This window comes from Myotis daubentonii, chromosome Y, assembly GCF_963259705.1.
Source record: "Myotis daubentonii chromosome Y, mMyoDau2.1, whole genome shotgun sequence".
Taxonomy (NCBI): domain Eukaryota; kingdom Metazoa; phylum Chordata; class Mammalia; order Chiroptera; family Vespertilionidae; genus Myotis; species Myotis daubentonii.
The window spans coordinates 2,997,656-3,124,260 of record NC_081862.1 but is presented as its reverse complement, the minus strand read 5'-3'; the positions used below and the strand labels follow the sequence as shown (position 1 = coordinate 3,124,260).

The window sequence follows — 126,605 nt, the reverse complement described above, 5'->3', positions numbered from 1 at the left end:
TGTAATAGTGTGTCTAATTGTTCTCTTTTATAAGGTATTATTATCTCAGTAACTTCTCTTCCAAAGAGTTCGATACTGCGTCGTCTACCTTTGATAATGAGAGTGGCCACTAGGGAGGGATAGGGTGGTACAATTTTCCTAGGAGTGACAGGTAAATGTATCCTTTCTAATGGTCCTTCCTGCCACAAGCATCCTGTAGGAGTATATTTAGTGGCTAGAATAATTAAGGCCCAAGATTTGGAATAATCTAGATACTGTAGTTGCTGTTTATTGATGGCCTGTTCTATTTTTGCTATAGCCTTTTCTCCTTCTACAGTTAATTGTCGGGGAGACTTAGGGTTAGAATCTCCCTTTAAAATGTCAAATAGAGGTTTTAAGTCAAGAGTGGTTATTTTTAGATATGGCCTGACCCAGTTGATATCACCTAATAGTTTCTGATAATCATTCAATGTGTTTAAATGATCTTTTCTTAATTGTAGAGGCTGATGGGTGATAGTAGAGGTATGTAATATTCTGCCTAAGTAGGAAAAAGAAGGTTCAGTCTGAATCTTTTCTGGGGCTATTTTTAGACCATGTTCTTCTAAAGCAAGGATGGTCTGAGTAAGAATTTCCTGTAAAGTAGCCCGATCTTTATGAGCTAGTAAAATATCATCCATATAATGAATAAGATATAGATCTGAAAATTTCTTTCTAATAACTTGCAATGCCTGATCTACAAACTTTTGACATAATGTAGGACTATTTTTCATCCCTTGTGGGAGAACCTTCCATTGGTATCTCTGATAAGGCTGTTTAAAGTTTTCTGATGGTATGCTGAATGCGAATCTTTGACAATCAGCTGGGTGAAGAGGTATAGTGAAAAAACAATCCTGTAAGTCCATAACAACAACACAATACTCCTGTGGAATTGCCACAGGGGAGGGCAATCCAGGTTGTAAGGAGCCCATATCTTCCATGGTGGCATTTATGGCTCTTAGATCTTGCAAAAGTCTCCACTTGCCTGATTTCTTTCTTATTACAAATATGGGTGTGTTCCAGGGACTATTTGATGGCTCTATATGTCCCTCTGCTAATTGCTGATCAATTAATTGTCGGGCTGCTGATATTTTCTCAGATGTTAAGGGCCATTGCTCAACCCATACTGGCTGTGACGATTTCCAGACTATGGGATCAGCAGTCCTAAGGGCAATGGCCCCAATTACAGATCCTGTCGAGGAGTGTGAGGTATTACTTTCCTTTCCTAATCCCTTTCCTGGATTAAATCTCGTGTCTAGCATTTGTGATGTTACTCTATCACTGGGGCTATATAATACAACTCCCATTTGAGACAAGATATCTCTTCCCCATAATGTAAAGGGGATAGTTGTAATTACATAGGGACAGAATGTCCCTGAATGTTGATCTTCATCAGCCCAAGTTAAAATCTGAGAACTCTTTTTTACATTAGATGCCTTGCCTAGTCCTACTAGGGAAGTGGAGGTGGTGTGTGTGGGCCATGAAGAGGGCCAATCCTTCCCTGCTATGCAGGAAACATCTGCTCCTGTATCCAATAGACCTTCAATTGGTTTTCCCTGAATTTGTAAAATTTTTGTAGGTCTAGTAGCATGGATTTCTTGTATCCAAAATGCTGCATCGCTAGATCCAAAGCCTCCGGCCCCTCTAGCTTCCTGGGTAACAGCTGTCCCTATTTTATGTATTGGTAACAGGAGTAATTGGGCAATTCTCTGGTTGGGCTGAATCTGTATAGTTGTGGTGGGTGGGGAAAGTAAAATCTGTATTTCTCCTGTGTAGTCTGCATCAACAACTCCTGGGATGACTAAGATCCCCTGTAAGGAGGTGGAGCTCCGCCCTAATATTAAACCTACGGTTCCCTCAGGCAGCGGCCCAGACACTCCTGTAGGAATGGCTGCTACTGGCGAGTCTGGGGTTAGTATTGTGTGGGTGGTTGAGTGGAGGTCCAATCCTGCACTGCCTGGGGTTGCCCTGAAGAGGTCACTGACTGATCAAAATTTGCAGAGGGGTTGAAGGTTGATGCCCCTATTATTGCAGGGGCCTGGAGCTGGCCCCTTCTCAAGTTTCCCAATTGAGGTGATGGGATATAACCTCCTTGGGAGCTATTTGTAGAGTTTAAAGGCCGACCATTTTTATGGTATTTTGATCTACATTCCTTTGCCCAATGGAATCCTTTCTGACATCGGGGACAAACGGTTTTTGGAGGATTAATATTATTCCCTAATCTATTTCCAGGCTGTCGAGGAGCTTGCCATCTGGCCTGAGTATTATTATTATTTTTATTTGGGCATTCTCTGCTAAAGTGCCCAGATAAGCCACAAGAGTAGCAGTTCATATTTCTTTTATTACCTGTATTATTGCTGGCTTGTCCTATAGCCTGTACATATTGAGGGTATGTCTCCCCTTTGAGAGCTGCAGCTATAGCTACACCCTGAATAAATGCTGGACTTACATCAGCACACTGTTTTATAAAATCATTTATAGTTCCTGTTCTGCGAATCGGCCTTAATAAAGCCTGACAGGTATTATTAGCATTTTCAAAAGCCAGTTGTTTGATTAGGATATCGGCTGCCTCTTTGTTATTGATTACTCTCTTGACTGCCTGCATGAGGCGAGAAAGGAAATCCTGATATGGTTCCTCGACCTTCTGTTTAACCTCTGTAAGGGTGGTTGTTTTTCCTGCTGTACAAGGTAGGGATTTCCAGGCACTTACTGCACAACTGGTTACTTTGGTAAGTGCCTCTGTGGGCATATTCATTTGCTCCTCAGCCGTGTTAAAATCACCTTCTCCTAATATCATGTCTAGGGTTATTCCTTTTCTGGTTTTTTCGCTAGTGGCTACAGCTTTCTTAGCAAGATCATCATATTCAGTTTTCCATAATAAGTAATCGCCTCCTGAGAGACAGGATTTACAAACCTGTGACCAATCATAAGGAGTCATCCATTTACTGGCTAGGGTTTCTACCAAGGTTTGTGTGTAAGGAGCTAGAGGTCCATATTCAGAGCAGGCCAATTTTAATTCTTTAAGTACTTTGTAAGGTATAGGCTCCAAGGTGGGGTTTCTATTCCCATCAGACTCATTCTCATATGTAACTGGGAAGCAGAGTGAGAATTCAAGATCTCCATTAGCTTCAGCTTCTCTTATCGCCCTTTGAAATTTAGACATGGAGCTCCTAGGAGCCACAGGACCTGGTTTAGGCTTCCTTTCTAATTTGGGGAGCCTGTTTTGAATGGGAGGGCCATTCTCCTCTCTACTGACTGGAAAGGACCAATGGTCATGTTTATGATATTTATTCTCCTCCCGATCAGTAGGCATAGCTAAATTGCTTTTAGATTGAGCTGAAGACAATGATGATGTATCCTCTCTGGGTGGAGCCGAGGGACTATTTAAATTTTGAGAAAGTTCAACTGTGTATGCCTCTGGTGCCAAGGTGTCACAGATTGAATCCCAGAGGGAAAAGAAACATGGCAGGACCTCCTCAGATCCATGGTGTTTCTTTAATTGCTTTCCTACTTCAACCCAAGTTTTTAAATTAACAGTTCCATCCTCTGGAAGCCATTGACATACTTCTTCTATAAAACTTTCTGTCTCACTGGGAGTAACCTCAACTCCAATTCTGCTAGTAAGCATATGCGTTAAAAGATTAATACATAGTCTTTTTTCTTTAGACTCAGTATGACCCATCTTGTCAATCTAAGTTCTGTACTAACTACCCGCTTACCCTACTTATCCTCTATAGGGGGGGTCTGAAGCACCCTTCGGTGCAGTCCTATCCGTCCCAAGTACGGGGGTACTTACCTAAGGGAACCCTGTTCGGGCGCCAGATGCCGGGGTCCAACCCCAGCAGGTCCAGGGGTTCCCAAAGGCGTAGATGGAGTCGGCAAAGAAGGAAGGACACGGAGACAGTGTCCAGTGATCAGCAGCCTAGCCAGGATCTCTAGCCAAGTTCTGGTTTCGATCTCCAGAGAGGTTCTGCTGTTTATTGTCTTGTTACATCCGTATTTATACCAGTTGATTTTAATCCTGTCAATTTCTATTACAAAGGCTAGGGCGTTTCTTATCTCCATTCCAGGGAGTAAAGATTATGTAGCTTAAGCATGATTGTTTGTAGTGATTAACTACCCGCCTGGCACTTAGTTAAGGAGTTTCATCCCCTCCCTGACTTCAGGGAAAAATTCCTACCTGGGGAAACAACCTTTCTAGGAGAGGTGACCTTGGTTAAAACACACAGTGCTAAGGGGAGCAAACATATTAAGAACAGTATGCTATATACGCCAGGTCCCTTGAAACATATGCTGTGCAGATGTTTCTTTCCTGCAGCGACTGTGTCAAGCAGCAAGGATGGACCGGCTTCCGGCAGTCAATGAAGGAAAAATACCACATGATCTCACTCATTTATGGATTATAAAGACCATTATAAACTTATGAACAAAATAGATACAGAGGCAGAGCTGCCTCAAATAAACTGTCAAACTACAGCAGGAAGGCTGGGGATTGTGGGAGCGCAAGAGGGGGTGGTAAGAGATCAACCGAAGGACTTGTATGCATGCATATAAGCATAACCAATGGACATAAGACACTGGGGGGTAGAGGAGGCCAGGGGATTGTCAAGGGCGGGGGGAAAAAAAAAGGAGACATATGTAATACTCTTTGTAATACTTTAAGCAATAAAAAAATAAAAGAAAGTAAAAAAGATAGAATATATAAAAAAAAGAAATTGCAGTGTATGGAGCTTTTTAGATCCTGATTAAAAACAGAAAATAATAAAAAAAGTTATGACTCAGAAATATAAACACTGTATATTTTATATTAAGGTATTACTGCTAATTTTTTACATGTGATAATGGTATCATGCTTCTTTTTTTAGAGCCCTTATGTCCAAATAATCTAAGAGGCAGAAGTGGGAAGTGATACAGATAAATTGGATTGCCCATGAGCTGATTGTTCTTACTAAAGCTGGGTGATAGGCACGTTGTGCTATTCTGCCTTTTGTTTATTTTTTAAATTTCTACAATAAAAAGTTCTATTATGTTAAAATATACATTACATAAAATTTTATAAATAAATAAATAAATAAATAAATAAATAAATAAATAAATAATTGCTGTCACTGTGATAGAAAATTGTCAGAGATTCCGTATGTCCAGGCCTTTTCACCCTTCAGTCCCAATCCTCTCTCTCAGTCCTGCTCTACCCATCAGATCTTTCTCCTTCATAAAAAACATCATACCCCTAACACTTCTGATTACCCAGCAGACCATCGACCTCCACCCCTTTACACATCCCTTCTCTCACCTGCAATAGGTCCCCCAAACCCAGACCCTCCTAACCATCAGCCACCTTCTTCCCCTGTGCCTGGTAGCCCAAATCTCAAGAATTCATTCTCAGGTCACCCAAAGACTGCCTTCCTCAACAGTCTCTTCTATTCCCACGCCAATTCCACCCCTGAGGGAGGTAGCAGGAACTGAGGGCATAGTCTGAGTCCATGTCCCATTCTCTATGACCTCACACAGATTGAGAGGCATCTCAGATCTTTTTCCACTGACTCAACCACCTTTACTAAGGAATATGAGTGCCTAACCCAGTCCTGTGTCCTGAGCTGGCATCACATCTATGTCCCCCATCCTTCTCTACAGAAATTTACCACCTTAGACCCCACCTCCTCAGAGGGAGTCCTTCTTCTGAACAGCCATTTGATATTCCACTCAGCCCCCAACACATGCCACAAACTTCAAAAAATGGAGGTCCACAAACCGCTTAAAAAGACCTCCTTAATCTGGCCTTTAAGGTCTTTAATAATAGATACGATACGACCCAAATCCAAAAACAAAGGCGAGATCAGTCCAAGGCTGAAGCCCAGAAAGAAGCCTTCCAGTTCCTAGCCACCACTCTCATGAACTCCAAATGAAGTGCCGGTCCTCCAATCAAGGGTAAGTAAGGGGCTATGTCTCCTCTGGGCCTATACTTCAAATGCAACAAGGAAGAACACTGAGCCAAGTCATGCTCAAACCTGAGACTCTCTGCCTTGGCTCTGCCCAAGGTATGGAAGGGAAGGCCACTGGAAATCAGACTAGTCTGATGCCTCCTGGTCAAACCTTAGCCAGTCCAGCAAAGCTGCCCTCTGGATCCAGTTTGGAGCTCCCAGACCTTCTGGGACTGTCCACCAAAGAAGCTGCCCAGCCCTGACAGGGCCCCACAGACTTACATCACCAGGACAGAACCTTGGGTAATGACTGTGGTGGCAGATAAGCTGATCTTTTTAATTGACACTGGGGTCACTTATTCTGCCCTCTCCAAACTCACTGGGACCCTTGCCCCCTCCTCAGTCTTTATTATGGGGGTTGACAGATCAGTCTCACAGCCATTAGCCACCTCACCTCTGCAATGCAGCTTACTAAATATCCCCATTCACTCTTTTCTCATTCTACCTCAGTGCCCAGTCAGGGATACCATGCATTCCCTCATAAAACCCAGTTGTCCCAAACCAGCCACCTATCTCAGTTTCACTTTCACTCCACAAAACTGAGCCATTTCTTGGACTGTAAATGCCTTATCTCTTTCATCACTGTCCCCTTCTCTGAACAAGAAATTTTCTCTTTTCTCAGGCTCACTGGGCACGCTCGCCTCTGGTTCACAATTTTAGTCTTCTTGCAAAACTCCTCTATGACAACATGCTGAAGAGATCCTCCTCACTGAGTCTTTAGATTCTGAGGCCAACATTCTCATCCCCTTTAATACTCTGAAAACTGCTCTGACCTCAGTGCCTTCTCACCCCTATTCCACCCTTCCCAAAGAACAACTTTCTTTACTGCACATGCTTAACATTCTGGCTATTATCAGAAGCTGAGCTCATTATCTCCCAAACCATAGCATGCTATCTCTAAGGAAAAATCCAGCAGTTTTGAATCCAACCAGCTAGAGCCTGAGAACAGGCTGAGGGACCTGCTCTCTCCTCTCCATGCCTTTTCTCAAACCTCATAAACCTATACATAATTTTCTAAAGTCTTTATTAAGTTAAAGACTTTAGACCATTGCTGGGTTAAATAATAAACATCTAAAATATTTAAAAATAACAAAACACTGAAACATTAATTGCTAGATACCTTTTAATTCAGCTGCTCTTAGTTTTTATTACAGAAGTTCTCTTGTACTTGGTTGAATGTATATTTTTTTGAAAGTAGGAGTGTGCATAAAGTGTGTTGATAAATGTCAATCTAAGACATGTTGGTTACTTTTTGGTTATCATTGAAAAATTAAGGTTTCTAAGAGTGAAGAATTCTAATACATTTTAAAGAAAAAAGAAAAGATCTGTATAATTTGCTGGAAGTATGACAAAAAGAAAGAATATTGGAATAGAAATACTGAATGGAAGGTGTGAGGCATGGTTATGCATTTTTGAAGGACATAGAAAAATGGTTTGAAGGCTAATTTGAAAGTGTGAAATTTGTGAAGGTTGCATATGTGATGATAAGGAAAAGAGAAATGTTGAAAAACAGAAAGAAGTTCTAAATTAACTATTTACAAGAATTGTAAAAGGGCCATGTTACTTTGAGCAAGAAAGTGAGGTTTCAGTCTCCAAGCCTGGCAGGACAAAGTTGCTGGATACTTCTTAAGCTAAACCAGAATATTCAGCAGCAGAATTTTAAGAGAGGAACGTACATAATTCCTCAGACCCCACCCAGCCTGCTTTTCAGATTGGCTGTGTGTATGTGTGTGTGTGTGGTGGGGGTGGCATCTGTACTTCATAGGTCAAATGTGTAAGTTTGCTTACTTTGCTTTTCAGTAAAGGAGCATACTTTAATTACTTGATAATTTAGGTTTTTACAATATAATCAAGGTCTCATATAAACTCATTCATATGAGAAGCCAATATTTTATGAGCAACTGCTTCTAGTAAAGTCCAAAGTAAAATTTGCATATATATGCAAATGAACACTAGCCAAAAAGAATGCTGTTTAAAAGTAAATTTAAGATTAAAAAGAAGAAATTTAAAAATTTCTTCCGCTACTTTTTACCAAACAAACTAAAAATTATTATTCAAGCATTAAATCTCACCATTAATGAGACACCATAAGTATAACGAAAGTTACTTTTACTTGAGATGTATGCATTGCAGTATTGAGTACTGCATGTCTCTCTCCTACCTGTTTTTCTGGAAGGCAATCAAGTTGGTTGCTCTGTTTGAAAGAAAGTGAAAGTAAGTTAAGGTTTACAAGTAAAAACAGTAAAGATTAAAGTTCAGTAAAAATAAGTAGTTAAGCTAATGATCAGGAAATTATAACCTCAGGAAATTTAAAGTACTAAATTTGGCTGGTCTGAGTACAGTGGTGTCTTACAACTAATTGATTACAGCCAGTTTATTTTACTTCTTATCCAACCATCCAGATCCCTGGCTTCAACTGCTCCTTTCTTTCCCTTTCTTTTTTCTCTTGGATAACAGCCCATCTAGCATTCCCTCTCACTTTCACTGTAATAAAATCTCAACCACCCATCTGTCACCCCTTTTTGGTAGAACCATGGTGACTACCCTCTCAGCTTGGAGCATGGAACCCGGAAAGGAAATCTCATATCCTATAGTCCACCCCTTCTCTTTATACCTTTCAGCTTGTCTCCATGATCAGGGATTTTTCTTCTTCTGTGAGGAAAACACATACATCTGTCTCCCCATAAGCTGGACAGGAACCTGTAATCTTATCTCTCATCCAATGTAGATGTAGCCCCCAATAATCAGTTTTATCTATCCCCATAACCCATCATATCTGACACAAAAGAGGAGTCCAGATAATCCCTCTCCTAATAACCCTGGGCATCATAGAAGAGTTTGGGACTGCCATATTTTGAAACCCTGTCTCAGGATCTACAAGAAACCTGTGGATGCCCAGCAAGGGGCAAAACTGGGAAAATAAGAACCTCACCCATGGGGTAACCTATTCTCCCTTTTAATATCACTAGTCAGGCAACTGGGACTCCTAATGGTTTTCCCCCAAAGGTAATTTCTAGGCTTCTGTTGTCTTTCAGCTCCAGGCCCAGAAAGGCAGCAAAACCAGACAAGTGGTGCTGTGGTAGTCTCAAGACCAGCTTTTACCTCTCAAATCACTCAATAGGACCTCTTTCGAGACTTCACCAACCAATCTCTTGGGGAAATCATGCTGCTGCATCCCTTCTCCAGCCCACTACTATCAAAGTCCATTTCCCTGTGATCTCCACATCCCACCTCAGCAGGAAGTAATTACAGAAGATATGACCTTCGTCCCTATTTCACAAAACAAAAAGGTTGGAATGTTAGGTTTAATCAAGCAATTGAATTGATAGCCCTCCCCCAGGAACTGGCTTTTCAGGCTATTTCACTAAGGACATTCCCTTTGTGGAGACCCCATTTTACTTGTAGTGACCACATTCCATTATCTATCCCCCGGGTGTGCATAAAAAAGTCTCCACCCAGAAAAGAGCCTGGCAAAAGTCCTTTAAAAGCTGCTGACTCCTGTCACTGGGTGCTGGAGCCATACAGGTTCAGCCACTTGGTGTGTGGATGATCGAATAAATTTGTAATCTCTCACCATTCTGGCCTTGTGAGTTCTTCCTTTGGTGACATAACAGTTCCAAGGTAAAAGACCCCATCTATGACTTTCTTCCCTAAAAGAACAGAATAATTCTATATATTAGAAATAGGTGTCCCAACTCCAAATAGACAAAGGTCTGTTCTACACAGGTTTCTTCATTGCCAGTTTCAGAGATCTTCCAGTTGGCCCATTGTCCTTGCCCTGCTCATGTCTGCCTAACTGCCTACCACATCTGCTCAAGGATCTTGTCTCTGAATTCTTTCATGGAAAAGGGGCATAGAGTCTCATCTGAAAATACTTCATCCTGAGGAGGGACAGAATTTTCTTTCAGGGCAAAGAGATCCTTATTCTCTGTCAGAGGGATAATGAGGCATGGACACAGAAGGAAGTGGCAATTGTGTTTGGAGGTGGTATTCTCTAAGTTTGAGTAGGACTTGTAACCTGATGAGACACTGTGTTATAACATTTAGTATTATTGAGCAAAAGTTAGAACAGCAAGAATTATTACAAATTGTCTGGAGGAAGGAAAAAAAAATTTCAGTTCTAGTAATTCCCTACCAAAATATAATTCCTCCCCCCCCCACCTAAAATCAGCCTCATTTTTATTAAAGATCCAAATTAAGACCAATTTGTTTACTGTATTAAGTCTAGTTACACTTTGGTCTGACTGCATGAACACAATAAGAATAACAGTTGATCACACAGGCTTTTATTTTTAACAAAAGAAGAAGCTGAGCCACCTAGCTGCCATTAGGGTTGCCTGCAATACCTGTAGACTTGGATAAATTCCTCAAGTTTTTTTTTTTTTTTTTTTTTGACATTTTTTTTTTTCTTTATTCTGCATCTTTTTGGTTGTATTGCTCTTCTTTTTCTGGTTATTAAGGTGGAAGCTGAGATCAATTATTCAAAATCTTCTTTAATGTAACCATTTAGTGCAATAAAGTTCTAAGTACTCAATGAGGGAGATTCCACTAATTTGATGCTTTTTAATTGTTTGACTCTCTTTCTTTTTTTTTTTTTTTATTGCTTAAAGTATTACAAAGGGTATTACATATGTATCCAATTTATCCACCCGCCCTAGACAGTCCCCTAGCCTCCCCTATCACCCAGTGTCTTATGTCCATTGGTTATGCTTATATGCATGCATACAAGTCCTTTAGTTGATCTCTTACCCCACTACCTCCTGCCCCCCAACCCTCCCCGGCCTTCCTGCTGCAGTTTGACAATCTGTTTGAGGCAGCTCTGCCTCTGTATCTATTATTGTTCAAAAGTTTATAATGGTCTCTATTGTCCATGAATGAGTGAGATCATGTGGTATTTTTCCTTTATTGACTGGCTTATTTCACTTAGCATAATGCTCTCCAGTTCCATCCATGACGTTGCAAATGGTAAGAGTTCCTTCCTTTTTACAGCAGCATAGTATTACATCGTGTAGATGTACCACAGTTTTCTAATCCATTCATCTACTGATGGGCACTTAGGCTGTTTCCAGATCTTAGCTATGGTGAATTGTGCTGCTATGAACATAGGGGTGCATATATCCTTTCTGATTGGTGTTTCTGGTTTCTTGGGATATATTCCTAGAAGTGGGATCACAGGGTCAAATGGGAGTTCCATTTTCAGTTTTTTAAGGAAACTCCATACTGTCTTCCATAGTGGCTGCACCAGTCTGCATTCCCACCAGCAGTGCACAAGTGTTCCTTTTTCTCCACATCCTCTCCAGCACTTGTCGTTTGTTGATTTGTTGATGATAGCCAGTCTGAGGGGTGTGAGATGGTACCTCATTGCTGTTTTGATTTGCATCTCTCGGATGATTAGTGACTTTGAGCATGTTTTCATATGTCTCTTGGCTTTCTGAATGTCCTGTTTTGAAAGGTGTCTATTTAGGTCCTTTGCCCATTTTTTGATTGGATTGTTTATCTTCCTTTTGTTAAGTTGTATGAGTTCCCTATAAATTTTGGAGATTAGGCCCTTATCAGATATGTCATTGGCAAATATGTTTTCCCACACAGTGGGTTTTCTCGTTGTTTTGTTGATGGTTTCTTTTGCTGTGCAGAAGCTTTTTATTTTGATGTAGTCCCATTTGTTCATTTTTTCTTTAGTTTCAAGTGCCCTAGGAGCTGTATCAGTGAAGAAATTGCTTCGGCATATGTCTGAAATTTTCTTGCCTTTGGATTCTTCTAGAATTTTTATGGTATCCTGTCGTACATTTAAGTCCTGTATCCATTTTGAGTTTATTTTTGTGTATGGTGTAAGTTGGTGGTCTAGTTTCATTTTCTTGCATATATCTGTCCAATTTTCCCAACACCATTTATTGAAGAGACTATCTTGGCTCCATTGTATGTTCTTGCCTCCTTTGTCAAATATTAATTGAGCATATTGGTTCGGGCCGATTTCTGGGCTCTCTATTCTATTCCATTGATCTATATGCCTATTCTTGTGCCAGTACCAGGCAGTTTTGAGAACAGTGGCTTTGTAATACAACTTGATATCTGGTATTGAGATCCCACCTACTTTGTTCTTTTTCAGGATTGCTGCAGCTATTCGGGGTCTTCTTTTATTCCAGATGAATTTTTGGAAAGTTCGTTCTAGATCTCTGAAGTATGCTGTTGGTATTTTAATGGGAAGTGCGTTGAATTTATAGATTGCTTTGGGTAGTATGGACATTTTAATGATGTTGATTCTACCAATCCATGAACACGGTATGTTCTTCCATCTGTTTATGTCTTCCTCTATGTCTTTTTTCAACGTCCTGTAGTTTTCTGAGTAGAGGTCTTTTACCTCTTTAGTTAAGTTTATTCCTAGGTAGCTTAATTTTTTTGGTGCAATGGTAAACGGGATTGTTTTTATAATCTCTCTTTCTGAAAGTTCACTATTGGTGTATAGAAATGCCTCAGATTTCTTGGGGTTAATTTTGTATCCTGCTACATTGCCAAATTCATGTATTAAGTCTAGTAGCTTTTTGATGGAATCTCTAGGGTTTTGTATGTATAATATCATGTCGTCTGCAAATAAGGACAGTTTTACTTCCTCTTTTCCAATTTGGATGCCTTTTATTTCTTCTTCTTGCCGAATTGCAATGGCTAACACTTCCAGTACTATGTTGAACAGGAGTGGTGAGAGGGGGCATCCCTGTCTTGTTCCTGTTCTTAGGGGAAATGGTGTTAGTTTTTGTCCGTTGAGTATGATGTTGGCTGTGGGCCTGTCATATATGGCTTTTATTATGTTGAGGTATGATCCTTCTACTCCCACCTTGCTGAGAGTTTTTATCAAAAATGGGTGTTGAATTTTGTCAAATGCTTTTTCTGCATCAATTGATATGACCATGTGGTTTTTTTCTTTCAATTTGTTTATGTGATGTATCACGTTTATTGATTTGCGGATATTGTACCATCCTTGCATCCCTGGGATAAATCCTACTTGGTCATGGTGTATGATCTTTCTGATGTACTGCTGGATCCGATTTGCTAAGATTTTGTTGAGGATTTTGGCATCTATGTTCATGAGGGATATTGGCCTGTAATTCTCTTTCATTGTGTTGTCTTTACCTGGTTTTGGTATTAGGGTGATGCTGGCTTCATAGAATGAGCTTGGAAGTGTTCCTTCCTCTTGAATTTTTTGTAGTAGTCTGAGGAGGATAGGTTTTAGTTCTTCCTTGAATGTTTGGTAAAACTCCCCTGTGAAGCCATCTGGTCCTGGGCTTTTGTTTGCTGGAAGCTTTTTGATGACTGCTTCAATTTCTTCCATAGTTATTGGCCTCTTGAGATTTTTAGATTCTTCCTGATTGAGTTTTGGAATGTTGTATTTTTCTAGGAATTTGTCCATTTCCTCCAGGTTGTCTAGTTTGTTGGAGTAGAGCTGTCCATAGTATTTTTTAATAATCATTTGTATTTCTGTGGGGTCTGTTGTTATTTCGCCTCTATCATTTCTGATTTTATTTATTTGGGTCCTCTCTCTCTGCTTCTTGGTGAGTCTGGCTAGAGGTTTATCAATCTTGTTTATCCTTTCAAAGAACCAGCTTTTTGTTTCATTGATTTTCTGTATTGTTTTTTTGGTCTCTATGTCATTTATTTCTGCTCTAATCTTTATTATCTCCTTCCTTCTGCTCACTCTGGGGTTTTCTTGTTGCTCTCTTTCTAATTCTTTGAGCTGTAGAGTTAGATGATTTACTACCATTTTTTCTTGTTTTTTGAGATAGGCCTGTAGAGCTATAAACTTCCCTCTCAGGACTGCTTTCAATGTGTCCCATAGGTTTTGGATTGTTGTGTTTTCATTGTCATTAGTTTCCAGGATGTTTTTAATTTCTTCTTTGATCTCATTGGTAACCCAATCAATATTTAATAGCATGCTATTCAGCTTCCAGGTGTTTGAGTATTTTGGGTTGTTTTTATTGTAGTTTATTTCTAATATTATGCCATCGTGGTCTGCGAAGACGCTTTTTATGATTTCAATCTTCTTGAATTTGGGGATACTTTGCTTGTGACCCAATATGTGGTCTATTTTTGAATATGTCCCATGAGCACCTGAGAAGAACGTATATTCTCTGGCTTTGGGGTGAAGTGTTCTGAAGATGTCTATTAAGTCCATCTGATCTAGTGAGTCATTTAGGATTGCTGTATCTTTGCTGATTGTTTGTCTATAGGACTTATCCAGTGCTGTCAATGGTGTATTAAAGTCCCCTACTATGATTGTATTGTTGTCGATCTCTCCTTTGATATTTTCCAGGAGTTTTTTTATGAATTTGGGTGCTCCTACATTGGGTGCATATATGTTTACCAGGGTTATATCTTCTTGTTGTATTGATCCCTTTAGTATTATGAAGTGGCCTTCCTTATCTCTTGTTAAGGCCTTCACTTTGAGGTCTATTTTGTCCGATATAAGTATTGCTACCCCAGCTTTCTTTTCCTTTCCATTTGCCTGAAAGATATTTTTCCATCCTTTCACTTTCAGTCTGTGTGAGTCCCTTCTAATGAGGTGGGTTTCTTGTAGACAGCAGATGTATGGGTCATGTTTTTTTATCCATTCAGCCACTCGATGTCTTTTGGTTGGAGCATTTAGTCCGTTTACGTTTAAAGTTATTATTGAAAGGTACTTGTTTGTAGCCATTTCTTTTTTTGTGTGGCTGTTTTCTTTCTGAGCTTTTTATTTCTTATTTTTATATCAGTCCCTTTAGCATTCCTTGCAATGCTGGCTTGGTGGTGACAAACTCCCTTAGCCTTTTTTTGTCTGTGAAGCTTCTTATTTCCCCTTCAAGTTTGAATGATAGCCTTGCTGAATAGAGTATTCTTGGATTCAGTCCTTTGCTTTGCATCACTTTGTAAATTTCAGTCCATTCTTTTCTGGCCTGATGTGTTTCTGTTTAGAAGTCATTTGACAATCTAATGGGAGATCCCTTGTATGTAACTTTCCGTCTCTCTCTTGCAGCCTGTAAGATTCTCTCTTTGTCCTGAACATTTGCCATGGTGATTATGATGTGTCTTGGTGTGGGTCTTTTCGGGTTCACCTTGTTTGGGACTCTTTGGGCTTGTGTGACTTTTTTCTTCCCCACCTCAGGAAAGTTTTCTGATATTATTTCTTCGAGTAGGTTTTCTAATCCTTGTTCATCCTTCTGTTGTTCTGGTACTCCTATTATTCGTATGTTGTTTCGTTTCATGTTGTCCCAAAGCTCCCTTAGGCTCTCCTCCTGTCTTTTAATTTTTTTCTCCAATTGCAGTACATTTTGGGTGTGTTTTGCTTCCTTGTCTTCTAATTCACTAATTCGGTCCTCCGCTTCTCCTAGTCTACTGTTGATACTTTCAATGGAGTTTTTCATTGCAGCTATATCACTCTTCATTTCCTCTTGGGTCTTACTTAGGTTGTTGATTTTTTCATCCGTTTCTTCTAGCTTCTTCCATATGTTATCGATTTTTTCATCTGTTTCTTCTAGCTTCTTCCATATGTTATCGATTTTTTCATCTGTTTCTTCTAGCTTCTTCCATATGTTATCGATTTTTTCATCTGTTTCTTCTTGCTTCTTGAAGAGGTTGTCGATTTTTTCCTCCATCCGGTTTATGCACTCTAGGATCCTTATTCTGAATTCTTTATCTGTCATGTTGCATGCCTCTGTATTACTTAGCTGCTTTTCTGGAGAGTCCTCCTTCTTTTTCCTTTGGGGGTTTCTTTGTCTACCCATGTTTGATCTCAATGACATATCTAGACGTTGAGTTGTTCAGTGGTTGCTCCCTTGGTGGCAGTGACTCCTTGGTCTGTGGTTGCTCTTCGGGCGGTTGCGGTAGCAGCTGCTCTTCAGTTGTCAGCAGCTCCTCTGGTGGGTGCTGTTCACAGCTGTGGTGGCTCTTCTGGCTGGTGGGGCGAGGTTTCACGTACAGCTGCTGTTCCTCAGCAGAGGATGTGGTGCTCAGGAGGTTGCTGTTGCTTGGATCTGCTGCGTTGATTTAAAGGCACAAAATACAACACAACAAGGCACCACGTACCAGGCACTATACACAAATATATTTACGATATTAATAACCCCAAGTAAAGGTGACCACCTGAATTAAGAGAATTAGGGGATAAGGAAGAAGGAAGAGAAAAAGATAAAAGAGAGAAAGGAAAAGAAAAGTAGGGACCAAAAAAAGGTAGTGCAAAAATGAAATTGGGAAAAAGGAAGGGGGAAAATAAAAGCGAGAAAAGAAAAGAAAAAAAAAAGAGCGAAAAGAGAGAATGAAGTGGAAGAGGGGAAGAGACTTTTTATATGAGGAGAATACTCCTATAGAACAGCCATTAATCCCAACAAATTCCAGCAACAGCTCCCTGGATATGAATGCAAACTAGAAACAACCAATAATATAACAATGAAAATAGAATGGTGAACACTAATCCCAAAATAAAATAAAGAAAAAATAAAATGGCACTTTAAAAAATGGTAAAATGGTAGCAGTAATAATACTGGTTAAAAATAAGAAGGTAGTAATTAAAAGGGTAAAATCAGGTGATGGAAAAAGAAGAAAAAAAAAAAAAGAACAGAAAAAAAAATAAAAAAAAAATTGGTTTCTTAGTTAAAAAGTGAAAAAAGAAAAAAAAATTGCAGTAGTGAATGTCCTTCGTTTCTTCTATTCTTCAGTGTGGCTCGCCTTAGACCTTCCAGGTATTCAGGAGAGTGTTGAGATTCCCTGCGATATACTGTTCCTCTGTGTTGTAAGCAACAGTCCTTATTTTAAAGCATGCCGCATTTATTTCCCAGACTGCCTTATTTTGTGTCTAGCAAAGAGTCAGTTTGTGTGTCAGCCTCTGGGTGGCAGTGTTCTGGGGTTGGCCTCTGAGGCTATAGGGCCTCTCTGTCCAGTGGAAGTTCACTGCTCAGAGCTGACTGCATAATAGTTACCGGCGCTATGTTGTTGCTGGGATTGAAAATCCCCCTATAGTCCAGACCCTGTTAACTCCCAGGGACTGATCAGGTTATCTTAATCCTTGATCTCGTTCAGGGTGGAATCTGGGTGTGGCTGTGCTCCTTGCCTGGGGGCTGGGGGGAGGAGACTTACTCTCAGGAGCGGGTGGCTGCCCCAGTCCTGGCCTCAGGGGTGTCTCAGCACTCAATTCACTACCACCTTTCCCGGCTCCCCCTCTTTCCCCAGTCTCTCCCCAGATTCCACTCCTCAGCACACTCTCCCTCTCTTCAGCACAGGTGAGTGTCTGTATCCGAAATGTCCCATGAACAGGATTCAGTGTAAACAAACAAACAAATGCCGGCCCGGGGAAGGCTTGGTTTCTATAAGCTTCTTTTCTTAGCGGGACTGCAAGGTCAGGTCAGCTCTTCAGGCTGCCCCCTTTAGGCTCAGTCCTCCGTGATCACAGAACCCAGCTCTCAATTTCCCTGGCGGCGCCAGGAATCCCGCAGTTCTCCTTTCCCCCGTCAGGGGCTGTGCCTGTCCCAAGGGACGCGGCTGTCTGCCACTCGGTCTCCCTCCGACTCTCTGGGCTCAGAGGTCAGGCAAACTTTCCTGCCCAAATCCCTGGTTTTTTTTTACCTTTCCAGGGGAGTTCTGCTCTTCCCGGCTGCAAACCCTCTCACCAGCTGAGCAATTTCGCCAATTCGGTGTGAGTGTTACTAGCTTCAGCTTCCATTTGCTCCGGGACACGACCTGGGACACGTCTGCCTATATCGCCGCCATCTTGGTTCTCTCAATTCCTCAAGTTTTGAGGTCCCAGTGATGTCTTGAGGTTCTTTTCTTGCCATCTCTCAGGAAAACAACCTTTGTTCCTTACTTGGAAAGACTGCCATGAAGCACGTGACCAAGCAAAGTATTATGCTTTCTCCAAGGTGTTTATTTTTGTTTGTTTGTTGGTTTTTTTAGCAGTTGTCTACCTGATTTATTAGCACTGGTCTGATTAAATTAGTGAAAAATATACCTAAAGAAAGCTGACTGAAGCCTCTTACATACAGTACAAATGCTTCTCATTACATTCTTTACAGTGGCACAAACCCTCTAAAACTCTTCCTCAGACCTTCCCCCACTTAAGAAAAGTCATAAAAGTACATACAGCCATAAAAGTATTAGGGAGAAAAATAACAATTTTTAAAAATCCTCCTGGGATGGGAAAAAGGCTTTCTAAAATATGAAATAAAAATCAATACATTATCTGTACAAATATTTTAAACACCATTAAGAAAGTAAAAAATGACAATTAGGAAAAAATTATTTTTAAGACAATAAGTGATCAATTTCCCTAATTCCTACCCCCCAAAATGCTTCTAATATCACAACAAAATTAAAAATTAAGATGAAAAGCAATTTTCAATTAAATGTGTCAAACCCTACTAAAGTAGCCTTCAGAAAGGCTAGGGTACATGGCAAGACTAAAAACAAAAGTTGGTCCTGGCATTTTGCTCAGTGGTTAGAGTGTTGGCCTACAGACCAAAGGGTTGCAAGTTTGATCCCTAGCCCCACTGGAAGGCAATCAGTCAATGTTTCTTTCTCTTTCTCTCTTCCCCACCCTCTCCTTCCTCCCTTCCAGTCTCTCTTAATTTAAAAAAAAATCAATGGAAAAAATGTCTTGTGATGAGGATTAAAAAAATATTTGTTTGGTTGTCAGTGTACATAAGGAGAACTCAGACTCTGAGATTTCCTCCTTCATTCCACATAGCCAGATTCATGCACATACACATTCAAAACTATAAAATTTCAATGTGAAGTCAATTCTAATAGGTTTTCAAGTCTTTATAATAAATATTCAGCCAGAATTTAGATAAGGAAATACCAATGTATGGTTTCACAAAGGTCATCAAAACTCTGTGACAAATCTACTTTCATCTTTTCCAAATTATCCCAACAATCCAGGGGAAACATATGGCCTGGTCAAAAAAACATTGTTTCTAAACCCAAAACTGTCACTTTCTGGGTCAATCATGTCACATATTCCTTTATTCTTAGATAAAGGGATTCTTATAAAAGAACTATATTAGTAAATTTTCTCCTGGATTAAAAGTATATTTCAAAGCTAAAGCTAAATTTATAATTTCTTAATTTGTCTTCAAAGAGCAGTCACACCACTATAACAATGTACATATGTGGATCCTCCTTGGGGAGAAAAAATAAAAAAAAAAACTACCAAATTATGATCCCTTCATATATACCAGCATATATATTTTTAAAGTAATAAATAAAAAACAGAATTCAGAACATGCAATGATGTCTTTTATTATGTGTGGGTTTTAGAAATTATTTCCACGATCACTCCATACACAGGCAAAAATAAAATGTACTGTTTAGCATATTAGAACTTGCAAAACTGATTATTGCCAACAGCAGGGAAAATTGTCCATAAAACATACTTAACCAGGAGGCCAATTCATCTGCCGACCTCCAAGAACTTGCAGATGAACATGATAGACAGACTGTCCCCCATCTGTGCCTTCATTCACTACCATGTGATAACCCTTCTTTAGGCCCAGATCAGCAGCACATTTCTTGCCAACAATCATTAAATGTCCAAGAAGATTTTCATCATCATCTTCTGCTACAGAAATCTGGGATATATGCTTCTTAGGTATCAACAGAAAATGTGTTGGTGCTTGAGGGGAAATGTCATGGAAAGCAAGACACTGGTTGTCTTCAAAAATGATTTTGGCGGGGATTTCCTTGTGAATGATCTTCCCGAAGATCGTGTCGCCACCAGGCCGAGTGGCCTGAGCCTTGGCGATCTCATCTGCCATCGTGGCCTTGCTTCCACAAGGCTACTGGGGGCACAGCGCGGGCCCAAGGTGTTCTTATTGGCTTCATTCCTTGAGGCTTTCTAGTGACATCCAAAGTCCAGGCATGTTGGACATGATATTTCAAAGTCCTGGTCAATAAACCACAATTGGAAACTAGTCTTACTGAATTCATGCAAGGAAACATGTTACTATGACTCACTCATTAATAATTGCCAAATTCTGGAGGGATAAGGTAGGGAGAAAAATATATAATTTACCAAAATGCTTTAAAAATGCCTTCTTATATCTGAAAAACAAAAATTTTAAGACTCAGCAATACTTTTAACAAAAGTCACAAAAACTATATATTTTCAGTTCATTCAGTCCCATAATGAATTTCTTTTTGTTTCTTCTGATTTTTCCTGCCAATAGTTCTTCTGTAAATCTAGATAGTCTATAGAGCTCTAATAATTTTTATCCAATTCAAAGTGGATGATCTGAAAATGTCAGAGTCCTTGCCCAGCTGGTGTGGCTTAGGGGTTAAGCATTGACCTATGAACCAGGAGACCCCGGTTAGATTCCCAGCCAGGTCAAATGCCTGGGTTGCAGGCTTGATCCCCAGTGTTGGGTGTGCAAGAGATAGCCTATCAATGATTCTCTCTCATCATTGCTCTTTCTATCTCTCTCCCTCTCTGAATTCAATAAAAATATATTTTAAAAAAGAAAATGTCAGAGTCCTTTCCATGAATCCCTCTGAAGATGTAACATTTTTCCAAATGCATTATAACAAAACAGCCTCTAAATGATAAGAAATTTTAAATGACACAGTTATGGATTTGACAATAATGGAATCTTGTCTTTTCTGCAAAATATAATATTCCACAATTATTGTAACTATAGTTACAAATGAAAGCATATCAGAATCTATTTTAATAATGTGCATATATAAATAGAATATAGTTATTATTTCTTTACTTGACAAAGCTTCCCATGTACCTTAAGTATAAAATTTTCTTTCATAAAGAGAGAAAAGAAATCCTTGAGACATCCCAGGGCCTATTGGAATAACCTAAAGCCAATTCTATGTCCAAAAAAGTTTCTTAAAATTCAAACCCTGGGCAGATTATCTTACCAAATGATTATATATCATCATCATTATTAAATAACTAGGGGCCCGGTGCACGAAATTCGTGCAAAGGGTGTGTGTAGGGGGAGTGTCCCTCAGCCCAGCCTGCCCCCTCTCACATACTGGGAGCCCTCAGGCGTTGACCCCCATCACCCTCCAATCGCAGGATCGGCCCCTTGCCCAGGCCTGACGCCTCTGACAGAGGTGTCAGGCCTGGGCAGGGGACCCTCATTTCCCCCCATCACTGGTTCTGCCCCCAGCCCAGGCCTGATGCCTCTGGCCCAGGCGTCAGGCCTGGGCAGGGGACCCCCAGACCCCTCCGATTGCTGGCTCTGCCCCTTGCCCAGGCCAGATGCCTCAGCCAGAGGCGTAGACACCCATCACCCTCCGATCACCTGATCGGCCCCTTGCCCAGGCCTGATGCCTCCGCCAGAGGTGTCAGGCTTGGACAGGGGACCCCCATCTCCCCCCGATCACTGGCTCTGGCCCCCGCCCAGGCCTGAGGCCTCTGGCCCAGGAATCATGCCTGGGCAGGGGACCCCCATCTCCCTCTGTTCGCTTGCTCCACCCCCCGCCCAAGCCTGACGCCTCTGACCCAGGCTTCAGGCCTGGGCAAGGGGACCATCATATCCCCCCAATCCCCGGCTAAGCCCCCCGCCCAGGCCTGATGCCACGGCCAGAGGAGTTGACCCTCATCACCCTCCGATCACCAATCACCGGATCGGCCCCTTGACCAGGCCTGAGGCCTCTGCCAGAGGTGTCAGGCCTGGGCAGGGGACCCCCAGCTCCCCGCGGTTGCAGGCTCCGCCCCTGCCCAGGCCTAACGCCTCTGGCTGAGGCGTCCGGCCCGGGCAGCGGGCACCCGCAGCTGCAGCGGCCCCGCGATCGTGGGCTCCGCTTTAGGCCCAGGCAAGGGACCCCTAGCTCCCGGGACTGCCAGCTTCGACTGTGCCCAGCTCCCATCGCTGGCTCCACCCCTACTTCCTGCTATCACTGGCCAGGGCGGCAAAGGCGCCTGATTCTCCAATCATGGCTGGGGGGCAGGGCAAAGGCGGCCCCTCAGCTCTTAGCTCCCCTGTGGGTTTCCGATCACTGTTAGTGGCAGGGGGCTTCTTCCTGCTTTCCCTTTCGCCTCCCTGCATTGTGCCTACATATGCAAATTAGCCGCCATCTTGTTGGCAGTTAACTGCCAATCTTAGTTGGCAGTTAATTTGCATATAGCCCTGATTAGCCAATGAAAAGGGTATCGTCGTACGCCAATTACCATTTTTCTCTTTTATTAGTGTAGACTAGAGGCCCAATGCACAAATTCGTGCATGGGTGGGGTCCAACCAGTCCAGCCCCACTTGGGCCATATCGGAGTTTTGCTGGCTGGCCAACCTCGATCAGAGCTGGTCAGGGCCTTGCCAGCTGCGGGGAGGTGCCGTGGGTAATTGGTGGTGGGCTCCACCCATGATTGGGGTTGGGGGCTGAATGGGGGTATGGTTGGCCATGGGGATGGGCTGTGGATGGTGGGCTGGCCAGCCCTGCTCCCGAATTGGGTGGGGGTACCTATAGGGGACCAGTGGCCTGGGGAGGGGCCATGGGTGGTTGGCTGGCTGGCCTTGCCCTGATTGGAGTGGGGGGTTGATCTGGGATGGGGCTTGGTGGGGCTTAGGGGCTGCAGGAGGTTGGCTGGCTGGCCTGCCCTGTATTGGGGTGGGAGGAGTGGTGTGATCAGAGATAGGGTGGTTGGGGGAGGGGCTGCAGGAGGTTGGCTGGCCAGCCCCAGCCTCTATTGGGGTAGGGGATGATCAGAGGTGGGGCCAGCTGGGGGGAGGAGTTGTGGGCCTATGTGGTGGGGTGGGCTCATCAGGGGCGGGGCTTGCCTGGTGGAAGGGGGTGGGGCATTTGGCCAGCTGGCCCTGCCCTTAATGGGGTGGGAGAGTCTGGTAGTGGACAGTACTTATTAAAGAATACTTTTGAGAACAGTAAATGGGAAGAATGGAAAAAGAGCAGGTTTGAGCAGAGGAATAAGTAAAGCCACAATGCTGCCCAGGGATCAGCCTCAGCAAACTACATAGAGAGCTCTTGGGTCAATGGGGGAAAAAGGAGACATATGTACCTGAGAGACACAGTGGGCGTCATAGGGACTGGTCATTACAGTCATTACAGCATTACAATCCCTGGCTTTTTATATATCTGGAATATTACACTATTTATTCATTCAAAGTGACAAAAGGGTATTAAACACAAACATAGGCTAGCAGAACTTCAATTAAGATTTCTCTTCTTGACCCTTCTGTTACTTTCTTATTCATTTAGCTTTAGTACAACTTATTTTAGAACAAATCTACTTATTCATTTAGCATCAGAACAATTTACTTTCCACTTTAAAATGTATCTCCATACCTCATGCCTTTTCTTACTAAAACCATACAATTTCTTTCCAATTAGTTAGAATCTTTAACCCTTAGAACTTTAAATTTTAGGTGACAAAACAACATTTCCCAGATTAGCAATTCATTCACATTTTAAGAGATATATTTCAAATAAAATATAAGACATTCATTAACACATTCAAATCTATCCTCTAGTTTCTCTGTAATAAGCTCAACGTAGGCAAACTAACATTAATTAATATGTCAGCATCCTGTTATTTCAAAAATACCTAGATATTTAATAATTTTTATTATTTAACCCAGCAAACTCCAAAGTTTTAAGTTACCAAAGACGTTGGAAAACTATGTTGAGGCATATATAATTATCGCTAAGAAGCTTTATCATAAACCCTTCATTGTAGTTACATTTATTTATTATGTCTTAACAACTGAGATTTTAAAGCAAATTATTATTACCTAAGGCATTTTCTTGGCAAACTTTGTAACAAGGATAACTCATCAGCCTCCAGTGGCTTTAGTATGAAAGTACTATTTTATTTTTCTTTACAAAAATGAGAGTGGCCCCACTGCTATTTCTGCAGCCTGCAAAGGGCACTTCTTTAGATCTGCTCCTCCTAGAAAAAAGACTTGGGGGGGGGGGGCGGGTTTAGAAGGTTTTAGTTCCCATATTTTTCTTTATGAGTAGATTATAACAATATGAAATCTTACATTTAAGAAGAGATCTTAAAAACAGAAACAAACAAAACCCTACAGTATATAAATGGGTACTTTTAAAAGGATGGACTAGAACTTTAGCCTTAGAATCTTATCTCACATTAACCCCACATAGCAAATGACCTCTGGTTCTGAGTGGCACAAAGCCGACAAAGCAGAGACAGAGGATTCCTTATGTTCATAAAACAATGAAGAGCAAACTAATTCCCAAAAGATAGAAAACAAGCAAAGAACATCAGTAACCAAAGTTACATTACAGAAAGACAGGAACTCTCACTAGCTAAGAGTTTATGATGGCTGATGCCTCGAGAGGGAGAGCATGGAGGGTCCCCAAGATTAAGAACTCTCAGCAGTTGCTGGGAAGTTCCTACAATTTCTGCCACAGATTCAGCCTGCCACAAGCAGCTGGGCCCCTCAAAGTGGGACATGCCCCATCTTTAAACAAATTAAATCAAACAACAAAGAGACACAAAACATCAACAGAGACATTTTTATGTGCAATAGTTACAGGCCTGCACAACTTACAGATAAGAGCTTTACACCATGCTCCTTGTCTGTCCAGCCACAGAAACCTCAAAATTCCTTGCTGAGTTCTCCCACTGAAGCAGAGCAATGTCTCCCATCCCAGAGTGCATCAGACTGAGGGCTTCGAGACCAGGCAAGGACTGCTGGAGGTCTCTTAACACCTGGAGCTGATCAGGCTCACCCAGAAGAGAGGCAGTAAAATAAATGCCTCTCTTGTCATACACAGTATATACTTCCATACAAATAAGCCCAGATGAGAGGCAGCATATGCTTCTTGTGCCATACAAACACAATTTCTCCTCCTGTCATACAAAAACCACTTGATTCAACTGAGGTCTTAAGTGAGAGGATAGGGATTGCTGAGAGGGTGGCTAGGACTCAGAACAGTAAAATTCCTGGCAGCACTGCAAATACGAACCCAGGCCTCAGCCGACTAGGAATTCCTGGTATTCACCTCAGAGGAATCCCTTGTTTACGCCCCTTCATAGTTGCCATAGTATGTAACCAGACAATCAATGGTTCTGTGTTGCCTGTCACTTCTTGAGCCAATTCAGCAGTGACATTGTTGAAACATATATGAGCATTTATTCCAATACTGCTGGCAGCATGGGAGAACAGCAGGTCATGCAGAAAAATCAGCTCTGCAGCCCCCTCCCCTCTCCTCATTTCCCCCCTGCTCTTTATAAGCTGGCTGCTTATATTGGGTAGAAGGACCAAGATTACATGGGGAAGTATGCAAAAGCATATGCCAAATGGGTAGTTTACAGGTAATAAAGGGCTGATTTGCCCAATACAGATTTGCAAAGGCCTGTAGGTATGCAAAGGCTGGGGGTGGTGTGTGTGTGTGCACGTGTGTGTGTGTGTGCACGTGCACGTGGGCCTTCAAAGGGATGACCATATGCAAAGGGCTGACCATATGCAAAGGGCTGGGAGTCTTCAAAGGGCTGGGGCTCTGGTTTCTGCAAACAAGGTTGTTAATCTTTCCATGATAATAGGCTGCTCCCAGATGGAGAGGACCTGGGAGCCAGGGTAGAATGTGTCTTCTTTAATCAGAACAAAACAAGCACTGTTAACAGAGCATGACTATTATTTCTTACAATTATAGCTGGTCCCCCAAATTCTATTTCTGCCCCTATCAAAAGTATAGTTGATTTCCATGTTCAAATAAATTAGGTCCTCTGACATTTTACTTTAAAATTGAATGATTTGGTAGTTGCTGTAGGATCACTCCTCTTGCCTATGTATCCATTTTGACTTAGCAAGTGTATTTTCATATTATTTCAAATAAAAGAAAAAAGGGGATGGTGGAAGTTGCTGATATTCTGTTCTATTTCAACCACTGGATGAAGGAAGGAAGGAAAAACATTGGGGGTGGGGTGGAAGTGCGTGTGTAGGGGGCTTATAAACAACTCCAATAGGCGCCTCAGTCAGGAATGGCGCCTTTGTTCTCCTGTGAGGGCCCCGGAAGGTGGTGGCCGGGGTCTACTAGGGGATGACCATGTAGGGACCCACCCAAGAGATCTTTATGCTAAGGCAGTGTGGCATTAGGGCCAGTACCTCAGCGGGCGGGAGCGCGCAGGAGGAGGAAAGAACGTCTGACAGATATTCCAGCTCCCAGAAACCCTATCGCCGCGAGGCCCCTGGGTTCGGAGTCGGGAGACCCCAGAAGCCCCCTAGAACACGGTGGGCGGAAGGGGCCTATCTCCCCTTCCGCATTTTCCCAGGTCAGTCTCCAGGGTGGTGACGTGACGTGCAGACGGCAGGACTGTGCCGGGGAGCTGGACCACTTTTTTGTCAGCTCTGAACGCGGCTCCTCCTTTCTTCCTTCGCCTGCACCACCAGCCTAAAATCAGCCCAGTGCTTCCTTCGCCTGCACCACCAGCCTAAAATCAGCCCACTGACGCCTACCATCGGTATCTGGGTTTGGTGAGTTTTGGGCACCGCCGCGGCCGCAAGGCCTAGCGCGTGTGTTGCCGCCTGGTCCCCGCCTGGTCGGCGGGCCGCAAGATGCCCATAGGTGATAGGCTGAACAGCGAGGTGCGGGACACCAAGCGGCCCGAGGAGACCGCAGTTAGGCCTGGGGAGTATTCTGGCTGTCCCAAACGATGGCGGAAGTGTGCTCCGTAAATGGGCAGTTGTTGAGGAGGGCGGCTCCGGGGCTGTGAGGGGCCTTGGGGTGGACTAGGCTTGGCCTAGGCGCGGCCTAGGCGCGAGGTGAAGGCCGCAGGCCTGCTGATCGGATATTCACTATGTAAATAGTCGAGGGGGTTGAGGGGAGGTGGGGAACAAGATGGCGGCTCTGCGCCTGCTGCGGGAGGATTGAAAGCGTGGGCGGGGGCGCCATCTTGAAGGCGGTGTTGGAAGAGATAATTGCGCTGCAGGAGGTCGCGAGAGGTCGCAGGAGGTCGCGAGCGGGCGGGCGGCGGCAGTTACAGTACTGCAGTGTGCTCGCGCACGTGCGCGCGCACATGCGCGCGCAGGGGGCGTGACTCGCTCCTCACCGCAGCCATTGCCTTCGCTGCAGCGATGGGCCACTGGCGCTTGGCGGCAGTGCCACCTTCTTGGCCGCGCACTCCCGTGAAAGACTGTTGCTTCTGCATTTTAACTGAGCTGCGGCAACACTACGGACCCTGTGCCTTTCCCTCGTGGAAAGTGGGTCGGATCGCCTGGCAAACCAGAAAGCTGGGCTCACTAAAACAAATGAAACCCTAAGAAATTTCATTTTTACTTAAGGAGAGTGATTCGTGGCTGTTAGGGCGTCCTCCGTGCTGTTGTTTTCCCAACAATTGCCTCACCATGTATTAAAATAAAAACAATTGAATTTGTTGGAAAAAGTTAACACCACCATTGTTTAATAGGGCATAAAGTTGCAGATTGCAAGCTTGTAATATTTGAAGACTACTTTTCGTTTTTTTTTAAAAATATATTTTATTGATTTTTTACAGAGAAGAAGGGAGGGGGATAGAAAGTCAGAAACATCTATGAGAGAGATCGATCAGCTGCCTCCTGCACGCCCCCCAGTGGGGACGCGCCCGCAACCACGGCACGTGCCCCTGACCAGAATGGAACCTGGGACCCCTGAGTCCGCAGGCCAACGCTCTATCCACTGAGCCAAACCGGTTCGGCTACTTTTCTTTCTTTATTAGAAAGCGTTATGAAAACATGTGGTTTTTTTTTTTTTTTTTTTGGACACTGAAGACCAATCTTTATTAATGAATACTGCACAATTTGTTTGCTCAAAAATGTTTACTGATCTCTGTATGTACGTATGAATATGTAATTCCAGGTCCTCAAAAGACCTTGTCAGATCTCTTCATGCTGCCATTTGTAAGAAAACAAATGTTGAAGTTAAACCAGTTATTTCAAGACATAGAAAATCTGTGAGATAAAATAAGAGGGCTCCAATAGTTTATAATACTATCAGTATTGTAACCAATACCTCATAATCACAATTTTTTTTTATTTATTGCTTAAAGTATTACAAAGGGTATTACATATGTGTCCATTCCCCCCCCCCCCCCCCCGCCCTAGACAGTCCCCTAGCCTCCCCTATCCCCCAGTGTCTTATGTCCATTGGTTATGCTTAGTGATTTTATAAGAGACATATAAAAGGGATTTTTCTTGGGAAGTGCGACAAAATGCACATTATTTGTCGGTTAGTGAATCTTGGTACTGTTTAGATTTTCTCCTATTTGAAAATGTTAAGGTACAATTCCATTCGAGTAGTTTAGATTGCATACTATTCAGCTTTTCTGGTAAACTTAAGAAACCAGAACGGAGGATTTAGTGTGTTAAGAGATTGAAGATTTTTGAAATGTACAATAGGTGGCTGATATTTGGAGCATCAGGAAAGGATTAAAGGATTCCTTCCTGAAGTATGTTGTAATTTGGGAAGTTAACTGAAAGATGATCATGACTTTGTTACACAGAGGTAGGAGTAGAGACAGGGCACTTAAGCTTCTTCGGAACATAACAAATATTTACTTTGGCTGGAGTGTAAGTAGGAGAATAGTAGAAATTTGGCTAGAAAAGACAAATGGTGAAAATAGCAGAGTGATGGAACACCTGAGCTATGTTTCAAATTCATTTAGCAGTTCTGGCTCTAATTGTTGGAAAAGTTTCAAAGTTGACAAATAATGACAGTGACTAGTGTGTTCGTTTTATATAACTAGAAAAATACCAAGAATGTTGCTGCTTTTTGTCTCCTTTCAGCTACTCTTTTTTCTGTGCTAAATACAAACAGCAAGTAAACTTGCTCAGAAATATTGTTTCCCCTAGTGAACAAATTTTTATTTACCCTGGTTGAAAATTACAGAGATAATTTAGGACAGTTTGAAAAATAGGTTGCAAAAGTAATGCCTAAAAACACAATGGCCTTCATGTTGCCTTATGCAAACCTTCTTTGCCTTGGTGAAAATTTCTTTCATGTGAAAATAATCTTTTTATTTCTCATTACTAAGCCAGGCTTTAAAGATCATGTTTTGATTAATATATGAATGTCCTAGATACAGTAGTTCTGGAAAAAATGTGCGCTTGTTTCTTAGGATTTTACAATATATAAAACAAGTCTCCTTTTCCTAAAGTGCAACAGATCTAGCAGTGAAGCTCCTTGAGAGATCTCATGTTTATCAGGAAGGGCCATGATTAGAAAAGTTTAAGAAACTAGATTGCCGAAAACAAACTAGAAGTAAGTTGCTAAAATCCAGTTTATTTGTTGAGGTATAAAGAGAAAACGTAAACTGTAGAAGTAGTTGCTTTATATTTTGACAGCTGGGAAAGACATAGAAGAGCTCTAAAAAAGATAGAATTGTTTGCTGCACAGTACAGCAGCAACAGATGTTCCAGTATAGCAACAATGGAGGTTCAAGATTAAGAGTAAATTAGACTCAAGTGTATAATTTAAAGAATTTCCATAGGAAATGATTAAATATGAAATGTATTTTGCTTAAGGGATATACCTTAATGATCTGAAAAACCAATAGGTAGAATATTAGCTAACTATCTTAGATAAATGAGGTGTTCTTAATTCATGTGTATTTTTTATATAGTTGCAACTTTCCTTTTAAAAAATTGTGTTTTTTGTAATGCTTACTCTCTGACCCTATTTACATTTATATTTTCACTAGTCACAATGGTCACAGCATATTTGTAATTGTTGCACACTAGCAATTACAAACATTATTATTATTCTCTTAAACTCAACCCTATTCTTTGAACTTCTTCAACCTCATAGATTGAAGACATATGGTGTCTTCATAGATTGAGACATGTGGTGTATCTCATAAAAGTGTTTTGTATTTCAGGAAATATGTGCCTGTCAGCTATGGTTCTTTTTATGATCTAAATAGGGGCACTCCTTAGAAGTCAGTTCTATGACCTTTTTTCTCCATTTTTTTTCCCTCTGGCTTCATTGTCTCCTATTATGCCTATACTTTGTCTTAAGTATCTTAGCTAGCATTTCCAGTCACCTACTCAACAACTACCCTTCTTGACTCCTCACTCAGTATTGCTGAAATAAATTTATTTGGCACATAGTAGGTGTCTATAATGTTTATTGAAAATCTGTTTCTCCATAAAGTTCATAAAACAACTCCTGCTTCTTGATTTTTTTTTTATTGATTTTTTATAGAGAGGAAAAGAGAGGGATAGAGAGTTAGAAACATCAATCAGCTGGCCGCAGGCCCACGCTCTATCCACAGCCAAACTGGTTAGGGCTTGGTTTTATTTTTGTTCATAACTTTAACTAGGTGTATTCTTTCTTCTGTTACATAGAAGCAATGTAGACCTGTTTTCAGTTTAGCATTAAATCTGTTATAGCCTAACTCTAGGTTTATATTTTGTCTTTTCTAAACTTTGAAGGTTCTAATTATAGAGACAGTTTCTATTTCTGCTTGTCCCCTTAGAAAAATAATCTGGAACATAGACATTGTTTTATATTGATTGAGTACAGAGATTTATGTAGAATTAAATAGCTTTCCAGTTGAAATTAAGTAACTAAACAGATCCTGTTTTTGAGAGAGAATATAAATATTAAAGCACATTACATATGTTAAGGCACCATGTAAAAATGGAAGGTCAGGAATAACTCACTCCCATAACCTGCTAACAAATGTGGGCAGCCCATTAGTTTTACCAAATTATTTTTAAAACCAACATTTTATGATTACCTGTCTCATTACTATACAGCATAACATAAAAAGTTATTATTAGGTTATTACTAGTAATTACCTGCTTCATTGACAGAGGAATTTTAATTAAGGAGAAGTACATACTAAATAATTTATGAAGTCTTGAAGGCTTTTTAAAAATAGAGTTATGAACATAGTTACTAGTTAACAATATAGTAACACTTAAATTATGAAATGTTTCAAAATTACTGAAAAAGTAAATACCTTCTAGACATGACAAATTATAACAACTTTATTTTAAAGAGATGAAATCTTGTAGGTAAAAGGTATTAACTCTAGCCCAGTTCTCTTTTTCCTCCAGAAGTAACAAGTGTCAAGTTTGTGTATCAAAACAGTCTATTTTTGTTTTTTCTTTATAGAAAAGGTATCACATTAAATGTGTCATTTTACATATTTTACACTCAACAATGGGTTTTCCCAGGAAGTTCATAATGTTAATTTTCAGAGTCTGTGTCATAGTTTTAAGATGATGATTATTCCAACTGAATTAGAGGTAGGTTTGAGGTAAAGTATTTTCAGGGAATTTTAAACAGATAACAATAGGGCTTGTTCATCGACTCTTCAGACTTTGTTTCCAGGTTAATTCTGCTTATTTGACTTCGTATTGCTGTACGGATATGGACAATTTCAGTTAAATCATCAGACCACATACTTTCACCTTTTTCACAGTTGTGGAGCTTCTTTGGAGTATAGTCAATTTAGGAATATGGTTTTATTCTAATTGTTGGAGGGAATTGTCAGTTCTATCCCAAAAGATTACTAAAGTAAGGGGTTATCTTTGAAGGGCAAAAAAATTTCTTTTGCCATATTTGATTGTTTAGTGGTGAGTAGAGGGTAAAATAATTTGTTGAATGCATTACTGAAAACGTGATTGTTTTGGTAAAAATAATATAGGTAGGCATTTTTTCAAGGCAGGACTTCTACACTTGAAGGTTTTGAATTAGTAGGTGACTACAGAAAAAGTCCTAGAGTGCAACTCAGCAGTAAATGTTAGTTTTTCACTTGAGCTTTTCTTCTATTTCTTGCCAGGATTTAGCTCTCTTTGGCATATTTGGCTAGCTGTATGAACTGGTGGCTCTTAGGAAACCAAGGTTCTGATATCACTAGTGAACAGCCGCCTAAACCACGCCCCCAGCCAGGACCCCTGTGTGGGGCCCTGGGCAGGCGGCGCCTCTGCAGCTGCAGTGTTTGGACCCAGGCACCCAGCCTGCCCTGGGCTCCGCTCAAGGAGGGCCTGGGGGCCTGGGGTTTACTAAACTTTACTGGAGCTGCTCCCTACACCCCAGGCCCTGCCCCAGAACCACATTGCCCACAGCAAGGCTCCTGGCAGCTTCCTGACAGGTTGGCAGTAGGAGAGCTGAGTTGAGTGGGGCTGCAGGGAGCCATGGAAGGGCTGGGCCGCAGGAGCCAAGCTCCAGGGGGTCTGAGGAGAGAGTGTGAAGGTAGAGGAACCTTTGACAAAGCTGGCTGCCAGGAGCCGTGGCCATGGGTCTGCAGGCATGCGGACAGGCCTCCACCTGATGGGCGATCCTGGGCAAGCGCCATGGCTTCGGGGAAGAGGCTGGCCAGGAGGCAGGCTGCCCAGGGGGCGCAGAGTGGCGCCTAGGTGGGGTGCACTGGAGAGGGCTCAGGCCTGGGCAGGGTGCTGGCGGGTGGGGCTCTGCCTCGCCTGGGGAGAGTGAGGTTCTGTATTGGCCCCAATAGGTGGAAAACAAGAGGCGATGACTGCAGGCGTGGAAGGACGTCCGGGCGGAGGGGCGCAGACTTGCAGCCCTGAGGTGGGGGTGGAGGGGCGGCGCCACCTCAGTGGAGGAGCGCCCCACTGCTGGGTACCCCACTGCAGCGGTTTGGTGAAGCTCCCGGCGCTGACGGGCCTGATGGGCCCTGCTCTGTGCATGACAGGGCGCAGTGCCCCAACCCCCTGATTGGCCCTGCTCTGTGCGTGACAGGGGGTGGCGCTGCAACCTCCCCATCGACCCTGCCTTGAGTGTGACAGGAGGCGGTGCCCCAACCCTCCAATCGGTCCTACCCTGAGCGTGACTGAGGGTGGCATCGCAACCTCCCGATCCGCCCTGCTCTGTGCATGACAGGGGGTGGCGCCCCGACTCCCCAATCGGCCCTGCTCTGAGCCCGACCAGGGGCTGCACCTAGGGATTGGGCCTGCCCTCTGCCACCTGGGAGCAGGCCTAAGCCAGCAGGTCGTTATCTCCCAAGGGGTCCCAGACTGCGAGAGGGCACAGGCCGGGCTGAGGGCCCTCCCCCCTCCTCCCCCCCAAGTGCACAAATTTTTGGCCTCTAGTAGAATATATATACATGTATGTGTATATATATATTTACACACACACATTCTATATACAGGATCTCCCCCCAATGTAAAATTATGAACTTTGAATAATTATAAACTCCTGTGGGTTAAATCTGAAAGAAACATCAATTGAGCTATCAAAGAATTTATGTGTATACATAATTTTAGGACACACATATGTATTTTATTGATGGACACTTAGGTTATTTCCATATCTGGGCTATTCTGAATGATTCAGTAAACTTGACTGCAGATATCTCTTTGATACAGTGATTTCATATCTTTTTATATATACCTAGGACTGGGATTGCTGGATAATATCATAGTTGTATTTTTGATTTTTTGAGGAACTTCCATACTGTTTTCTATAGTGTCTGCACCAATTTATGGGTTTAATTTTCTCCATTTTTGCCAACACTTATCATCTTTTGTCTGTTTGTTTATAGCCATTTTAATAAATACAGAGTGATATCTCACTTGGGAGTTTTTTTTTGTTTGTTTGTTTTCACTTGGGAGTTTTGAGTTGCATTTCCCTAATTATATTGAGCAACATTTCAGGTACCTAATAGTCAGTTCTATGTCCTAGTTGACAAAATTCATGTCCTTTGCCTATTTTTCATTTGATTGTTTGGTTGTTGTTGTGTTTTTGTTTTTTTTTGAGTTAGATGAGTTCATTATGTATTTTGGATATTAACTCAATATCAGATATTACTTACAAATGTTTTCTTTGATTCTGTAGGTTGCCTTTTTCACTTTGTTGATTTCCTTTGCTGGTGGAGAAGCCATTGTCGATGTTCCCCATTTTTTTTTTTTTTTCAGTTTTCTTGTTCATGATTTTTTATGTCATCTCCAAAAAATCATTGCTTTTCACCTATGTTTTCTTCTTAGAGTTTTAAGGTTTCATATATACATATACATATGTGTGTGTGTATATATATACATATGTATATATATATACATATATATATTTGTATTTTAATACATTTTTATTGATTTCAGAGAGGAAGGGAGGAGAAAGAGATAGAAACATCTGTGATGAGAGAGATTCATGGATTGACTGCATCCTGCATTCCCCACACTGGGGATTGAACCTGCAATCCAGGCATGTGCCCTGACCAGGAATCAAACTGTGACCTCCTAGTTCACACATTGTATGCGGGAAACGTATTTATATGTTTTACGTTGACTGGAGGTAGTAGAGCGCGGGACACGTATTAATACGTTTTTTATAGACTAGCGGTAGAATGAGGGTAACATATAAATACGTAAACTAAAGTTATCGTAATTTTACTGAACATTGCCATTTGCGCAAAAAATTAGCAAAAATGGCCTGCTCCACTTGTTAGCGCGCGATAAAAACTACCCGCAAACAATGTGTTCATAGTCAACACTCAGCCACTGAGCCATGCCTGGCTCAGGTTTTATAGTTAAGTCTTTAATCTATTTCAGGTTTATGTTTGTGAATGGTTTAGATAGAAATCCTTTTTTATTCTTTATATGTGATTGTCCATTTTCTCAACACTGTTAAATAAACTTTTTTTCCCATTGGGTATTCCTTGCTCCCTTATAAAATCTTATTTGCTGGTATATGTGTGGTCTTTTTCTGGGATCTTGATTCTTTCGTGATTCCATACAAATTTTAGAATTGTTTTCATTATGGGATTGAAATACCCCTGGAGTTTTAATTGGGATTTCATTCCTACCCATGATCATTGGATATCTTTCCATTTATTTGTGTCATCTTCAATTTCTTTCATCAGACTCTTGTAGTTTTCAGTGGACCAATTGATCTTTTACTTCCTTGGTTAAATTTATTCCTAAGTATTTTATTGTGTTTGAAACTAATGGGAATAGGATTGTGTTTTTTTTTTAAATAGTACCTTGTTAATTATAGAAATCCAGCTGGTTTTGTATGTTAATAGTGTTTCCTGCAACTTTCCTGAATTCATTAATTAGATCTAACAGTTTTTTTTGGTGAAGTATTTAGGATTTTAATATATAAAATTGTGTCACCTGCAGATGCTCAAATTTTTCCTTTTCTTTTATAATTCTGATGTCTTTTATTTTTTCTTGTTGAATTGAATGATCTTTTATTTATAATCATTTTAATATGCTGTTGAATAATGTGTCATTGAATTTACTTTGCTAGAATTTTCTTGAGAAATTTTGCATCTGTATTAGAGGTAAAGGCCTGTAATTTTTCTGTCTTGTGCTTTCCTTATTTAGCTTTAATATTAAAGTAACATTAGCCTTGTAAAATGAGTTTGGGTGTATTCTCTTTATTTTTGGGAAACTTTGAAAAGACTTGACATTTTTTTAAATGTTAGCTATAATTTATCTAACCAAACCATCTGGTCCTGGGCTTTTTTCTGTTAGGAGGTTTTATTTACTGACTCATTCTCCTTATTCATTATTGGTCTGTCAAATCTTCTATTGCATTATGATTTACTTTTGCTAGGATCTATATTACTAGGGCTACTTATATTCATTAATTTTAGTTTGTCCATTTTGTTGGCATATTATTGTTCATAATAGTTTATTATTGTTTGTTTTTCTGCAGGATTCAATTTTCATTCATTCAATCTAATGTAATTATTTGAGTCTTTATTTTCTTAGTCTACCTAAGGGTTTGTCAATTTTGTTTATCTTTTCTGAAAACCAGCTTTTAGTTTTGTTAATCTTTTCGGTTTTCTAGTCTTTATTTTATTTATGCTCTAATCTTTGTTATTTCTTTTCTTGTGCTAACTTGGGTTTGTTCTTTTTTTTTGTTCCTTGAGGGGTAAAGTTATTTGAGGTCTTTCTTTTTTTCTTAATAAAAGTATTTATCATTATAAATTTACCTCTTTGAACTGCCTTTTAATCCAATACATTTTGGGTTGTCCTGTTTTCATTTTTGTTTCTTTCAAAATAATTTGAATTTCAACTTGATTTCTTTGACCCCTGATTGTTTAGGATCTTGCCACATATATTTTAAATTTTCCACTTTCTTTCTGTTACTGATTTCTAATTTCATACCATGTTGTCAGAGAAGATAACAATTTTGGTATGATTTCATCTTCTTAAATTTGCTGAGACTTGTTTTCTGACCTATGAATGTTCTAGTTGGGGAACATCTTTAGTCTGTGCTTGATGTTGGATGAAATATCCTATATATTTATCTATTAGGTTCATTTAGTTTAATAGAGTTCAAGTCCACTGTTTCCTTGTACATAATCTGTCTCTGGATGTTCTATTGGTTGTTGAAAGTAGGGTATTGAAGCCTTTCACTATTGTGTTGTTATTCTTCTTTCGTATTTGTTAGTATTTGCTAAATACATTTAGGTGGTCCACTGTTGAGTATAGGGTTTAATGTTGGGTACATATATATTTATGATTTGTATTTCTTACTGATTGGACCTTTTATCATTATATAGTCTTTTTGTTTCTTGACCATTTTTGGCATAGAGATGGTTGTCTGATAAATATAGCTACACCTGCCCTGACCAGTTTGGCTCAGTGGCTAAAGCAGCCGTGGGCAAACTATGGCCCGCGGGCCCGATCCGGCCCGTTTGAAATGAATAAAACTAAAAAAAAAAAAAAAAAAAAAGACCGTATCCTTTTATGTAATGATGTTTACTTTGAATTTATATTAGTTCACACAAACACTCCATCCATGCTTTTGTTCCGGCCCTCCAGTCCAGTTTAAGAACCCATTGTGGCCCTCGAGTCAAAAAGTTTGCCCACCCCTGGGCTAGAGCATCAGCTGAAGAGTCCCAGGTTCGATTCCGGTCAAGGGCATGTACTTTGGTTGCAGGCACATCCCCAGTAGGGGGTGTGCAGGAGGCAGCTGATTGATGTTTCTCTCTCATCAATGTTTCTAACTCTCTATCCTTCTCCCTTCCTCTCTGTAAAAAATCAATAAAATATATTTTAAAAAAATATATAGCTACACCTGCCCTTCTTTTGGTTTCCACTTTTAAAAATATATTTTTCTCTTCTTTCTTTTTGAGTCTTATGTATTCATCCTTACAGCTGAAATGAGTCTCCTTAAAATGCATTGCCCTGTCTGGTGTCGGCCCATGTGCTAAAGGGTCACAGGTTCGATTCTGATCACTGGTAGGAACCTAGGTTGTGGGTTTGCTCCTGGCCCCTTGGTCCTGAAATGTTTGGGAGGCAATCAGTCAATGTTTCTCTCTCATTAATGTGTCTCTTTCACTCCCCTTTCCCCTTCCCTTTCACTCTCTGAAAAGCAATAGCAAATATATTCTCTGGTGAGGATTTAAAAAGAAAAGGAAGCATATAATTTAGTGGTGTTTTTTTAATCATCCTGCCACTCTTATGTCTATTAATTAAAAATATAATTCATCTTTTATAATTCCCTATTTCTCTTTTGTCGCTTTTCTGTGGGAACTATTATTTTTATTAGTACTGTTACTGTATGCTTTAATTCTCTTTTTTTATAATTACTGTAAGTTTTTGCTTTGTGGTTACCATGAGACTTAACAGAAGTCATCTTATACATATAATAGTATGTATTAAGCTGATAATAACTTGACTTTGCATACCCTTCATTTTACTATCGAACTTACATTTTATGTTTTAGACACAGTTTACCTTTTTTTTTTTTTTAAAAAAAAAATATTTTATTGATTTTTTACAGAGAGGAAGGGAGAGAGATAGAGAGTTAGAAACATCGATCAGCTGCCTCCTGCATGCCCCCCACTGGGGATGTGCCCGCAACCAAGGCACATGCCCTTGACCTGAGTCGAGCCTGGGACCCTTCAGACAGCAGGCTGACGCTCTGTCCATTGAGCCAAACCAGTCAGAGCACAGTTTACCTTTTTTATGTTGTGTACCCACTAGTATTGGATTATTCTGACCTAGATTATACATTTATTTTTACTAGTGTACTTTGTATTTTTTGTATATTTTCATGCTACTAATTAGCTATTTTAAATTTCATCATTTATTGTAAGACAGGTCTATTGGTAGTTAACTCCCTCAGTTTTTATTTGGAAAGTCTTTATCTTTCCTTCACTTCTTAAGGACAAATTCAGCAACCAGGTGTTCTTGATTGGTACTGTTTTTCTTTCAGCATTTTGTGTCTCTTTTACATTGAAGTATTTCTGCTGAGAAATCTGCTTATAGCCTGATGGTTGGTTCCCTTGCATGTGAGAAATGTTTTCTCTTGCTGTTTTTAAAATTCTTTAATTTTGACAGCTTTATTCTAATGTGTCCTGGAAAAGATTGTTTTGGGTTTAAACTTTGTGAAGATTTATGACATAAACTTGTCAGTCCAAATCTTCATAGTTTTGGAAAGTTCTCAGACATTTTGTCTTTAAATAAGCTTTCTGCCCCTTCTCTATATTCTTCCCTTTTCTTAAAAAAAAAGTACTTATATTGATTATATTGGTTTCAGAGAGGAAGGGAGAGTGAGAGAGAATAGAAAGAAACATCAATGATAGAAAATCATTGATTAGCTGCTTCCTACATGCCTCCCACTGGGAATTGAGCCCACAACCCAGGCATGTACTCATACTGGAATGGAACTGTGACTTCCTGGTTCATATAGGTTGGGGTGCAACCACTGAGCCACGCTGGTTGGGCTATATTCTTTCTTTTTGTGACTCCAGTGATGTTAAGATTGTTTCCCCATCTTTTTAACATTTTAAAAAATCCTCACCTGAGGATATATTTGCAATGATCTTTTAGAGAGAAAATAAGGGAGTAGGAGGGAGGGAGAAGAGATAGAGAGAACCATCAATGTGGGAAAGAAATATTAATTGCCTCCAATGTTCCCCGACTAGGGATGGACCTGCATCTAGATATGTGCCCTGACCAGGAATCAAATTCACCACCTTTTGTTGTACCAACTGAGCCACTGGTCAGGGCTAGGCTGTTTCCCTTTAATGATATGGTACATGTAGGCTACCCTCACTTTTTTCATTTGGTTCATCTCTAAATTATATCAAAAGATCTGTTTCTACCTCACAGCTGAGTTTGCTTGCTCTGAAACTTTCTGTTGTCTTTAAAAAAATTATTTTTTGTATTCTTCAGCTCCAGAATTTACTTCTTTTTTTTGATTTCTTTCTTTCTTTCTTTCTTTCTTTCTTTCTTTCTTTCTTTCTTTCTTTCTTTCTTTCTTTCTTTCTTTCTTTCTTTCTTTCTTTCTTTCTTTCTTTCTTTCTTTCTTTCTTTCTTTCCCCTCCCTCCCTCCCTCCTTCCCTCCCTCCCTCCCTCCCTCCCTCCCTTCCTTCCTCCCTCCCTCTCTCTCTCCCTCCCTTGCTTCCTTTCCTTTCTTTCTTTCTTTATCTATCTATCTATCTATCTATCTATCTATCTATCTATCTATCTATCTATCTATCTATTCTGTTAATCCTCACTGGGGTATTATTCCATTGATTTTAGAGTGGATTGGAGGGGGAGAGACACACAGAGAGAAACATCAATATGAGAGGAACACAATGATTGGTTGCCTCTCACACATGCCCCAACTTGGGGCAGTGAATTGAGCTGCAACTGAGGGACATGCTGTTGACTGGAATTGAACCCTCGACCCTTCAGTCTGTGGGCTAATGTTCTAACTGTTGAGCCAAACCAGCTAGGGATATCCTTCTTTTGAACTTTTGTTCATTTATTGTTTTCCTTATTTCATAGAATTGTCCTTGTATTGTTGGTTGCTCACTAGCTTCAAATTCTTTAATGACAAATTACATAACCTTCATTTCTTTGGGGTCCTTTACTAGGAAATTATATTCTTTTGATGATGTCATTTGGCCTTGAGTTTTCATGTACTTTGAAGTCTTATGTGGTTGTCTTCACATTTGAAGAATCAGTCATCTTCTAGTCTTTACTTTTTGGCTTCTGGAAAGAAATGCTTCCTGTTAGCCCCGAGGCTTTCCTTTTGTATAGATATGCCTGTTCCACACATCTTACTCCCTCTTTGGTGGGGAGGGATTGTATGGTATGCCTTTTTCAATCTTGCAAAGCCAGGCTGGGTATTGAGAGCCTTGTGTGCTTTCCCAGGGCAGTGCTGAATGCTCAGTTGTGTAGTTTCACCCAATCTAAGTCAGGCTTGCTGTCAGCATTGCACACATGGAATCAACTATGCCACAGTTGACGTGTGTGTGTGTGTGTGTGTGTGTGTGTGTGTGTGTAAGCCACGTGGAGCCCTGGGAGTGGCCATTGGGCTTTGGTGTAGGAATCCCCAGCAGCTCATGGGTGGGTTTCTGATTGAATCATACACCAGTTAATAGAATTCCATCCAATTGATGACCTCCAAGAAACCAGGCTTTTCATACCTGTCCCCAGTTGGGCCACACATTCAATATTCTGGTTAGGGTGAGGAAGAAGACAGTTTCCTGCACAGATGGGGAAGCTGGGGGCTCACTAACAATCTCTCACTTTCCCCATGGAGGAAATCATGAGCCAAGAATAGCTCTCTTGGCACAGCTGTGCTCTCTTGGGTAGGGAGGGGATAATGTGAGTAAAGTAAAATTATTCTTCTTTAACTTCTCCAATGTGTCCAATCTCAGTTTCTTTTTCCTTCTACTTAACAAGTGCTGGAACTTCTGTACTGGACTCTTGAACTTCCACAAACACTGGAATCTGTGGGTGATCGTCTCAATGAGTGTTCTTAGAGGCAAGAATAGAAAACATTCCTCCCTGATTTTTTAATAACTTTTATAAAAACCTTAATCCTTAAGTAACAAATCACCTTTATTTTATTAATTGGGTTAATTTTATGAGTTTTATTCATTTATGATTACAAGATATTTTTTCACTTATCCTTTCAAAATCATGTTTTAAAGAGTTAAAAGAAGTACAAAGCCAGAGTTTTGCTTTTTGTTTTTTGGGCGGGGGCGGGGGGGCAGGGGGAATGGAGGGGTGAAGTGGTAACAACTTATTTATAGCAAGTACCTTTTCCATTTTCTTGTGGTTGAAAAAAATAATCATAACAGTGGACATCAAATAAATGCTCTTTATTTGAAGTATTTTGAATAAATGTAAAATATACTGTGTTGTGAAAATGTGTTGGATATGTTTCAGGTGACCTGTAGTAAATTCATTTCTTTACAATATAAATTACAATTAAATTTCTTATTTTTGTATTTATATAAGTATTATAAAGTTTACTATTGGAACAGTAGGGCTTTAATAACCATGACTTAAACTAAAAAATGCAGTAAGGAAAGAAAGAAATAGTACTATGAAAATTCAGATTGTGTCTAGCATTTCATTTTTCTGTGTGCATGGGGGAAGGAGATGTAGGGGATAAATCAGACAGAAAGGATATAGAAGAAGAAACCAATATAGAGTTTTAATCTTATGGAGAGAGACAGTGCATATTTTTGTTTACCATTACAGACAGAAACAGAGATTAGCGTGGGGTGGGCGATGAAGAGGAGGGGAAGATGCCCAAAGGGAAATTATGAGAATGATGTAAAAGTAGTTAGGGCCAGATCTTACAGGATTGTAGGCTAAGAGCTTGAATTTTATTTAGCATCAACTGGAGTCACTAAAACATTTATGAACAGAAGTCTGACATTTAATCATGTTTTAGAAAAGTCACTCATTTTTGCATGTGTTAAAATGTTAACAAGGTTTGTTTTAATTAGGCAAGGTAAAACATCATTACAAAAATGATAATCAGTGAATGAAGATAAAGGATAAGAGGTGAAAGAGAGAGACAAGCCATTTCCTAAAGGGTCACTTAGGGGAAAGACCAGGGTTTATAAAAAGGCAGAGGAGGAGAGGGGAGACAGCATAGTCTAGAGCCCAGAAGGAAAGAATGGGCAAGCTAGGACAGATATACTAAATTTAGAATTGGAATATAGTTATAGCTATAGCTATAGGAAATGTACCTAATTATTTGATACCTGATGCCTGGGTTATTTTAGGGTGGGTGGAGGGAATGTTGGCTTGGTACATAGTTTGTTGGGGGTGGGGACTATGTTCGGTTTGCATGTTTATTAAAGATGTACTCACAAAAGAAGACATACTATCTATGGAATTTAATAGCCCCTCTGGGAGGGACTCTGTTTTCAGGATCAAGGCCCCAAATCAAGAGTGTATATAGTGCAGAAAGTAAGAAAATACGCTCAGTATACTACATACTCAAAAATCGAAGAAGAAAAATAAATTTTGAATATTGTCAAAAAAATGATAAGCACTTAAAATGCTGCATCTAACAGCACTGTTGAGGGTGAATTAAAAGTGAGAAAGTGGATATAAAAAAGTCAGTTAAGAAGCTTGTGTGGTACTTATAACATGAATAAATCATGGGTTCTGTTATCTCCTTTCTGCTGCTCTGTCTACTCACTTGCTTTTTAATCATATACTTCGGTTTTTGTACTCTTCAGATTTTAACTTTTTTTAAAACTGTTTCAACCTTCAGATGTCATGTTTATTATATTTTTATTAACTGGGAGAGAGGGAGAGTGAAAAATGCTTATGGTTTCAAATATCTTATTAATGGAACTTTGACTTTGTTGTACTCATAGATGAATTTATTCTTTACCTTTTATAGCTGGTATCAATTCAGCTGAGGTGTGGAGCATATAAGTATACTTTGAGAATTATATCTACAATTTGAAGGTCAGTTAAGAGAGATAATTGTAAGCTATGAAGAAATCTAAAGAGTTATGAATTTTGAATTTTTACCACTTTGTAATTTATTGGTAGGAAGATTGCAAGATACATTAAATTTAAAAGTGTAATAAAATCTTGCTGAAGATTTCCCCATAATTTACTAACGGTGTTAAAGTTGAACCTGAAAGTCATTAAGCTGTTGACAAGAAGGAGGCAAGAGGCAGTGGGAGTTTTTTGGGGTGAAAGAAATGTTCTTTATATTAACCTGAATGATGGTAATACAAATTTACATAAAGAAATTAAGCTCAATACTTCAGATTTGTGTACTTTATGTAAGTAATACTGTGACACAATGATTTAAAATAAACAAAAAATCCTGTTGTCAACCTAGTTGATTTAACTGCCCAGTCTTATACTATAGCTGTCCATATGTTGGTGGAAATTAGTATGTTCCCTTGATAGGTTTTGATGTATCAAGAAATTTGAGCATTTCAGAAATATAAATATCACGATGACATTTTTGACATGTGACATAAAAAAGTTAATGTTTGGTATACTTTATTCTAGTTTAGGAGCTGTGACTAATGAGAATCAAAGACCATGGATGAAGATGAAATTGAATTGCTGCCAGAACTAAATTCACTTTTTGATGAAATAGGTATATCTATTTCTTGGATTGTTCTACTTTCCATCTGCCAAATAAGCAGTTGCTTGTCAAGTGCATGAATTATGAGATCTTATATTGACTCATACTTAAGTATCTTGTTATCTTGTTTAAAATCTTATAGCCAGCCGAAACTGGTTTGGCTCAGTGGATAGAGCGTCGGCCTGCTGACTGAAAGGTCCCAGGTTCGATTCCGGTCAAGGGCATGTACCTGGGTTGCGGGTACATCCCCAGTGGGAGATGTGCAGGAGGCGGCTGATCAATGTTTCTCTCTCATCGATGTTTCTGACTATCTCTTTCCCTTCCTCTCTGTAAAAAATCAATAAAATATATTAAAAAAAAATAAAAAAAATCTTATAGCCAAAATAATCAGTAACACCATTGACATTAAAATCTTAAATTATCTTTAGTAATTCTCATCTTCTGCAGTTACAGCACTAAGTCCAGAGAATATTGGTAGATACGTTGAAAATGTTTCTTGTTTAAATCTGTTTGTATATGTTTTTCATTGTTACCAAAATACATAGCCATAGATTTAGTTAGCTATTACTACATAACACCAGTTTGTTACCTTATAGTTTTGTAGGTCTGAAGTCCAGATATAGTGTAATTCCACTGAATTCTCACAATGTGTACAGTTCTACAAAGGTAGAATCAAGGTTTTGATGGCTGCATTTCTTTCTGGAGCCTCTGAGGGAGTTATTCAAACTTTTGACCTAATTTAGTTCTTTGTGATTTTAAGGTGAAGATTCTTATTTCCTTACTATTACACATGCCATTTTTTGCTTCTAGAGGCTGCCCTTATTTCCTTTTTTGGTTAGCATGTGGTCCTCTGTGACAAAAGTGAGTTTTGAGTTCCTCTCATCTTTTGAGTTTTTTTGGACATTCTCTTCCACCACATCTCCTTTACTCCAACTAGAAGCCCACCCAAGATAATCTACCTATTTTACATCCATAACCTTAATTTAATTACATCTGTAGGTTTTTTTTCTTTCATCCTTTTCTTTTTAAAATCCTTACCCAAGGATACCTTTCCATTGATTTTTTACAGAGAGAGAATGGGGGTTCGGGGAAGAGAAACATTGATGTGGGAGAGAAATCTCATTCTGTTGCCTCCCATATGTGCCCTGACCGGGGATTGAACCCACAATCCAGGTATGTGCCCTGACTGGGAATCAAACTTGCTACCATTTGGGACAATGCTCCAAATGAGCACCTGGACAGAACTGCAGGGTTGTTGTTTTGGAGTGTGTGTGTGTGTTTATGTCGGGTAACATATTTATAAGGTCTAGGAATTAGGGTTTGGATATCTTTGATGGACCATTCTGTCTACCATTATCTCTGCTTGGTGTTTAAGCATTTATGTCTTTTCCTGAGGTTCTCAGATTTAACATCCAGGATTTTTATCTGAAATTAAGCAGCTCAGAAATCCCATTTTTTTGCTCTTAAATCTCTGGTTTCTAGTTTATTAAATACTAGAGACCCGGTGTATGAAAATTTGTGCACTAGGGAGAGGGGTCCCTCAGCCTGGTCTGCCCCCTCTCACAGTTCCAGAACCTTTTCAGGGGATGTCCCATGGGGAGCGGGCCTAAGCTGCAGTCTGGCCTCCCTCTGCAGGAAGCAACCAGGCAGATCAGGGGAAGGTGCTGTCCCCATCACCCCTGCTTCTGCTGCCACTGATGGTGGCCGTGGCTGAAACCTGAGCCTGGGTTTAGCAGCTGCAGCGCCTCAGGGCTGTCTGAGCCCACTGCCGCCTGAGCCCTGGGCCTTGTAGCTGCCGGGGTTCATGGCTGCCCGAGTCTAGGGCCTTGCAGCTGCCGAGCTGCTGCAGCTTTGTCCAGAAGGATATCTAGAAGACGTCTGGTCTAATTAGCATATTACCCTTTTATTAGTATAGATAATTCAGGCACAATTCATCTTCATATGTGGACCTGTTATAAACCTAAAGAAACATCTGCTCCCAACAGAAATGTTAGGGCAGTTTTGAATATTCTGGTTCAAACAGGGTGAAAAGAAAAGTTAAATGGAGTTACTAGTTCAAGGAAATTCTGAAAGCCAACCAGGAATTATCCATCACGTTTCAGCCGTGGGAATAATCCTTTATTGGTTCATGGATCCCCTCTATGAGTCATCCTTGCTTTTTTTCATCTAAGGCAGTGGTTCTCAACCTTCTGGCCCTTTAAATACAGTTCCTCATGTTGTGACCCAACCATAAAATTATTTTCGTTGCTACTTCATATCTGTAATGTTGCTACTGTTATGAATCATAATGTAAATATCTGATATGCAGGGTGGTCTTAGGCGACCCCTGTGAAAGGGTCGTTTGACCGCCAAAGGAGTTGAGACCCACAGGTTGAGAACCGCTGATCTAAGGGAACAAGTGTTTAAGGCTGTGTAGTTTTTATCAGCCTGCTACCTGCCCCTAGAATTTAGGAGTCCAACAGTCTTCTTTATATTGTACTCTCTCTCTCTCTCGGCCCCTTTCAATCCAAGTTCACATTGTTTTTGAAAGTTAAAATTTTTAGAAAATTTTTGTGCATCTCCTATGTATGACATAGGAATTTATTTTATATATTCAGGCTCATTTACATATCTTTTAGAGATAATATACTGCTCTTTCTGATTTCTACTGAGATGGCGGAGGGACAGTGCCTTTAAAGCTCCTTTGAAGCACCCTAAGTTTGATTGAGGCACACCCTTAATGGCTTCAAAGAACTTTATGTTTTGATACTTTAGAAATATAGGAAGAGTTGTGAAATCACATGCTGATTTTTTTCTAGAACATTCTTTCCTGCAACAAATTTTCCTAGTTTTAACTTTTTTCCTTTTTTTTCATGTGTATAGGCGGAGAACTTCTCAGTTGTTAAGTCCTGCTACATTTTTATAAAGTCAGTTCTTCCTACAATTTAACTTTTTTTCCTTGTATTTTACTTAAGCTGCAAGAAGAAACCAGGCCACATCTTCAGTTCTTTACCAAAATCTCCTAGTTCATTGTTATATTTTATGACTTACACACAACTGCAGGGTACAGTTTTACTAAGACATCTGTCACAGCATAACAAGGATATTTTTTCCATTGGTTTCCAATAACATGTTTCTAACTTGCTGTTAAGCCCTGACTAACAGTGTTTTTAAAGACTAGATTGCTATTGACAGTCCGTATATGACAGTTTAGTTATTCTATTAAGTCCACATAGGATTTCTCTATCTTGGTCATTTCTTCTGAGTTCTCACTGAGTTGTTAATGTCATATTTCTGCTAATGTTCTATTTGTGAGATAATAAATTATCAGATTCCAAAGACCTTTCACCTTTTTAGGTGATACGTCCCTCAGCACTGAATTCTGTGGTACTAAAATACTGCACCCAAAATGAAACAAACTTAGTTTAAAACAACAAAATTTATTGTCACTCAGTTTCTGTAGGTCAGACAACTATCATGGCATAACTGGACTATCTCCTGTGAATTTTATATGGCTGAAATCAAGGTGTCAGCAGGGTGTTCCTTTCTGGGACTCTAGGGATTAATCTGATTCCATGCTAATTCAGATAGTTGCTGAAATCACTTCCTATTTGGCCAAGTCCCAATTTTCTTCTGGTTATTAGTGCAGTTCTGGTCATTGGTCCTTGTAGTTGCTTGTGTTCCTTATGTTTTCCATGAGACCCCTTCCAACAATAGTCAGTCTCTCTCAGACTTAAAATTCTGCTTCAACTCTGATGCTAGATGGGGAAAGTTCTATGCTTGAAGGATTCATTTGATCAGATTAGATCCACCCAAATTATCCTATATAATAAAAGGCTAATATGCAAATTGTCTCCTCGACTGGGAGTTCGACTAGGGAGTGCAGGGCCGCCCCCCACCTATAACCCCTCCCCCTGGCTGGTTTGGCCCTTTGGCCCTGATTGCGGTGGGCCGGCCAGACCCCACCCCCACCTGTGCACAAATTTGTGTACTGGACCTCTAGTTCAGTATAATAGCCTTATCATAAGGTTTATAACCTTACTTACACCTGCAAGTGCTCATGGCATAAGCCATAATGTGACATATTTAGAGTCCCAGCGATTAGGACAAGGTTAATTAAAGGTTCAGGCCTTGCTAGGTTTTTCCCTATTGAGACCATATGCTATGCAAACAACTGTGTGGTCTTGAAGTCATTTAATCTCACCAGGCTCCTATTGATTTACCTCTTTACCTTCATTCCTAATGGAAGAGTGGACTAGAATAGGGTTTCTTATATTCTGAGGAACTGCCTGGAAGGATAGGAGGAGGCTGGATGGAGGAAGAGTATTTTATCCTGGTGAAGTTAGCGGGTACCCTGCTCCAATTAACTTTATCTTCCATCACTTTTTTAGTAGCTGCACTTCTGTTTTATCTATCCATAATCATAATCATTTGCCTTTCCCTTTACTGCTTATATATGGTCTTCTATTTCTTTTAATTTATGTCTCAATCCTTTTGTGTCCTAAATTCAAAGGGTAATTTCTAAATTTCTCATCATAATATTGTACTAGAATAGAATGGTAAAATTATAAAGGCTGAAAGAAAAAAGAAGGAAAGAAAATAATTCTAAGTGATGAAAAGAAGAAAACTGATGTGTTGAAGGAGTTGGGATAATTCTATTTTTTTTGTTACCTGGTTAATTTATGTTATTATTTCTTAAGATTTTATTCTAGTTGCCTGAGATCTTCGTATGTTGATGTTCTAAAAATTTTTTTCATGAATAATCTTCTGTAACTGTTCATTTTTTGTCTTTCTAGTATTTCTTTAATGAATCAAAAATAGATTCTCTTTTTCTTTAATCTATTTCAATATTTGAGAAAACAGGATGTGGGCTGTCTTCTTGATGCAAATTAAACATTTCCATCATTTTAGATAGTAAGGCATGTCTACCTGAAATTTGTCATTTTAACTTTTGTTTTTTTTTAAGGAATTGATGCTACAGACATGGATGATGATCAAATTGTTTTGGAAGTTCAAGAAACTCCTTTTGCTTCAGATGTTGTGGATTCAGATTTAGCTGTACATAACTTCGTTCCTGATGACCCAGACCCAATTGTAATTCAAGATGTTATTGAGGATGTTGATATTGAGGATGTTCCATGCTCAGATATCTTAGAAGAAGCAGATATATCTGAAAATATCATCATTCCTGAGGAAGTGCTTTATTCAGATGTAACCGAAGAAATTTCTTTAGCACATTACACAGTCCCAGACGATGTTTTAGCTTTCGACATTACTTCAGCCCCAATGTCTATGCCAGAACACTTTTTGGCAAGTGAATCTATACAGATGTCTGACTTTGGATATATTGAACACGTTGTTCATGATAGTGTAGTAGAAACAGAAATCGCGACTGATTTTCTGACAACTGATGTAGTTTCAGAAGAAGTATTGGTAGCAGATTGTGCTTCTGAAGCAGTCATAGATGCCAACGAGATCCCTGTGGACCAGCACCATGGTGATAAAAGCAACCATGAGGACTTCCTTATGATTTCCTGTAAGTCTTGGGGTACAGTAATTGTTTAAGGTCTCTTCTTATCACATGGGGTGATATTTTCATGACTTATTAAGATAAATTTTGTAAGCTTATGAGCATTATTGTTTTAGTTTGGATCCTGTAAGATGAGCTATAATTAAGAAAAAAAGTAAAATGGTACAAAGTAAAGTGTTATTACTATACAAGGATGGAGTAATTGATTAGGAAGATAAAGGCTGAAAAGAATAGAAATCATGAAAGATGTGACTAGGCTGAAACCTACCTAATCAGAATTACCACTGAAACTTGAAAGGATTTCAGCTTAGAAAAATAACTTTAGCTTTATTATACAGTCAGTTCTGCAGGTACTGTCTTTTTTCCATAACAATTTCTTTCAAAATAATTACCATTTTTGAAACATTAATTCCCTGTTGGGTTTAGAATTATATTATTTTGATGCCTTTAAATAAAGTCAATTTAAGACCATAAACAACTATATAGATTTCAGATTTATTTAAAATTTAATGCCAGAGGTTCTATACTGTGTTCATTGCTCCTTATGGCATGCTGGCTTCCTGGACTGTGTTTAATTCCTTACCAATTAGGGCAATTCTAATTTTGCTTAAGTAGCAAATGTCATAATAGTTCTGTTAATGAATCTCAATAGGTATCTCTGATCTAACATTTTTAGATGTGTTCTCTACAATAATAAGGTCTCAGTTTGTTAGTTGGTCCTATCCCCTACCTCTTGGTTTAAATAAATAGGTTGTCCCAAATTATCAACTCATGGGACTACAAGTTTTATACAGATAGAGTTCACAGTATTCCTATAAACACTACATACAAGTCTTTACCCCTGTATCTTTGTGTATAGAACAGCAAGGCTATCACATAATTTTGGGGCAGAGAGCAAAATTTCTTTACTTCTTAATGTGATCAAATATGTCATTATGGCCCAACATTGTGGTAATGAAATTTTATACATCTAATTGAACTTGTTTGATAATTGTTAAGAGCCTTATGTACTGATTTTATAAACATTCTTTGAATTTCTTCTGTATAACCTGTTCTAGATAAAGTGTTGAGTATTACTAAAAATAATAACATACAGTTTTTGACCTACAGCTTATAATTTAATTTGAAAGAAAGAGGGGGTAGAAGTAGTACCCTATCTAATAAAAGAGAAACATGGTAATTAGCGTACATCCGCTACCCTTCCCATTGGCTAATCAGGGCGATATGCAAATTAACTGCCAGCCAAGATGGTGGCCGGCAGCCAGGCAGCTTGAAACTAACATGAGGCTTGCTTGCTTCAGTGACGGAGGAAACCAACGTTCCCCGCCTGCCTTGCTGGCCTCTGAGCTTGCAGTTTGAAACATAGTTACAAATATAGAAACTAAACAAAACCCCAGAAACCTGCTTTCAGCAGCAGAGGCCTCAGAGCTGGAGTCAGAGCTAAAGCTGGCCCAGAATAAAAAATAAAGAAAAAAAGGAGCAGTTGGGAGCTTCAGTCACCCGCCAGCCTGAAAACAGCCCTCAGCCCCTCACCCAGGCTGGCCAGGCACCCCAGTGGGGACCCCCACCATGAAGGATGTGTGACCACCTGCAAACAGCCACCATCCCCGCATCCAGGCTGGCCAGGCACCCCAGTGGGGACACCCACCCTGATCCAGGACACCCTTCAGGGAAAACCAGCTGGCCCCCACCCATGCACCAGGCCTCTATCCTATATAGTAAAAGGGTAATATGCCTCCCAGCAATGGGATCAGTGGAGCTGAGAGGCCTCCCGGCACTGGGATCAGCGTGACATAGGGCAGCGTCCAAACCCCCTGATTGCCCTGCAGCTCTGTGTGTGACACGGTGCGGCGCCCCAAACCCCTGATCGGCCCTGCTCTGTGAGTGATAGAGGGCGGTGCCCCAACCCCTCCCCCCCATGGGCCCTGCTCTGTGTGTGATGGGGTAGAGCCATCACCTCCCCATCGGCCCTGCCCTGAGTGTGACAGTGGCAGCGCCCCAACCCCCTGATCGGCCCTGCTCTGTGGGTGATAGAGGGCGGCGCCCCAACCCCCTGATCCGCCCTGCTCTGTGTGTGACAGTGGCGGCGCCCCAACCCCGTGATCGGCCCTGCTCTGCGCATGACGGGGGAGCTCCCCAACCCCTCATTGACCCTGCTCTGTGGGTGACAGGGTATGGAGCCCCAACCCCCCTGATAGGCCCTGCTCTGTGCATGACAGGGGGCAGCGCCCCAACCTCCTGATTGGCCCTGCTCCATGCGTGACGGAGTGGCACCGCAACCTCCCCATCGACCCTGCCTTGAGTGTGACAGGGGGCAGTGCCCCAACCCCCCAACCGGCCCTACCCTGAGCGTGACTGAGGGTGGCATCACAACCTCCTGGTCCTCCCTGCTCTGTGCATGACAGGGGGCGGTGCCCCAACTCCCCAATCTGCCCTGCTCAGAGCCCGACCAAGGCCTGCACCTAGGGATTGGGCCTGCCCTCTGCCACCTGGGAGCAGGCCTAAGCCAGCAGGTCGTTATCTCCCGAGGGGACCCAGACTACGAGAGGGCATAGGCTGGGCTGAGGAACCCCCCACTCTCCCCCAAGTGCACAAATTTTTGTGCACCGGCCTCTAGTATATTATAATTTTTTTATAAGATGACTTTATCTAGTGATATCAGTTTTCTTGGTATCATCTTGTTCTAGAAAAAAGTACTTTCTATAATTTAAAACCCTATTTGGGAAGGAAGGGGCCATATTTGGGGTTGTCAGGTAGAGAAAGTATGGCCTGATCTGATTTATATATGATAGAGAAAATGGAGAAACTATTATTGAGTCAATTTCAATGCTTTTCATAGCATGAGAAATGGAAGCATCAGTTTTTATATCTTTATTCAACATGTATAGATCAAAGAATAATGTTTCTCTTTTCCTTAGAAATTTTAGTAATTTATTGGATCTCTATATATCTAATAGTTTTTATAGAGTCTATATTGGTAAATTTCTTCCCTTTAAAGATCTTAACTTAAAATGATGACAAAAGTTTATTTTTATGCTGTTGTTGTAGTGTATCTGGACACAGATGTTCATTGTTACAACATAATTGCTATATTCAATCTTATAGTCTAAACCAGGGGCTCAGTGCACGAATTCATGCTCCTTGAAAGGAACTGTGGGCTGTGAGGTTGTGATGGGTACAGGGGCAGGTCTTGGCCCATCCTCCGCGCCCCCATCCTGTCCCTCCAACTGTGGCCCCAGATTCCCTGTCGGCTGGCAACCTCGTTCCCACAGGTGCAAGTGGTGGCCCGGACTGCTGTGCGCAGGAGCAAAGAATTTTCAGTAACTGCCAGAGGCTTGCCCTGATGACAGTGACCGGCACCCAGGCTGGTCTGGCACCCCTGCTCACCTGCTCCACCATCTCACTGTGGCCAATGCCTGCCATGTTCCGTGCGTGACATGTTCAGCTCATGTCATAATAGCCAGTTGTTCAGTTGTTCCACTGTTCAGTCTATTTACATAGTATGGTTTTATATATGCTTTAAATTGATTGTCTTTCTTGAAGACAGAATCTGATGCATCTTGTCCACTTAGGTATCTTTTTCATCAAACTTTATTTACTGGTATGAAATATTTGTTGAATAGACACATATAATTAACTTGATAACTGAAATTCTATGAATATTATGCCACCCACAGGGCCATCTTTATTTATTTATTTATTTATTTATTTATTTATTTATTTATTTATTTTTAAAATATATTTTATTGATTTTTACAGAGAGAAAGGGAGAGGGATAGAGAGAAACATTGATCAGCTGCCTCCTGCACACCCCACACTGGGGATGTGCCTGCAACCAAGGTACATTCCCTTGACTGGAATCGAACCTGGGACCCTTCAGTCCGCAGGCTGATGCTCTATCCACTGAGCCAAACCAGTCATGGCAGGACCATCTAGTTTAGATGTTTTAATCAGTTGACTTACTTTCAGTTTCTAGCTATTTATGACTTTGCTTATAATGAATACTTAATAAAAAGAGTTTCAGTAAATGAATAAATGAATGAAGCCCAAACTGTTATATCTGACACATTAATTCTGAGAGTAAATACAATTTATAGTTTGTTGCTTCTGGTAATTATTAAAATAGAGGAGATAGTAAAATATGTATTTTATATTTTAAATATATCTATTTATTAATTGATTTCTCTATAGCTAATAATTTGGTATGTATGTAACTTACCACTTAATGTCCCTCCAGGCTTTTTGGGGTGGTAGGATTAACTGATAAAACACAATAAAATTTTGGAATTTTTACAATACAAACAAGAAGAGTAAATAAAAATATTTTAGCAAAGATATTTTGATTAGTTTTTAAATTTTGTTCTGATAAAATTTAGAAGGATATTCTTCACCAGACTAAAAGTTTTCTTTATGACTAAAAAGTATTTAGATAATATTGCAGCAGATACATATTTTCACAGGAAATAATATGCGACAATAAAAGGAGATGGAAGCTAAACTGCTAGAGTACAAGCTAGAAACTGAAGAGAAAAAATAATATTGAAGTAAACACCACTGTAGCAGCAACAATGTAACTGACAGTAATCAAGGTTCTTCTGATTAGGCTTTAAAAATTACAAAATGGTTGAAAGAAACATGTAAAAATAATTATGGAGAAAATTTATAAATACAGCAGACAGAAACAGGAGATAAAACCCACATACAGAAAATAAAAAACAAACCTGACAAAGTTATGAGAGAAAGTTTTATTCTAACCATTATTTAAAATCCTCTCCTATATAGGTAAAATCAGAACACTAGTAGAAATGGCCAAAATAAACTTCAGAACTGTGGAAACTAATAACTTGCAACATAACAGGGAGTTATTTATTCAAGAAAAAAGGCTAAATGTGGTAACAACATTTTTGTGGTCTTTTAATTTGAACTGTTCACATCTATGCCTAAAGTTGTGTAAGTTAACTTTAAAAACCAACACCCTTTTTAAAAAATCCTCACCTAAGGATATTTTTTCAATTGACTTTTAGAGAGAGTGGAAAGGAGGGAAGGAGAGGAAAGAGAGAGAGAGAAACATTGATGTGAAAGAGACACATCATTGGTTGCCTCCCAAAGGCGCCAGACTGGGGCTGGGATTGAAGCTTGCAGGTACTTGTCCTTGACTGGGAATTGAACCCGTGACCCCTGTGACTGCTCTAATCACTGAACTACATTGGCCAGGGCCAACATTCTTTTTTTCCGTGATAAACATGTATAACCTGGCAGCTTACTAGAGAGGGTGGAAAGTTGTTAGAGCTCCTTCAATCTCCATTTCAAGAGGATTATCATTATTTGACTTGTGTAATGGTTCCTTTGAAAGACTCCATTGACAACTGTCTCCATTTTATGTATATTCTGAGTTTCTAGTTTCTTTCCTCTGGAGTTTTCCAAAAAGAGAACTATTGAATGTCACTGCTAACTAAGGCTATAAGGGCAAACGATCCTATATAATAAAAGGCTAATATGCAAATAGACCCAACTGCTGAACAACCGAACAACGGGTCGATGTGACGTGTGCTGACCACCAGGGGGTGCGCACAAAACATGGCAGGCGTCGCAGCAGGTAGCAAAGTGTTGAACATGGTGGGTGTCAGCTGCAGCGGGATGGTGGAGCAGTTGAGCGGGGGCACCAGACTAAGGTGGGGCGCTGGTTGTTATCATCGGGACTAGCCTCTAGTGGTTACTGAAAATTCTTTGCTCTTGCACCTGCTGGAACTCGCACCTGCTGCTGGTGCTGGCCCCACTTTCACCCGCTGCCAGTGCTGGAGCCACTGCTTGCAGCCACTGCCGGCCCCAATCGCTCAGTGATGTCTGATAAATTAGAAGCTAAATTAGTTAAAATGTCACTGTATTTTCATTTTTTCTTTTTAATCTTATCCTCACACAAGGATATTTTTTCCGTTGATTTTCAGAGAGAGTGGAAGAGGGAGGGAAAGACAGAGAGAAATATTGATGTGAGAAAAACACATCAATTGGTTGCCTCCTGCATGTGCCCCAACCAAGAGCCTGGGCTGGGAGCAGCCTGCAACCGAGGTATGATTCCTTGACTGAAATCGAATCTGCGACCCTTTGGTCCACAGGCTCTATCCACCAAGACAAACCAGCTAGGGCTGTATTTTTACTTTTGAATGTCAGGTATTTTTTTAAAAATATATGTATTTTTATTAATTTCAGAGAGGAAGGGAGATGGAGAGAGAGATGGAAACGTCAGTGAAGAGAGAGCATCATTAATCAGCTGCCTCCTGCAGGACCCACACTGGGAATTGAGCCTGCAAACCCACCATATGCCCTTGACCAGAATTGAACCCAGGACCCTTCAGTCTGTAGACCCATGCTCTGTCCAGTGAGCCAAACCAGCTATGGCTTAATGTCAGTTTTTGAAATCCTAAATTCATTTTAATGCTTTGTGTAAGAATGCTCTATGTAATTCTACATAAAAATGTTGATCTAGATTCTAGACATATGCAATTGTTGGATCTCTTGTTGAACATGATGAGAAATTTGCAGAAGTATTTTAAAGATGTAAAAATCTAAATCCTATGTTTATAAGCAAGAATTTAAGACAAAATTTAATAGTGGTAAAAACTATTACCACAGGCTTATTAGCTGAATTGTGCTTGAATCATGAACATACTCATCTGACCTCTATTAATGGAAACCATCAGTAGTTATACAATTTAATGCCTACAATAACTTAAATATTATAAGAGTATATACATTCTTAAAGTACCAGTTTCAGTCACATGGATTAAGTTTTGAATTCTGGCTGTGCCAGTTACTAGTTTTGTGACCTCAGGTAAGTCAGTCATTCAGCTTTTCTAAACTTGTTTGGTCTGTTGTATACAATGTTGACAATATTTTAATACTTTTCTCATAGTCTTAGTATAAGTGTTAGCAGTACATATAGAATGTTAGCTTTATTAGTACTATCACACTTAAAAATAATCATCTGAATTATCTGCTTTTCTTTTTTAAAATTATATTTTTTTTATTGATTTTAGAGAGGGAGAGGGTGAGAGAGATAGAATATCAATGATGAGAGAGAATCATTGACTGGCTGTCTCCTACATATTCCACAGTGGGGATCAAGCCCGGGCATGTGCCCTGCCTGGGAATCGAACTGTGACCTCTTGGTTCATAAGTCAATGCTCAACCACTGAGCCACTGAGGCCCAGCTGAATTATCTGCTTTTCTATTGGATTATTAACTTATTAAGTCGATGTCTTCTCATATATTTTATCCCACTTCCTAGCCCAAAGTCTAATTTATAGCTGTGACTCTGTTAAGTTGAATGAATGTATAAACAAAAAGATAACAAAATATATCTACTCAGGGGAACATGAGAAAGGGAACTAAAAGGAAAATGAAAGGCTTGATGAGTGTATTAAAGACAAGTTAAATCAATCACATTTTCTTATCTTTGGGTCTGTTCTCCATTGTGTTTGTGATCTTTTGCTGTCAGGTCACTTGTGTCTAGATCAGAAAAAAAACATTCCTTCGATTTTTGTCTAAGGCACTCAACATCAGTGGCACTTTTGCTGTGAGTTAGATCATAAGTGGATAGCAGTGAATGAAAAACGTTACATTATGTGGAAATTTTATTTTTGGTGTTTATTACAAGAATCTTTTTGTTTTGGACATTATTTTTTACTTTTGGTAATTTTTCAAATCCTTTGCTACATTGATAAAGTTTAAAATATGAAATGCTCTATATTCTCCCAATCTCTATTGTTGGGGTTTATGTGTGTCTCTATTGGTAATTCAGAGTAGTTTTTCCCCTCCAAAACATGACATAGTCAACCTTCATTAAGGTAGTGAGAATGTCTTTAAAAATACATTGGCTGTGTTTGTCAGCAATGACCCAGATTCACTATTTTTTATAAAGTTGTATGTGTTATGTGTATAAGGCACTTTTATGTTTAAACAGTTTCATAGGAGAATTTATATTCACCATTGCAGTGTACCTTTTTGAAAATCATGTTTTGATATATTTTTTTAAGTTTTTAATTAAATCTTTATTGTTCAGATTATTACATTTGTTCCTCTTTTTTTCCCCCATAACTCCCCTCCTCCCAGTTCCCACCCCACCCTCCGCCCTCACTCCCCACCCACTGTCCTCATCCATAGGTGCACGATTTTTGTCCAGTCTCTTCCCACATCTCCCACACCCCTTTCCCCCCCAAGAATAGTCAGTCCATTCCCTTTCTATGTCCCTGATTCTATTATAATCAACAGTTCATTCTGTTCATCAGATTATTTATTCACTTGATTCTTAGATTCACTTGTTGATAGATGCATATCTGTTGTTCATAATTTGTATCTTTACCTTTTTCTTCCTCTTCCTCTTCTTAAAGGATACCTTTCAGCATTTCATATAATCCTGGTTTGGTGGTGATGAACTCCTTTAGCTTTTCCTTATCAGTGAAGCTCTTTATCTGACCTTCAGTTCTGCATGATAGCTTTGCTGGATAAAGTAATCTTGGTTGTAGGTTCTTGGTATTTATCACTTTGAATATTTCTTGCCACTCCCTTCTGGCCTGCAAAGTTTCTGTTGAGAAATCAGCTGACAGTCGTATGGGTATTCCCTTGTAGGTAACTGAGTTTCTTTCTCTTGCTATTTTTAAGATTCTCTCTTTATCTTTTGCACTTGGCATTTTAATTATGATGTGTCTTGGTGTGGTCCTCTTTGGATTCCTTTTGTTTGGGGTTCTCCGCGCTTCTTGGACCTGTAAGTCCATTTCTTTCACCAGGTGGGGGAAGTTTTCTGTCATTATTTCTTCAAATAGGTTTTCAACATCTTGCTCTCTCTCATCTTCTGGCACCCCTATAATTCTGATGTTGGTACGCTTGAAGCTGTCCCAGAGGCTCCTTACACTATCCTTGCATTTTTGGATTCTTTTTTCATTTTGCTTTTCCGGTTGGATGTTTTTTGCTTCCTCGCATTTCAAATCATTGACTTGATTCTTGCGCTCCTCTGGTCTGCTGTCGTGAGTCTGTATAATATTCGTTATTTCAGTCTGTGTGTGCTTAATTTCTAGTTGGTTCCCCAATATAAGATCGAGGGTCTTATTAGTTTTCGTGTAGATCTCATTAAGTTTATCGGCAGCTTCTAAACAGTTCTTGAGAGACCTTAAAAGTATGGTTCTGAACTCTATATCTTCCATTGACAATTTTGTCCTGTTTCTTTGTCTCCGCATTTTGTTATGCTTCCTTGGTGCACCCCCTAGTGGTCTTTGTTCGCAGTCTTATAGATAAATCTTGATTGTTGTAGCTAATTCCAGGGAGGGTTTGACCTCCAGGCCAAGTGGCTATGAGAATCAGCTGTGTCAGCAGTGAGAGAACTTCTGTCCTCTAGGGAGGTGCTAATCTAGCCTTTGCCTGAGGCTATCCGGCAAATGCCTCCGTGCAGGGCTTGGGCGGGGCGGGTCACACAGGATCAACAGGGTGGGCCGGAGAGAGCAGTTATGGCGGCTCTCAGTCCTGTCCCCAGGGGCTCTGCCTCTCTGAGTCCCAGCACCCGCTGCAAAGCTCGGAGAGAAAGCTGCACTCGCTCTGACCGAAGCCAGACAGTCCCGCTTCTCCCGTTTGAGTCTGGGTCCCTAAAGACTCGCCCGGATCTGGTGCTCAGAGTCTGCGACTCCCTCCCGATTGAAAACAACAACCGCGCCCTCCGCCGCCAGCCCGCTCGGCGCACTCCGCACCTCAGAATTTGACTTCACCACTGCGCCTCCTCTGAGTGTCCGTGTGCGTTTCTCTTTCCTCCTAGTTGTAGGACTTCCACTCAGCCAGCGTTCCTGTGGTTCTGGGTGATGTCCCTTCCGTTTTTTGGTTTCACTTTTGAAGTAGTTGTTCAAAGCAGCAAACTCCGGCGTTAACCTATGCCGCCATCTTGGTTCTCCTTGATATTTTTTTAAAAAGTACAATTCTAAGAGAAACAGCTAGGAAAAAATACTATTAAGAAGTGAAATAAGCCAGTTAGAGAAAGATAAATATCATATGATCTCACTCATTTGTGGAATGTAGTAACCAACATAAACTTATGAACATAACTATATCCAGAGGCAGAGAAGCATCGACCAGACCATCTAACTTCAGAGGGAAGGCGGGGGAAGGGATCAACACAAGGATTTGTATGCATGCATATAAGCATAACCAATGGACACAGGGAACTGGGGAGAAGTCAATGGGAGAAAAAAAAGACATATATAATACTTTAAACAATAAAGAATTAAAAGAAGCAGTGAACAATGCATCTATTTGACAGACCTGGAGCAGTTATTGTTGCTGCCAAGGTTCCAGTGCAGATGCAAGAAAAAAGGGTCCTCGCGCTTTCTGTCTGTCTGATTGTGGCAGCCAAGATTGAATGGGGGAATAGAGTGAAAAAAAAAAAAGAAGCAGTGAACAAACAAAAAACATGATTGTAGCTAAATTAGATCAAGTTCCACTGGTGATGGACAAATTTAATAAAAAAAGAAGCCATGAACATTAGGTAGTACTGATAAAGTACTTAAGTAAGATCAGTGTTTGCTGATTTTGCTAGTAGATATTCTGCCCAAGATTTTTGAGTTTATAATGAAGCATATACTTAACGGATATAATAACCAGGGGTATATAGTATGTCATTTCATGACTTTTGTTAGTTTTCAACGCTACCAGGTATTTGCTTTAAGTGTTTTTTACTTTAATACATCCTCCCACTTTGATAAGAATTTAAAAATGTAATCATTGATTTTTCTACTTTCTAAATAATTCAATTATATGAGTCAAGTTAAAGATTATGTTTTTAAATAGGGCTTTTGAAAATGGTAATATTTTATTTAAGAATCTACTATTATTGTGTGTTTCTTCATTTTTTAGTAGATGATACTGGCAAAATAGAACAGAATGTTTCCTCTGGAATGGCCATGGACACAGAGTCAGTAATCAGTTCTTTGCAAGTGGATGGCACGAGTCCTGAAGTCATCCAAGTGTACATTTTAAAAACTGACCTGGGAGAGGATGACTTAGGTAAGAGGAAACCCTTAGTATGTTCATATATCCCAATCAAACACATCCACCTGATCACTTAGATAAGAACAGTTAAATTTTTTTAGGATAATTTATAAAACAAGTTTTCATCATAATAAAAGCATAATATGCCAATTAGACTGGACGTCTTTCCAGACGACCTTCTGGACGAAGGCGGGGCTGCGAGGAAAGCCCAGGTCCCAGGTGCCTGCTGGAGGCTGGAGGACAGCCCAGGTCCTGGGTACCGGAGGGAAATCCAGTTCCTAGGTGCCAGAGGGAAGCTGGTGCTGGCAATTGGGGGAAGGAAGCCCTACTCTTGCATGAATTTCGTGCATTGGGGCCCTAGTACTGATATAAAAGCGTTGGAAGAGGTCATTATTTGTTAAAGTGAAACCAAGTAAAATTAACTTTTTGGCTAAGTTCTTGTACCTGCCATCTTTCCTGCTAGGTGGCACCGTGGACATCGTGGAAAGTGAACCGGAGACTGATCCTGGGGAACTACTTGACCACAATAGCAGTATTAGTGTGCCAAGGGAAAATATGGTTTATATGCCTGTCAGTGACTCTAAGCAAGAAGATGAAGATTTAAGTAAGTAGGCGGCCTTTTTATGGGAGACTGTTTTATATTTCTATATGCTTTTAATTTAAAATTCAACCATACAAAAAAACGAGCAGCACTATGCCGGCATATTTTATGTTCCTTATGCCGTATTCCAAAGAAGAACATCAGCTACACTTAATGTATCGTTAGGATTTTACTTAAACCAGAAATTTTAGTGAAGGCAAAACAAGGAATGATTCATTCAGATTTATAATTATTTACTACTAGAGGCCCAGTGCATGAAATTCATGCAAGGCAGGGGAGGAGTGTGGGCGGGGAGTTCCCTCAGCCTAACCTGCACCCTCTCCAGTTCGGGAGACCTCAGGGGATGTGCTACTGACGGCTTTGGCCCACTCCCCATGGTTTTCTGATCTTTGTGGGGCATGCCTGGTCCACACCACGGGGATGGGCAAGCAGGCCCTGTTGGGTGCTCCCTGCTGCCCCGATTGCCTGTTCCCACATCGCTGCTGCCATTGCCCAGCGGACCCTGCTGGGTGCTGCCTGCGGCCCCAATTGCCTGCAACCGCCCAGCAAGCCATGTTGGGTGCTGCCTGCTCCCTGGTCGCCGCCACCGCCACCGCCCAGGTGGCCCTGCTGGGTGCTGCTGAGGCCCCGATTGCTTGCTCCCCGGTCACCATTGTGACTTCCCAGCAGGCCCTGCTGGGTGCTCCCTGCTGCCCCGATTGCCTGTTTCCATGTCGCTGCTGCCTTTGCCCAGCGGACCCTGCTTGGTGCTGCCTGCGGGCACTGCTTGCCTGTCTGCGGGTCGCCGCTGCCACCACCTAATATCTCCTCCCACTTTGATAAGAATTTAAAAATGTAATCATTGATTTTTCTACTTTCTAAATAATTCAATTATATGAGTCAAGTTAAAGATTATGTTTTTAAATAGGACTTTTGAAAATGGTAATATTTTATTTAAGAATCTACTGTTATTGTGTGTTTCTTCATTTTTTAGTAGATGATACTGGCAAAATAGAACAGAATGTTTCCTCTGGAATGGCCATGGACACAGAGTCAGTAATCAGTTCTTTGCAAGTGGATGGCACGAGTCCTGAAGTCATCCAAGTGTACATTTTAAAAACTGACCTGGGAGAGGATGACTTAGGTAAGAGGAAACCCTTAGTATGTTCATATATCCCAATCAAACACATCCACTGATCACTTAGATAAGAACAGTTAAATTTTTTTAGGATAATTTATAAAACAAGTTTTCATTATAATAAAAGCATAATTTGCCAATTAGACTGGACGTCTTTCCAGACAACCTTCTGGACGAAGGCGGGGCTGCGAGGAAAGCCCACGTCCCAGGTGCCTGCTGGAGGCTGGAGGACAGCCCAGGTCCTGGGTACCGGAGGGAAATCCAGTTCCTAGGTGCCAGAGGGAAGCGGGTGCTGGCAGTTGGGGGAAGGAAGCCCTACTCTTGCATGAATTTCGTGCATTGGGGCCCTAGTACTGATATAAAAGCGTTAGAAGAGGTCATTATTTGTTAAAGTGAAACCAAGTAAAATTAACTTTTTGCTAAGTTCTTGTACCTGCCATCTTTCCTGCTAGGTGGCACCGTGGACATCGTGGAAAGTGAACCGGAGAATGATCCTGGGGAACTACTTGACCACAATAGCAGTATTAGTGTGCCAAGGGAAAATATGGTTTATATGCCTGTCAGTGACTCTAAGCAAGAAGATGAAGATTTAAGTAAGTAGGCGGCCTTTTTATGGGAGACTGTTTTATATTTCTATATGCTTTTAATTTAAAATTCAACCATACAAAAAAAATGAGCAGCACTATGCCGGCATATTTTATGTTCCTTATGCCGTATTCCAAAGAAGAACATCAGCTACACTTAATGTATCGTTAGGATTTTACTTAAACCAGAAATTTTAGTGAAGGCAAAACAAGGAATGATTCATTCAGATTTATAATTATTTACTACTAGAGGCCCAGTGCATGAAATTCATGCAAGGCAGGGGAGGAGTGTGGGCGGGGAGTTCCCTCAGCCTAACCTGCACCCTCTCCAGTTCGGGAGACCTCAGGGGATGTGCTACTGACGGCTTTGGCCCACTCCCCATGGTTCTCCGCTCTTTGTGGGGCCTGCCTGGTCCACATCACGGGGATGGGCAAGCAGGCCCTGTTGGGTGCTCCCTGCTGCCCCGATTGCCTGTTCCCACATCACTGCTGCCATTGCCCAGCGGACCCTGCTGGGTGCTGCCTGCGGCCCCGATTGCCTGCGACCGCCCAGCAGGCCATGTGGGGTGCTGCCTGCTCTCTGGTCGCCGCCACCGCCACCGCCCAGGTGGCCCTACTGGGTGCTGCTGAGGCCCCGATTGCTTGCTCCCCGGTCACCATTGTGACTTCCCAGCAGGCCCTGCTGGGTGCTCCCTGGTGCCCCGATTGCCTGTTCCCATGTCGCTGCTGCCTTTGCGCAGTGGACCTTGCTTGGTGCTGCCTGCGGGCCCTGCTTGCCTGTCTGCGGGTCGCCGCTGCCACCACCTAATATCTCCTCCCACTTTGATAAGAATTTAAAAATGTAATCATTGATTTTTCTACTTTCTAAATAATTCAATTATATGAGTCAAGTTAAAGATTATGTTTTTAAATAGGACTTTTGAAAATGGTAATATTTTATTTAAGAATCTACTATTATTGTGTGTTTCTTCATTTTTTAGTAGATGATACTGGCAAAATAGAACAGAATGTTTCCTCTGGAATGGCCATGGACACAGAGTCAGTACTCAGTTCTTTGCAAGTTGATGGCACGAGTCCTGAAGTCATCAAAGTGTACATTTTAAAAACTGACCTTGGAGAGGATGACTTAGGTAAGAGGAAACCCTTAGTATGTTCATAAATCCCAATCAAACACATCCACTGATCACTTAGATAAGAACAGTTAAATTTTTTTAGGATAATTTATAAAACAAGTTTTCATTATAATAAAAGCATAATATGCCAATTACACTGGACGTCTTTCCAGACGATCTTCTGGACGAAGGCGGGGCTGCGAGGAAAGCCCAGGTCCCAGGTGCCTGCTGGAGGCTGGAGGGCAGCCCAGGTCCTGGGTACCGGAGGGAAATCCAGTTCCTAGGTGCCAGAGGGAAGCTGGTGCTGGCAATTGGGGGAAGGAAGCCCTACTCTTGCATGAATTTCGTGCATTGGGGCCCTAGTACTGATATAAAAGCGTTGGAAGAGGTCATTATTTGTTAAAGTGAAACCAAGTAAAATTAACTTTTTGGCTAAGTTCTTGTACCTGCCATCTTTCCTGCTAGGTGGCACCGTGGACATCGTGGAAAGTGAACGGGAGAATGATCCTGGGGAACTACTTGACCACAATAGCAGTATTAGTGTGCCAAGGGAAAATATGGTTTATATGCCTGTCAGTGACTCTAAGCAAGAAGATGAAGATTTAAGTAAGTAGGCGGCCTTTTTATGGGAGACTGTTTTATATTTCTATATGCTTTTAATTTAAAATTCAACCATACAAAAAAACGAGCAGCACTATGCTGGCATATTTTATGTTCCTTATGCCGTATTCCAAAGAAGAACATCAGCTACACTTAATGTATCGTTAGGATTTTACTTAAACCAGAAATTTTAGTGAAGGCAAAACAAGGAATGATTCATTCAGATTTATAATTATTTACTACTAGAGGCCCAGTGCATGAAATTCATGCAAGGCAGGGGAGGAGTGTGGGCGGGGAGTTCCCTCAGCCTAACCTGCACCCTCTCCAGTTCGGGAGACCTCAGGGGATGTGCTACTGACGGCTTTGGCCCACTCCCCATGGTTCTCTGCTCTTTGTGGGGCCTGCCTGGTCCACATCACGGGGATGGGCAAGCAGGCCCTGTTGGGTGCTCCCTGCTGCCCCGATTGCCTGTTCCCATATCGCTGCTGCCATTGCCCAGCGGACCCTGCTGGGTGCTGCCTGCGGCCCCGATTGCCTGCGACCGCCCAGCAGGCCATGTGGGGTGCTGCCTGCTCCCTGGTCGCCGCCACCGCGACCGCCCAGGTGGCCCTACTGGGTGCTGCTGAGGCCCCGATTGCTTGCTCCCCGGTCACCATTGTGACTTCCCAGCAGGCCCTGCTGGGTGCTCCCTGCTGCCCCGATTGCCTGTTCCCATGTCGCTGCTGTCTTTGCGCAGTGGACCTTGCTTGGTGCTGCCTGCGGGCCCTGCTTGCCTGTCTGCGGGTCGCCGCTGCCACCACCTAATATCTCCTCCCACTTTGATAAGAATTTAAAAATGTAATCATTGATTTTTCTACTTTCTAAATAATTCAATTATATGAGTCAAGTTAAAGATTATGTGTTTAAATAGGACTTTTGAAAATGGTAATATTTTATTTAAGAATCTACTATTATTGTGTGTTTCTTCATTTTTTAGTAGATGATACTGGCAAAATAGAACAGAATGTTTCCTCTGGAATGGCCATGGACACAGAGTCAGAAATCAGTTCTTTGCAAGTGGATGGCACGAGTCCTGAAGTCATCCAAGTGTACATTTTAAAAACTGACCTGGGAGAGGATGACTTAGGTAAGAGGAAACCCTTAGTATGTTCATATATCCCAATCAAACACATCCACCTGATCACTTAGATAAGAACAGTTAAATTTTTTTAGGATAATTTATAAAACAAGTTTTCATCATAATAAAAGCATAATATGCCAATTAGACTGGACGTCTTTCCAGACGACCTTCTGGACGAAGGCGGGGCTGCGAGGAAAGCCCAGGTCCCAGGTGCCTGCTGGAGGCTGGAGGGCAGCCCAGGTCCTGGGTACCGGAGGGAAATCCAGTTCCTAGGTTCCAGAGGGAAGCTGGTGCTGGCAATTGGGGGAAGGAAGCCCTACTCTTGCATGAATTTCGTGCATTGGGGCCCTAGTACTGATATAAAAGCGTTGGAAGAGGTCATTATTTGTTAAAGTGAAACCAAGTAAAATTAACTTTTTGGCTAAGTTCTTGTACCTGCTATCTTTCCTGCTAGGTGGCACCGTGGACATCGTGGAAAGTGAACCGGAGACTGATCCTGGGGAACTACTTGACCACAATAGCAGTATTAGTGTGCCAAGGGAAAATATGGTTTATATGCCTGTCAGTGACTCTAAGCAAGAAGATGAAGATTTAAGTAAGTAGGCGGCCTTTTTATGGGAGACTGTTTTATATTTCTATATGCTTTTAATTTAAAATTCAACCATACAAAAAAAGGAGCAGCACTATGCTGGCATATTTTATGTTCCTTATGCCGTATTCCAAAGAAGAACATCAGCTACACTTAATGTATCCTTAGGATTTTACTTAAACCAGAAATTATAGTGAAGGCAAAACAAGGAATGATTCATTCAGATTTATAATTATTTACTACTAGAGGCCCGGTGCACAAAAATTTGTGCACTCGGGGGAGAGGGGTGGTCCCTCAGCCCGGCCGATGCCCTCTCGCAGTCTGAGACCCCTCGGGAGATAACGACCTGCTGGCTTAGGCCTGCTCCCGGGTGGCAGAGGGCAGGCCCAATCCCTAGGTGCAGCCCCTGGTCGGGCTCAGAGCAGGGCCGATTGGGGAGTTGGGGCGCCACCCCCTGTCACACTCAAGGCAGGGTCGATGGGGAGGTTGTGGAGCTACCCCCTGTCACGCACAGAGCAGGGCCAATCTGGGCGTTGGGGCGCTGCCCCCTGTCATGCACAGAGCGGGGCCCATCAGGGGGTTGAGGAGCTCCCCCCTGTCACACACAGAGCAGGGCGGATCAGGGGGTTGGGTGCCGCCACTCTCACACTCAGGGCAGGGTTGATGGGGAGGTTATGGCTCTACCCCGTCACACACAGAGCAGGGCCTGTGGGGGGGGGGGAGCTCCCCCCTATCAGGCACAGAGCAGGGTGGATAGGGAGGTTGTGGCCCCACCCCCTGTCACACACAGAGCCACAGGGCGATCAGGGGGTTTGGGCGCTGCCCCCTGTCACGCTGATCCCGGTGCCGGGAGGCACATTACCCTTTTACTATATAGGGTAGAGGCCTGGTGCGTGGGTGGGGCTGGCTGGTTTGCCCTGAAGGGTGTCCTGGATCAGGGTGGGGGTCCCCACTGGGGTGCCTGGCCAGTCTGGGTGAGGGGCTGAGGGCTGTTTTCAGGCTGGGGGTGACTGAAGCTCCCAACCGCTCCTTTTTTCCTTTTTTTAATTCTGGGCCAGCTTTAGCTTGAGGCTTGGCTCCAGCTCTTAGGCCTCCCTCCGGTGCTGAAAGTAGGTTTCTGGCCTTTGCTTACAATGTTGCGAATGTGCTGGCTGAAGTTGGGCGGTATTTTTTACAATGTTTCTTAAACTGCCACTCAGAGGCGTGCAGCTGCAGGCGGGGAACGTTGGTTTCCTCTGTCACTGAGGCAAACAAGCCTCATGTTAGTTTCAAGCGGCCTGGCTGCCGGCCGCCATCTTGGCTGACAGTTAATTTGCATATCTCGCTGATTAGCCAATGGGAAGGATATCGGTCGTACGCCAATTACCATGTTTCTGTTTTATTAGTGTAGACTAGAGGCCCAGTGCATGAAATTCATGCAAGGCAGGGGAGGAGTGTGGGCGGGGAGTTCCCTCAGCCTAACCTGCACCCTCTCCAGTTCGGGAGACCTCAGGGGATGTGCTACTGACGGCTTTGGCCCACTCCCCATGGTTCTCTGCTCTTTGTGGGGCCTGCCTGGTCCACATCACGGGGATGGGCAAGCAGGCCCTGTTGGGTGCTCCCTGCTGCCCCGATTGCCTGTTCCCACATCACTGCTGCCATTGCCCAGCGGACCCTGCTGGGTGCTGCCTGCGGCCCCGATTGCCTGCGACCGCCCAGCAGGCCATGTGGGGTGCTGCCTGCTCTCTGGTCGCCGCCACCGCCACCGCCCAGGTGGCCCTACTGGGTGCTGCTGAGGCCCCGATTGCTTGCTCCCCGGTCACCATTGTGACTTCCCAGCAGGCCCTGCTGGGTGCTCCCTGGTGCCCCGATTGCCTGTTCCCATGTCGCTGCTGCCTTTGCGCAGTGGACCTTGCTTGGTGATGCCTGCGGGCCCTGCTTGCCTGTCTGCGGGTCGCCGCTGCCACCACCTAATATCTCCTCCCACTTTGATAAGAATTTAAAAATGTAATCATTGATTTTTCTACTTTCTAAATAATTCAATTATATGAGTCAAGTTAAAGATTATGTTTTTAAATAGGACTTTTGAAAATGGTAATATTTTATTTAAGAATCTACTATTATTGTGTGTTTCTTCATTTTTTAGTAGATGATACTGGCAAAATAGAACAGAATGTTTCCTCTGGAATGGCCATGGACACAGAATCAGTACTCAGTTCTTTGCAAGTGGATGGCACGAGTCCTGAAGTCATCCAAGTGTACATTTTAAAAAATGACCCGGGAGAAGATGACTTAGGTAAGAGGAAACCCTTAGTACGTTCATATATCCCAATCAAACACATCCACCTGATCACTTAGATAAGAACAGTTAAATTGTTTAGGATAATTTATAAAACAAGTTTTCATCATAATAAAAGCATAATATGCCAATTAGACTGGACGTCTTTCCAGACGACCTTCTGGACGAAGGCGGGGCTGCGAGGAAAGCCCAGGTCCCAGGTGCCTGCTGGAGGCTGGAGGGCAGCCCAGGTCCTGGGTACCGGAGGGAAATCCAGTTCCTAGGTTCCAGAGGGAAGCTGGTGCTGGCAATTGGGGGAAGGAAGCCCTACTCTTGCATGAATTTCGTGCATTGGGGCCCTAGTACTGATATAAAAGCGTTGGAAGAGGTCATTATTTGTTAAAGTGAAACCAAGTAAAATTAACTTTTTGGCTAAGTTCTTGTACCTGCTATCTTTCCTGCTAGGTGGCACCGTGGACATCGTGGAAAGTGAACCGGAGACTGATCCTGGGGAACTACTTGACCACAATAGCAGTATTAGTGTGCCAAGGGAAAATATGGTTTATATGCCTGTCAGTGACTCTAAGCAAGAAGATGAAGATTTAAGTAAGTAGGCGGCCTTTTTATGGGAGACTGTTTTATATTTCTATATGCTTTTAATTTAAAATTCAACCATACAAAAAAACGAGCAGCACTATGCTGGCATATTTTATGTTCCTTATGCCGTATTCCAAAGAAGAACATCAGCTACACTTAATGTATCCTTAGGATTTTACTTAAACCAGAAATTATAGTGAAGGCAAAACAAGGAATGATTCATTCAGATTTATAATTATTTACTACTAGAGGCCCGGTGCACAAAAATTTGTGCACTCGGGGGAGAGGGGTGGTCCCTCAGCCCGGCCGATGCCCTCTCGCAGTCTGAGACCCCTCGGGAGATAACGACCTGCTGGCTTAGGCCTGCTCCCGGGTGGCAGAGGGCAGGCCCAATCCCTAGGTGCAGCCCCTGGTCGGGCTCAGAGCAGGGCCGATTGGGGAGTTGGGGCGCCACCCACTGTCACACTCAAGGCAGGGTCGATGGGGAGGTTGTGGAGCTACCCCCTGTCACGCACAGAGCAGGGCCAATCTGGGCGTTGCGGCGCTGCCCCCTGTCATGCACAGAGCGGGGCCCATCAGGGGGTTGAGGAGCTCCCCCCTGTCACACACAGAGCAGGGCGGATCAGGGGGTTGGGTGCCGCCACTCTCACACTCAGGGCAGGGTTGATGGGGAGGTTATGGCTCTACCCCGTCACACACAGAGCAGGGCCTGTGGGGGCGGGGGGAGCTCCCCCCTATCAGGCACAGAGCAGGGTGGATAGGGAGGTTGTGGCCCCACCCCCTGTCACACACAGAGCCACAGGGCGATCAGGGGGTTTGGGCGCTGCCCCCTGTCACGCTGATCCCGGTGCCGGGAGGCACATTACCCTTTTACTATATAGGGTAGAGGCCTGGTGCGTGGGTGGGGCTGGCTGGTTTGCCCTGAAGGGTGTCCTGGATCAGGGTGGGGGTCCCCACTGGGGTGCCTGGCCAGTCTGGGTGAGGGGCTGAGGGCTGTTTTCAGGCTGGGGGTGACTGAAGCTCCCAACTGCTCCTTTTTTCCTTTTTTTAATTCTGGGCCAGCTTTAGCTTGAGGCTTGGCTCCAGCTCTTAGGCCTCCCTCCGGTGCTGAAAGTAGGTTTCTGGCCTTTGCTTACAATGTTGCGAATGTGCTGGCTGAAGTTGGGCGGTATTTGTTACAATGTTTCTTAAACTGCCACTCAGAGGCGTGCAGCTGCAGGCGGGGAACGTTGGTTTCCTCTGTCACTGAGGCAAACAAGCCTCATGTTAGTTTCAAGCGGCCTGGCTGCCGGCCGCCATCTTGGCTGACAGTTAATTTGCATATCTCGCTGATTAGCCAATGGGAAGGATATCGGTCGTACGCCAATTACCATGTTTCTGTTTTATTAGTGTAGACTAGAGGCCCAGTGCATGAAATTCATGCAAGGCAGGGGAGGAGTGTGGGCGGGGAGTTCCCTCAGCCTAACCTGCACACTCTCCAGTTCGGGAGACCTCAGGGGATGTGCTACTGACGGCTTTGGCCCACTCCCCATGGTTCTCTGCTCTTTGTGGGGCCTGCCTGGTCCACATCACGGGGATGGGCAAGCAGGCCCTGTTGGGTGCTCCCTGCTGCCCCGATTGCCTGTTCCCACATCACTGCTGCCATTGCCCAGCGGACCCTGCTGGGTGCTGCCTGCGGCCCCGATTGCCTGCGACCGCCCAGCAGGCCATGTGGGGTGCTGCCTGCTCTCTGGTCGCCGCCACCGCCACCGCCCAGGTGGCCCTACTGGGTGCTGCTGAGGCCCCGATTGCTTGCTCCCTGGTCACCATTGTGACTTCCCAGCAGGCCCTGCTGGGTGCTCCCTGGTGCCCCGGTTGCCTGTTCCCATGTCGCTGCTGCCTTTGCGCAGTGGACCTTGCTTGGTGCTGCCTGCGGGCCCTGCTTGCCTGTCTGCGGGTCGCCGCTGCCACCACCTAATATCTCCTCCCACTTTGATAAGAATTTAAAAATGTAATCATTGATTTTTCTACTTTCTAAATAATTCAATTATATGAGTCAAGTTAAAGATTATGTTTTTAAATAGGACTTTTGAAAATGGTAATATTTTATTTAAGAATCTACTATTATTGTGTGTTTCTTCATTTTTTAGTAGATGATACTGGCAAAATAGAACAGAATGTTTCCTCTGGAATGGCCATGGACACAGAATCAGTACTCAGTTCTTTGCAAGTGGATGGCACGAGTCCTGAAGTCATCAAAGTGTACATTTTAAAAACTGACCTTGGAGAGGATGACTTAGGTAAGAGGAAACCCTTAGTATGTTCATAAATCCCAATCAAACACATCCACTGATCACTTAGATAAGAACAGTTAAATTTTTTTAGGATAATTTATAAAACAAGTTTTCATCATAATAAAAGCATAATATGCCAATTAGACTGGACGTCTTTCCAGACGACCTTCTGGACGAAGGCGGGGCTGCGAGGAAAGCCCAGGTCCCAGGTGCCTGCTGGAGGCTGGAGGGCAGCCCAGGTCCTGGGTACCGGAGGGAAATCCAGTTCCTAGGTGCCAGAGGGAAGCTGGTGCTGGCAATTGGGGGAAGGAAGCCCTACTCTTGCATGAATTTCGTGCATTGGGGCCCTAGTACTGATATAAAAGCGTTGGAAGAGGTCATTATTTGTTAAAGTGAAACCAAGTAAAATTAACTTTTTGGCTAAGTTCTTGTACCTGCCATCTTTCCTGCTAGGTGGCACCGTGGACATCGTGGAAAGTGAACCGGAGACTGATCCTGGGGAACTACTTGACCACAATAGCAGTATTAGTGTGCCAAGGGAAAATATGGTTTATATGCCTGTCAGTGACTCTAAGCAAGAAGATGAAGATTTAAGTAAGTAGGCGGCCTTTTTATGGGAGACTGTTTTATATTTCTATATGCTTTTAATTTAAAATTCAACCATACAAAAAAACGAGCAGCACTATGCTGGCATATTTTATGTTCCTTATGCCGTATTCCAAAGAAGAACATCAGCTACACTTAATGTATCGTTAGGATTTTACTTAAACCAGAAATTTTAGTGAAGGCAAAACAAGGAATGATTCATTCAGATTTATAATTATTTACTACTAGAGGCCCAGTGCATGAAATTCATGCAAGGCAGGGGAGGAGTGTGGGCGGGGAGTTCCCTCAGCCTAACCTGCACCCTCTCCAGTTCGGGAGACCTCAGGGGATGTGCTACTGACGGCTTTGGCCCACTCCCCATGGTTCTCTGCTCTTTGTGGGGCCTGCCTGGTCCACATCACGGGGATGGGCAAGCAGACCCTGTTGGGTGCTCCCTGCTGCCCCGATTGCCTGTTCCCACATCACTGCTGCCATTGCCCAGCGGACCCTGCTGGGTGCTGCCTGCGGCCCCGATTGCCTGCGACCGCCCAGCAGGCCATGTGGGGTGCTGCCTGCTCTCTGGTCGCCGCCACCGCCACCGCCCAGGTGGCCCTACTGGGTGCTGCTGAGGCCCCGATTGCTTGCTCCCCGGTCACCATTGTGACTTCCCAGCAGGCCCTGCTGGGTGCTCCCTGCTGCCCCGATTGCCTGTTCCCATGTCGCTGCTGTCTTTGCGCAGTGGACCTTGCTTGGTGCTGCCTGCGGGCCCTGCTTGCCTGTCTGCGGGTCGCCGCTGCCACCACCTAATATCTCCTCCCACTTTGATAAGAATTTAAAAATGTAATCATTGATTTTTCTACTTTCTAAATAATTCAATTATATGAGTCAAGTTAAAGATTATGTTTTTAAATAGGACTTTTGAAAATGGTAATATTTTATTTAAGAATCTACTATTATTGTGTGTTTCTTCATTTTTTAGTAGATGATACTGGCAAAATAGAACAGAATGTTTCCTCTGGAATGGCCATGGACACAGAGTCAGTACTCAGTTCTTTGCAAGTTGATGGCACGAGTCCTGAAGTCATCCAAGTGTACATTTTAAAAACTGACCTGGGAGAGGATGACTTAGGTAAGAGGAAACCCTTAGTATGTTCATATATCCCAATCAAACACATCCACCTGATCACTTAGATAAGAACAGTTAAATTTTTTTAGGATAATTTATAAAACAAGTTTTCATCATAATAAAAGCATAATATGCCAATTAGACTGGACGTCTTTCCAGACGACCTTCTGGACGAAGGCGGGGCTGCGAGGAAAGCCCAGGTCCCAGGTGCCTGCTGGAGGCTGGAGGACAGCCCAGGTCCTGGGTACCGGAGGGAAATCCAGTTCCTAGGTGCCAGAGGGAAGCTGGTGCTGGCAATTGGGGGAAGGAAGCCCTACTCTTGCATGAATTTCGTGCATTGGGGCCCTAGTACTGATATAAAAGCGTTGGAAGAGGTCATTATTTGTTAAAGTGAAACCAAGTAAAATTAACTTTTTGGCTAAGTTCTTGTACCTGCCATCTTTCCTGCTAGGTGGCACCGTGGACATCGTGGAAAGTGAACCGGAGACTGATCCTGGGGAACTACTTGACCACAATAGCAGTATTAGTGTGCCAAGGGAAAATATGGTTTATATGCCTGTCAGTGACTCTAAGCAAGAAGATGAAGATTTAAGTAAGTAGGCGGCCTTTTTATGGGAGACTGTTTTATATTTCTATATGCTTTTAATTTAAAATTCAACCATACAAAAAAACGAGCAGCACTATGCTGGCATATTTTATGTTCCTTATGCCGTATTCCAAAGAAGAACATCAGCTACACTTAATGTATCCTTAGGATTTTACTTAAACCAGAAACTGTAGTGAAGGCAAAACAAGGAATGATTCATTCAGATTTATAATTATTTACTACTAGAGGCCCGGTGCACAAAAATTTGTGCACTCGGGGGAGAGGGGTGGTCCCTCAGCCCGGCCGATGCCCTATCGCAGTCTGAGACCCCTCGGGAGATAACGACCTGCTGGCTTAGGCCTGCTCCCGGGTGGCAGAGGGCAGGCCCAATCCCTAGGTGCAGCCCCTGGTCGGGCTCAGAGCAGGGCCGATTGGGGAGTTGGGGCGCCACCCACTGTCACACTCAAGGCAGGGTCGATGGGGAGGTTGTGGAGCTACCCCCTGTCACGCACAGAGCAGGGCCAATCCGGGCGTTGGGGCGCTGCCCCCTGTCATGCACAGAGCGGGGCCCATCAGGGGGTTGAGGAGCTCCCCCCTGTCACACACAGAGCAGGGCGGATCAGGGGGTTGGGTGCCGCCACTCTCACACTCAGGGCAGGGTTGATGGGGAGGTTATGGCTCTACCCCGTCACACACAGAGCAGGGCCTGTGGGGGGGGGGAGCTCCCCCCTATCAGGCACAGAGCAGGGTGGATAGGGAGGTTGTGGCCCCACCCCCTGTCACACACAGAGCCACAGGGCGATCAGGGGGTTTGGGCGCTGCCCCCTGTCACGCTGATCCCGGTGCCGGGAGGCACATTACCCTTTTACTATATAGGGTAGAGGCCTGGTGCGTGGGTGGGGCTGGCTGGTTTGCCCTGAAGGGTGTCCTGGATCAGGGTGGGGGTCCCCACTGGGGTGCCTGGCCAGTCTGGGTGAGGGGCTGAGGGCTGTTTTCAGGCTGGGGGTGACTGAAGCTCCCAACCGCTCCTTTTTTCCTTTTTTTAATTCTGGGCCAGCTTTAGCTTGAGGCTTGGCTCCAGCTCTTAGGCCTCCCTCCGGTGCTGAAAGTAGGTTTCTGGCCTTTGCTTACAATGTTGCGAATGTGCTGGCTGAAGTTGGGCGGTATTTGTTACAATGTTTCTTAAACTGCCACTCAGAGGCGTGCAGCTGCAGGCGGGGAACGTTGGTTTCCTCTGTCACTGAGGCAAACAAGCCTCATGTTAGTTTCAAGCTGCCTGGCTGCCGGCCGCCATCTTGGCTGACAGTTAATTTGCATATCTCGCTGATTAGCCAATGGGAAGGATATCGGTCGTACGCCAATTACCATGTTTCTGTTTTATTAGTGTAGACTAGAGGCCCAGTGCATGAAATTCATGCAAGGCAGGGGAGGAGTGTGGGCGGGGAGTTCCCTCAGCCTAACCTGCACCCTCTCCAGTTCGGGAGACCTCAGGGGATGTGCTACTGACGGCTTTGGCCCACTCCCCATGGTTCTCTGCTCTTTGTGGGGCCTGCCTGGTCCACATCACGGGGATGGGCAAGCAGGCCCTGTTGGGTGCTCCCTGCTGCCCCGATTGCCTGTTCCCACATCACTGCTGCCATTGCCCAGCGGACCCTGCTGGGTGCTGCCTGCGGCCCCGATTGCCTGCGACCGCCCAGCAGGCCATGTTGGGTGCTGCCTGCTCCCTGGTCGCCGCCACAGCCACCGCCCAGGTGGCCCTGCTGGGTGCTACTGAGGCCCCGATTGCTTGCTCCCCGGTCACCATTGTGACTTCCCAGCAGGCCCTGCTGGGTGCTCCCTGGTGCCCCGATTGCCTGTTCCCATGTCGCTGCTGCTTTTGCCCAGCGGACCCTGTTTGGTGCTGCCTGCGGGCACTGCTTGCCTGTCTGCGGGTCGCCGCTGCCACCACCTAATATCTCCTCCCACTTTGATAAGAATTTAAAAATGTAATCATTGATTTTTCTACTTTCTAAATAATTCAATTATATGAGTCAAGTTAAAGATTATGTTTTTAAATAGGACTTTTGAAAATGGTAATATTTTATTTAAGAATCTACTATTATTGTGTGTTTCTTCATTTTTTAATAGATGATACTGGCAAAATAGAACAGAATGTTTCCTCTGGAATGGCCATGGACACAGAGTCAGTAATCAGTTCTTTGCAAGTGGATGGCACGAGTCCTGAAGTCATCCAAGTGTACATTTTAAAAACTGACCCTGGAGAGGATGACTTAGGTAAGAGGAAACCCTTAGTATGTTCATATATCCCAATCAAACACATCCACCTGATCACTTAGATAAGAACAGTTAAATTGTTTAGGATAATTTATAAAACAAGTTTTCATCATAATAAAAGCATAATATGCCAATTAGACTGGACGTCTTTCCAGACGACCTTCTGGACGCAGGCGGGGCTGGGAGGAAAGCCCAGGTCCCAGATGCCTGCTGGAGGCTGGAGGGCAGCCCAGGTCCTAGGTACCGGAGGGAAATCCAGTTCCTAGGTGCCAGAGGGAAGCTGGTGCTGGCAGTTGGGGGAAGGAAGTCCAACTCTTGTATGAATTTCGTGCATTGGGGCCCTAGTACTGATATAAAAGCGTTGGAAGAGGTCATTATTTGTTAAAGTGAAACAAAGTAAAATTAACTTTTTGGCTAAGTTCTTGTACCTGCCATCTTTCCTGCTAGGTGGCACCGTGGACATCGTGGAAAGTGAACCGGAGAATGATCCTGGGGAACTACTTGACCACAATAGCAGTATTAGTGTGCCAAGGGAAAATATGGTTTATATGCCTGTCAGTGACTCTAAGCAAGAAGATGAAGATTTAAGTAAGTAGGCGGCCTTTTTATGGGAGACTCTTTTATATTTCTATATGCTTTTAATTTAAAATTCAACCATACAAAAAAACGAGCAGCACTATGCCAGCATATTTTATGTTCCTTATGCCGTATTCCAAAGAAGAACATCAGCTACACTTAATGTATCCTTAGGATTTTACTTAAACCAGAAATTATAGTGAAGGCAAAACAAGGAATGATTCATTCAGATTTATAATTATTTACTACTAGAGGCCCAGTGCATGAAATTCATGCAAGGAAGGGGGGGGAGTGTGGGCGGGGAGTTCCCTCAGCCTGACCTGCACCCTCTCCAGTTCGGGAGCCCTCAGGGGATGTGCTACTGATGGCTTTGGCCCACTCCCCATGGTTCTCTGCTCTTTGTGGGGCCTGCCTGGTCCACACCACGGGGATGGGCAAGCAGGCCCTGTTGGGTGCTCCCTGCTGCCCCGATTGCCTGTTCCCACATCGCTGCTGCCATTGCCAGCGGACTCTGCTGGGTGCTGCCTGCGGCCCCGATTGTCTGCGACCGCCCAGCAGGCCATGTTGGGTGCTGCCTGCTCCCTGGTCGCCGCCACCGCCACCGCCCAGTGGCCCTGCTGGGTGCTGCTGAGGCCCCGATTGCTTGCTCCCCGGTCACCATTGTGACTTCCCAGCAGGCCCTGCTGGGTGCTCCCTGCTGCCCCGATTGCCTGTTTCCATGTCGCTGCTGCCTTTGCCCAGCGGACCCTGCTTGGTGCTGCCTGCGGGCCCCGCTTCCCTGTCTGCGGGTCACCGCTGCCACCACCTAATATCTCCTCACACTTTGATAAGAATTTGAAAATGTAATCATTGATTTTTCTACTTTCTAAATAATTCAATTTTATGAGTCAAGTTAAAGATTATGTTTTTAAATGGGACTTTTGAAAATGGTAATATTTTATTTAAGAATCTACTATTATTGTGTGTTTCTTCATTTTTTAGTAGATGATACTGGCAGAATAGAACAGAATGTTTCCTTTGGAATGGCCATGGACACAGAGTCAGTACTCAGATCTTTGCAAGTGGATGGCACGAGTCCTGAAGTCATCCAAGTGTACATTTTAAAAAATGACCCGGGAGAAGATGACTTAGGTAAGAGGAAACCCTTAGTATGTTCATATATCCCAATCAAACACATCCACCTGATCACTTAGATAAGAACAGTTAAATTTTTTTAGGATAATTTATAAAACAAGTTTTCATCATAATAAAAGCATAATATGCCAATTAGACTGGACGTCTTTCCAGACGACCTTCTGGACGAAGGCGGGGCTGCGAGGAAAGCCCAGGTCCCAGGTGCCTGCTGGAGGCTGGAGGGCAGCCCAGGTCCTGGGTACCGGAGGGAAATCCAGTTCCTAGGTGCCAGAGGGAAGCGGGTGCTGGCAGTTGGGGGAAGGAAGTCCTACTCTTGCATGAATTTCGTGCATTGGGGCCCAAGTACTGATATAAAAGCGTTGGAAGAGGTCATTATTTGTTAAAGTGAAACCAAGTAAAATTAACTTTTTGGCTAAGTTCTTGTACCTGTCATCTTTCCTGCTAGGTGGCACCGTGGACATCGTGGAAAGTGAACCGGAGACTGATCCTGGGGAACTACTTGACCACAATAGCAGTATTAGTGTGCCAAGGGAAAATATGGTTTATATGCCTGTCAGTGACTCTAAGCAAGAAGATGAAGATTTAAGTAAGTAGGCGGCCTTTTTATGGGAGACTGTTTTATATTTCTATATGCTTTTAATTTAAAATTCAACCATACAAAAAAACGAGCAGCACTATGCTGGCATATTTTATGTTCCTTATGCCGTATTCCAAAGAAGAACATCAGCTACACTTAATGTATCGTTAGGATTTTACTTAAACCAGAAATTTTAGTGAAGGCAAAACAAGGAATGATTCATTCAGATTTATAATTATTTACTACTAGAGGCCCAGTGCATGAAATTCATGCAAGGCAGGGGAGGAGTGTGGGCGGGGAGTTCCCTCAGCCTAACCTGCACCCTCTCCAGTTCGGGAGACCTCAGGGGATGTGCTACTGACGGCTTTGGCCCACTCCCCATGGTTCTCTGCTCTTTGTGGGGCCTGCCTGGTCCACACCACGGGGATGGGCAAGCAGGCCCTGTTGGGTGCTCCCTGCTGCCCCAATTGCCTGTTCCCACATCACTGCTGCCATTACCCAGCGGACCCTGCTGGGTGCTGCCTGCGGCCCCGATTGCCTGCGACCGCCCAGCAGGCCATGTTGGGTGCTGCCTGCTCCCTGGTCGCCGCCACCGCCACCGCCCAGGTGGCCCTGCTGGGTGCTGCTGAGGCCCCGATTGCTTGCTCCCCGGTCACCATAGTGACTTCCCAGCAGGCCCTGCTGGGTGCTCCCTGCTGCCCCGATTGCCTGTTCCCATGTCGCTGCTGCCTTTGCCCAGCGGACCCTGCTTGGTGCTGCCTGCGGGCCCCACTTGCCTGTGCGGGTCGCCGCTTCCACCACCTAATACCTCCTCCTACTTTAATAAGAATTTGAAAATGTAATCATTGATTTTTCTACTTTCTAAATAATTCAATTATATGAGTCAAGTTAAAGATTATGTTTTTAAATAGGACTTTTGAAAATGGTAATATTTTATTTAAGAATCTACTATTATTGTGTGTTTCTTCATTTTTTAGTAGATGATACTGGCAAAATAGAACAGAATGTTTCCTCTGGAATGGCCATGGACACAGAATCAGTACTCAGTTCTTTGCAAGTGGATGGCACGAGTCCTGAAGTCATCAAAGTGTACATTTTAAAAACTGACCTTGGAGAGGATGACTTAGGTAAGAGGAAACCCTTAGTATGTTCATAAATCCCAATCAAACACATCCACTGATCACTTAGATAAGAACAGTTAAATTTTTTTAGGATAATTTATAAAACAAGTTTTCATCATAATAAAAGCATAATATGCCAATTAGACTGGACGTCTTTCCAGACGACCTTCTGGACGAAGGCGGGGCTGCGAGGAAAGCCCAGGTCCCAGGTGCCTGCTGGAGGCTGGAGGGCAGCCCAGGTCCTGGGTACCGGAGGGAAATCCAGTTCCTAGGTGCCAGAGGGAAGCTGGTGCTGGCAATTGGGGGAAGGAAGCCCTACTCTTGCATGAATTTCGTGCATTGGGGCCCTAGTACTGATATAAAAGCGTTGGAAGAGGTCATTATTTGTTAAAGTGAAACCAAGTAAAATTAACTTTTTGGCTAAGTTCTTGTACCTGCCATCTTTCCTGCTAGGTGGCACCGTGGACATCGTGGAAAGTGAACCGGAGACTGATCCTGGGGAACTACTTGACCACAATAGCAGTATTAGTGTGCCAAGGGAAAATATGGTTTATATGCCTGTCAGTGACTCTAAGCAAGAAGATGAAGATTTAAGTAAGTAGGCGGCCTTTTTATGGGAGACTGTTTTATATTTCTATATGCTTTTAATTTAAAATTCAACCATACAAAAAAACGAGCAGCACTATGCCTGCATATTTTATGTTCCTTATGCCGTATTCCAAAGAAGAACATCAGCTACACTTAATGTATCGTTAGGATTTTACTTAAACCAGAAACTGTAGTGAAGGCAAAACAAGGAATGATTCATTCAGATTTATAATTATTAATTACTAGAGGCACAGTGTCTGAAATTCATGCAAGGCAGGGGAGGAGTGTGGGCGGGGAGTTCCCTCAGCCTAACCTGCACCCTCTCCAGTTCGGGAGACCTCAGGGGATGTGCTACTGACAGCTTTGGCCCACTCCCCATGGTTCTCTGCTCTTTGTGGGGCCTGCCTGGTCCACACCACGGGGATGGGCAAGCAGGCCCTGTTGGGTGCTCCCTGCTGCCCCTATTGCCTGTTCCCACATCACTGCTGCCATTGCCCAGCGGACCCTGCTGGGTGCTGCCTGCGGCCCCGATTGCCTGCGACCGCCCAGCAGGCCATGTTGGGTGCTGCCTGCTCCCTGGTCGCCGCCACGACCACCGCCTAGGTGGCCCTGCCTGGTGCTGCTGAGGCCCTGATTGCTTGCTCCCCGGTCACCATTGTGACTTCCCAGCAGGCCCTGCTGGGTGCTCCCTGCTGCCCAATTGCCTGTTCCCACGTCGCTCCTGCCATTGCCCAGCGGACCCTGCTTGGTGCTGCCTGCGGGCCCCACTTGCCTGCTGGGCCCACAATGCCGGGGTGACACTGCCACCCTCCTGCCCATCTGTTATGGTCACCACTATCTTTGTCGTCGAGTGATGGCTAATTTGCATATTACTCTTTTATTAGATAGGATATGCAAATAATGTTCTAGATATGTAACATTTGAACCTTTTTCTGTTTGTCTATTATCTCTATTCAAATAAGAGATTGTGGCAGGCCTCTTATAAACCTTGTCCTAAAAGTGTTCTGTTAATTTCCTATTTAGATGTTGCAGAAATTACTGATGAAGTTTGTATGGAAGTGATTGTAGGAGAGGATGCTGCTGTTGCTGGTGCTTCTGTTCATGAACAGCAAATTGATGACAATGAAATAAAAACTTCCATGCCTGTAGCATGGCCAGCAGCTTATGGTAAGTGACACACCAATTAGAACAATTCATGTTCTTAAACGTAAATTATTGTTGGAAAATTGTTTGTATAGCCTTAGGCTTCAGAAATAAGTACCAGGACAGCGATTTATGGAAAAGTAGAGGAAGATTATATGTTAACTAGAGGCCCTGTGCACAAAATTCATGCACTGGTAGAATCCCTAGCGGCTTCCAGCTGCTGGGCAAGTATTCCCTCCCTTCCCCCCCGACCAGGCCGGCCCCGCCCCCTGGTCAAACTCCTGGATGAACTCCTGGTCGAGGGGACAATTTGCATACTATGCTTTATTATGTAGGAAGGTTTTTTTTTTAATTTTAGTAGGAATTTTCTTCATGTCTATTATATGTAAGAGGTACATAGACTTTCAGCCTGAAGTGTTTTATCTTGATTATAGAAGGGTCACAACTTTACTATTTTGAGTCACAGTGAGGTATGCTCATGGAAAATGATGATAGATTTAGCAGTTAGATATTTCCTACAGTCTTGTATAACCTAGAGGCTTGGTGCACGAAATTCATGCACTTGGTGGCGGTGAGGGGGTGATGCTCAGCCTGGCCTGTGCCCTTTCGCAGTCCAGGAGCCCTTGGGGGATGGCTGACTGACAGCTTAGCGCTGCTGTGGAGGCAGGAGGAGGCTCCCACCACTGCTGCTGTGCTCACCAGCCAGCTTCTGGCTGAGCAGCACTCCCCATGTGGGAGCACACTGACCACCAGCGGACAGGTCTTGTGTTGATTGCCTGCCCCCTGGTGGTCAGTGTGCATCATAGCGACTTCTTGTTCCGCTGTTTGGTCAGTTTGCATATTACTTTTTATTATGTAGGATGTATATCCATAAAACTCATTAACTAGCTAGGAAATTCTGTCATTCATGGATATCATGGCTTACTTTTCATTCTTGTAGTTAATAAAGATTCCCTAATTTGTTATAATTAAAGAATACTGTATAATTTTATTTTTTAATGCTCATTGTTAGATGGTAATTCTGACGGAATTGAAAATCAGAATGTCACTGCAAGTGCCCAACTGCAAATAGATGAGTCTGCTGGACTCGGCAGACTGGCTAAACAAAAATCAAAGAAAAAGAGAAGACCTGGTTCCAAGCGGTACCAAACAGGTGAGGGCACATAAGTTCTACAACACAATGTGTTTTATGAGCTCTCATGTAAAATTAGTATGTATCTACAAAGATGTTGTAATGGCATCTTAGCTGCTAAACCACATATAGCTTTTGTGTATTGACTTGACAGATATAATTTTAAGAATTTGGTGATATTCTTGAGTGATTTCCTTGGATAAAAAGAAATTGTCTTTGGAACAGACATTCAGGAAAAAATCAAAACCTTAGATTACTTTAGTGGAAATAAAATTAAATTCCTAAAATATGTTAATTACCTTTCAGTGGATAATTTTAAAGAATCTGTTACTGACAGCATAAGAGGCATCACTTATAGAGGAGGAAGACAAATAATTTGGTTATTTATTGGGCCTATTCCTTTTCTATATTGTCTCGTATAATAATTTGCATATTAAAATTTTATTTATAGTTGTTATAATTTAAGTTAACATAAATTTGTCTTGGAGTAAACAAGGTTGCAATGTTGAACTGTATTTCTATGAATGATTTTCAATAGCTATCTAAATTTATGTAGCTTTAAATTCGTACTTTATTTGTTTTGACCTGGGAGTGAGATTGGTACAGTCAGACTGAATGAAGTTTTTGGAACAAATTCTGTTTATTAGTAGGCTGCTATATTTTTTTTTGTTGACACAATAAAGAAATGCTAATCTAATTTAGGAGTGCTTATCCATCCAATTCTGTTTGTAATACACACTTTATAGTTTTGTGGAAATCATAACAGAACTTGGTTTGATGTCTTATGTGCCTTTCTTTCCTTTTTTTTTTTTTTTTAGCAATTATAAGTGGCCCTGATGGACATCCCATAACTGTCTATCCTTGCATGATTTGTGAGAAAAAATATAAGTCCAAAGGTTTTTTGAAAAGACACCTGAAAACCCATCCTGAATACCTTGCCAAAAAGAAGTACCACTGTACTGACTGTGATTACACTACCAATAAGAAGGTACATTTACACAACCACCTGGAAAGCCACAAGCTGACCAATAAGACAGAGGCCATTGAATGCGATGAATGTGGGAAGCATTTCTCTCATTCTGGGGATTTGTTTACTCACAAAATGGTGCATAAGGAAAAAGGAACCAACAAAGTGTACAAGTGTAAATTTTGTGAATATGAAACCACTGAACAAAGGTTATTGAACCGCCATCTTCGGGCAGTTCACAGCAAGAATTTTCCTTATATTTGTGTGGAGTGCTGTAAAGGTTTTCATCACTCTTCAGAACTCAAAAAGCACATGCGAATCCATACTGGGGAGAAGCCGTATCAATGTCAATACTGTGAATATAGGTCTGCAGACTCTTCTAACTTGAAAACGCATATAAAAACTAAGCATGGTAAAGAGACACCATTCAAGTGTGACATTTGTCTTCTGAATTTCTCAGATATCAAAGAGGTGCAGCAACATGCTCTTATTCATCAAGAAAAGAAAACACATCAGTGTTTGTATTGCGAACACAAGAGTTCGAGCTCAAGTGATTTGAAACGACATACAATTTCAATTCACACGAAGAACTACCCCCATAAGTGTGATATGTGTGATAAAGGCTTCCATAGGCCTTCAGAACTAAAGAAACATGTGGCTGCTCACAAGGGCGAAAAAATGCACCAGTGTAGACATTGTGACTTTAAGATTGCAGATACATTTCTTCTAAGTCGCCATATTCTCTCCGTTCATATAAAAGATCTTCCATTTAGGTGTAAGAGATGTAGAAAGGGATTTAGGCAACAGAGTGAGCTTAAAACGCATATGGAGACACACAGTAGCAGGAAGGTGTATCAGTGTGAGCACTGTGAATATAACACTACAGATGCCTCAGGCTTTAAACGACATGTTATTTCCATTCATACGAAAGACTACCCTCACCGTTGTGAGTACTGCCAGAAAGGGTTCCGGAGACCCTCGGAAAAGAACCAGCACATAATGCGGCATCATAAAGAACTGGGTCTGCCCTAACAATACTTGTACAGATGTTTATGAAGATGCTGGCCTTGAAGCAGAAAATTGATTTTAAAGCCCATCAGTGTCATTCACATATAGAACTGTACAATGGTTTATGGTATGTACAAATAGAATATTGCTTCTAATTGACTTCTTTTTACATTTAGTACCATAGGGTGTTCTATATCCTATTTGTTTAATGAGAGAAAAGTAGCAACAATCAAGTTGCTTTTATTTAAATAATCCTTGGTTCTATTTTTAAGTCTTAGAATTCTTATTATTTATTTAACTATTTACTTTATTCACTTTGATGGTAGTCTCGTAAGACTGCTTAAATACAAGAATGCATAAAATTGGTAACTCTAAAAATGGTCATTTTGACTTATTTTCCCATGAGTTTTTTTTTTTTTTTATATTACATAGAAACATCTGCCAATATGAATGGGAGATACTACTGTTAGGTCTAATTGTCATATGAAAGTAATTTCCTTGTCTTAGTATTTTTCAGACCACATGGCAATGAAACTTTTTTATGATAACTTTAGTAGGTTTGTACTTAATTTTCATTTGGTTGAGAAGACAAAATATGCTTTTTTTTACTTTCTTTGTAGTGTTTACATATTGTCAGTACAACACACTTTTAGAAAGTCTTATTGAAAGGTTTTGAGTATTCCTGTTTTGGACTGATTGTATTCTATGAATGAGACTTACTGTGAACTGAGTTTAAAGTTAAATTGTGGCTCATAGGATATCTTGCAATTTGGTGTATAAGCGTACGCTAAACTTTATATGTGCTTCTATGTTGTTTACCTATGTAGACATTCAATACTAAAATTAAGGCTATAGTATTAAGTGTACGGTAAGTGGAAAGGTCCAGGGATGTACAAAAGAGCATTTTGCAAACTTGCAAAATGTAGTATGATACATCATTACTATTTAGAGAGATTAAAATTCAGCTGAAGCATAACTAGGGAAACGAGAGACACTAGTGTTTTTAAACACGGAAGGCATTTTTCTTTTAAATTTCTTTGGTAATTGGAAAACAGAAGTTAAGGTATTTCTAAATAGAATGTAGTCTTACAATTTCAGCTCATAAGTTGAGTTTTGAAAAGCTAATGACTATCCAGACATAAATCTCTTCATTCTCACTCAGAAGCCTATAATAGACATTTTTTTTTCACAAAGTATGGAGAACTTAGGAAGCAGTGGCTTCATGTACCAGAGAATGGGTACTAATAACATGTGGCTAGTTCAACCTGCCTTTTTTGATAGTTAGCAGAGTTGCAAAGATTTAACATTCAAAGAAAATTTTTAAGAGGATACAATTGTAATGTACATAATGAAATGTGAGGCTTTATTTGGAATCACCAAGTCTTTCACAGTTTTTTTTCCCCACTAAGAATTGACATTACACAGTCAATGAATAATAATAATAGATATAAAATTAATTCAAATATGAAATTAATTATAATAGTTCATTAGAATTTGGTTTTATGAATGCATGTTTTCAAAAACAAAAACCTTTTTAGATTACTTAAATTGGCTATGGCACATTGTGAGAGATTAGAAATTTTTATTCTCACTGATAGATACCATGTTACAGTGCTTCTTTCTACTCTTGCTGTAAAGATTTTACCTTTTGCCTCTTTCAGTGCCACTAATATTCGTATTCAAAAGTCATATTTGTAGGGTTAGAAATCTAAATATGTGAGGGTTTTAAGAGCATGTGAAAGCAAGATTAGTTTAGTTCTAAACCAAATGCTTTAGACATTTGAAAATTAATTTAAGCTTAATGCCAACCAAAGCCACAAGAAGGATTTTGGTACCTCTTATGGCTTCTTGGCCCTCATATATCTCCTCACCTCTTTTTTAGGGTTCATCCATGGTCCTGTTCTTGTAATGTCTTATTACTTTGTGTGAGCATTTAAAAAAAAATCTCCCTTTAATTTGTTTCTCCCCCTCCCGTAATATAAAGTGAAGCATTTAAATTAAAGTTTACATTAAAAAATTTTAAAACAAGATAGCTATTTATACTTTTAAAATAAACATAAAGAACACACTTTACATACTTTATTTTCTCACATAGACTGAAGTTATACAATTGTTTTGTTTTTTGCACAGTATTGAAACCTTTAAAAGGTAATTAATATGCTAAACTATTTGTTTTTATAAAGAAGAAGTGAAATTGTACGTACTGTTATGTACTGATATTAGTTGCAGGCTACTTTAATTTTAAAACAATTTGATGAGCAAAGCTAAAAAAGTGATGTTTCTGTTTAATGTTTAAAGAGGTGCAGATTTTTACAAGACCAAAAGTTATTGCTTTTTTGAAATAGCATATTAAATATTGTCTTCCTCTGTACACATTTTACTTAAAGTAAAATATGAAATTCATACAGAAGTGTGACACCATTGTAAATGTGTACTTGAGAATAACATGCAAAATAAAATTAGAATATTTTTCTGTTAATCAGTGTTTAGTGTATTTGATACCAATATTAACACTTTTCCTTAAAAAAAAAACACACACCAAAACCATGCAGTTTTGTTAAACCTAATAAACATAAAGCAGTGGACTATTTTTGTTTTCCCATTTTAAAAATTCATTTTACATAACAATGGAATGGAAATGCTTAATTTTTAATTTTGTGACTTGAATGTAGACGTTAATCCCATTATGCAAATAGCATATTAAATAGTTAAAAGCTAGTTAGTTCTTTAATCAGTGTCTTTGAAATTCATTTTTATTTTTTATCTTCAAAATGTTATTTTGTATCACTAGTTCTGAGATAAATTTCCCATGATGACATGTTTTTACATTTACATTTTTTAATTTATTGGGGTGATATTGGGTAATAATATATATGTTTCAGTGTACATTTCTATGATACATCATATGTGTATTGCGTTGTGTGTCAACCACTCTAGTCTCCTTCCACCAACATATATTTGACCCTCTTTACTCTCTTCATCCTTTCCCCAGCCTCCTTCCCTCTGGTAACCACCATAAGGTGGTCTGGATATGATTTTTTGTTTGTTTTTCTTGTTTGTTCCTTTGTTGCTTTCAGTTTTATGTCCCACATGTGAGTGAAATCATATGACTCTTGTCCTTTTCAATCTTACTTATTTCACTTAGCATGATATTCTCAAGATCCATCATGTTGTTGCAAATGGCAGTATTTTACCCTTTCTCATAGCTGAGTAGTATTCCATTGTATGTCTGTATCATATCTTTAATTATTCATCAAAGGACACTTAGGTTGTTTTCATTTCATGGCTACCATGAATAATGCTGCAGTGAACATGGCAATGCATGTGTCTTTATGAATAGCGGTTTCATATTTTTTGGGTTCATACCCAGAAGAGGGATTGCTGGACCAAATGGTAGATAAATTATTTTTTTAGCATTTATGTTCATTTCATACACAGCACTAAGTTAATTCAACAGTCAGTGATGATCATTACTATCTCCATAGCAAAATGACCTCTCCTAGAGCTAACTCTGTTTCACCAGAAGACTGTAGTGGACACAAACATACTGTAAAATGGAATATTGCCAGAGTAAAAAAATCAGAAGCTAAGTAAAAGTTATTAGGAGTTATCTTAGTTCATTTGGGCTGCTGTAACTGTACCATGTACTGGCAAACATATCTCTCAATTCTGGAGGCTGGGAAGTCCAAAATCAAAGTTAGAAGATTCATTGTCTGGAAAAGGCCCACTTCCTAGTTCATGGCAAATCTTCTTTTTGTGTCTTCACACGGTACAAGGAGGGTGGGGATGTTTCTGGGGTCTCTTATGAGGTCACTAGTTTCATTCATTCATCCAGCAGATCTAATTACATTTCAATATGGATTTTAGGCCCACCTCCTAAATCTATATTGGAATTAGGTTTCTATATAAGAATTTTAGGAGAACACAAACATTTAACCTATATTAAGATTTTTAAAAAGGATTGAGACATTTTGATGTTTAGTGAGTTAAAATTTAGGAAACATTCCTGGCTTGTGCACTAAGTGGTTAGAGCATGGGCCTGTGCAATGCAGTGTCTCTTTTTCGATTCCTGGTCAAGGGGCCACCTCCCTGGGTGTCAGGTTCTATCCCTGGCCCGAGTTGGGGCTTGTGCGGGTCTTGTTCGGGAGGCAACCAATTGATGTGTCTCTCACTTCTCTTTCTCGTTTTCTCTTTCTCCCTCCCTCTCTTCCTCCTTGTCTTTTTTTCCTCTTCCGCTTCCTCCCCTACCCCCTCCTTTCCTTCCATTCTCTAAAAAAGCAATGGAAATACTATCCTCTGGTGAGGATTTGATTTTTATTTATTTTTTTTAATTAAATCTTTATTGTTCAGATTATTACATTTGTTCCTTTTTTTTTCCCCCCATAACTCCCCTCCTCCCAGTTCCCGCCCCACCCTCCACCCTCACTCCCCACCCACTGTCCTCATCCATAGGTGCACGATTTTTGTCCAGTCTCTTCCCACATCTCCCACACCCCTTTCCCCCCCAAGAATAGTCAGTCCATTCCCTTTCTATGTCCCTGATTCTATTATAATCAACAGTTCATTCTGTTCATCAGATTATTTATTCACTTGATTCTTAGATTCACTTGTTGATAGATGCATATCTGTTGTTCATAATTTGTATCTTTACCTTTTTCTTCCTCTTCCTCTTCTTAAAGGATACCTTTCAGCATTTCATATAATCCTGGTTTGGTGGTGATGAACTCCTTTAGCTTTTCCTTATCTGTGAAGCTCTTTATCTGACCTTCAATTCTGAATGATAGCTTTGCTGGATAAAGTAATCTTGGTTGTAGGTTCTTGGTATTCATCACTTTGAATATTTCTTGCCACTCCCTTCTGGCCTGCAAAGTTTCTGTTGAGAAATCAGCTGACAGTCGTATGGGTATTCCTTTGTAGGTAACTGAGTTTCTTTCTCTTGCTGTTTTTAAGATTCTCTCTTTATCTTTTGCTCTTGGCATTTTAATTATGATGTGTCTTGGTGTGGTCCTCTTTGGATTCCTTTTGTTTGGGGTTCTCCGCGCTTCTTGGACCTGTAAGTCCATTTCTTTCACCAGGTGGGGGAAGTTTTCTGTCATTATTTCTTCAAATAGGTTTTCAATATCTTGCTCTCTCTCATCTTCTGGCACCCCTATAATTCTGATGTTGGTACGCTTGAAGCTGTCCCAGAGGCTCCTTACACTATCCTCGCATTTTTGGATTCTTTTTTCATTTTGCTTTTCCGGTTGGATGTTTTTTGCTTCCTCGCATTTCAAATCATTGACTTGATTCTTGCGCTCCTCTGGTCTGCTGTCGGGCGTCTGTATAATATTCGTTATTTCAGTCCGTGTGTGCTTAATTTCTAGTTGGTTCCCCAATATAAGATCGAGGGTCTTATTAGTTTTCGTGTAGATCTCATTAAGTTTATCGGCAGCTTCTAAACAGTTCTTGAGAGACCTTAAAAGTGTGGTTCTGAACTCTATTTCTTCCATTGACAATTTTGTCCTGTTTCTTTGTCTCCGCATTTTGTTATGCTTCCTTGGTGCACCCCCTAGTGGTCTTTGTTCTCAGTCTTATAGATAAATCTTGATTGTTGTAGCTAATTCCAGGGAGGGTTTGACCTCCAGGCCAAGTGGCTATGAGAATCAGCTGTGTCAGCAGTGAGAGAACTTCTGTCCTCTAGGGAGGTGCTAATCTAGCCTTTGCCTGAGGCTATCCGGCAAATGCCTCCGTGCAGGGCTTGGGCAGGGCGGGTCGCACAGGATCCACAGGGTGGGCCGGAGAGAGCAGTTATGGCGGCTTTCAGTCCTGTCCCAAGGGGCTCTGCCTCTCTGAGTCCCAGCACCCGCTGCAAAGCTGGGAGAGAAAGCTGCACTCGCTCTGACCGAAGCCAGACAGTCCCGTTTCTCCCGTTTGAGTCTGGGTCCCTAAAGACTCGCCCGGATCTGGTGCTCAGAGTCTGTGACTCCCTCCCGATTGAAAACAACAACCACGCCCTCCGCCGCCAACCCGCTCTGCGCACTCCGCACCTCAGAATTTGACTTTAGCACTGCGCCTCCTCTGAGTGTCCATATGCGTTTCTCTTTCCTCCTAGTTGTAGGACTTCCACTCAGCCAGCGTTCCTGTGGTTCTGGGTGATGTCCCTTCCGTTTTTTGGTTTCACTTTTGAAGTAGTTGTTCAAAGCAGCAAACTCCGGCGTTAACCTATGCCGCCATCTTGGTTCTCCTCAGTCCGACACCATGCTTTTTACTAACACAATTTGTCCTGAGGCGAGGTGGAGATACACACTTCAAAGCTCAGGGTTTCATACAGAGTCCATTGTCAGAATGGGGGAATTAGCCTATGGCTGTTCCGAGGATTTGATTTTTAGTCTGTTGTTGAAACTTCCCATGGTGTTTTTGATTGTAGCAATATCACTTTTCATTTCTTCCCGATTCTTGCTTAGGTTGTTGATTTTCTCATCCATCCAGTGAATGAATTGTACAACCATTATTCTGAATTCTTTTTCTGTCATGTTGCATGCTTCAACTTCATTAATTTCCTTTCTTGGCGACTCCTCATTGTCTTTCCTCTGGGTGTTGTGTCGTCTCTTCTTCTGATTATCTCCCGATGGTTCAAATGTCGAGTTGCTCCCACCACCCTAGTGTCACTGAAGAGCTCTGACACTAAGATGTGTGGTTGTTTTGGGTTGGTGGGAACCAGGCTCGCCCTGAGTCAGTGTTGCCAGCGCTCAATGTGGCCTTGTACGTGCCCTTAGAATCAGGGACCCTCCCTCCACCGTGCTGAAACAGAGACCCCCCCCCGGAGCGTGTTGAAAACCAGAGCCCCCTAGCGTGTACCAGGAGTCAGAGTTCCCCAAGAATCCAGTATCAGAGTCTCTGTTGCTTCGCGCGACCTCACCTTGAGAATCAGGGTCCCTGTGTGCCTTTGCACCAGGAATTGGAGTCACTGGCTCTTAGTATGAATGCACAGGGAATCAGGATCTCAGGCGCAGGTGGTAAGAAACACAGTCAAGTTCCTGGTGCTTGGTGCTGCCTCCTGCCCAGAGAATTGGGATCCCTGGGCCTGTGCTACGTGGGACAAATTCCCGGTGTTCACGTGATTGGTCCCAGCTCAGGGCTCCGAAGCCGGCAGTGCGCGTATGATCAGTTCCCTGTGTTCACGTTGGCTCCCAGCCCAGGACTCCTGAACCCGGCCCTACCCAGGATCAGTTCCAAGGTGCTCACGCACTTCCAGGCCAAAGTTCCTGCAGCACTGAGGCCCCAGCAAGGGGTGGGTCTATCAGTTAGTTACTCTGGCGCTGCCCACAAGCCTGCGGGAAGGGGGGATAGGCTCTGTTACTCACGGATCTGCCGCAGGGATTTCTGAACTTTTGGTGTCCGCAGGTGTGTAGCTGTGGTCACAGGTCTCTGTCCCCAGTGGCTGCAGGGTCCTGGTATGCGTCTGAGATCAGACTGGGTGGTGCTGATGCCAGAATCCTAGTCTGAAGCAGCTCTGTTTCCCAAGATGGCGTGGTCGCTGTGCCTGTGCTGGCCACCCAGGATTGTCCACACAGGGAGCGGGACTCCACCGCCTAAGACTGCCCAGTTTAGCAGCCCCTTAGAAGACCTGCAGAATCTAACTGTCCCTAACTCATACACACACACCACACATGTCCACACACTCCTCTATCACTTACTTGCACTCTCACACTCTCTCCCTCCCTACTTTCCTGCTGGTTGCCATTTTCAAGAATTAGGATTTGATTTTTGAATAATAAACAACAGGCACTGTCTTAAAGTATAGCTAGTGTCATTAGTTCATTGATAATGGTCTGCAGTAATCACCTCACTTAGTTCTAAAATACCTTTAATTTTAAAGGTAAAGATTCTGTAGTTCTTCACCTCTAGAAATGTGTTTGCCTAATTTAAATAGTAAGTAATAGAAATTTGAGTTCAGTATTAAGAGAATATTGCCGAAACCAGTTTGGCTCAGTGGATAGAGCGTCGGCCTGCGGACTGAAAGGTCCCAGGTTCGATTCCGGTCAAGGGCATGTACCTGGGTTGCGGGCATATCCCCAGTAGGAGATGTGCAGGAGGCAGCTGATCGATGTTTCTCTCTCACCGATGTTTCTAACTATCTATCTCTCTCCCTTCCTCTCTGTAAAAAGTCAATAAAATATATTTAAAAAAAAGAAAAAAAGAAAAAAAAAGAATATGATGAGAAAATTACCATGATTTCATTTATATGTGGGATCTAAATAATGTAAACAAAACAGAAACAGACTGATGGAGCGGGGGATAGGGTCTGGGTGAAAAAGTGAAGGAATTGAGAAGTACAGATTGGCAGTTACAGAATAGTCAGAGGGATGTAAATACAACATAGGGAATCCTATGTAATAAAGAGAATATGCAAATAGACCATCATACTGTCACAAAGATGGTGGTGCCAATAGCCACAAAATGGCGGTGCCCAGTCCCCTCAGCCCCGCCGGAGTCGCACAGTCCTTTCAGCCCATCTGGAGGGGTAGCAGGCATGCGGTGTGGCCAGACCCGCCCTCAGCCCCCCAGCCACCCAGGTCTTGTCCAAGGTGTGGGCAAGCCTTGGATGGTGGCTGCTCAGCCACCCAGGGCCACCTGAGGCACAGATAACCAGGGCCAGCTGAGGCTTGTGCTGCTGGCAGTGGCAGCAGCAGAAGTGTGATGCAGGTGTCACCTTCCCCAGATCACCGGGTCACCTCCTGTCACTGAGGGCTCCCAGACTGAGAGGGGGCAGGCCGGACTGAGGGACCATCCCTCCAGTGTATGAATTTTCATGCACCAGGCCTCTAGTATATATATATATATAAGCCTAAGCAACTTTTTTGACCAGATAACGGGATGACTGGCCAGTAGCTATGATGCACACTGACCACCAGGGGGCAGATGCTCAATGCAGGAGGTCAGCCGGCTAACCTCCTGTGATCACTCCCCCCGGCCGGTGGGTGGTCAGTGTACTCTCACAACCAACCTCCTGTGGCCGGCCAACCTCCCACGGTACCTCCCCCTGGCTGGCCCCGATTGTGACTGGGTGAGATGGCCGTGATTGGCCCATTCAACAGCCAGGCTGAGTGACCCCACCTGTTCATGAATTCATGCACTGGCCTCTAGTATAGTCTATCTATCCTATCTAGTAAAAGAGAAACATGGTAATTAGCTGTACATCCGCTACCCTTCCCATTGGCTAATCAGGGCGATATGCAAATTAACTTCCAGCCAAGATGGCGGCTGGCAGCCAGGCTACTGACACGAACAGGAGGCTTGCTTGCTTCAGTGACAGAGGACTCCAACGTTCCCCACCTGCCGCTGCTGGGCTCTGAGCTGCTAAGAAACATTGTTACAAATATAGAAGCTAAACAAAACCCCAGAAACCTGTTTTCAGTCAGCTGGGATCTCAGAGCTGGAGTCGCAACAAAGTTTCAAATACAGAAAGTAAACAAAACCAGAAACCTGCTTTCAGCAGTGAGGTCTCACAGCTAAAGCTGGTTCTCAGCTCCAGTGACAGCCATAAATCCAAGAATAAAAAAAAAAAAAAAAAAGAGGTTGGGAGCTTCAGTCGCCCGCCAGCCTGAAAACGCCCCTCAGCCCCTCACCCAGACTGGCCAGGAACCCCAGTGGAGACCCCCACCCTGAACGGGATGTGACCAGCTGCAAATAGCCATCATCCCCTCATCCAGGCTGGCCAGGCACCCAAGCGGGACCTCCATCCTGATCCAGGACACCCTTCAGGGCAAACCAGCCGGCCCCCACCCATGCACCAGGCCTCTATCCTATATAGTAAAAGGGTAATATGCCTCCCAGCACCGGGATCAGCAGAGCCGAGAGGGCTCCCGGCACCAGGATCAGCATGACAGGGGGCAGCGCCCAAACTCCCTGATCGCCCTGCAGCTGTGTGACAGGGTGGGGCCAAAACATCCCCCTGATCGGCCCTGCACTGTGTGTGACAAGGTGCGGCCCCCTGAATCCCCCCATGGGCCCTGCTCTGTGTGTGACAGGGTGGAGCCGCAACCTCCCGATCGGCCCTGCCCTGAGTGTGACGGGGGTGTGCCCCAACCCCTGATCAGCCCTGCTCTGTGGGTAACGGGGCGGCGCCCCAACCTCCCCATCGACCATGCCTTGAGTGTGACAGGGGGAAGCGCCCCAACCCCCCAATTGGCCCTACCCTGAGTGTGACTGAGGGTGGCATCACAACCTCCTGATAGGCCCTGCTCTGTGCGTGACAGGGGGGAGCCCCCCAACCCCCTGATGGGCCCTGCTCTGTGCGTGACATGGGGGAGCTCCCCAACCCCCTGATGGACCCTGCTCTGTGCGTGACAGGGGGGAGCTCCCCAACCTCCTGATCGGCCCTGCTCTGTGCATGACAGGTGGGAGCTCCCAAACCCCTGATTGGCCCTGCTCTGTGTGTGACAGGGGGGAGCTCCTCAACCCCCTGATGGGCCCTTCTCTGTGTGTGACGGGGTAGCTCCCCAACCCCCTGATCGGCCCTGCTCTGTGTGTGACAGAGTATGGACCCCCAAGCCCCCTGATTGGCCCTGTTCCGTGTGTGACAGGGTGCGGAGCCACAACCCCCCTGATGGGCCCTGCTCTGTGCATGACAGGGGACAGCTCCCTAACCCCCTGATCGGCTGGCTCTGTATGTGACAGGGGTGCCACCACAACCCCCTGATCTGCCCTGCTCTGTGCGTGATGGGGGTGGCGCCACAACCTCCCCATCGACCCTGCCTTGAGTGTGACAGGGGGCGGCGCCCCAACCCCCCAATCGGCCCTACCCTGCGTGTGACAGGGTGGCATTGCAACCTCCTGATCCACCCTGCTCTGTGCATGACAGGGCGCAGTGCCCAAACTCCCCAATCAGCCCTGCTCTGAGCCCGACCAGGGGCTGCGGGGCAGGCACCTAGGGATTGGGCTTGCCCTCTGCCACCGGGGAGTGGGCTTAAGCCAGCAGGTCGTTATCTCCCGATGGGTCCCAGACTGTGAGAGGGCACAAGTGGGGCTGAGGGACATCCCCCCCCATGCACAAATTTTTATGCACCGGGCCTCTAGTATATATGTAAAGCCCTAATATTCAAATAGACCGAATGAGGGAACAACTGAAAAATTGGTTGCAGTGCTATGCACTGACCATCAGGGGGCGTGCATGGAACATGGTGGATGTCGGCAGCAGGCTGCAGAGTGCAGAACATGATGGACATTGGCCATGGTGTGATGGTGGCGCCAGACCAAGGTGAGGCATCAGTTGCTGTCATCAGGGTGAGCCTCTGGTGGTTACTGAAAATTCTTTGCTCTTGTGTGCTGCAGTCCTGCTGGGTGCTTGCACCTGCAGCCAGCACCTGACCCCTCTGGCACCCACTGCTGGTGCTTGGCTGCTGGCCCCAATAGTCCCTCAGGGCTTCTTTACCTCTCCCTGCTTTAGAGGGATGATTGGAGCAGCAGCCACCGCTCGTATCTGCTGACGGTGCCATGCCGCTCACACCTGCTCCTGGCGCTAGTCTCAATCGCTCCGCGTAGTCAGCGGGTGCGAGCAAGGCCAGTGCCATCAGCGCGTGTGAGTGGCAGCAGGACCGCGGCTGCAGGCAGACGGGACTGGGGGCCATGGTGGGAGAGGCTGGGCAGGGGTGTGGAAGATGGGTTGAGACCCACCCCTGTGCTCACTACAGCCTCACGGCCCACAGTTTCTTTCAAGGTGCATGAATTCATGCACTGGGTCCCTCATCCTATCTAATAATAGACAAACATGGTAATTAACCATACCTCCGACACGCTTCCCATTAGCTAATCAGGGCGATATGCAAATTAACTGCCAACCAATATGGTCGCCGGCAGCCAGGCAGCTGAAGCGAACAGGAGGCTTACTTGCTCCAGTGATGGAGGAAGCCAAGGTTCCCCGCCTGCCACTGCCAGCCTCTGAGCTTGCATTCTAAGAAACAATGTTGCAATTATAGAAGTTAAACAATCCCCATGCTTTCAGCCAGCCAGCCAAGCTGGAGTTGCAACAGTGTTTCAGTTATAGAACCCAAACAAACCCAATTCCTGCTTTCAGCAGCTGAGGTTTCAGAGCTGGAGCAGAGCCTCAGAGCTAAAGGTGGCTCTCAGTTCCAGTGACAGCCATAGACGGTAAATAAATCCCAGAATAAAAAAAGAAAAAAGAATAAAAGGAGAGGTTGGGAGCTTCAGTCACCCGCCAGCCTGAAAACGCCCCTCAGCCCCTCACCCAGACTGGCCAGGAACCCCAGTGGGGACCCCCACCCTGAAGGGGGTGTGACCAGCTGCAAACAGCCACCATCCCCTCATCCAGGCTGGCAAGGCACCCAAGCGGGACCCCCACCCTGATCCAGGACACCCTTCAGGGCAAACCAGCCAGCCCCCACCCGTGCAACAGGCCTCTATCTTATATAGTAAAAGGGTAATATGCCTCCCGGCACTGGGATCAGCAGAGCCGCGAGGTCTCCTGGCACCGGGATCAGCAGAGCAGCGAGGCCTCACTGCCCCAGTGTCAAGCGGAGCCGCGAGGCCTCCCAGCACTGGGATCAGTGGAGCTGGGAGTCCTCCCGGCACCCGGATCAGCGTGACGGGGCAGCGCCTAAACCCCCTGATCACCCTGCAGATCTGTGTGTGACAGGGGGCGGGGCCACAACATCCCTATCCACCCTGCTCTGTTCAGGAGAGGGAAAGACGCCCAACCCCCTGATCGGCCCTGCTCTGTGTGTGACAGGGTGCGGCGCCCCAACCCCATGGGCCCTGCTCTGTGTGTAATGGGGTGGAGCCGCAACCTCCCCATCGGCCCTGCCCTGAGTGTGACAGGGGGGAGTGCCCCAATCCCCTGATCGGCCCTGCTCTGTGGGTGACAGGCGGCGGCGCCCCAACCCCCTGATTGGCCCTGCTCTGTGTGACAGGGGGTGGTGCCCCAACTCCCTTATCGGCCCTATTCTGTGCATGACAGCGGGGAGCTCCCCAACGCCCTGATCGGCCCTGCTCTGTGTGTGACAGGGTACGGAGCCCCAACCCCCCTGATGGGCCCTGTTCTGTGCGTGACGGGGTGGCACCACAACCTCCCCATCGACCCTGCCTTGAGTGTGACGGGGGCGGTGCCCCAACCCCCCAATCGGCCCTTCCCTGAGCGTGGCTGGGGGTGGTATCGCAACCTCCTGATCCGCCCTGCTCTGTGCATGGCAGGAGGCGGCTCCCCAACTCCCCAATCGGCCCTGCTCTGAGCCCGACCAGGGGCTGCACCTAGGGATTGGGCCTGCCCTCTGCCACCTGAGAGCAGGCCTAAGCCAGCAGGTTGTTATCTCCCGAGGGGTCCTAGACAGAGGGCACAAGTGGGGCTGAGGGACACCCCCACCACCCCGCCAGTGCACAAATTTTTGCACTCCGGTCCCCTAGTCAACACTAATAAAAGAGAAAAATGGTAATTGGCGTACGACGATACCCTTTTCATTGGCTAATCAGGGCTATATGCAAATTAACTGCCAACTAAGATTGGCAGTTAACTGCCAACAAGATGGTGGCAAATTTGCATATGTAGGCACAATGCAGGGAGGTGAAAGGGAAAGCAGGAAGAAGCCCCCTGCCACTGACAGTGATCAGAAACCCAGGGGGGAGCTAAGAGCTGGGGGGCAGGGCAAAGGCGGCCCCAGGGCCGCCTTTGCCCTGCCCCCCAGCCATGATAGGAGAATCAGGCGCCTTTGCCGCCCTGGCCAGTGATAGCAGGAAGTAGGGGTGGAGCCAGCGATGGGAGCTGGACAAGGTCGAAGCTGGCAGTCCCGGGAGCTAGAGGTCCCTTGCCTGGGCCTAAAGCGGAGCCCACGATCACGGGGCCGCTGCAGCTGCGGGTCCCCGCTGCCCGAGCCGGACGCCTCAGCCAGAGGCGTTAGGCCTGGGCAGGGGCGGAGCCTGCAACCGCGGGGAGCTGGGGGTCCCCTGCCCAGGCCTGACACCTCTGCCAGAGGCCTCAGGCCTGGTCAAGGGGCCAATCCGGTGACTGGTGATCGGAGGGTGATGAGGGTCAACTCCTCTGGCAGAGGCGTCAGGCCTGGGCAAGGGGCCGATCAGGTGATGGGGGTCTACGCCTCTGGCTGAGGCATCAGGCCTGGGCAAAGGGCAGAGTCAGCAATCGGAGGGGTCTGGGGGTCACCTGCCCAGGCCTGATGCCTGGGCCAGAGGCATCAGGCCTGGGCTGGGGGCAGAACCAGTGATGGGGGCAAATGAGGGTCCCCTGCCCAGGCCTGACACCTCTGTCAGAGGCGTCAGGCCTGGGCAAGGGGCTGATCCTGCGATTGGAGGGTGATGGGGGTCAACGCCTGAGGGCTCCCAGTATGTGAGAGGGGGCAGGCTGGGCTGAGGGACACTCCCCCCCCCCCCACACACCCAGTGCACGAATTTCGTGCACCGGGCCCCTAGTAATATAATAACTATGGTGCCAGATTCGTACTGGGAATATTGGGAAAATACTTTGTAAATTATATAAATGTCTGATTACTATACACCTGAAACTAATACAAAATAATATTGAATGTCAAATGTATTTGAAAAATTAAATAAAAAAAAAGGAATAAGGTGAACATCACTGGCCAGTGAAGTCAGATAAAACCGAAACTATTGAATAACTTGGCTATAATAGAACACTTACATAAGTAATAAGTAACACTTATTAAACAATTCTGTAATACCAACTACTCAGTTCTCTGACTTGTTCTCTGGCATATCAATTTTATAATTTTTTAAAAATTTCCAACAAATTCTAGGATTTGTAAGGAAGAGCATATGACTGGGCACCTGTCAGCATCAGCTTTGCCTGGAAACATGGGAGAAATGCAAAATTTTGGGTGCAATCTATACTTATTACATGAAAACTGCATAAGACCCAGCAGTCATTGTATTGTGGTAAGAAATAACACATCTTGACTGTTTTTAAGTGACTACTTCATTACTGTTAAGGATATCCATACTGCTATAAAACACCTCCATAACTTTTTAAGTCTTCCAAATCTGAAGTAAATACCCATTAAACAACTTCCCATTGCCCTTTTCCCAGTCCTGGTAACCAGCATTCTATTTTTCTATGAATTTGATAATTTAGAGGAAAAGCTTTCAGTTATTCACCACTGAGTATAATATTTAATATGGGGCTTTTACATAAGACCTTTGCTGTGTTGAGGTACTTTCCTTCCATTTCTAGTTTGTTTGAAGATTATGACATGATTTTTCTGTATAGTTGAGGTGATTTTACCATTCTTGTCAATGTGTTTTATAATCTTTTATTTTTGAAATAAGTCGTACTTAACACATTGTATGCAGGAAACATATTTATACGTTTTACGTATTTATACATTCTACCAGTGTAGTAGAGCAAGGGACACGTATTAATGTTTTTTATAGACTAGCGATAGAATGCAGATAATGTATAAATACGTAAACTAAAGTTATTGTAATTTTACTGAACGTTGCCATTTGCACAAAAAATTAGCAAAAATGGCCTGCACCACCTGTTAGCGCGTGATAAAAACTACCCGCAAACAATGTGTTAATCATGGTGTATAAAGCTTTTAATAATATACTGAACTAGAGGCCCGGTGCACAAAATTTGTGCACTGGGGCGGGGGGGCGTGCAGGGACCCTTAGCCCGCCTGTGTCCTTTTGCAGTCCGGAAGCCCTCAGGACATTCTTCGCACTGCTGTGGAGGCGGGAGAGGCTGCTGGGCACACCAGGCGTGATCTCTGCTTCTGGCTGAGTGGCACTCCCCCTATGGAAGCACACTGATCACCAGGGCGCAGCTTCTGCATTGAGCTTCTCCCCCTGGTGGTCAGTTGTGAGAGTGAACCAGCGATCTTTTCTGTCAAGGAAAGGAGCTCGCCACCATCTTAGGTCCCACTGTTTTGATATGACCTTCACATTCTTTCAGGGTGCCACCATCTTAGTTTCTGCGATCTTGGTATTACCTTCAGGCTCTCGGGGGGCTGCCATCTTAGGTTCTGCCTTACCTTCCCCTTCCTCTGAATTAGCCAATCGTGCAATAATGGGAATTGGAGCTCTGAACCCTGACCAATTAGGTCAGAGGTCAGAGTGAGGGGCAGGGCAGACCCCATCTCAGGAAATCATGTTCTTTTGCCATGATTTCTAGCTGGCAGGAGCACCCTTCTACGCAGAAGTAAATTTACTTTGCCGATCCAGTTTCAAGTGTTTGTCGTCTCATTCCTGTGACATTGTTGAGAGCATTTCTAACAATTCGGGGGCTCATCTAGGATTTAGCTGCTTTAGAGGGTTGTTTGGATCCTCCTCCCTAGAGGAGGCACACTCCACTGTCTCCTTATGGTGGCCTCTGGGAGAGGGAGGCCTACCATACTCTGAGCCAGCAACAGACTCTGGATGGAAGGTAGATCGGCAATGCAGGCGAGGGGCCCAGGAAACCGCAGTGACCAAATCAATCTGCACAGACCAAAGTACAAAAGTCTTTAGAGAGAAGTAAATAGTGCCTTTTTGATTGGGACATACCAGAGGTTGTGTGTGTGTGAATGAGACATGAAGTGAGTGCAGAGTGCTCACGGCCAGGGGCACATGAAGCAACTCGGGAGAGGAGTGCAAGAAATCTCTAAATAGGGGGAGTTGAGCCTCTAGTAGACACACAGCAGAGTGTGAGAAATCCTCAACTTAATAGGGGGGTTGAGCCTCTGGTAGACACACAGTTAAACTATAGGGATGGGCAACAAAAATTTCTCCAGATGTAAGATCAGAAGATGGGAAGAAAGTTCAGATTCCTCCAGATCAGTGTTCTCAACCTTCCTAATGCTGCAACCCTTTAATACAGTTCCTCATGTGTGGTGACCCCCAATTTCATGGTTACAAATTGAACATAATTAAAGCATAGTGATTAATCACAAAAACAATATGTAATTATATATGTGTTTTCTGATGGTCTTAGGTGACCCCTGTGAAAGGGTCGTTCAACCCCCAAAGGGGTCGCGACCCGCAGGTTGAGAACCACTGCTCCAGATAATCTGTTGGGGCGTATGCTCCAATACTGGCAAGATAACTCTAGAACTAAAGGGAAAAGTAAGCAACAAATGATAAAATATTGCCATTTTATCTGACACAGGAACCCATTCTAAAACCATCTGTATTTTGGCCCAAATTCAGGTCTGATTAGGATTGGTTTTGTCACCTTCTCATAGAATATGCTAATGATAAACGTCCAGTCACTCAAGAGGAGATTGACTATGCTCTTTGTTGGAGAAAGGAACCAGTCGTCCTTTTCCCCCTAAAGGCAGAGAAGCCTGAAAGAGAACAAGGGGGACAGACAAATGGGATCTCTTGAATTGCTTTCTCCCTCCCTAATCCACCAGAGACAATCTGAGGAAACATCCAAGGTGGCCAGTTTACAATCCCAACCTTCCCCTCAGGCAGAGGGCTGTCTTGATAAGGCTCCAACCTGTGGCCAGGAGGCTGGAATGGGAGCAATGCAAAAAGAATATTCACAGCCTACTCTTCCCATCATCTCAAATCCCCTCCCAATGGACTATACCCCTTGAGAGAGATACCCTTGGGAGGAGGGGGAATAGGCTTTGTAAATGTTCACTCACCAGTTCAGAGGTGAGGGAATTTAAGAAAGATTTAAAGCCTCTGCTAGAAGACCCACATGGTTTAGCTAACCAATTATATTAATTTCTAGGCCCACAACTATATACGTGGACCGAATTAATATCCATTTTAGGAATCCCCTCCGGAGAAGAGAGAGCAATGATTCGAAGGTCAGCTATGGTGGTCTGGGAACCAGATCACCCTACTGGCCCTGGAGCACTTCCAGCAGAGGTAAAATTTCCAAACTAGGAGCCCCATAACAACATGGACCATAGAGGGCACATGAGAAACCTTAGGGAGCTAATCATTACAGGAATTAGGGAAGCAGAACCTAAATAAAGCCTTTAATACCCAACAAGGCAGAGAAGAAGGACCTTCAAAAATTTTATCAGGACTAAAAGATCAAATGAGAAAATACTCTGGGTTAGACCCGAGGACCTTTTGGGTCAAGGATTATTAAAATTTTATTTTGTCACTAACAGTTGGCCCCACATTTCGAGAAAATGACAGAATTTGGAAAATTGGAAAGACTAAGGCTTAGAGGCACTATTAAGAGAAGCCCAAAAGGTATATGTATGTAGAGATGAGAAGAAACAGAAACAAAAGGCTAAAATAATGCTCACCACTATGGAGCAAGTAACCCGGGGAGGACTGGCCCTAAGAGTCAAAAGCAGAGACCACCACAATGGGGTCTTCCTAAGAGAAGAGGAGCACCAGGGCTACAGAAGGGAAAAGGAAAGAATAAATGCTATAGATGTGGGAAGGAGGGACACTTCAAGAGATAATGCCTGGAATTAGAGAGGATAGGGTAGTACCTTTCATGATTTTTGATGAAGACTAGGGAAGTCAGGGGCTCTTTTATGTTGAAGGATCCTGCCAAGAGCTCTTGATAAATTTAGAAGTAGGACCCGTTGGGAGGAAGTAATATTTCTGGTCAATTCAGGGGTGGCCCATTCCTCTCTAGTATATCAGCCCACATCCCTGAGCCTAGCCAATGAATGTTTATTAGTTTCAGGAGTGAAGGGTGAAGGCTTTAATGTGCCCATCTTCAAGGAAACACAAGTCATATACAAAACTTGGAAGGTCCAGATAGAATTCCTTTTTGTACCTGAGGCCAGGACCAATCTTTTAGGTTGGGATTTAATGACAAAATAAGGAGTTGGACTAACAAACGGGCACAAGAAAATTCAGGTCTCCCTTAATCTTTTGTCTACTAAAGAGGAGGAGAAGATCCTCCCTAAAGTTTGGAACAGGGAAGGAAACCGAGGAGAGTTAGATATTCCCCCAATTCAGGTTGAGATAAAGAACAAAGGGGAGTCAGTCAGGAGGAGACAATACCAAATCCCATTTGAAGGGAGAATGGGGTTGCAACCAATTATCAAAGGCTTGTTACAGATGGCCTCCTTGAAACCCTGCATGTCCCCTTTCAACACCCCTCTTCTGCCAGTAAAGAAACCAGATGGATCTTACAGACTGAAAGGGTGAGGACTACGCCCTCCATCTTACCCTGGGTCCTCCATTTTTGGGCAGCCATGTGCTCGGCAAGGCTTCTTCCCAGAAGCCCAAGCCTCTGCTAGCCACACCCAGGATTTCTCTAAACTAACCAATGACAATCAAGGGAAGTGCACGCCATTGATATGACCACATCCTGTGTAACGAGACACCGACTTGTGCCTGGCCAATTGGCAGGACCCACAGTCACCTCTCCAACCCCCTATAAAACTCCTCTTCCCATTGGGGTAAGTCTCTCTCTGCCACCTGCTGCTGTGTCAGTAAGGAGGGTAGGGGAGCCAGACCCAGGTTTGAATAAAAGACTCTTTTATTTTGCATCGGACTCGCTGGCTCCCTGGTGGGCTCTTGGGAATCTTGAAATCTGGGCATAACATTTGGGGGCTCGCCCGGGGTTCCCAAGACCATTGAGGGACCCCCGATCCGAAGAGTCTGACTGACCGCGGTAGGTGTCTGTGTCGTTGTGCGCTCTGTTCTGTGTGAGCACATTTCTGGAATCTGTAAGTGTCCAAGGGGTCCAGGTGGACGCACCACTGAAGGACCACGGGCGGAGGAGAGTTGGAAGACGTTCTGCTCCCCAGGAGGGATGAGTATGCCCCTCACGAGGGATGAGTATGCCCCTCATGAGGGATGTAGTTTCCCCTTGTGGATTTGAGACGAGGCGGGTCGCTCCCACCGGTTTAGCATAAGGCCATCATCTAGTTGCTTCCATGGAGTTGGAAGGCTGTATTTTCGGGCCCTGTTTAGTTTTCTGTGTTTGTACTGGACGGATGTTATGGGATGGACTCAGACTGCACCTTTGGGTATTGTGATTGATCATTTCAAGGAGACTGGGGGAGGCTTTAGAGCTCCCTCAGGAGTTGGGAAGTTGTTAGGAATTGAATGGATTGTTTAAACTCTGAATGAATGTCTGGTGAAAGTGTGCGAGTGTGGAGGGATGGGGACTGACCTCTTCCCTCCTTTGGTGGCGGTCAGGTGGGCATCTGAGTAAGGATCTGTGAAAACAGGTCACCCCCTCCCCAAGTAAATGCGTCTGGGATTTCTGTGCACGTGTAGGGAGAAAAGCTGGCTTGAAACTAATGTGCGCACCATCCGATTTTGGATAGAGTTTTAAGCTGGAATCTCCTTTCAAATGTGCAGGATGGATCCCAAGACTGATCATTCACCCAGGAAAAAAAGATGCTAGGTAAATTCTAGCAGCAGGATCGGCATTTCCATAATAAAGAACAGTTTTTCCAAAGGGGAAAACAAAAACAAAAACTGGTCCTTTGTTAATTAAGAAAGCTTTTATTAATGGAGGAAGGGCTAGCCTCCTTTCCCCCAACAGAACAAGCAGGTAGGCAGAAATTTCCTGCCAGTGGCAACTTCTGGAAACTGGTTTGCTTCCCAGTTTCTCATCCTTGGGAGAAAGAATGTAACTAATTTGCATTTTAATGGTTACCTGTTTTCAGTCAAAGGCAGCCCAAGGCTTTGGGAGTTTGCTAAATTGAACAAATGCTAAAATGTCTTGCATTTTTGAAGTTTATTCTTAAAAATGTTACTGATTAAGAATTGCTGAATACTTGACTTGCCAGCTAAAAGTTTAAGGTTTGGATTGAATTGGGAAAAATTATGTAATTATGATAACTAAATGCCTTTTTTTATTAATCTGATTGAGAAGAGAGGATTGATTTTGTGATCTCAACTGAAGATTTTTGATGCAAGGACCAGTTTAAATTTAATTGATATTCTTTAAAATGATTATAAAAGGTATAAACAGCTAATAAGATTTCTGTTTGTCTACAATACAGCCACATGACTTGCCGCTTCCCTGGGGGCTGCCATCTTGAAACAGCGAAGGCCCCTCCCTCTGATTTAGTCAGGGGTGGAGCTTTAAGGCGGAGTTTTGCTACAGAAATGTGGATGGGGCAGGAAGTGTGCTTGCCTCAGGGATTTATTTTTAAGCCAATCTCTTAAATCTAGAAAACCCTGCTTTCCTTAAACTAAGGACAATTAAAGGTTATATCAAAGTCTTTAAAAGGAACTGATAGCAGTAATCCAATTTCTAAAGTACAATTATTTCAGGTAGAAACTGTGGTTTCATACTGATCTTAAAGAGCACATTTTTCCTTTGCCTGGGAGGGACAGCACAGCTGTCCTAGGGTTGAAGGGCTCCAGTTAACCTGCCAACTCAGTGTTCGGGAGACCCAGGACATGCCTAAGTTTAACCTAGGTTCTAGATAATGTGTTTACCCAAAGCTGTGGTTTAGATTGCATGCTGTCTCTGCTTCTGCAAATTGATCTGTCTTTATTGCTTAAATATGTATCTCTGTTGTTTAAAATTGTTTAACTAGTGAAATTTCTGTGTCTCTTATGTATTGCTAATCACCTAAAAATTAAGGCTAAAAGTTCTAGCTACCTGGAAAGCATGCCTTTGGTGTGATGGGAGGAAAGAAAAATTTTAAATGAATGGTAGACCACTGAGCTGGGACTGGTCACTGGTGGTGGATTGTGAGAGGGCTGGACTCGGCCTAACTTCTCCTTCCTTGGTACCCCTGAAACGTCAGAGGGTACTTCTGGACCGTTTCTATCTGGATGAAACATAGGTCAAGAATCCTGTCCTGGGATGTGGGAAAGGGAGGCCTCCACATCTGTTCCTGTCAGGCCCCCATCAGGGGACTTGGGGAGTGTTCCTGTTATCTGCTCAAGATCCCAAGACTGTAAAGGTACTTGTTCACTGAAAGGGTGTAAGTGTAAATATTTATTTGATGTTTGTATGTCTACTTGGGTATAATTATTTGTTCATGTAAGTGTGGAAGTCTGCGGGAAAAAAATCACACACTTGATTTCTTTAAGGCTGAGTGCTTTGACCGATAGCAAAGCGCCCTGAGTGCCCCAAGAGTGTTTCCTCTCTGTCAGAGGTGGAATCGGCCCACCTAACTAGTAAACATCTCTGTCTGTTTGTTTGCTGGGAACTTTGATTTGCTATGTGATATTCTATGCTGGGTTGGGATTTTGGAATTCTGGGATAGATTTAAAAGGCATTTGTGGCTTTTCTAGTCTAATTGGGACATTTAAGGGTGGGGCTCATAGTTCCTTAGGGCAGCGATTTCATGGGCCCTTCCCACTGCATGTGCTGAATTAAATAATACAGGTCAGTGTCATTTGGCTTGCTGGTTAAAGGAAGACAATGGGCCTTAGAATCTGTAAAGATGGGCAGGAATGAAGCTGGTCAAATGTACTGAAAGGGTTTGTTCAGAGGGGCTGATACCCCCTTCTAGCGCACTCCCTTGAAAGAGGCCTGGTTGCTGCTCTACCACAAAGGGAACTGGTAGAAAGGCAAGAAAGTAGAGCGCTGTAAATAAACAGGGTTACCTAGAAGCCATCAGGACTTTGAAGTTCTCCAAGAGAGGAGGAATCTGACTTGGAGACTGGCGGGGACTGGGTGGCTCTCCTATCATGTTTGGCAGGCCACCCCCTATAAAACCCTTTTCTTTAACTATCTCTTTCCTTGAGAGGGCTCCAGAGGGCACACGAGGACATTTGGCTGCACCTCCACGCCATCTACGAGACGAAACCAGTCCAACCCCAACTCCTCATCAGCACAGACCAGGAGATTGGGTCTACGTCAGAAGGCACCGCTGGGAGACCCTAGAGCCACGTTGGAAGGGTCCCTACACTGTGGTGCTGACGACCCCCACTGCTCTCAAGGTAGACGGCGTCGCGACCTGGGTCCATTACACTCACGTCCGGTCAGCGGTCCCATCCGTGCAATCAAAGCAACCCGCTCAAGCTCAAGCTACGACTTGCTCGACCTGCCTGATGCTGGTAACATTGCTCGACACTTAGATAATGCCTTCATCTTCATGGACATGGCTCCAAAGAGACAAGGACAATTTATAGAATCACATGTTTAGTAGCAGAAGATTTGGCTGCCTGAAGCAGCCATAATGCCAATATTATGTTTCATTGTATTGATATGTTATATTAACCTTTGATTCTTTTACAGGTTTGAATGTATGTTGGCTGTCCTGGAAGGGGACTGTGTGGGGTGACCCCCAAAGGTAAAGGGTGTCTAGCTGCCAAGAGGGCAGGTGCCCAACTGGGCAGGGAAGAGTGCCCATCAGGTTTTGGTCACTGTTGAGAAACAGCTAACAGTTGGCAGCCTGTAATACTGTCTTGCAGGCCTGAGTCACCATGCCCATGTCAGGGGTAGTAAAGCTGGGAAAAGCCTGTTTAGAATAGAAGGTCTGAGGCCTGGTTATGCATAGAAAAAAGGTTTTATGCCAACAGTTACTGTTTTGTTTTAAATCCATGAAAAGGAATTGGCAAGGAAAGTCAGAAAATCTTAGAGTAGATCAGTATGTTTTTCTCCTTATGTAATTCCTCCAAAATCTGGCAATGCTAAATAAGTCATGGCAATACACTTTTTTGCATATATTCAATAAGACTGGTTCCTAATAGTGGTTTTATTAACGGAAAACTTTTACTGGAGTATCATGTTTTAAAGAGCCCTGTTTGAGCTCTAAAGACTTGAAGCCAGTAAGAATGCCACGAAGAAAGCCTGGTATCCTGCTTGGGAGCCCTGAAGATGGCTGGCGCTGGAGCGTCAGGCCCATGCCCTACCATCACTGGCGGTTGGTAAGAGTAGAAGGGGAGCAGTAAAGATGCCTCTGCATCCCTGCGGAACCCCCGCACACTCTGGGCCACAACAAGTAGAAGGGCTACTGAGATGGGCCTTAAAGCCTGGAGCATGGGCTCAGGTGGAGTTGCTACAGGTGAGGGATTCACCTAACTCAGCGGATACTACAGGCAGGCCTGATGGCAGCTGGATGGCTTGGCTTCCTGGCCCTACGGGGCACATTAAGATTCAACCATGAAATTCCAACAAAGGTAGTCAGTTCCATTCTTGTTGTGTTTATGCAAACATCAGGACAGTAGATAAATTAATCTTGATTTGGCTTTTTGATAGCCATGGAGGAATTTTAAGAAGAAAAATCCTATTTCAATAGAAGTTATTAAAGCTAAAATGGTTTCTTTCCCTTCCACCGGACCATTTGTTAAGATTATAAAATAATTCAGTTGATAGTTCTGTGTGCCCAGTACAGGCCTCTAGCAACGGTGGAATAGAAATGCAGACCGTCTCATGACTGAGCCAGAAGTTCCAAGACAAAGGGGGGAATGAAAGGGCGAGGACTACGCCCTCCATCTTACCCTGGGCCCTCCATTTTTGGGCAGAGCCATGTGCTCAGCAAGGCTTCTTCCTGGAAGCCCAAGCCTCTGCTAGCCACACCCAGGATTTCTCTAAACTAACCAATGACAATCAAGGGAAGTGCACGCCATTGATATGACCACATCCTGTAACGAGACACCAACTTCTGCCTGGCCAATCGGCAGGACACACAGTCACCTCTCCACCCCCCTATAAAACTCCTCTTCCCATTGGGGTAAGTCTCTCTCTGCCACCTGCTGCTGTACCAGTAAGGAGGGTAGGGGAGCCAGACCCGGGTTTGAATAAAAAGACTCTGCTTTTGCATCAGACTCACTGGCTCCCTGGTGGGCTCTTGGGAATCTTGAAATCTGGGCATAACACAGACTAGTTCAAGATTTAAGGGCAATCAAATTTTTCAGAGTAGACATCCTGTACTTCCAAACCCATATATTCTTCTCAGCAAAATACCTCATGATCATGCTTGGTTCAGTGTAACTGATGTAAAAGACACTTTCTGGGCTTGTCCTCTGGCAAAGAGTAGAGATATTTTTGGTTTTGAATGGCAAAATCCTATTACTGGGAGAAAACAACAGTATCACTGGATGGTTTTGCCTCAAGGGTTTGCAGATTCACCCAATCTGTTTGGGCAGATTCTTGAGCAAGTCCTGCAGAAATTCAAGACTCTCCTCTTGGTTAGACTAATCCAATATGTAGATGATCTATTGCTCTCAGGAATTAATTTAGGAGAAGTTACTGATACTACTATAGGTTTACATAACTTCTTAGGTCAACATGGTTTCAGAGTCTCAAAAACAAAACTACAATTTGTGCAAAAAAGTAAAATATTTGGGACATTTAATAAATGAAGGGAAGAGATGATTAAGTCCAGAAAGGATCTCAGGAATTACTAACATACCACTTCCAAATACTAAAAAAGGATTTAGAAAATTCTTAGGACTAGTGGGATACTATAGGTTATATATTCATTCTTATGTATCTATAACTAAGGGACTGTACCTCAAACTTTTGGATGAGGAATCGAATCCCCTTCTTTGGAAACCTGAGGAGATGCAGTTAATAGAAGCCCTCAAAAAGGCCTTAGTTACTGTCCCAGTGCTGGAGTTACCCTCATTGGAGAAATCATTCCATTTATTTGTTAACTAGTGACCCGGTGCATGAAATTCATGCACATTAAAAGGGAATTAGAGGAAATATTTTAATATTGCTATTTGTCCTTTCTCTATAATAGAAGTGTCAGAGATGAAAGAAAATTAGTTAAATGTATATGACAATCTTCCTTCTGTCAGTTTGGGGAGCATCATGGGAAACATAGTCAGGTACATGCCCACACATGTGTGCCTTGAAATCACACAAGACACAGACCCGGTTGGCCCCACCCCATTGGGCTAGATCCAGACCTGGCTGGCCCCACCCCTGTCAAGCCCTGTCAGGTGAGGGGCATGGCCTCAGGTCACCAGGCCCAACACTGGGACAGGGGGTGCAGCCCAAGGTCCTCTGGCCTGGACTGGGGGTGCACCTTGAGGTCCCCTGGCCTGGGCCAGGCAGTGAAGCCACAGGTCCCCCAGCCTGGGGCAGGGTTCCCCAGGCCCAGGCCACAGCAGGGGACAAGCCTTGAGGGCCCTATCAAGCCCTGCCATGCAGGGGTCATGGCCTCAGGTCCCCCGGGCTGGAGTGGAGTGGGCACCGTGCCTTGAGGTTCCCCATCAAACCCTGCGGGTGGGGGGCATGGCCTGAGGTGCCCTGTAAAGACCCGCATGGCGAGGGGTGCTGCCTCAGGTCTCCCGGCCTGGCGCTGAGGCCAGTTCCCTGGCCCATTGCCAGGGTGGAGGGGTGTGGCCTGAGATCCCCTGTCAAGCCCTGCATGGTGGGGGGGATGGCCTGAGGTGTCTCAGCCTGGCATTGGGATGGGGGGCACAGCCTGAGGTCCCCCGTCAAGCCCTGCCAGCTGGGAGTGTAGCCTGAGGTCCCCTGTCAAGACCCACATGGTGGGGAGCACGGGCTCAGGCCCCCTGGCCTGGCACTGAGGAGGGGGACATAGCCTGAGGTTCTTCATTAAGTGCTGGTAGGCAGGAGGCATGGCCTGAGGTCCCCTGTCAAGCCCCACAAGGTGGAGGGGCACAACCTCAGGTTCCCTGGCCCAGTGCCAGGGCGGGAGGTGCAGCCTGAGGTCCTCTGTCAATCCCTGCCAGTCACGGGGCACAGCCTGAGGTCACCCATGAAGCCCTGCCAGGTGGGAGACATGGTCTGAGGTCCCCTAGCCTGGCGTCAGGGCAGGGGGTGCAGCCTGAGGTACCCTGTCAAGCCCTGCTGGGCGGGGGTTGTGGCCTGAGTTTCCCTGACCCGGCCCAGCACCTCACAGCCTCAGGCCCCTGCTGATTGCTCATTAAGGCTTGTTACAGGAACTTGGGCTCTGCTGTGGACGCAGCCATCTTGTGTTATGGAATCCCTGCCTCTGCTGTGGGCACAGCCATCTGGGCTGTTACGGCATGATGGTCAATTTGCAAATTCCCTATTATAATTTACTAGAGGCCCGGTGCACGAAATTTGTGCACTGGGGGGTGGGGTTCCCTCAGCCCAGCCTGCCCCTCTCACAGTCCGGGAGCCTTCAGTGGATTTCCTACAGATGGCCACAGTCTGGCAGCAGAGGCTTGGAGCAGGCGTCCTGTGTGTGTGTGTGTGTGTGTGTGTGTGTGTGTGTGTGTGTGTGTGTCTGTCTGTCTGCTAGGGCCTGCCCCCAGCCGCGCCATGTAGGCTCGAAACAGTTGCTGTGTGTGTGTGTGTGTGTGTGTGTGTGTGTGTGTGTGTGTGTCTGCTAGGGCCTGCCCCCAGCCGCGCCATGTAGGCTCGAAACAGTTGCTGTGTGTGTGTGTGTGTGTGTGTGTGTGTGTGTGTGTGTGTGTCCCCACTAGGGGTCTGCCCCCAGCCACATTGGAGGCTCAGAGCAGGCACTGTGTGTTGTGTGTGTGTGTGTGTGTGTGTGTGTGTGTGTGTCTGTCTGCTAGGGCCTCCCCCCAGCCGCGCCATGTAGGCTCGAAGCAGTTGCTGTGTGTGTGTGTGTGTGTGTGTGTGTGTGTGTGTGTGTGTGTGTCCCCACTAGGGGTCTGCCCCCAGCCACATTGGAGGCTCAGAGCAGGCACTGTGTGTGTGTGTGTGTGTGTGTGTGTGTGTGTCTGCTGGGGGCCTGCCCCCAGCCACACCATGGCGGCTTGGAGCAGGAGCCCCTCTGTGTTGATCTTTCAGGCTCCTGGCCTCCACTGCATGTTGTACTCTCCCTTGAGCTATGGCCAGGATGGGGGTGCTGCTTGCTAGCCGGGCTTTCCTGCTCCCGGATCGCCATGGCGACTGGGGAGCTGGCCCAGCTGGGGGCTGCCCACAGGCCTGGCTTTCCCACTCCCAGGTCTCCATGGCAACTGGGGAATAGGCCCAGCTTGGAGCTGCCCACAGGCCGGGCTTGCTCTCCTGCTCCCGGATCCCTATGGTGACCGGGGAGCAGGCCCAGCTTGGGGCTGCCCACAGGCAAGGCTTGCTTTCCTGCTCCCGGATCACCATGGCGACCGGGGAGCAGGGAAAGTTTGGGGCTGACCACAGGCCAGGCTTGCTTTCCTGCTCCCGGATCCTCATGATGACTGGGGAGAAGGCGCAGCTGGGGGCTGCCTGCAGGCTGGGCTTACTTTCCTGCTCCTGAATCAGCCCAGTTGGGGGCTGCCCTCAGGCCAGGCTTGATTTCAGGCCCAGTTGGGGGCTGCCCTCAGGCTGGGATTGATTTCCTGCTCCTAGATTAGGCGCAGCTAGGGGCTGCCTACAGGCCGCACTTTTCTACTTACCAATGGCCGGATCACCACAGCAACCCAGGGCCCAGTGGCACTTTCCTGCTCTCCAATAGTCATAGGGTCCCGGCTGGGGGCAGGGCTTAGCAGTGGGGGGCTTAGGCGGCATGGGGGTCCTGGCTGGAGCTCAGGTGGCACACAGGGGTCCCAGCTGAGGGTGGGGCTTATGCCTCGCTGCCCAGGGCTGCACATGGGGCCCGGATGGCAGCTCGTGCTGTCCCGCCCTGCCTGTAGTATAGGATAGAGGCCTGGTGCACAGGTTGGGGCCGGCTGGTTTGCCCTGAAAATGTCCTCGATCAGGGTGGGGGTCCTGCTTGGGTGCCTGGCCAGCCTGGATGAGGGGCTGAAGGTTGATTGCAGCTGGTCACACCCTCTTCAGGGTCGGGGTCCCCACTGGGGTGCCTGGCCAGTCTGGGTGAGGGCCTGAGAGCCATTTTCAGGCTGGAGGGCAACTTAAGATCCCAGCCTCTCCTTTTTTGCTGGGGTCCAACCCCAGCAGGTCCAGGGGTCCCCAAAGGTGTGGATAGCGTCAGCAAAGAAGGAATGACACAGAGACAGCGTTCAGTTGATCAGCAGCCTAGCCAGGATCTCTCGCCAAGTTCTGTCCAGGATCTCCAGCCAAGTTCTGGTGTTTGTTGTCTTGTTACATCTGTATTTATACCAGTTGATTTTAATCCTGTCAATTTCTATTGCAAAGGTTAGGGCGTTTCTTATCTCCATTCCAGGGAGTAAAGATTATATAGCTTAAGCGTGATTGTTTGTAGTTAAAGTGATTAACTACCCACCTGGCACTTAGTTAAGGGGTTTTATCCCCTCCCTAACTTCAGGGAAAAATCCCTACCTGGGGAAACAACCTTTCTCGGAGAGGTGACCTTGGTTAAAACACATAGCACTAAGGGGAGCAAACATATTAAGAACAGTATGCTATATACGCCAGGTCCCTTGAAACATATGCTGTGCAGATGTTTCTTTCCTGCAGTGACTGTGTCAAGCAGCAAGGATGGACCGGCTTATGGCACTTTTTTTCTTTTTCTTTTTTTATTCTGGGATTTATTTACCTTCTATAGCTGTCACTGGAGCTGAGAGCCGGCTCCAGCTCTGAGGACTGAAAGCAGGTTTCTGGGTCTGTTTGGCTTCTATAATTGAAACTCTGTTGCCATCACAGCAGCTCAAAGCTCTGAGGCCAAAGCTGGCTGAAAGCAGGTCTCTGGAGCTTGTTTAGCTTCTATAATTGCAACGTAGTTGCTTAGAGTGCAGCTCAGAGCTGGGCTGTGGCAGGCGGGGAACCTTGGCTTCCTCTGTCACTGGAGCAAGCAAGCCTCCTGTTTGCTTCAGCTGCATGGCTGCCGGCCGCCATCTTGGTTGGCAGTTAATTTGCCTATCCTGCTGATTAGCCAATGGGAAGGGTGTCTGGGTTATGGTCAATTTGCATGTTTCTTTTACTAGATAGGATAAGATTATTAGAAAGATGTGGATAAGGGAACTGTCCTAGGAGTTCTAACTCAAGAGCCTGGGTGGGAAAAGCAGCCAGTTGCATACTTGTCTAAACTAGTGGATCCAGTTACTAGAGGATGGCCTGAGTGCATTCAGTCTGTAGCAGCAACCATCCTATTAAATGAAGAAAGCAGAATGCTGACCTTTGGGAGAGCATTAATTGTTAGCACTCCAAATCAAGTTAGAACCTTTCTCAATCAAAAGGTAGGCAGGTGGCTAACTGACTCTTGGATATTAAAATATGAGGCCATTTTATTAGAAAAAGATGATCTGTACTTAGTACTGACAACTGTCTAAATCCGCTGAATTTCTAACTGGAGGAGGAACACTGGGTCCTGTTGAACACCATTGCATGGGTCTCATAGACTATCAAACCAAAGTCAGACCCCACCTCAAGGAAACCCCTTTCTCTGCAGGACTTAAACTCTTTGTAGATGGTTCCTCCCAAGTGCTTGAGGAAACAAGACACAATGGATATTCTGTTGTAGAGGTGGAGCAATCCATGGTTGTGGAGTCAGGGAGATTGCCCAAATAGGTGGTCTGCCCAGACATGTGATTTTTTTGACCTCAATCAGGCTTTAAAATTTTTAAAGGGAAAGGAGGGAACCATCACCACAGACTCAAAATATGCCTTTAGAGTAGTGCACACTTTTGGAAAAATCTGGACTGAGAGGGGCCTTATTAATAGCAAGGGATGAAATCTAGTAAACAAGGAATTAATCTCCCAGGCTAATATTACCTGAAGAAATAGCAGTAGTACATGTGCCTGGGCATCAATGAGGCTATTCCTTAGAAGCCCAAGGAAACAGATTAGTACATGAGACTGCTAAGGAAGCAGCCATCCAGGCTATAGCCCCGATTTTTCACCTCACTCCTGTCCTTCCCACAGTTGCTATCTCTGTTCACCCCACAAGAAGAGCAACTAGTCAAGATAGGAGCCTCCAAAACACCTGAAGTGCCTCTTACTGGATGGGAGAGAAATGCTTTCTAAACCCATTATGAGGGAATTACTTATCCAATTGCATAAAGGAAGTCATTGGGGCCCACAGGCCATGTGTGACACTATTCTAAGAACCTATGGGTGTGTAGGTATATATACTGTTGCAAAGAAAGTTAATGAGAGCTGTATTACCTGTAAAAAAGTGAACAAGCAGGCCCTGAGGAAACAATTATCTGGCGGGAGGAACCCAGGCTTAAGACCATTTCAGAGCATCCAGGTGGATTATACTGAGATGCCCAAAATAGGTCGCTTCAAATACCTCCTAGTGATAGTAGATCATTTGACTAATTGGGTTGAAGCCATTCCACTACCAAGTGCTACAGCCAAAACCATAACTATGGCACTCTTAGAAAATATAATTTCTCACTTTGGATTGGTTGAGAACATAGATTCAGATAATGGGAGTAATTTTACAGCCACCATTATCAAGGAACTAGTGAAAATCTTGGGAATAAAATGGGAATATCATACACTCTGGCACCCACGCTCCTCAGGCAAAGTAGAAAGAATTAACCAAACTCTGAAAAGACATATAACCCAATTAATCCTAGAAACTAAGCTTCCCTGGACAAAATGTCTCCCAATTGCTCTTCTCAGAATTAGAACAGCCCCCCATAAAGGCATGGGATATCCCCTTATGAGATGCTTTATAGATGACCTTATTCAGGTTGAAATTCTGACCTGCCAACAATGGAAACCAAGGATCAATTCCTTAAAAGCTATATTGTTACAGAAGACCAAAGAAATACCAAGCACTATTCCTAGAGAAAAGGAGGGACCCAGTTTATTAACACTAGTGGACTCTGGGAATAATTTCAAATCAGAATGAAGAAACGCGCAGAGGGCTTTACTTTTTATAACCGTCTGAGGACTTTGTCTTGCAGATATGGTTCTGCCCCTTTTCATGGGTTTACAGGAAGGCCCCCAGGTGTTGAGGTCCCCAGGCCATATCCGATGATCTGTCCTGAGGCCAGTGATAAGAACCCCCATCCCTCCTGCCCAGGGCAGTGCATTGTTAATAGTTTTTATGGCCTTATACGGCTTGCAAGACCAGTTTCCTCCTCATTCCACCCCCTCGCCCCACCCCTTGTCCCATGAGCTTCTTTTAGCCTTGTGGAGCAATGACCACAGGATATTATGGTGAACAGGAGTGACGACCACTCTTAGCTATGTCCTGCTGGAAAGGGACGATGACCAAGAGGTTAGCATCCTGCTTCTTCCTCTCAGAGGGGTTTGTAGGGAGTTCTTCTGGTTTCAGGCAGGCAGGGGTAAGCAGTGGTCCCACACGCGTAGAATGTTTCTGCAGGGGCCACCAGGAGTAGGTGGTGTTTTCAGCCTTGGGGATAGAGTTGCATAGTTCATCTGGGAGGTGACCTGTTGGATGTTGGCCCAGTGTACTGCTGAAACAAATACGAGCAACATTAGTTAGCTGCAAATTGATCGTGACAGGTCCTATTATTATTTTTTCTATCCAAGACAATCCTTCCCCCCCCCACCCCCATCTCATGTGCATTTGGTAGTAGAGTTGTAACATGCCACAGGCTGGTAAGTATAGCTAACAAAAATCTGGCTTGATTGGGTTTTCTCATGGACTACCTGGTCTAGCATATTTGGGTAGCAGAAGAAGCATTTGACAAAATGCAACACCTATTTTTGATAAAAACTCTCAGCAAGGTGCGAATAGAAGGATCATACCTCAACATAATAAAAGCCATATATGACAAACCCACAGCCAACACCATACTCAATGCACAAAAACTAACACCATTTCCCCTAAGAACAGGAACAAGACAGGGATGCCCACTCTCACCACTCCTGTTCGATATAGTACTAGAAGTACTATAGCCATTGCAATTAGACAAGAAGAAATAAAAGGCATCCAAATTGGAAAAGAAGTAAAAATGTCTTTATTTGCAGATGACATGATATTATACATAAAAACCTTATAGACTCCATCAAAAAACTATTAGACTTAATAAATGAATTTGGCAATGTAGCAGGATACAAAATTAACGCCAAGAAATCTATGGCATGTCTATACACCAATAGTGAACTTTCAGAAAGAGGGATTATAAAAACAATCCCATTTACCATCGCACCAAAAAAATTAAGCTGCCTAGGAACAAACTTAACTAAAGAGATTAAAGACCTCTACTCAGAAAACTATAGGACATTGAAAAAAGAGATAGAAGAAGACATAAACAGATGGAAGAACATACCATGTTCTTGGATGGGTAGAATCAACATCATTAAAATGCCCATACTACCCAAAGCAATCTATAAATTCAACGCATTTCCCATTAAAATACCAATGGCATATTTCACAGACCTAGAACAAACTCTCCAAAAATTCTTCTGGTGCAAATCAAAACAACAACGAGGTACCATTTCACACCTGTCAGACTGGCTATCATCAACAAATCAACAAATGACAAGTGCTGGAGAGGATGTGGAGAAAAAGGAACACTGGTGGGAATGCAGGCTGGTGCAGCCACTATGGAAGACAGTATGGAGTTTCCTCAAAAAACTTAAAATGGAACTCCCATTTGACCCTGTGATCCCTCTTCTAGGAATATATCCCAAGAAACCAGAAACACCAATCAGGAAGGATATATGCACCCCTATGTTCATAGCAGCACAATTCACCATAGCTAAGATCTGGAAACAGCCTAAGTGCCCATCAGTAGATGAATGGATTAGAAAACGGTGGTCTATCTATATGATGGAATACTATGCTGCTCTAAAAAGGAAGGAACTCTTACCATTTGCAATGGCATGGATGGAACTGGAGAGCATTATGCTAAGTGAAATAAGCCAGTCAATGAAGGAAAAATACCACATGATCTCACTCATTCATGGATAATAGAGACCATTATAAACTTTTGAACAATAATAGATACAGAGGCAGAGCTGCCTCAAACAGATTGTCAAACTGTAGCGGGAAGGCCAGGGAGGGTTGGGGGACAGGAGGTAGGGGGGTAAGAGATCAACCAAAGGACATGTATGCATGCATATAAGCATAACCAATGGACATAAGACACTGAGGGATAGGGGAGGCTAGGGGACTGTCTAGGGGGGGGCGGGGAATGGAAACATATGTAATACCCTTTGTATTACTTTAAGCAATAAAAAAAAAAATTCATCTGGAATAAAAAAAGACCCCGAATAGCTGCAGTGATCCTGAGAAAGAACAAACTAGGTGGGATCTCACTACCAGATATCAAGCTGTATTACAAAACCACTATTCTCAAAACTCCCTGGTGCTGGCACAAGAACAGACATATAGATCAATGGAATAGAATAGAGAGCCCAGAAATTGGCCCGAACCAATATGCTCAATTAATATTTGACAAAGGAGGCAAGAACATACAATGGAGTCAAGACAGTCTTTTCAATAAATGGTGTTGGGAAAATTGGAAAGATACATGCAAAAAAATGAAAATAGACCACCAACTACACCATACACAAAAATAAACTCAAAATGGATAAAGGACTTAAATGTAGGATGGGAAACTATAAAAATACTAGAAGAATACAAAGGCAACAAAATCTCAGACATATGCTAAAGCAATTTCTTCACAGATACAGCTCCTAGGGCATTGGAAACTAAAGAGAAAATAAACAAATGGGACTACATCAAAATAAAAGCTTCTGCCCAGCAAAAGAAACCATCAACAAAACAACGAGAAAACCCACTGCATGGGAGAACATATTTGCCAATGTTATATCTGATAAGGGCCTAATCTCCAAAATTTATAGGGAACTGTTGTATACTTAACAAAAGGAAGATAAACAATCCAATCAAAATATGGACAAACGACCTAAATAGACACCTTTCAAAAGAGGACATTCAGAAAGCCAAGAGACATATGAAAACATGCTCAAAGTCACTAATCATCTGAGAGATGCAAATCAATGCAACAATGAGGTACCATCTCACACCTGTCAGAATGGCTATCATCAACAAATCAACAAACGACAAGCGCTGGAGAGGATGTGGAGAAAAAGAACACTCGTGCTCTGCTGATGGGAATGCAGACTGGTGCAGCCACTATGGAAGACAGTATGGAATTTCCTCAAAAAACTAAAAATGGAACTCCCATTTGACCCCATGATCCCACTTCTAGGAATATATCCCAAGAAACAAGAAACACCAATCAGAAAGGATACATGCACCCATATGTTCATAGCAGCACAATTCACCATAGCTAAGATCTGGAAACAGCCTAAGAGGCTATCAGTAGATGAATGGATTAGAAAACTGTGGTACATCTACACGATGGAATACTATGCTGCTGTAAAAAAGAACGAACTCTTACCATTTGCAATGGCATGGATGGAACTGGAGAGCATTATGCTAAGTGAAATAAGCCAGTTAATGAAGGAAAAGCACCACATGATCTCACTCACTCATGGATAATAAAACCATTATAAACTTATGAACAAAAATAGATACAGAGGCAGAGCTGCCTCGATCAGACTGGCAAACTACAGCGGGAAAGCCGGAGAGGGTTGAGGGGTGTGGGGCGGGGGGCATAACCAATGGACATAAGACACTGGGGGTTAGGGGAGGCTGGAGGATTGTTAAGGGAGGGGGAAAAAAGGAGACATTTGTAATACTCTTTGTAATACTTTAAGCTATAAAAGTAAATCATATAACTCTACAACTCAAAGAATTAGAAAGAGAGCAACAAGAAAGGCCCAGAGTGAGCAGAAGGAAGGAGATAATAAAGGTTAGAGCAGAAATAAATGACATAGAGACTAAAAAAACAATACAGAAAATCAATGAAACCAAGAGCTGGTTCTTTGAAATGATAAACAAGATTGATGAACCTCTAGCCAGGCTCACCAAGAAGCAAAGAGAGAGGACCCAAATAAACAAAATCAGAAATGATAGAAGCGAAATAACAACAGACCCCACAGAAATACAAATGATTGTTAAACAATACTATGGAAAATCTACTCCAACAAATTAGACAACCTGGAGGAAAATGTACATATTCCTAGAAAAATACAGCATTCCAAAACTCAATTAGGGAGAATCTAAAAGTCTCAGTAGGTCAATAACCAGGGAAGAAATTGAAGCAGTCATCAAAAAGCTTCCAGCAAACAAAAGCTCAGGACCAGACAGCTTCACAGGGGAGTTTTACCAAACATTCAAGGAAAAAATAAACCTATCCTCTTCAGACTATGAGAAAAAATTCGAGAGGAAGGAACACTTCTTAGTTCATTCTATGAAGCCAGCATCACCCTAATACCAAAACCAGGTAAAGACAACACAATGAAAGAGAATTACAGTCCAGTATCCCTCATGAACATAGATGCCAAAATCCTCAACAAAATCTTAGCAAATCGGATCCAGCATTACATCAGAAGGATCATACACCATGACCAAGTAGGATTTATCCCAAGGATGCAAGGATGGTACAATATCAGCAAATCAGTAAACATGATACATCACATAAACAAATGGAAAGAAAAAAACAATTGAGAGCCTACTACCCTATCTAGCAAATATTACCACCACTACCCCATCTTATACCTTGTCCGGAGCAGTTTTCAGCTCTCTTCCTCCCCCAGTCAGAGCGGATGCTGTCTCCAACAGAGACCCAGTGTACACCTATCAGGAAGGGCAGGCAGGTCACAGGTCTTGGGATTACATGATAAAAATCTGGCAGTCCCTCTCCCTCACCCTACACAGGCCATGAGAAAATGTGCTAATCTTAACCCAACAAGCCTTTATTTAAACTTCTTTGGGTTGTAACAAATTTTATATCTTTAAATTAACCTTAGACTTCTAAAATTTTAACCTAACACAGCAAAATTATACACCAGGTAAAAGCAATTAGAAGTTTTCTACTGTCTTCCCCCTAAAGGTTGGTTTGCCCTATCTTTAAACAAATTAAACAATAGAACAAATACTCTCATGTGTACAGCAAGATGGCACAAAATAGCTTTCGCTTCCCATAGACCCTCACACTTACATTTATATGCCAGACAGTCCGAATTTTTGAATTCTACCAGATATTTACTCAGAGTTTAAACAGTCCACCTGATTCCTGATTAATTTGCCTGAGGAAGTTGCATGACCTCCGGGGAGGTGATCAAGCTCCCCCTTCCACTCACTCGGGGTGGGCCTGACTGATAGAGGTTCCTACCTTACCAATTCTGTCAACAGGTCCAGAAGTGTCCGTCCACTCTCTCCAGATGCCGGCCGGGTCATGGACTGAGGTCTGGGAGTACCCAGAGTCCCCTGGTTCAATTTTACTAAATCAGCAGTGCAGTGCCTCCTGGAGGCCTGTCTGGCTCTTCTGGGTCCCAAACCCGGTCCACTCACCAGAGGCCAAAAGGCCAGCATATTTGGCCTTCTTCCCAGTCATGGAACCATTAATGTTGCAGAAGACTGGAGAAAAACCAAGCCACACTTAGAGAAAGGGAGTTACAGTTTATTATTAAATTCTGTGCAGGCCCAGAGAAAACTGATGTCTTTCAAATTCTGGGCCCCCCATCATGGAGGAAACTTTATTTATACTTTTTCCAGTTCTTTGTCTCCTAAATTTGGAATGAGACCTCTGGGATTTCTGAGAAAGAAGGCCTGCATGCTGGGAAGGGGCCATGAGACCATATCTCAAGGTCTGGCCTGTTGTCAGCACTGACAACTCTGTTTGGGGCATAGTTTACTGCCTCTCTAGAATGGGAGTAGTCTTATTTTCCTTATTATTTAAGACAGAAGCCAGAATAGCAGGGTTAAAATGTCAAACAGCAGTTTTTATATAAGATGGATGCTTCAAGGGGACCATAGAGTCAGAAGAGACATCCTTACTGCCCCTGGGGTTCATTTGACCCACACATATACATTGATTCCATTGATGTCCCTATGGGTTTCTCTGATGAGTTTAAAGCTAGGAACTAAATAGCAGCAGGATTTGAGTCTGTATTATTCTGGTGGTCAACCATTAACAAAAATGTAGATTGGATAAACTATATTTATTACAATCAGCAGAGGTTTGTCAATTACACAATGGATGCTATTAAGGGAATAGCTGAGCAATTACATGCAACCAGCAGAATGGATTCTCCAGACCTGGGAGAATCGGCTAGCTTTAGATATGGTTCTAGTGGAGAAAGGCGGGGAGGTATGTGTAATAATAGGAGCCAATGCTGTATATTTATCCCTAACACAGCTCTGGAGGAGACCATCACTAAGGCCTTACAGGGATTGGCAACTTTGGCTAATGAGTTAGTTGAGAATTCTGGAATTGAGGATCCTTTCTCAGATCTACTAGAGCCATGGTTTGGGAAGTGGAAGAAAGTGATAGCCTCTATACTACATCCTTAATGATTATGTTAGGTATTATGACAGTAATAGGATGTTGCATTATTCCATGTATGAGAGGCCTTATCCAAAAGTTAATTGAGACTGCATTAACCAAAAAAACCCCAGTAGCATATCAGCAGAATAATCTCCTTCTAGATACTGCAGAGCATGAAAGTCAAAGACTGCTAGCTGTATGTGAAGAAGAGTCAAATAAAAAAAGGGGGGGGAATTGTGAGAGTGAACTAGCGATCTTTTCTGTCAAAGAAAGGAGCTCGCCACTATCTTAGGTCCTGCCATTTTGATATGACCTTCACATTCTTTCAGGGTGCCACCATCTTAGGTTCTGCGATCTTGGTATGACCTTCAGGCTCTCAGGGGGGCTGCCTCTTAGGTTCTGCCTTACCTTCCCCTTCCTCTGAATTAGCCGATTGTGCAATAATGGTAATCCAAGCTCTGAACCCTGACCGATTAGGTCAGAGGTCAGAGTAAGGGGCAAACCCTGTGTCAGGAAACAAAACCCAAATGGACTTCCTGTTTGATGTGCTTTTGCCCGTGATTTCCAGCTGGCAGGAACACCCTTCTGCACAGAAGTAAATTTGCCTTGTTGATCGAGTTTCGAGTGTTTGTCTCATTTCTGTGACATTGTTGAGTGCATTTCTAACAATTGCTGAACAGAACTGTGATTCAGCAGTCTAAAGTCGAGGCACAGTTTAGTTTTAAGTCTTCTGCTTCAAGGCCTCAAAATTTTGGCTTCCCTTCTGCACTTTCACCTGAAGATTCTACTATAGTAGGCTTTGCTCCCAAGCTTATTTAATGGTTGTTAGCAGAATTCACTTCCTCGAGAATTGGTAGCTTTGGATACCATTTCCTTTCTGGTGTTTTCTGAAGACCACTTTTAACTTTTTGTCATATAGACCACCCATTAAGGCAGATTGCTTCATCTGGACATGTAAGCCACATGACAGTAAAGAGTACCAAGGTGGGAGTCACAATCTATTATATTCTAACTAGAGGCCCGGTGCACAAAAATTTGGCACTTGGGGGAGGGAAGCGGGGTTCTCAGCCTGGCCTGTGCCCTCTCGCAGTCTGGGACCCCTCAGGGGATGACCACCTACTGGCTTAGGGTCGCTGCCCGGGGGATTGGGCCTAAGATGGCAATCAGACATCCCTCTGGCAGCCTGACAGCCCTCGGGGGAGGTCCACTTGCCAGTGGGGAGCAGGCCTAAACTGCAGTCGGACATCCTTAGCACTGCTGAGGAGGCAGGAGAGGCTCCCACCACCACCGCTGTACTGGCAGCCATCAGCCTGGCTTGGGGCTGAGCAGAGCTCCTCCCATGTGAGAGCGCCCTGACCACCAGAGGGCAGCTCCTGCATTGAGCATCTGTCCCCTGGTGGTCAGTGTGTGTCATAGTGACCAGTCATTTCCAGTCCTTCTGCTGTTAGGGTCAGTTTGCATATTACCTTTTTACTATATAGGAGAGAGGCCTGGTGCATGAGTTGGGGCCGGCTGGTTTGCCCTGAAAGGTCTCCTGGATCAGGGTGGGGATCCCACTTGGGTGCCTGGCCAGCCTGGATGAGGGGATGATGGCTGTTTGCAGCTGGTCAAACCCCATTCATGGTAGGGGTTCCCACTGGGGTGCCTGGCCAGTCTGGGTGAGGGGCTGAGGGCCGTTTTCAGGCTGGCAGGTGACTGAAGCTCCCAACCTCTCCTTTTTTTCTGTGTGTGTGTGTGTGTGTGTGTGTGTGTGTGTGTGCATGTGTGTTTAATTCTGGGATTTATTTACCTTCTATGGCTGTCACTGGAACTGAGAGCCAGCTTTAGCTCTGAGGCTTGGTTCCAGCTCAGACCTCGGCTGCTGAAAGCAGGTATCTGGGTTTGTTTGGTTTCTGTAATTGAAACACTGTTGCAGCTCCAGCTCTGAGGCCCGGCTGGCTGAAAGCAGGTTTCTGGGGTTTGTTTAGCTTCTATAATTGCAACATTGTTTCTTAGAGTGCAGCTCAGAGGCTGGCAGCGGCAGCCAGGTAACCTTGGCTTCCTCCATCACTGGAGCAAGCAAGCCTCCTGTTCGCTTCAGCTGCCTGGCTGCCGGCCGCCATCTTGGTTGGCAGTTAATTTGAATATCGCCCTGATTAGCCAATGGGAAGCGTGTCGGAGGTATGGTTAATTACCATGTTTGTCTATTATTAGATAGGATTACAGAAATGACATTTCATCACTTCTGCCATATTTTGTTTGATAGAAACAACTCACTAAATCCACTCAAGGAGAGGGAATTACACAGGGGAGGCAGGAATTATTGAGGACCATTTTTGTGAGATTCTTACCACAGAATAGAAAGACAAGATTGAGTGAAACAAATAGACTCTCGACAACATGGAAATATAGTAAAGGGAGCTATGATGTTCTTGAAAAAAAGCTTTTTAGTAGGGTCAGATGATATAAGATAATGAGCATCACAAAAAGGTTCATATTTTCCAACCTTGTTCTATTTTCATAGTAGTGGTATTTACAATAGCTAAGATTTGGAAGCAACTCAAGTGCCCATCAGTTGATGAGTAGATAAAAAACTGTGGTACATCGACACCATGGAATACTATGCAGCTATAAAAAAGAAGGATTTCTTAACCTTTGATACAGCATGGAGGGACCTGGAGAGTATCATGTTAAGTGAAATAAGCCAGCAGAGAAAAACAAGTATCACATGATCTCACTCACATGTGAAATCTAATGAACAAAATAAACTGAAAAAATAAATTCAGAGACATGGAAGCATGGAACATACTGGTGAATCTCAGAGGAAAGGGAGTAGTGGGATGGGAAGTTTAAACAAAGAACTTATATGTATATGTGTATAACCCATGAACATGGACAATAGTGTGGTGAAGGCCTTGAGGGGCAGGAGTGGAGGGAGTCAATTGGGGAGGAGAGAACATGGAGGGAACACCTATAATACTTTCAACAATAAAATTAAATTAAAAAAAGAGAATGAGCATCACAAAAATGTTCAGATTCTTCTACCTTGCATTTCATATTTGGATCTTTAGCTTAAGTAAAACACCTCTGTATATAGAAAACAAAATATCCATCAACTCTTTCTCCTGATACAATTTATTATAGTGAAAAGTTAGAAGTAAACAAAAATACAACATAATTGAAGAATAGTTAAATTATGTAGTTGTAATTCAATGGAATATTATGATTACCTTAGAAATTGATTAAAAGAACTAGTGTCACAACTAGGGAATGGTAATTTGGAATGAATGGCATTTAGAAAGGAATCCAAGAGCATATAGAAACGGAATTTTCAGTTATTAGAGGACAAAATGATTTTTTTTTGCAAAATAAATACTAATTAAATGAAAACATTTTATATAATAAAGAGGTAATATGCAAATTGAACATCACATACTCACACAAAATGGCTGACAGGGGAGGGCAGTTAGGGGAGACCAGGCCAGCAGGGAAGGGCAGTTGAGGGGGGGGGAGACCAGGCCTGCAGGGGAGGGCAGTTGCGTGGTACTAGGTTGGCAAGGGAGAGCAGTTTGGAGTGAGCAGGCTGGCAGGGGAGGGCAATTGGGGGTTAGCAGGCCAGCAGGGGAGAGCGATCAGGCCGGCAGGGGAGCAGTTAGGCGTCCATCAGGCTAGCAGAGGAGTAGTTGGGGTGATCAGGCCTGTTGGCAGAAGCAGTTAGCAGCAATCAGGCAGGCAGGCAGGCGAGCGGTTGGGAGCCAGCAGTCCCGGATTGTGAGAGGGATGTCCGACTGCTGGTTTAGGCCTCATCCCACAGGGCTCGCAGGTTAGAGAGGGTGCAGACTGGGCTGATAGGACCTCCTCCCCCCCCCCCCCCCGTGCACAAATTTCATGCACCAGGCCTCTAGTAACATCATAAAAGAGCTTAAAAGGATAGGTTATATTGATATGAAATTAGAATATAGAAGACATTATAAACACAGAAATAATACAAGAAACCATTTGATAGATTTTATTACATAAAGATTTACTTATTAAAAATAAAAGCAGTCATAGTTTGATTCCTGGTCAGGGCATATGCCCAGGTTTCAGGTTCTATTCCCAGTGTGGGGAGTGCAGGAGACAGATGATCAATGATTCTCTCTCATCATTGATGTTTCTCTCTTTCCCTCTCCCTTCTTTATGAAATTAAAAAATATCTATACTAATAATAGAGGAATATCAAATTTTCCAGGATGCTGTCACAGTAACAGTAATGACCAAACAGCAGGCTGCATGGGGTGACAAGACTGGCAGGGGGTTTAGTGAGGAACAATCAAATGACTGAACAGCAGGCTGTGTGGGGCAACCAGGCCATCACAAACCTGCAGGAAAGGGCAGTTAGGGGCTACCAGGTCAGCAGGGGAGGGCAGTTAGAGGTGACCAGGCCGGCAGGGGAGGGCAGTTGGGGCCATCAGGCCAACCAAGTAGCAGTTAGGTGTCAATCAGGCTGGCAGGTGAGCAGTTAGGGCGTGATCAGACTGGCAGGCAGAAGCAGTTAGGGGCAATCAGGCAGGCAGGCAGGTGAGTGGTTAGGAACCAGCAGTCCCAGATTGTGAGAGGGATGTCTGACTGCTGGTTTAGGCCCAATCCCACAGGGCTCGAACATCCCACAAGGGGTCCCAGATTATAGAGGGTGCAGGCCGGGCTGAGGGACAACCCCCCCCCCCTCCCTGTGTACAAATTGTGTGCACCGGGACTCTAGTATATTTAAAAAATATATTAAAAGCAATTTGCCCTGGCTTGTGTGGCTCAATGGTAAGAGCCTGTTGGCCCAGGCATTGAAGGGTTGCGGATATGATTCTCAGTCTAGAGCACTTACTTAGGTTGCAGGTTCAATCCCCAGGTAGGTGTGGGAGGCAACCAATTGATTTATCTCACATAGATGTTTCTTCCTCTTTCTCTCTCATCTCTCTCCCCCCACTCCCACCCTGCCTTCCACCCTCTGTAAAATAAAAATCATTGAAAAAATATTCTTAGGTGAGGATTAACAAAACAAAACAAACAAAAAGTAATTTATTTATATTTTCATATAAAAGATGCATATTGTTTACTTATTTTATTATTTTTTTAAACTTCTTTATTGGTTAAAGTATTACAAATGTGTCCTCATCCCCCACCCCCCATTATTTACTATTTTTTAATCCCCAGTAGAGGGTGTGCAGGAGGCAGTGGATCAGTGATTTTCTTATCACTGATGTTTCTATTTTTCTCTCCCTCTCCCTTCCTTTCTGAAATCAATAAAA

General features: G+C 43.7%; 2 protein-coding genes and 1 non-coding gene across 3 annotated transcripts; 2 read left to right on the top strand and 1 right to left on the bottom strand.

Annotated features, from left to right (window-relative positions):
• Positions 1–19,225: 19,225 nt before the first annotated feature.
• LOC132225493 (adenosine 5'-monophosphoramidase HINT1-like) lies at positions 19,226–19,774 on the bottom strand. The gene has a single exon (XM_059680605.1). The coding sequence runs from the start codon at positions 19,763–19,765 to the stop codon at positions 19,385–19,387; it is 381 nt and encodes a 126-aa protein (XP_059536588.1). The 5' UTR covers positions 19,766–19,774; the 3' UTR covers positions 19,226–19,384.
• A 23,379-nt stretch (positions 19,775–43,153) lies between these two features.
• Positions 43,154–83,996, top strand: LOC132225540 (zinc finger X-chromosomal protein-like). The gene is made up of 7 exons (XM_059680632.1): positions 43,154–43,211; positions 48,145–48,714; positions 64,724–64,873; positions 75,602–75,742; positions 80,174–80,317; positions 81,306–81,446; positions 82,244–83,996. The coding sequence occupies exons 1-7, from the start codon at positions 43,154–43,156 to the stop codon at positions 83,422–83,424; spliced, it is 2,385 nt and encodes a 794-aa protein (XP_059536615.1). The 3' UTR covers positions 83,425–83,996.
• Positions 58,989–59,120, top strand: LOC132225670 (small nucleolar RNA SNORA31). The gene has a single exon (XR_009450977.1). It is a non-coding gene; the product is annotated as a small nucleolar RNA SNORA31 (small nucleolar RNA).
• Positions 83,997–126,605: the final 42,609 nt, after the last annotated feature.

Bases quoted from the DNA above. Each gene is read 5' to 3' on its own strand.
- LOC132225493 (XM_059680605.1), bottom strand. From the start codon at position 19,765: ATGGCAGATGAGATCGCCAAGGCTCAGGCCACTCGGCCTGGTGGCGAC.
- LOC132225540 (XM_059680632.1), top strand. From the start codon at position 43,154: ATGGATGAAGATGAAATTGAATTGCTGCCAGAACTAAATTCACTTTTT. The intron at 43,212-48,144 runs GTATATCTATTT...TTTTTTTTTAAG, and splicing joins TTCACTTTTTGATGAAATAG to GAATTGATGCTACAGACATG. The intron at 80,318-81,305 runs GTAAGTGACACA...GCTCATTGTTAG, and splicing joins AGCATGGCCAGCAGCTTATG to ATGGTAATTCTGACGGAATT.